This window comes from Cibotium barometz, chromosome 60 (genome assembly GCF_041138505.1).
Source record: "Cibotium barometz isolate CiBa-2024 chromosome 60, ASM4113850v1, whole genome shotgun sequence".
Taxonomy (NCBI): domain Eukaryota; kingdom Viridiplantae; phylum Streptophyta; class Polypodiopsida; order Cyatheales; family Cibotiaceae; genus Cibotium; species Cibotium barometz.
In genome coordinates, this window is record NC_141105.1 from 32,135,775 (window position 1) to 32,279,953 (window position 144,179).

Below are 144,179 nucleotides of genomic sequence, written 5' to 3' on the forward strand. Positions count from 1 at the left end.
TGAGCCACACACACTCAACCGTAGCTGTGAAAGCTGCCCTGTACTCAGCTTCACAACTAGAAGTGGCCACAGTAGGTTGCTTCTTGCTCAACCAAGATATGCATAAGTTATCGAGCATGAAACAAAAACCACTTGTGGACACTTGGAGAGACGGAAAACCCTCTCTCTTGTAGTAAGAGGAGTACGATCCACACTAAGCTCAATCCAATGGGATTTGCATCCCTTTCGAAGCTAGGGATTCGACCCGTACCGGTGCACAAGAGCTTATCCACAAATGGAGAGAATGCTCATGGCTACCATCACTTGACACTAGACTAAGCATACACACAAGCTCAACTTGTCCTCATTCCTACACACCCATTCATTCACAAATACAAGCAAGAGGAATACAATCACTATGTACTCAAGCAAAGAGAAAGACCTCACTCCACTCCTATCTTCCTACAAGCATGCATACATTCAAGCATCAAGCTTCCATGAAAGCTTCAAATCAATCCATGTACTCAAAAATGAAATACTAAAAGCATGCATAAGAGTAAAATGATTAGAGAAGAGGATGAGAAAGACTCATGACATTGCTAATGATTCAATGAAGAGATTTATCTCATACAAAGATGTAGATGGGTGAGAGAAGAGTCTTCACCTCTATGGAGAAGAGGGAGAGTAGGTCTCTCAAAGGAGCTCTTGCATGAACTAAGCCCAAAGTGTGTCTAAGCTCTCAAATGAGCCACCTTTTATACAAAAATTCTAGGACTCCCATAAGTCCCCATGTGGGATTATTATCAAACCCTCTCCCACATTCATCTACAAAGTAGAACTCTTTTCAAGAGCCCTAAGTATCGTTTTTGTTGCATCCTGGTATTGATCTTCATTTGCAAGCAACACTCCCCCCTTCCTATTTTGCGCACGTCCTCGAGCGCGGTAGTAGCAAGAGCTGCAACAAAAAACAATTGATACGAGTAAAGTCCTTTATTGATAAAAAGAAAAGAAAAGCAAAATCAGCAATAATAATTACACACGTGAGCATACAAGTGCAAGGCTGATTAAAGTTTTAATGAGTACTAAAATAGGTGAGTAAAAACTAGTCAAAGTGAGACTTAGGTAGTAGATAATGCTATGCAAAGGCAAGTGTGCTTTGTACACCGCCGGTTATGACCGTAGTCTCAATGTCCTACCAGTATGTAAGTTACTCCTAAATGGCATACCTACTCCTAAATATGAGCAAAGGTGATTGGAGCTCTCTCTTGTTGTTTTTTTTTTTTTTTTTTTGATATGTGTGTAGAAGGTGATAAAGATTAAGTTTCTATCCCCATGAGACCCAAGCAATGGCCCAGAGACCTCCGCCAAGAGAATCTAAAGACCGCTAAGTATCTCAAGGGCGACAGACCCTTTTTCTTTCTTTTATGACCTAAGGAGTACCCCTTGAAGATGAGGGCATCGGTTTCGAGGGCCCATAGTGTACCCCCGAGTCCTACCAACATCTATCAAGGCGATAGATTCCTCAAAGTTCTTCTTCTGAAGTTTTTAGACATCAGTGTTCACCCCATGGAAACCAAGGCATCGGCCCCAAGGTGCTGAGACATCCCCAGGTCCTACCAAGCACTTCGCATGGCGGTAGACACTTCATGTCGCAATTCACTTTGTATATATATATTTTTGTAGGGTATATTTTCATAAATTTTATTACTCCTAGCACCTAGCTCATATCTAAGAGATAACTACCACTAGGGATAACTAATATACCTTGAAGACATAAGTACTTGGCATACTCCCTTGGTATATATCCTACACTGTCTTTGGATAGACATATCTTTTACTAAGTCTTCTAAGACTCTAGAATGCACTCACCATATTTTAACTACAAATCAAAAACTCAAACCAGCCAATATTGTGTACATGCAAACCATATATTCGAAAGATAAGAGCACTTAAAGAAATAAAGATTAAGATTTGCATACACCTGTTGTAGTGCCCTGTTGATGTTGTTCGTTTGCCTTGAATAATTGCTGATTTTGTGCAGATTGCTTCTCCTTGATCCCTGTAGGCATAGCATATCTCCCCCCTTCCTAATTTGTGTGCACGATAGGTGGACTGTAGGGGCGTATCTGATGCTCTCTTAAGCTGAGATCGCTGCACAAAGTTTTATTAACCAACAAAGAAAGAAAACAAAAGAATAAAATTTGTTAGTGGTGCCAAACACCGAATATAGCCGAGGGGAAAAAACCCAATGGGAGAAAAATGCCCTGGCTTGTCGATCTTATTGCGGAGTTGTTGAACTTACCCTTGCGCTGGTGGTGGAGATTATCTCAAAAAGAACATAATCCTTTAAAGGCGTAAGGCACCACACTATTCAAACATTGATCTACCAAAGAGCTTCATTTGTAGTGCTAATGCCTTATCTTTGGTTTTAGGTATGTCCTTCTTGGGTGGGAATTTTATCAATTGTCGAGGAATTTGAGCAAGATAAGAGGATTTAGGCATTGAAATGCTAGAATCTATGCTCAAATGAGACCCATGTGAAGTTGGATGGGTCTTAAGTACACCAGTTGATGGTTGAATTGTGAAACAAGGAGAAATAGGGACAACAGGTGTCTCAATACATGTTTTAGGAAGATCAACACAAGTTGTTTTGTAGGAGCTATCACAGCCACCTTTCCTTTCTTGGGGAGTTTGTGTTGATTTCTTTTGCACCCACTGATATGGAAAATTAAGGGAGGCTCTTGGCATCTTTCTGAAACACTCTTTTACCTTTAGCAATCCATGGCATTTTGGAAGCCAAATTGATGTTGCACCCTCATAATAGCCTTGTGCTTTGAGCACATGTTTTGGGACCCATCGATTAACAATCCGAGATTTAGGCTTGGAAATGATGTGCTTCTTAAGAGGCTTAGCAACTGGAAGAGATGGTACAAGTTTGTACGCATCTTTGGGTAGCCACATTGATGAATCCTTCTTGCCTGGCCTTCTTTGAGCAGCAATTAGAGTAGTTGGAACATGCCAGCCATGGTCCTCACTTGAGTACTCATCAATTATCCACATCATTTGTTTTGGAGCTTTAAGAGCAGATTTTGATTGTGGGTTGGGTAAGGTAGAAACATTACCCTTTTGACACGATAAATCTCGTGGAGTAGCCGAGACTTCCTTAACATGCAATGCTGTTGTGGATGCATTCCTATAGTACAAATCATCTCGAAGGTTATGTGGTTGTACCATTCGTATAGGAACAATATCATATCCATCTGAGTCACAGAATTGAATTGGCTTCGGTAAAGCACATGTCGATATTGTTGCAAGGACATGACTCCATTCTAATGGATCAATTAAATGCTCAGGGAAGGGTTGTGGAATGTATGCCTCGTCAGATACACTTCGATTACCCTTAAGTCTCTCAGTGTTGAAATCCCTACAGGAGGCTCCACACATCCATAGATCTTCCCGCCCATCTGACAATGTAATTTTTGAGCCCTCAGATGAAGCAGAATCAAACTCATCTATTGGAGACCTTGTTACATCCCGATATGAGTGATTCCTTAGGTTGACCCTTGTGATGACAGAATCATGTCTGAGGTACAAATAATTGTATCCCCAATCTTGAATCATTTGAAATTGTCGCATGAATGGTCTACCCAATATCACTTCATAGTTTGGATGCTTTCCAAAATCCACCACTGCAAAGGTATGCTCATATTCAATCCCACATGTGGTGACCAATATGTTCTCAAGCAGCCCAAGGGGATGTTCTAAGCTTCCATCTGCTAGCTGCAAGCGCATCCTGGTACTCCTAATAGCTGGTTTGCCCCATTTCTCCCAAATGGACCTTGTCACAATGCCTACTCCTGCACCACTATCAAGTATTGCAGTTGAAGATACTTTTCGCACTTCCAATGGGAGGGTAGCATTTCCCTGATCGTCCTCACAAAATTTTCCAACTTTGTTGATAGGAACTGGCATTACATGCTTTGTTTCAGGGTGTATAGTACACTCATGGTGACCCTTTTGTAGCAATACCTGCTCTGACAAACATGTGGCAATATCATTCCACAACTCAGGTTTAAGCTTTATCAATTCAAGCAAAGGTAAGGTACAAGCCACTGGTGCTGACAAAATAGCGTGCACCATACTCATATCTTTCTCCTTAGTCAACCTTTTATGCATGGAGGGTATCCTCAAGGTTTGAGAACAGTTCTCATATTCTCCCAGATAGGATGGTAAGGTTTTCATTGTATGCTTACTTCTAGGAGAAACCATTGTTTGACCTTCCTCCTGGATGCTTGGGTGTCTAAATTTGTTTTCTGAGTCTCTGGTGAAATCCACCTCAGAGAATGGAGGCGAACTAACAGAAGACATGTTCTCATTTATTTTCTCATTTACAGCGGCCCACATGTCATTTGCCATGTCCTCATTAGCATCAATAATTTCATCATTGCATGGGAAGACCAGGCTAGGTGATGGTAGAATGTCATCTTTTAATGGAGTGTCAATTGGTGTCGATCTTTCGCTTTGAGCTTGTGAAATGAACTCACTTTTCATTTCCCTACTTGATGACACTTCCGGTATAGTTTCTAATGTTGGCTTAAGAGAGGTTGGGCCCCGAGGAATAGGTGGTGGTGGCCCCTCAAGTATCGACTGAGCTTCCCTAATGATTTGCTGATTAACAGCTAGATTGATCTTCTCCTCACGAGGGTTTGGGTATTCTTGAAGCTTTTTGGGTAGCTCAGATAAGGCTGCAATGCGACTTTTATGAGCATCAATGATGGCCTCTAGAGTCTCATTCACTTTATCCACAAAAACAGAACCCCCAGAACTATCCTCAGTCGTACTAGCCTTATCTTGTTTAGCACTAGGCTCAGGTTGAGGTTGATGTTCCTCACGCACTTCCTGTGATGTAAAAGTTTTATCCTTTATGTTTTGTTTAGAGGTCTCCTGAGAACTAGAAGTGGATGCACTTTTAGTTTGCTTGTTTCGGTTCTTCTTTCTCCTAGTGGTCTTTTTTCTATTGGACTGTAGGGTCTTGTCCACTAGATTTGTCTTTGCGTCCCTAGTTCGAGGTGTCTCATCAGTCTGTATTTCATCGTTTCGTGTCTGTGATCGAGTCATGACTCTAAGTGGCACGACATCCTCATTCTCAGATGAAGGTGGTGATGGAATTGCCCCTACAAGGTTAAGTGAAACCTTTGGTTGGGAGTTGCCCTCCTCATGTGGTTTCAACAGACAATCCTTCGGGAAATGTTCGACACAACACCCCAGACAATATCTTTCTATTGGTGGAAACTGTTGCACTGTTGTATTGGACCTAGATGCTTGCCTTGAGCGATGTGGACAATCACGAGCCCAATGGGGTTCTCCACACTCATAACAGGGGCCCATTGGTTTGGTCTCTACTTTCCTTGGCTGCCATTGACCTGAGGGGCCTGGAGTCCTAGGTTGGTAGCCGCCTAGCAACATTAAAGAGTTTTGTTCCCCTGGTTGACTCTCCACCAGTGCTTGGTTTGGGTATACGGGACTTTCAAAGATATTTTCTTTGGATGAATATGATACATATTCTTCCTCCACATATCCTGGGTTTACCAATTCTCTACACACATTTGAATTGTCATAGTCCACAATCCTTACAGGAGCAGTCCCTGGAGCAGGAGGTTGAGCACCAAGAACAGGTCGTGCTTGTTCTTGTGTCATCGGTGGCTTACGTTCAAAATTTGTATATTGTTGATACATTTGTGGAGCCACTCCACCCCTCGGTTGCTCACGTTCCTGTCTCATTCTCGCAATGCGAGTACAATCCTGGGTGGTATGAGTAAAGTTCCAAGCACAGGCTTGGCACCACTTCTTTGTGGGTTGGTTTGTGACTAGAGGAGAAAAGGTATTACAGTCCTCTGTTTTATGGTCACCGCCACATGCTCCACAAAGATGAGGACCTGTAGGAAGTACACTCCTCATTCTCTGCTGCTGTTGTTGTGGCTGCATGGGTGGACGATAGGTCTGTCCCAATCTCCTTAGCACTAGGTTGGCTATTTGGTCTGGATTTACCAGCGCGCTAGACCCTGAACTTTGATCATCACCCCATTGATTTCTAGGTTTAACCTCAGGGCCAGAACCATCCTGGAACTTGAAGTTATCGGTGAAATCCATAGCATCATGGCAACACTCATTGAAACTTGTATGCTTCTTTGCATAGAGATGTGTATGCAGTGTTGAATTTTTGAGGCCTTTTAAGAAGAGAGAAATTAATCGACTTTGGGCGGGCTTCTCATCTTCTGGGCAACGATTAATGTACTGCTTCATTCTATTTACACAGTCTCTGACACTCTCGTTCTCACCTTGCTTGAAAGAGTAGATATGCGCTACTGTGTCATGTTGAATTCCCATCAAGGAAAAAGCAGCAATGAATCTCTCTTCCAAAACTCGTAAAGAAGTTTTGTCTGAAGCCTCTAATGCCTGAAACCAAGCCAGGGCTTTTCCTTCAAGAGTGAGTCCAAACCCTTCTATTTGAGTATGCTTATCAACAACTTGCTCAGCTCGAACTGCTTGCCTAAAAGTTGCTACATGATCGTATGGATCTCCCGACCCTTCATATTTCTTTACCAATTTCTGAAGAGTTGATGGCCTTACTTGTCGTGAATACTCATCGTAGGGTCTACGGCCTCTTACCCTTAGTGGAAATTGTTCCTCTCTTTGGAAAGATGGTCCACATGTTTCCAAAATTGGTGTGGGTACCCTATTACCAGCCTCACCAAACCCCTCTAAAGATCTCGTCACCCTCATTTCAGGAGGTGCACTTATAGGAGGCCGAGTTGGCTCCCTTCTCATCCGATTGTCATTGTGGGAAAGATGTTGTTGTGGTGGTGTGACCTGTGGTCGCACATTTGGTGTAGGACAATATCGTGGTGCTAGAGTTGGGCTACTAGCAGTGGTCCACTTAGATGTTGAAGGTCCCTCTCTAGTGAACTCTCGTAGGGGAGGAGCAACAGTTTCTCCAAGAAAGGCTGTCTCTCCTGGTTTGGCTGTATGTGTTGAGAACACTTCCATGAATAATGGTTGTCCTTTCCACGTGAGTTCCCTAATCTCTTTCCAATCTAACGTTCGATATTCATTGGCCCATTTATCAACTATTCTGTGCATGTGTCCTGCACACTTCTCAACTACCACTACATAAGCTAGAGGAAGATCCAGCTCTGGCAATTTAGTCATGGCATAATATCCCTCTAACGAATCCTTATAGACCTCTTGAAGTGGGTCATCCTGTAAGACCTTAGTCACAGGAATTTGTCGTACAAACTCCCATTGGCTTTCAGCCCCCTGATCCATTTTACACTTGCCTTTCCTATCCTTGTCCAAATTTAGATCTACAAGAAGTAAATCATCTCTGGTGGATGGCTTTGAGGATTGGGCATTGGATGGTCCAGGCATGTCCGGCTCGATGAGCCAGTCACCTCTAGACTCTTTTGCTCTGGAAAGTTGTGAATAGTCTAACAACTCAGTTTTAGAGAGCTCCCCTAATTTGTCTACCTTTTCTGGATGGTAGGTGACTTCATAGCGAACACCATCTCCACCCATGTACATGTTACCCTGGTCATTGACTAGAGGTGCCCTATCAAGTTCTGAGAATATGTCGGCTATCTTAACAAGATACCGTTGTTGTGGATCCCTAAAGATCTCAGCTCCTTGAGCATTTGTGTAGACATATTGGAGTCTCACATTGAATGTTAACCCCATGGTATCGGCTTCAAATGGATTAAAGGATCTTGAGGGTGTCCTATTTTGGGCTACGGGATGACTAGTTGATGGCCCTAGATTGTCCATGGACAATGAACTATTTGTTCTGGAGGAAAGGGTATCGGATTGGGATTCAGAAAGGGTTTCAGCAATATCTGCCAAATTGCCTATCGATTGGGTCCCACTTTCCTGAGTAGGCACTCTAGAAGGTGCCCTAGGTCCTATGGCAGAATCTACACGACGTCCCGACCGCAAGTGCATAAGGTCAAAATTTTGTTTTGGTTTTTTGGGTTTTTATGTGTTTTTGTTTTTGTTTTGGTTTTGGTTTTTTTTTTTTTTTTTTTGATAAAATGAATAAATTTCGTGCCAAATATAAAATTATAAATCTACTAATTATGCATGCAATAAAAATAAAAAATGCAGGCTACCTTAAATTATGCAAAATTTTGTACAAAAATTTAAATAATGAACAGTGGATTCAAAAAATAAAAATTATTTTTTCTTCTTTTTCTTTTTTTTTAAATTTCTTTTTTTTAAAAAATTTAATTGTTTTTTTAATCTTTTTTCTCCTTTTTTTAATAAAAAAAAATATTATATTTTTTTTATTTTTGTTTTATTTAAAAATACAAAAAAAACTTTGAAAAATTAATTAAAAATAAAAAAAATAAAAAAAAGAAAAAATACCACCTACCTCCACCGCTTCGCCGAATCCTTCCGGATTTGTCGCCGACTTCACGTGGCCACCTCCTCGCCTGAGCGCTTCTTTTATTTCTTTTATTTCTCCTCTGCGCCTCGCCTTCTACAGCTGCCTCTGCGGGCCACTTCAGCTGCAGCCACCTTGCAAGCTTTCTTCTGTTTCTGCTGCGCTAGCTTATGCCAACGCTACGTGCCTTCGCTTGCGCTCTTGCCGACTGCTTAGCCGCTGCTGGCCCACTGCCTTCTCTTCGTCGCCTCTTTTCCTATGCCCGTGCCCAACAGCTACAGCCGCCTTGAGCCTACTGCCCCTTCGCTTCTGCTTCTTCTTCTTCGCACTGCTCCCGCTTACACTGACGCTGCTGGCCACTCTGCTCTGCGCACTGCTGCTTTCAGCCGTTTGCTGCCGCTCTGCGCTCTTTGCTTCTTCTTCGTTCCTTGTCCCTCTCACTGCGGACCAGCCTGCTTGTTGCAGCCACCGCCTAACAGGCTTCGCCCACTGCAGGCGCCCCCACGTCTTGCTGGCCTACCGCCCACTGCTTGCGTAGCCAGCTGCAGCCGACAACCACACCAATCGTAAAAAAAAACACTTATATATATATATATATAATGGTTTTTTTTTTTTTGTTAAAAAAGCCGTCTGCAGGCTACGCCCCCTGCGCCTCCAAAGATCTCAGCTTCTTCGCCACCCACTCCGCTGCTGCTGCTCTTTTCGCTCTGCTGCTGCTGCTCTTTGGCCGCCTCCACACCTGCAGCTGGCCGCCGTCAACGGCTGCCTCCCTTAGCTCTAAACCGGCCGCCCACTCCAACTGGCCGCCTTACAGCCACCTCCACTTAAGCCTTAGCGAAACTATATATATATATATATATATATATATATATATATATATAGTTTTCTTTGCTACGCAGCTGCCCACACTGGCGGCCGCCCGCACCACTTGTTGTAAAAGAAATGATTATATCAATATATATTTGTTTTTATTTTGAAAAAGCAGTCTGCTCTGCAGGTTTGATGCAGCCCTTGTCCTCTAATGTTTGATGCAGCCCACAAATATATATATATATATATATATATAGATTTATAAGTTCTTTCTTAGGGCCACCCTTGGTTGCCCGTTTCTTTCAAGCAAATCGGTTTCTTTCAATCAAATCGGTTAGTCATGCTGCAATAGATAAATATTCCTCATTTTTTCTCGAGCACGCTTGATGCGTTGGCTCCCCACACAATAACAACACAAAACAAAAGGAAGGTCGCCTCCAACACTTTCTATCTCTCTTCTTTCTTGCTTGGGAGTCAATGGGGCTTGCATAAGCTATGGGAGAGCTTAGCAACGCACCTCTTTTCTTTTTTATTTATTTATACTAATTACATGTTAACGAAAAGCATGAAAGAATGAAATGACAAAAAACAATGAAGGTAAGCATAATGAACGGTACTTGAAAAAACATAAAAGCAATGAAACATAAAAAAAACAATGCGGGAGAAACCTCAACCGCTCAATGGTTAACCTTATCCACTCACACCGGGATCACACACCCAAACTTAACCTAATCACTCAATGGTTTTGCAACCAAAAGAGGAAATAGTGGTAGTTTCCACACACTCTCAACCGGATTTGAGTCTTCTCCCCGGCAGCGGCGCCAATGGAGAGACGGAAAACCCTCTCTCTTGTAGTAAGAGGAGTACGATCCACACTAAGCTCAATCCAATGGGATTTGCATCCCTTTCGGAGCTAGGGATTCGACCCGTACCGGTGCACAAGAGCTTATCCACAAATGGAGAGAATGCTCATGGCTACCATCACTTGACACTAGACTAAGCATACACACAAGCTCAACTTGTCCTCATTCCTACACACCCATTCATTCACAAATACAAGCAAGAGGAATACAATCACTATGCACTCAAGCAAAGAGAAAGACCTCACTCCACTCCTATCTTCCTACAAGCATGCATACATTCAAGCATCAAGCTTCCATGAAAGCTTCAAATCAATCCATGTACTCAAAAATGAAATACTAAAAGCATGCATAAGAGTAAAATGATTAGAGAAGAGGATGAGAAAGACTCATGACATTGCTAATGATTCAATGAAGAGATTTATCTCATACAAAGATGTAGATGGGTGAGAGAAGAGTCTTCACCTCTATGGAGAAGAGGGAGAGTAGGTCTCTCAAAGGAGCTCTTGCATGAACTAAGCCCAAAGTGTGTCTAAGCTCTCAAATGAGCCACCTTTTATACAAAAATTCTAGGACTCCCATAAGTCCCCATGTGGGATTATTATCAAACCCTCTCCCACATTCATCTACAAAGTAGAACTCTTTTCAAGAGCCCTAAGTATCGTTTTTGTTGCATCCTGGTATTGATCTTCATTTGCAAGCAACAACACTCTTGTGTCATAGCAACCAGCCCAATCTGAGTCTGAAAAAGCATGTAAATCTGGCAGCAACGATCCCCGCTTGGGATAAAATAATCCAAGATGTATGGTGCCACTCAAGTAGTGAAAGATGCGTTTAACTACCTTCCAATGCTAAGACCCTGGGCTATGCATAAGCGTGCTCACCTATGAGACTGCAAACTGAATGTCCGGCCTCGTAATGCATACATAAATGAGGCAACCAACAGTTGTCTGATAGAGTGTGACATCAAAGTGATCTCCAGCATCATGAAGACTCAACTTCAAACCTATCTCCATTGGAGTAGCAATAGGCTTGCAGTCTTCAAGGCCAAATCTCCGCAACAATGTCTCAATATAACTTGTCTGACACAAAGCAATACCTCCATCACACTGCTTAAATTGTATCCCCAAATAATGATGCAAATGCCCCAAATCTGATATCTCAAAAGAGGCATTCAAACCAGCCTTAAAATCAGCAATATGACTCTCATTTGGTCCTGTGAGCAGCATGTTATCGACATAGAGAGCAATGATTAGATGTACATCATCCACACGTTTAATATACAAAGTGCTTTCTGTTGGACTATTGTGAAAACCATGTGCAGTCAAATATGCATGTATCTTTTCATACCTTGCTTTAAACCATATAAAGCCTTTTTCAACGTGCACACTTTGTTTTCCTGCCCTCTTTGAACAAAACCACGAGGCTCCGATACATACACCTCCTCATGCAAATCTCCATTCAAGAACGCAGTCTTTATGTCCAACTGATGTACATTCCAACCATTATGAGCTGCCAATGCACAAATGCTACGAAAGCAAAGGTCTCATCAAAATCAATGCCCTTTTCTTTTGCATAACCCTTTGCAACAAGTCTAGCCTTATAGCGATCAACACTGCCATCTGGCTTTTGTTTCAACTTAAAAACCCACTTACATCCCAATGACCTTTTTACCAATAGGAAAATCACACAAAGACCATGTACCATTCTTCATTATAGCATCATATTCACTTTGCATTGCAGCCAACCAATTTTCTGATTTTTGTGCCTCATCAAATGAAAGAGGTTCTTCCTCTTCACACATACTAGACACAGCCAAAGCATAACAATTTGATGCATAAGAGGTATGCTGAAAACCTGAACGAGTACGACTAGACATAGGTGCATCAATTTTACTATCATGCAAGGTTTGCACCAATCATTTAGGCATACCTCTAGCCTGCTCATTTTCAGCCCTATCCTCATAAATTACATCCTGTAAATCTGCATCAGAAATAGGCTGATCTATGATGTCGTTTGAAATCTACATAGGCTGAATATTTGCCTCATTAGGATTTACATTTGAATTCCCACCTATAAACAGAGGCAACAACGTATCAAATACATCTTGTGAGCTCACACATGTCTCTTTGGTACATGATAACAAAGGCTGCACAGCATCTTCCACAAAAACAACATCTCGACTAATCAAGATACGCTTTGACTGCAGATGATACAATGTGTAACCCTTGCTCTCAGCACTGTAACCAACAAAAATGCATTTGACAGCCTTATCATCCAATTTTCTACGTTGTTGCACAGGCACTAAAGCATAGGCCAAGCAACCAAAGACACACAAGTGACCAATAGAAGGCTTCGTGCCATGCCAAGCTTCGTATGGAGTAACAGACTGCAAGGCCTTAGTGGGACACCTGTTGAGTACATATGCAGCACACATGACAGCCTCAAGCAACCTCTCTACCCCCTACCTCTAGAGTTGCCTCTTCCACATGTATGAGATTGATTTTCTTATTGTTGTTGTTGTTTCTAGTTTTGATTTCTAAATCAACCACCACCACATCCTCTAGATGACGATTTGCTTCTACCTCTACCTATATCTGAGAAGAAGGCCTATTTATGTGAAATTTTGGAGAGATGAACCTCCCCCCATATTCATCTCTCAACGGATGAGGAGTGTAATCAATTTTTAAAAATTAGGAAAGTTCTCTTGAACTCCGAAGGAGATCTGAAACTAATTGTATTCTTTGCCAAGTCCATTCATCAATACCATATCGTTGTCATCATCTAATAGTGATATGATAGAAGTAAGGGCATCTATATGCCCTTTTAATGGTCATCTAATAGAAGCAAGAGCATCTACATGCCCTTTTACCTTCACTAAGTAATCATTTACACTTAGCTTCCCTCTCATCACATTATGTAGCTCTTGCTATAGCTGCATCTTCCAAGCTTAAGTGTGGGTACTACACATTTTTATCACCAAGGTGTCCCAAGCCTCCTTAGGTAATTTATGCATTGTGTATATGATGCACAATCATAGATTGTATCACACATACAAAAAACTAGTACAATACCTTTTGGCTATTTAGTATATAGGTGCAACTCTATGGCAACTTCTGAGGTATCTTGGTTTTAGAAGCTACTTAGTGATATGGGTGAGCCCATGGATAGCTTCGTTGTCATTTATGACAACATGAATAGCATACAACTGACCACTAACCTCATCTATCATGCTAGAACAAAGCACTTTTAGGTGCATTAAAGACCATATTAGGAAGTTCGAAAAAATCCCAATTCCCATTTTACAAGATCAAAAAATAGAGGGCACAGTGAACCATTTTAAGATTTTGTCAAAACCCCCTCATGTGACATATCTTTGGAAAGCTCTTAAAGAGTAGGTTCTAAATCCACATTCTTCGATAACTTTGGAATTGGTATGCTCATGATGCACCAAAAAGTAAATTGAAAAGAAAATTTTCAAAGTAATGGGATTTTCCCAGACTCCTTAATATGGTCTTATTATCATTTTATGAGGGAGAAGGTTCTAGCACAAGTGATGTGGATTTGGTATATATCAGCATAATAGAGGATTAAGTGTTTGACATCAATTCATTGAGTACAGAGAAGCTTTACAAGTTAAGGAGCTTACTTGGAGTGTAGGGTGTGGAGTTGAGCTCGAGGGGGCGAGTGTTGAGATATCAAGCTCAACTAGTGTTGCGGACATTAATGACCCACTCGCAGCTGAGCTCGAGGGTGAGTGTTGAGATATCAAGCTCAACTAGTGTTGCGAACATTAATGACCCACCCAAGTGATAGCTTTCGCACTTATGGTACTAGCTACATTGGTGAGATTATGGGTGATATATCGTGAGTGGTTTATAGGCTATGTCCACTTTGGTGTTTTAGAGTTATAACATAGTTATAGCACCAGCTCATGTAGTCGGGTTCACACTATAGACCTACCTTTATATGTTATAGCAAGAGACTACTTTCCCTTATAGTATATAATACTCTTATCTCTTTATATTATGGTTGTGAAGAAGAGAGAAAATAGAGGAAAACTCAACCATCCATCTCTATTGTGTGCTTATCTACTCTTTTATGTGTGTGTTTATTTGCAAGGAGCTCAAGCTTATCCTCTCCTATGCATTCTTCTCAAGCTCATCCTTAATGTTGTCTAGTAGGCAACCTTAACCATCCATCTCTATTGTGTGCTTATGTGTGTGTTTGTTTGCAAGGAGCTCAAGCTCATCCTCTCCTATGCATTCTTCTCAAGCTCATCCTCAATGTTGTCTAGTAGGCTATCCATAAAAAGTCATAGCACCCTTATAGCTCGCTCTCTTTATCTTTAGTCTCTTGATAGAGAGAATTGAGTCTTACATTAATCCCATCAAATTCTTCAGTGGTATTGTGCTCTATTGACTATATCCAATGATGAATACCAATGTATGGATAACTCTTAATATGTATTGAGGCTGCTCCAATTCTTACCAAGAGAAGGATTCACAATAGAAAGAACAAATAAATCATTACACATCATTACCACACCTAATTATTGGCTATAAAAGGCAAAGAAAACATTTTATATTTGGGCTTTCCCTAGTCATCTTTTGATTGTATGCTCTGATTGTTAAATGTAAATGATGCCTCTTGGAGAATTCATACATGCAACATTAGGCATTGATGAACTTAACATTTTGACTATATCAAAAACACTTCTTCTATGCATGTGTGTGGGAGGGGGGAAGAAAAGACCATACATAATCAATCAAATAATTCATGAAAAGAAAAGTGTTAGTTGTAGAACTCTAATGTAAATTATTAGACACTCGATTATTTATCTTGTAAGAGAACATTTCCACAATGATGTGATATTCAAGCTCATGGTCAATCACTTGGTCATTCACAAAAAAAATAGTAGTCTACTATCCACTTGGTCTGTTATATCCACCAACCAAGTCTTGCTACTGAAAATACTAGAAAAGATTGTCAACAAAAGTCAAACACATTGGGACTAGAAGCTACAGCCCACACTATGGGCATTTTTCATTCCAATACCATTCACTCAAATACCATTTGTCATTCCAATACCATTCACTCAAATGCATACTTTTCCTTGAAACCACAAACATTAAGTCTAAGTTAGAAGCCATGAGATTGGATTAGTATGCAGAGGAGATCCCCAAGGTCATCAATGATGTGTAGAATTCATTAAGTCTTAAAAGGCAAAAACAATTAGAAGCCATCATATTGGATTAGTATGCAGAGGAAATACCCAAGGTCATCAATGCTATGCAGAATTAATTAAGTCCTATGATAAAAGGTAAAAATAGATAAAGTGACAATGTCAAATGAGGCACATGGGACCATAAAGAGGTTAATGATCAAAGAAGATGATATCATGCAAGCCATGAAGTAACATGCACACGTAGGTTGGAATACAAAGACATTCCTTTCAATACAATGCTTGAAGAGAAATACCACTTTCAAAGAAAAGGCATATGAGTTAACAGGTAGGACAGTCTCCATGATAATACACATAAAGGTCAAGCTTGTGGATTGGTATAACCGGTTTGACCTTTATAAGAAACTCTAGGACATTCACATGATGAACCGCAAAGATGACTAGGCTTATTATCTTCACAAAGAATTGTATGTATACTAATATAAGGTAGTGAACTCATACCTCCTCATCACCAATGTCTTAAGTCATATATCATAGGTACACCACTCCCCACAAAAGAGGATATCTATATACAACCTTCCCATATTAGCCAAGATGTAGTGGAGGACCTTGAAAAAGAAAATGTCCTCATTCCTAAACCAAGGAAATTTTGGCAAAAGAAGAAAGTGGAGCCTTGAACCAAAAAAACCCCACTAGGCCATGCCCTCATGAAGTAAAGGGTGGAAAGGTTTAGATGAAGGTAAGGAGTATATACATAAAGATCTACCTCCCTCCCCAACAAGGTTACCTCCAATGGTATCAGGTTTTGATCTAGACCACAAGGATTGGGTTTTGTACTTTGAATAAAGCTCAAGCAACACCTCTTATTAGAGCTCCTCAATAGGTACAACAACATGGGCCTTTACTATTTCATGTCCATCACACAATGGGAGTCATTGAGAAGCCTGTGGTGGAGGAGCATATGTAGATTGAGATACTCAAAGATCCGCAAATTCCATCCCCACAACAACATGAACAAATAATAGAAGGTAAGGTAAAAGAAGAAGGAGAGAAAGAAGATACCCATAAAGCTAAGGAAGTAGTACAAGAGAAAGAAGTGAAAAAGGCAGGAAGAGAAAGAAGTGAAACAATCAAGAAGTCCCCACTGTAGAATCACTTTCAAAGGAAGAGACTCCTCTCAAAGAATAGGAAGATACCCATAAATTTGAGGAAGCAGTACAAGAGAAAGATATAGTAGAAGAGAAAAAGTGAAGAAGAGCTCCCCAATGTAGAAACACTTTCAAAGGAAGAGACTCTTAAAGAATAGGTAGATGCTCCTAATTATGTTGAAGTAGATGTAATCCTACTAAAGTAAGCTTTCAAAAGACTCTAGGTGCAAGTCCCAAGACCATCTTGAATAGCGTGAAGTTGGGTTAGTGTGGATTTCTTTGGGGTGCAGTGATGTATTCCCGTCGCATCCTAGTGATCACTAAGGAGATAGGGCAAGCACCACTAGGTTGGACTCCTATGTGACTTTGCAAGACTGGGTAGTTCCCTGAGATCAACAAAGTGCCAGCCTCCTCTGGTGTGCCGCAAGGGCGGTCGATCTTCCACAAGAATCTATATGTTGGTTCACCACATGGATTTTGGCCATGTACCCAAGTGACTATGGAAGTTACCTTAGAATGTGATGACAGTTGGCAAGTATGTAAGTTGCTATTCGTGGATAGGATAGGCAATGACACCCTTGGGTCCTTCCCATCGTCTTCACTAGCTCCTACTAGATTAGTGTGGCTCCTTATTAAGACTCAGACCCTCATGGAATGCTTTGAGGATGGGGGGCTCGTTGATGCGATTAATGAGGGGGTTTAGGTGGCTGAGAAGGTCGATTGGGGGTTGAGTGGTGAAGAAGAAGGGGGCCCCATGTAATATGTTAGCTTGACCAGAGGGTTATGGGACGGTATTGGAGTTGGGTAGGTTGGAGAGGTGATTGGGTTTGGCTCTACTAGGGGATAGGCTTTGTCACCCAAACTTTTGGCTCTGGGGGATTTGCTTTGTCACCAAAACTATTTGTTATGATGAGGGGGCTTGATTGGCTTATGGGGCTTCTTCTCCAGAAGATGAGTGCCTACCCTGGGTTCCTTCTAAGAACTCGTCAAGGGCATCCTCCTCATCTTTAGGCTTATGGCTTTGGAAAAAAGCAAAGGCCTCTGATGCCTTATCCATGTAGGTGTCCTATATGCGGTAAGCCACATGGATAGATGGTGGCTTTGCCAGTGTGGCAAGGGCTTGTTTGAGGTGAACATCATACTATATGATGCAGATGTCCTGCGGGGTAGGCCACATGGATGGTTTGGATGACGGGTTCACTAGTGGGTGACGGCTTGTTTGAGGTAAGAGTAGACTATATGTTATAGTCAAAGCGGGTTGTACTAATTATTGGGCATGTGATAAAGCTAGTGGAAACTAGAATTCACTGCTCAAAGATCAAGGGTTTTCACAATAATCATGCCTGAGTGAAGTGAGTTTGCATGGATGGGGTAGTTGAGGCCAAGTGGTGCAATGAGGTCGAGGAAATGACCTTCCTCAATAAAGAGTGTAGAATTCACAAAGAAATGGCACCAAGTGGCTAGGTTGGACAAAAGCGGATGGGATTCCATGGAGTATAACAAGTTAGTGTCTAAAAGAGAAGGCTTAGTTAAAGAAGAACATGGTCTGGCGAGGGTGTTGATGCAAGCTAAGATTTTTTGAGAGGATTTAATTCATGGAATATTTATATTTCTACATTTCCCATTATTTATGAATTCTCTTGGTAGACGGGTTTAGAGTGGATGCCTTCTAAATCTACACAACCGTAGCTTACTTTACATGTATACGGGTGAATTCGTACATGCGTGGGAGTATTGGTTGCATTGTCTTGATGTTATGAGTTTCATTTAGTTATTTATAGCACATCGTTGGCCACATCTTGGCAAGGGAAAACCATCTTTGATTGTGCACTGATTGAGGGGTCTAAAGTCTACACATATCCTGATCTTGTTGGTCTTCTTTTTGGGAATCACCGCTATAGGTGACAACCACTCGGAGTGCTCAATGGGAACAATGATACTTGCCTCTTTCATCTTGTCTAGCTCTTTCTTCAGCACTTCTTAATATTTTGGATTTATGCGGTAGATGCCCTTCCTGACTGGCCGACTGCCTTCTTTTAGTGGAATTCTGTGAGTGCAAAATGACTAGATCTATCCTTGGGAGATCCTTGTAGGTTCATGCACACATCTTAAAAAGTTGGTGATTCTCTAAAGAGTGGAAGGGTCCTCCTACACCCAAGCTACCACTAAGATGGGGCGTGGCTCCTCTATTGTGCCTAGGTTCAGCTCTCTCACCTCCTCATTGGTAAGTGGTGGTTGGAAGAGGAGCTATGCCCAGTGTTGCTTGATGGAGAGATAAGGGGTCATGGGCTAGGGTGATGTCTAGAGGGAAATCACCAATGCATTCCTCTGTCTAGCCAGCGGGTATCTCTTCTATTGGTAAGGCTTCTTCCTTAGTCTTGAGGTGCTCCGCCTGCCTCTCCTTGCGATTGTATCCAAGAGGGGTTATAGGTGCCTCTGATGACTCCTCTTGAGAGACCTTCTTTCTCTGGTTCCCCTGTAGACCTTTGACCTCTATTGCTTCTTATCGAGACACTGGTGTAGAGGAGGAGGCCAAAATAAGCAAGGATTCTGTCCAATCCTGTACTACTGCTTCTTCTTAGAGCTCTTCTTCTTGGGGCACCTTTTGAATGGGGTCTGGGTCCAGGGGTCTGGGTCCAACTCCAATATGTCCATCATATTGCAGTGGAGCCCCTCATAGGAATTTAACCAATTTCATAGAGGTTGCCACCTCTCCTTTGAGTCGAATGGATCCCAAGCCTCATCCAATGGTAATCCTTGCCATTCATCTATCATGAACTCCAACCAGGGGTTGGTTAGCTCCTGCTCTTCCTCTTCACTAGTTCCTTCCTCCTGAATGGGAATCATGTCATGTAGGGCCATGCCCCTTGCACTCTCATCGGGGCCTTTTTCCAAGGGTAAGGTCACCGTCCCCTCTTGGTTAGGGGTATGCAAGTTGTCTAGGCCCCAAAATCATGGATCACCTGAGTTGCCCTCAACCAAGGCCTTCCAGTGAGCAATTTGTAGGCCCTTCTAGCTAGTGGGAGGTCTAACACCACAAAATTCATTTCAAATACTAACCCCTTAAAAGTGATTAGAACTTGCCTGACTAGTCCCAAGGGCATCACTTTCCTCTGGTCTGCCAATCTGATGGCAAAGGGAGCTGGCTCGGTAGTTGGGAGACCCAAGGTTTTCTAATAGCTTCAGGCATGATGTTAACACCAGAATCACCATCCACAATGGCCCTTGTAATTTGAGTTCCTCCCACGGAGACTGTCACCCTCGGGCTTCGGTGAGATCAGCCACTCCTGTGGCAATGAGGCATACTCTTACTTGCTTCATGGGTCGTCACCCACTACTACTAGATGTGGCTTCACCCTGAGTTGCATTCGAATCCACCCAATGCTGGATCAAGCGTAGTAGCTGCTGTCCTATTTCCTGGTTCAAACCACATAATTGAGGAAGGGTGATTTCCACCTTTTCCCCCTACCACCAACACTACATCCCAACGTAAATTACTAACCTTGGGTTGGGTTTTCGTTTTGTTTGTGATGGCCTCATCAAATGTTAGCATTTAAGTTGTTGTTGCGCACATCCAGAGGGAGGCCACCAATGTGCAGGTCAAGCAGAAGACCATAGATGGTAGACAAGCATGGAAAGGTCTCACATCCTTTCCACTTCCTGGAAATGATGATGCTATTCCTCAAGTTAAGGACATAGTGGTGGGCTTAATTGTGATATGGCGAGCCCATGGTTTTATTGATGAATCATCTGAGTGTGTCTTGCAAGAAGAGGACGTGCGAAAGGGTATGAACACTATTCAATTACTTTGTGCCTACACCTCAGAGAACAAACGAGACCCATAGTCGTAAAGAGGATGGTTTTTAAATTTTTGTATTTGGAAGGTGTATGTGAATGAACTTGGTTTTATTTTCTTTTTAAACCAATAACCTCAATATGTCGAGGATGCGATGTTGACATGTTTTTCTGTGTTCACTCCCTCTGGCTCACTATCGCCGTCTCCCTCTCAAATAATTATGTCATGTTGCTCTCTCCAACTTGCTTCGCCCCTCTCTCTATTCATGGAGGGGGGTATCTTTTTGGAATCCACTCGCCCGATTCCCAAAAAGCTCTCGCTTAAAAATTCTCGCCAAAAAAACCCCGTGTTCGTGAAGTGCATGGTATCGAGTCTCTGCCTTAATCCTTTCAAGTGCCACTTCCTAGTGGGTCATGGTGCCTTGTTGGCTCACATTATCTCAGTAGATGATCTTTCTCCGGATCCCAACAAGGTCATTGTTATTCTCAGATTAAGCCCTCCGTCCAATCCTAAAGGCATACACGAATTTCTCAGGCATACAGGCTACCAATGTTGGCTCGTCCACATGTATGCAGATATCTGTTTTCTAGTCAACTACATGCTCCACTTGGATGTTCCCTTCCATTAGGGACCGGATCAAGAGAGAGCCTTCACTTTTCTCAAGCACATGCTGGAGCACACTCCGGTACCCATCACCTCGAATTGGGGGTTGATCTTCCATGTGCACACGAATGCTAGTGCAATAGCAGTAGGAGCAGTGCTCACGCAACCAGGTGTAGAACTGAAGATGGATAGGCCTATCCACTATGCAAGTAGGCAGCTCAATAGAGCTGAGAGAAACTAAACCACAGAGCAGGAGGGTTCTTTGGCCATAGTGTACTCATTTCAGAAATTTAGACACTATTTATTAGAGCATCACTTTGTGGTGATCACAGACCATCAGGCACTGATGTATTTGTTGAATAAAGCCCCAGGTGGCCAACAGGATCTGGAGATGGATCCTTCTCTTTCAAGAATTTGACTTTGAGATTATGGTCCATCCAGGGAAGGACCATGTCATGGCTGATCATCTATCAAGAATCCTAAGTGGGTAGCCAACCTCTTAAGATGGGATTTGTGATGATCTCCCGAACAGCATGTTGTTTGTTGTGGATGCCACCCCTACTTGGCATGAGGACATTGTGATGCTTTTAAGAGCAACTAGGTTTCCCCAGAATTTCGATGCCAAGGCAAAGATGAGGCTTTTACTTAAGAGTAGGCCTTATCAACTCATTGCAGGATAGTTGTACAAGATTGGCAAGGATGAAGTATTGAGGAGATGTATCAACCCTCATGAGGTTCCCCTCGTCATGGAGAATGCTCATTCTAGACCAAATGGAGGTCACTTGCCTGGCCATGTTACCAGCCGAAAGATCATGCAGTCTGGTCTATGGTGGCCCTCCCTTTTATCTGACTGCAAAAAGTGTGTGCAATAATGCGACATATGTCAAAGGTCTAGACCCAAACCAGATAGTAGGCACTACTTGCCTCTCCATGCTTTCCCACTCTAGGAGCCCTTCGAGAAGTGGATCATTGATTCTTGGGAACCATCACCCCAAAGTCCCACCCCACTAGGTGCGAGTACATTTTGGTGGCCACCGACTATGTGACTAAATGGGCCGAGGCCAAAGCCACTCGGGACAACACCACTCTCATAGTGGCCAAGTTTCTGTATGAGAGCATCTTCACCAGATTTGGGTGTCCCCCATAGAAATCATCAGTGTGACAGAGGGAAACATTTTGTGAACGAAGTCATAGACACCTTGCTAGCACGCTATCAAATCTTCCATCGGAGGTCCTGTGCTTACTACCCTAGGGCTAACGGACAAGTGGAGAGCACCAATAAGGTTTTGTGCAAGTCCATATTTTACAGGTAGCCAAGGAACACTCGCACCAATGGGATCAAGCCCTCTTAGGATTATTGGGGCCTATCGCACAGCTTACAAGGCAACCACCTTGCACACTCCATTTCAACTTGCTTTCGGGCTACAAGTCGTATTACCTTTTGAATTTAATGCAAGATCATCTAGAGTGGGGCAGCCTAGGGCCCCTACCTATCACCCCGCATACTCGGCTCGACAGGAGCAGCTCGAAGGCTTGGAAGAGACCTGCCAACTCACTCCAAGGGCCACAGTGATGGAGCAACTTTGGCACGCAAAGCATGGCACGATCGACACTTGAGACTTCCCAATTCTATGAAGGTGATTTGGCTTTGGTCTATAATTCTAAATAGCTAAAAAAGGCTCAGAAGTTGGTGTATGCTTGGCAAGGTCCCTTCCGACGAGTAGTGGAGACCATGCCCATGGGTACGGTGCAACTAGAAACTCTCCAAGGTGCATCCCTCATGTTGGTGAATGGATCTAGAGTGAAGAAGTATTGGACTCCTCAGGTGTGACATGCCGACAAGGGGTCGTGATGACAAGGGTTGTACATTTTTTAAAAAAATCTTTTTTATCACTTTATTGTTATTCTTGGTATTTTTCTTTTTCTCTTTTATTTTTTTTCTCTTGGGTAACATCTTTGCTTTCCATCTATACCGACCAACCTACCCCCTCACCTCTCACTTCTCTCCGCTTACCACTCACCGACCAACCTCCCTCCCCAACATTCGTCACGCACCCCACACCCCTCTCTCTTGACATCCTACCTCTCCTTCCCGACCAAGCATCTCATCAACCCCTTCACCATGCCCGTATGGTTCTAATTTCTCAGCTCTTTTTAATCAAAAACATCTCTTGTATTGATTTTTGCTTTGTTAAGTAATCTTTAATCAAAAAACAACCAAAAAACCCCAAAAAATTCCCCTCGAAGTATTTTTTTCCATTACACATTTTTTTTAAAACAAAACAAAACAAAAAAACGTGTCTCTCTCTCTCCCCCACCCCTCACTAGCCCGCCAGCCCCCCTCCCCCCCCCTCTCTCTCTCTCTCTCTCTCTCTCTCTCTCACCCCAACGACACCCCCCCTCTCTCTCTCTCTCTCTCTCTCTCTCTCTCTCACTAGTCCGCGAGCCCCGATGCTCTCTCTCTCTCACCTACCCATCCCACACCCCCCCCTCTCTCTCTCTCGTCAGTCCGTGAACCCCAATGCTCTCTCTCTCCCACCCCACTGACACCCCTCATCTCTCTCTCTCCCACCCCCTCTCTCTCTCTCTCTCTCTCTCTCTCTCTCTCTCTCTCTCTCTCTCGCTCTCTCTCTCCATCGACACCCCCCCTCTCTCTCTCCCACCCCATCGACACCTCCCCCCCTCTCTCTCTCCCACCCTACCGACACCTCCCCCTCTCTCTCTCTCACCCACCCCACCGACACCCCCCTCTCTCTCTCTCGCCAGTCCACGAGCCCCAACACACACACACTCTCTCTCTCTCTCACCCCACCAACACCCCCCCTCTCTCTCTCCCACCCCACCCCCTCTCGCTCTCTCTCTCTCTCCCCCTCTCCCCCACCCCTCGCTCTCTCTCTCTCTCTTTCTCTCCCACCCCACCGCCACTCCCCCCTCACCCCACCATTTACCTCTCTCTCTCTCTCTCTCTCTCTCTCTCTCTCTCTCTCTCTCTCTCTCTCTCTCTCTCTCCCCACCCCTCGCCAGTCCACCAACCCCCTCTCGCTCTCTCTTTCTCTCTCCCACCCCTCTCCCTCTCTCTCACTCTCCCACCCCACTGCCACCCCCTCACCCCCCTTTACATCTCTCTCTCTCCCACCCACCCCTCGTCAGTCTCTCTCTCTCTCTCTCTCTCTCTCTCTCTCTCTCTCTCTCTCTCTCTCTCTCTCTCTGTGTGTGTGTGTGTGTGTGTGTGTGACCCGGCTGCCTTGCAGCCATCGTCTCCCATTGGCTCCTCCCATCGTCAGTCCCCGCCTACAAAGCCGTCACCATGGAGGAGCGCCCTGTCCATCGTCACCACCACCTTGGCAACAAGCAGTAGTAGTCGGGACCGTACCCATGGGTTGACTTTTGCCCCAGGAGTGTTGCTCCTTGTCGGCCCACCATCGACCGTCACCTCGACTTCTTAGATCCCGCTCCTTCCCACCTCTCTTGTGGCCTCCATGGCCATCACGTCTCTCACTGCTTCCTTGACACTCGCCACCACCGCATCATCATCCTTGCCATTAGCTGAGGTATCATTTCCTTGCCACCATTTCGATTCGTTCGACTTCACCACCGCATCCAATGACTTAGGTCGTCCTTCCTGATTGACCTTGCCACCAAGTGCATCCCCACCCTCACCACCGCCTACATAGCCGAGATTTTTCATTTTCCCACCATTCCCAAGCCTGCACAGGATGGGGTATTCCGGGATTTCGAAGGCTAACTAGCTCCTTAACCTCCAGGGGTCCATCTCTGGCATGATCCCTCGGTGGAAATCTCCTCATGACCCTGCATCCTCCATCATCTCCCTAGATGCCAACACCTTGGTGTCTGCCGATTCGCTTCACCTCCCACATGCTTTCATCTACTATCTCCTCACACGACTCGCCCCTCATTCCCAACCAGGACTACTCCGCCTTCCCTTGTTTGATGCATTCCTCTCGCTGCACATCACCCGTCCCTTTTACTGGGCTACACTCATCTCCATGGTCCTCCACTCAAGCAGTTGCTCATCTCACTATTTTTCTTTTTTCTCTTTGCCGTTTACTGGCCATGGCCACATTTCATTTTGTAGTATCTCCTCTTTGTATGCTTGGACTTCGTGCCATAAGTTTTGCCCAGACGTAGTGGCCAATGATCATTATTTAGTTGATTTTGTGCTTCTATTGGTGTATGAGTGATCTTTGTGCCCAGACGTAGTGGCTAGTGATAATTGTTTAGTTGATTTTGTGCTTCTATTGGTGTATGAGTGATCTTCATGCCGGGGATGCTTTGCTTGGGTGACTACAGTTGTAATATAGATAGAGATAGTTTGGTGAATGCAGGCAACGATAGTTGGAATACAGAGATAGCTTGCTAGATACAATTGCCGAGGAGCTCAATTGGATCATTTTTCTTTGTCTATGTATCTCTCCAGAAGGTTTTCCTAGGAAGATAGTTATATGAGGTATGCCTGGGAGCCCGTGTGCTGCTGCCGGATGTTTTGCCCAGGGTCTAGCTTGCCAGAGAACCACCTTTTTTCTATGGCATTCACTGGGATGGTGAATTAAGTAGTACTGGGTGACTTGCGCAGTGGACAGGTAGTTAGGTCCTCCACACTCCACTAAGAGAAAATCCTCCCACTATCACCTCCAAGTGACCACACTCCGACTGCCGTCACTGCCGTGCCCGCAGACATCTCCTACCCATCGGTTCCTTTGACTACCAGATGCACTTACGATGTGCATGGCCAACTCCGAAGGTACTCAATCATGAGTGGTACACCCGTCATGTCAACAGAGAGATCTAGGGATGTGCATGGCCACCTCTTTGGCCAAGTATACTCATGGATGGAACACCTGTATCCCTTTCCCAAGACAGGGCGAGATCCTCTTTAAGCACCATCTACCTTTTCCCGATGAGTGTGACATCCAAAGTGGAAGATCTTCCCTCTACACAACATGATGAATGGTCGGAACTTTGAGGAGGTTGTAAGAAGAGGGGGGAGGAGAAAAGGGGATCACTCTCTCCTCAAGGGTATGATTCTATTTGCATTTTTGGAATAAAATATTATTCTCTTATGGTATTTTCTATCTCTGTGTGTGGTGTGAGTGAGTGGTCTGTGGGTGTGGTGTGAGCGAGTGGTATGTGTGGACATTGCGGTGCTAGAAGGTGTCCGAAGAGCATGGTAGACAATGTGAAGCATAGGTCTTACATGCCTAGCCAGTGAGGTCGTCGACCAAGACTTGGCAGGTATACTTCCATGAGAGGATCCACACTCCCTTTCCCTAAACCATAGTGATTGTGTAGGTAGTCTGTGAGTTCCCTAGCGAGAGTACCGGTGGAGTCATCCACAATTCCTCTTGGCATATAACGCATCATGTAGTTGCTTGCTTCTCAATTCTTCCAAGAACAACAAATTTAGGCTATTTGTGAAAGCTATTATCAAAGTCTATGGCATACACCTCTAGGCTATATATGGATGGGATGCCTATAAAGTTATCATCAAAGTCTATAGCATACTCCTCTAGGCTATCTATGGATGGGATGCCTCTGAAGTTATCATCAAAGTCTATGGCATACTCCTCTAGGCTATCTATGGATGGGATGCCTCTGAAGTTATCATCAAAGTCTATGGCATAATCCTCTAGGCTATTTGTGGATGGGATGCCTAGTCTAGGGCATACTCCTCTCACATTCATTGTCTCTTGGCATATAACGTATCATGTAGTTGCTTGCTTCTGAATCCTTCCAAGAACAACAAATTTAGCCTAGTTCGGCTTGGTTTCTCCTCAACAGGATAAAGTTCTTGAGACGATTGATGCAGTTTCTCACAATTTTGTGTTCAAGCTACTTGAATTGATATAATTGTGTTACTGAGCTATGCTTTGACACCACTCTTGAAGAACCCCATTGTAAACACTATCTCCAAGTCTTCCATGGTTTCTTTTTGTGAATCTTTTGGAATTTGAAAACAAAGCAAACCATTCCTTTCCAAGGTCAAGATAAAAGCATCTATCTTTGTTCTAGGATCCATCACCCTTTCTGTTGTACAGATTTGCTTGAAAGTTGCCAAATGGCTACAGGGGTCTCCCATTCCATTGAACTTGAAAATATAGCGTAGCTACTATGAGACAAGTGCCTATCCTAGGATGGCTATACTCCACTTCCTCTCTCATTCCCCTTTGTGGGTCTGACTACCACCGAAACAACATCTCTAGTTCTTCTCATGGGCTACATGAGTTTGGGCCCTTGTTTCAACTAGTTCTGCTATTGGTATTGGCTAGGGAGCCATAGCATCCATGTGTCCAAGTTCGACTCTCAAAGGTACCTGAGTATATGATGGTCCCACATAACCATATACTAGTGTCCCAAAAGATGCTTCTCTTGGTCGCTCAAGAGGTACAAAGCCTGAATGTGTCATTGGGTATCCATACATTAGTACTCCAAGAGTTATTAGTATGCTTAAGGTTCTATAGCTTTCAAATCTCGCAGTTCCCTATCCTAAATGAAATAGAATGAAAATTCACCTCTTGCTGCAAAGTTTCCTGGTCTTGAAGTAATTTCCTCAAGATAAGTCCTCACTTCCCTTGGCCTTGAAGTTCTATGCTCTATGTTTGTATTAGATGCCCATACCTTTCCATACCTCTCACTTCTTTGGCCATTCTAAGCATGTATATGTTACCATCCTCATCCACACGTGTAGTTTAGTGACTGGTTGGATGATAATACTTGCTGACTAAGGGTGCATCTGGAAGCTTGTGGTTTTTCCATCCACATCCCTCTGTATAATGGTGATGGCGTAGAGGTTGCTAAGGGCTATGTCACCTTTTTTTTGTTTGGAACTCTCCTCAAAAGGAATACTTTTGGAGGTAAGCCTTGACTGGCTCCGTGCAAGCTCTTGAAGTTTCATGGACTCTATGAGGTTCGAATTGGTACACCAAACGACGTGATACTAGAAGAGTTTTGTGTGGGGATATACATGTTCCTTCCGTATCCACGTAGCATGACAATGACTTTTGGGTTATCCCCGGGATCTCTGGTTCATGACCTAGGAATGCCCATAACAATGCCGGAAGTGAGCATTGCTCCAAGAGTACCCCATTATGGTCAATATAGATTGGGACTTTTGTAGTCTTGTGATAATCATACCACTGTAGCATATATGTTTCACCAATTGATCCAATGGGTTTGCACTATTTCCCCCGCATTCTCACTAATCGCTCATCTCTCTCCAGTTTGGTGTGCTACTGCGCTTCTTGATGATTCACCAACTGAACTCCATTCCTCTCTAGTTTGGTGCGCTACTATGCTTTTTGATGCTCACTAAACTCCATTCCTCTCTGATTTGGTGAGCTACTTGAGTCCTTTCAACACTTACGCTCACTAGACTCCATTCCTCTCTGATTTGGTGAGCTACTTGAGCCCTTTCAACACTTGATGCTCACTAAACTCCATTCCTCTCTGATTTGGTGAGCTACTTGAGCCCTTTCAACACTTACGCTCACTAGACTCCATTCCTCTACTAGCAAAAGCTCTATAGGATTTATACCTTGTAGTCTCTTCCGTTGTGAGACTCTTGGTCTACTTTCGAGCTAGTGTCTGGCACATCTAAGGAGGTTGACTCCACGCATGGTCTAGTACCACTCCCTAGCATTGGAGTGCATGTTTGCAAATGCATAAGCACCTGATCTAGCACCACAATCACTTGTTGTTAAGCGCTTCTTTTTTTAAAAATTTATTTTCTCTACTTTCTAAAAGTCCAAACGGATAGACAATCCGGATCTAGGATTTTAAATCAACGATCCAGATCGACGAGCGTCGATATGGATCACATACAGTTTGAGATTTGGGACGATTTTGAACTTGCAAAACGATCCGTATATCAGGAACGATTTGAGAGTTTGATTGGCAATCTAGAAATGCGGCAATCTAGATTTTGGATCATACAATCCTGAATTAGGCAATCTGGTATTAGGATTAGCAAATGAGAACTTGTGAGTTGGGATCACGGTGTTCAGAATCCGATAGGGGTCGACGATCCGGATTTGGGATCAATGGATCCAAAAGTGCATTTAAGACAGTAGTTCTCAGTGTACTTTCTAGGTACAACAGGGGTCTTTACACCACTTTATACCCTCCCAAAGAGAATATAGCCTTGACAACCCTCTTTTTTTAGCTTAAGTGTGTGGAAATGAAGATCATTTACCCATAATACCCACTTTCAACTCTGGTCATCAATGATCTGGACCTTAGATTGATGATCCGAAAATCAGTTTTAACGATTTCGAAAATTCTAAAAATTCCATAGCACAAAAATACACTGTTTTTGAAAATTTTCATGGTTTTTTTAATGTTTTTTGAGTTTTCTAGCATAACATTGATGCATAGCAACACCTTAATGCAATTATTATCTACTTAATGCTTTTAAAAAGAGCAACTGTAAAGATTAATACCTAGATTAAGCTAGGTTTTGTAAAAATACTAATGTACACTAATTGCCTAACTAACCTAAGGCTTATGCTCATAGTAATGACGAAAACAACCCAATGGAGAGATAACCTACTGGGGAGAGCTTGCTCTTCGTTCCATCACTCCCTTGAGACAAAGAATGGACTAAAAAGGGTTATTGTTAGTAAGAAAATTTACTCTAGTCATCACACAAATCCACTCTCATACACATAAACACTCCATTCCACTCAATACCCTACTATTCCCTACCATTAACCAAGGATTTACATCCAAGGTCATGATTTAGTGAGATTTTTTAGAAGAAGATGGTTTTACTTCCTCCATCATCAAAGATTAGTCCTTCCCCAGCAACGGTCCCATTTGTTCATGTCAATGAACCCTCTTGCCCTCATGCGAGGAATCGTAGGATAGTTAAAAACCACTTATCTTAGCAATCATAGGATTGTGGAAGTCCCAATAGGAAAGGCAAAAGAGGCCAAGAGGAGTGTCAATCCCTCTTGTTTGAACCCTTTCTCTACTCTCAATCCTCCATGGCAACCCTTTTGATGGCAATGGTTAAGCTAGCAAGCATGAACCACTCTCCACTCCACTCTAGCTCAATCACTCTCACACTCAAGCTATCTAGCATGCACACTCAACACACCATAAGCACTCACACAAGCATGCATACCATAAGCAAGCAAGAGGGTAGTTGTATATATACAAGGGGCTTTGCCCAGCCTTTTGTTCTCCCCAAAAGTTGTATATATACAAGGGGCTTTGCCCAACCGCCCAACTTAAGTGGGTGCCCATAGCCTATCTCTATTAATACATACAAGCCTTTAGTTGGGCATTTGTGACATCACAGGGGCCCATGGCCATGCATAATGTGAATTGCTATTAGGCTAGAGGCGGGGATTTCAAGTGTATGGAAAGTGTGAATAAAGGGGGTTAACAAAACATCTTATCTTTTGTTAAGAAACAGTTGTGTTCATCTACCTATCATGCAACCCCACCACTATTGCTGAAACATCTTATGTGTTGTTAAAAAATAGTCATGTCCATTATATATCATGCAACTCCACCACTACTGCCATCTTAGCCCATAATTATGAAAAATTCCTTCCTTCATTGGATGCACATACATGTCCATCTATTTATCCAACAACCCCACCACTATTGCCAGCTTTGCCCATAATTCCTTCATTGGATACACATACAAGTTGTGCAAAACACCTAGGACCTAGGCTTGGCTAGCCAAGCCTAGGACCTTTTACTCTTGCACCATATACCACCATTGAAATGAAACACACTAGAGTACTTGGGCCAATAAGAGAATGACAACCTCATGACAACCAAAATTGGCCCACTGCCTTCCTTATAAAAGAACAACCAGTGATATATGGAAGAACAAATTATATGCAAAGAATTTAGTTGATTTGGGCTTCTCCCATTTTGTAGATTTTATGAGCATCTCACATAGACATTTTGTGTTTTGAAACCATTTGTTTTCCTAGTTCCAATTACTTTTACATTCTCAAATTTGGGGAAGATGCTTTTTGCAAGATGTATGATGTATGCATGAACGTAGCTTGGGAAGAAATAGATGTAAAGCAAGTTGTTAAAGGCCATGCTTAAAATTTTCAATGACATTCTTATATAGGCCTACTTACCCTAAGTCACCGTCATCTTTGTCCGAGTTCCACATGCCCTTTTTGGTTGAGTGTGGGGGTTGCACCTTTTAAGGGTCACAATTGATTGTAGGCAAATTGCATCAAGGCTCGTCAATTTACAAAAAGAGAGGAGGTTGCTTTGCTCAAGGAAGAGTCTCATCATAAAGTATATTCTTCTCTTCTTTAGTTCTCGTATATGCCCCTTCATGAGCTGCGGGGGACTTTTTCAGTGAACTTACTTAATGGCCACAATCTATACTAAGGTGGGAAATCATATTATTGATTTTATGGGTGGGCCAAAGAGAGGCCTTTTGCTCGAATAACAAGATATGAAATGAAACCCTAAAAGTGAGGGAAGCTTGAGGTTTTTATGGGCGGGCACGAGAGAGGTCTTTTGCTCGAATACGAAGATATGAAATGAAATCCAAAAGGTGGGGGAAGCTCAAGGGATGGGTTACAAACATATAGCATAATTATATAACAATCACATCATGCCAAATCAAATTCAAAGAAAAATCAATTTCAGTGTCCATTTCTCTTCCCTTTTTTTTCATTCTTTGCAATTATTATCTTTTTTATCTTTCATCATCATCATCTCTCTCTCTCTCTCTCTCTCTCTCTCTCTCTCTCACGTAGGACCTCACACAGGCATACCACTCATGAGACTCCTCTAGCAAAACTGTAAGTCTTTCATTTTGCTAATTTATGGGCTTGTATTGGCTTATGAACCCTCCGTCCCTAACTGATTATTACATGCACTGGTACTATAGGTCATCTTTTTGGCCTTTAGTGGACCTTAAAATATCATCGCCATGGTCATCATCATCGTCATCATCTCTCTCTCTCTCTCTCTCTCTCTCTCTCTCTCTCTCTCGGGTTGAAGCCATTCACACAAAATGGCTTGGGGGGTAGCCAATGAGATAAACTGATTTGCCGTGCATGGGCGTATCTCCTATACAGAATATGAGGTGCCTACAAAGTGACTTAGTTGCTACACAACGTGCCCATGGAACATGGGCAGCTGGACATCGGTGAGCGGGTCTTCTTCAATCCAACCAAAGTGTCGTCCTTAGAGCAATATTTTTTTTGCAAAGCAATGTATGGGGGCGCCCAAAGCCTTACCAGGCTTACTTACCCTTTGCCTGCCCAAACGATGGGGTGCCCTAGCAGTCTGTAAGGAGACGGAGAAGTGTGCGCACTAGGGCGGTGCACTTTTTGCACTTTTTGTTATCTGAACAGGTCAGTCACATGCGATTACACTCATCAAAAAAGCAGTAAGGTTTCTCTGCGAGGCATTGCTGTGTTTTAATGGCGACGAACTGCGATTTCTGCGGGGAGGCGCCCTCCACTGTGTACTGCGGGGCGGACGCCGCCCGCCTCTGCCTGGCCTGCGACGCCCAAGTCCATTCAGCTAACGCCCTCTCTCGCCGCCACTCGCGGACCCTGCTCTGCGCCCTCTGTCATTCCGCCCCCGCCGCTCTCCGCTGCCACAACGCTCCCCTCTGCCCGCAATGCGATGCGGCGCGCGCCCACCGCAGCCCGCTCACCCACCACGACCACCGCCCGATCCCCTCCTTCACAGGCTGTCCATCTGCCGCGGAGCTCGCCCTCCTGTCGGATTGCGACCTGGACCGCTCCGACACTGTGATTCCACACGTGGGCACCCCTTGCTCCGCCGTAGTCGGTTCGCCCACTTGCTTGAAAACAACCATTTACGACACTCAACCTGCAGCGCACATGTATTCTCGGCAAGGCTCTTGTGCGAATTCTGGCTGTACGCCCAACCTTTCTAAGGTAACAGCTTCTATTATTGGGTCTGTGAGAAGCTTTGTAGGAACCTATCTTGTGCAAAAAGGTTTGATGTGCAGGGGACTCTTATTTTCATGTTTGCTCAACATAGTCTTTAGGAAGCTGTTGTTCAGTATTTTGATTGCAGACCTAGTTGTAAGAGAAGATCTTTGGTTTTGGCATGAACTTATGCAGGGTACACACATGCATGGAGACTTAGAGAAGCTTCAACCCCAAATCTTGACACCAACACGACAAACAGAATCTCAACCTCGCTTGCCATTCTCCCAGTTGTTCTCGCCTTCTCCATGCGTGCCTAGTCATGTGCAAAACAAAACAGATGGCATGTCACAAGAAGACATCTTCCAGGATTGGGACTTAGCAAGCCAAGCAAGCGAGGTATGTTTCCTGGCACACATGTGGGTTTCCTCGCAAGTGGCAATGTTAACGATTTACATACAAACTTCTGCCATGCATACTTTTATTGAAGTAAATGTGCCGCAAGTTTTTGCTTTGCAGGGGTCTTGTGGCATTCATCTACTATATTTCCGCAAGTAAGTAGCAGCAATACTGTTCCAAACATGTTCAGGTGGAACTAGTTGACATGTAAAGCTTTTGGTACCCTGTGGATGTGTGGTATTGATTCTTTTGTGATTTTTCAGTGGTCATACACTTTGTCTGTTTTGCTTGGGATGTGCAAGTCTTGTAGAATTAGTAGGGTTCTCTATTTCATTGACTTGTACTTCCATTCTCTTTCAATTCTACCCTGTGAGGGTTTGGGGGTTCATCGACTTGTACTTCCATTCTCTTTCAATTCTACCTTGTGAGGGTTTGGGGGATATTTAGTTACTAGTATCATGCTTTGGTTATTCTCAGAGCATGTTTCAATGGTAGGGACCTTAGTTGGAGCCTTAGATACAGGAAAATTGTTATAGGGGACTGTGAGGAAGAAGAAAGCTGACCCTGTTTAAAGTATTTAGCCACTATTGGCTCAAACTGTTTTGTTAAAGCCAGGGTTGCATATAATGTTACCGGTTTGAACCTGTTGACCTGGCATTTAATGTGAGGTACCAACCCGGAAACAAATGTTTACACTGGCTATCTTGATCTTCTTGAAGGTGAACTGCCAACTTCTGGAGTTCATAGTTATGAGGTGTTTCAAAAAATGTATTTCATATCTTTAAGGGACGTTTCGTATGGGGTGATACAAGTTCCAAAAAAAACCCAATTGGGCTAGAAATATTAGGCAGGCCCTAAAGAGTCATAGAACATACACTTTCATAATCTGATTCTTTTCTAAAGAATTGGGTCAAATCAGCAAAAAGTTGAAGCAACCAACCTCAAAATGGGGATGCACAAGGCCCAAGGAAGATGGGTGGGCAGATTCTGTGCAAAAATTAGCAAGTATATTGGAGAGGAAGCCGATTGCACTGCGCAAGTGCTTTGCAGGTATGCTTTATTTAAAAAATGTGTATGTCGGGGGTCGCTATTGGATAGGGCCCAAAGTTTTTTTTTTAAAAACATGATCTCGAAACGTTTCATACCCCAGCAGGGGTATGAAGGCGTTTCATTGCAGCTATGTTCTAGTCAGGAGTCACGTACCTGCTTTTTACCCTATCTTGCCAAATCCACCCATGTGTAATCTACAACAACATTGGTGTGTTCAGCCTCCACCAGGTTGCAGTATCATTGATTATATAGATGGATGCATTAAGTACCTTTGTCGTCTCCGTCATTCTGACCACCTTGTAGTATGAGTCATGACTCAAATTGACTGAGCCAGCCAATCACCTATGGGACTGAAGCATCGGTGATAAGACTGGCTTCTGATTGCTTTCTTCCTGCATGGAAGGAACAGAGGGACCTGCAACATAGTTGTGGGGCAGAAATACAGCCAGACATATTGAGTAAGAGCTCTCTCTTTTGTTTGTGTGTTGTGTTGGCACTACATTGAGAATGTGCCGAGAATGTTTTCACATGGAAACAGGACAAGGGTTTCATGCTGGGCTAGACCAGATGTTTCATGGGGAAACAGGTCACCCGATTTTTGGTGAAACAGGCCCCTAAGGGTTTCATGTGGAAACATGTTTTTGGGTTTCTCCAGGAGATGTCACTGGTAGGCAGCAGTTACAGGAGTGGACACATGTTTGGTAGAGCCTTGGACAGGGGACAAGGAATCCATGACTGAGACGGATAGTACTCTTGGAAGGTAGAGGGAGTGTATAGGAGCACTCTAGCTTCCCCTACTTGTTTTCCTTTTCCAGGTCCTCAAAGGTGTTGAAGTCCTCAACCCCCCTATATAAAGGGCGATTTGGGACTGTATTTCTCATCTCATTGTATCTGTGAAGTTCTTCAGCAACAGAGCGGCCGTGGGGGCACGAAGAGCTGGTCTGATCTGCAGCAAGTCAACGTTGGGCTGAATACTTGTTCCTCACAGCAGCGTTTGGCTGAGATTAGGCTTTCCTCTCCCTCGTAACCTCTTGCACATAGCCCAACTACTGCAGCTCAGTTGGTGAAAATCCTTTTTCAAACATCACTTATGTTGTGGATACCAATGTCTAAAGTAGCTCGAGGCTTTCTTATAGACACCACTCTTGGTGACATATCTTTATGCATGAACCTGCACCTACTTTTGGGCACTGAAGGCGTGAGTGGGGATGTCATAGCATGCAGTCTATGCTATGCCTGATGTAGTTGATGATTTGAAGCTTTTGTGAGTAGACTCTCATGGAGTCAAGATTGCACTTAGTTTTTGTTAAGTTTGGGAGATAATTTAAACTTTCCATTGGTTGGTACATATTTTCTATAGACACCACTAATTGTGTCGAAGTCTGTCCTCCAGATACATAATCTGGAACTTCTGACACTTTTGTAGAACTGCTATCTAATAGCCACCTCATCCACCGTTGTGGTGAACTTGGAAACTAAGGTCTCTTGGATCTCTATTGTTGGGGTTGCCATGAACTTCGGCTCTCAGTGTTTGTGACTACAGGAATGAAAAGCAGCAGCTCCTTCCATTCAAGTGGTGGTCCAAATTCCCAGAAAACTTATGTACATTGAAATCTTGCATCTTTGAGGGGAGCCGTCTCTTGCTGAGTTTTGACCTTTGGTGCTGATGTTCCCTGTCCAAGGGTAGGGAATGACCCTTTTTGATATCTTTAAACATTACATTGGTAGGATGTTGACCTATAGTAATGTTACACTAATGATATTTTCCATACTTCAGGTCAAAGGTGTAGAAACTACTGTTTAGTGTCTTGTGGTCATAATTTTGCTGCCTATGAGGTTTACTTCATTGATGTGGTGTGCATGACACAATGTGTGCTTTTGGTTTCAAGATTGCGAAGTCACGTTTCTGTTTTTCTTGCAGTTATGGGGATCTCATTTGGAAGAATTCAGCATTTGTGACGATGGTGATATGTATGATGGCATGAGTATGTCCGACGTTGATCATATGCTTGACAACTATGAAGACATTTTTCCTGGTCCTCATGCAAAACCGTCAACAATTGAGAACTCTGGTTGCACTTCCGTTGATCAGAGCAGTTCACTTGCTGAGTCTTTTGTCCAGATAGAGAGTACTCCTACAGCTGAATTTCTTGATTCTCAAAATGTTGGTCTTCATAGTCTCTCTCTCTCTCTCTCTCTCTCTCTCTCTCTCTCTCTCTGTGTCTCGCGTGTTTGCATGTGTCCAGGCATTCACATGCATGTGTGCGCATGTCCCACAAAGGTTTTTCATCTTCTTGCTTCTCAGTAGGAAAGAGTTCCCACATCAAATTAAGAGTTAATTAGTTATAGTTAGTAAATAGAGTTGCTAACCAATCATGTCTCTATCCATTGTCTCACAGTGTAATGAAAGAAGATTGATTGATAGAGAGGATTGGGTAATGAGTCTGATGAACTTTTCACGTGCAGGTTTATGTGGATGAACCATTGTCCCCATTCTCATCAGGGGACCTGTCTGTTGGTCTACGACATGACGGCTCGTCTCAACATAACAAAAAATCAATAATTGAGACTGTGTGTCAGAGAGCAGATGGATCAAATGGCATCCCTAGTCTGACTCCCTTTATATGGTGGCCATTTTGTTCAAGTCTCTCTTATGATAGCAATGCATCATCCATGATTCCAAAGGGTGACCCCCCTTGGGGCTCTACAAGTCCTGATAGTGCAGCCTTAGCTCATGCTAGAGACGATGCTATGCTTAGGTACAAGGAGAAAAGGAGGAACCGCCAGTAAGTCATCTATCCACTCAGTCTTTTGCCTTTTTGTTGGATTTTGTGTAGCTATTTGGCATGCTATTGACAAAAACAATCAACTTTTGAATGGACAGGTATGGGAAGAAGATTCGTTATGAGTTACGGAAAGCCCGTGCAGACATTAGGAAGCGAGTGAAGGGTCGGTTTGTGAAGGCTGGAGAAGCTTTTGACTATGACCCTCAGGCTATAATGAGGGATTGCTGAATTCTGTTTCACGGATCAAAGTTTGTAAATTAGTTTCTTCTTGGTGCTGATGCCATATGTCTTCAAATACTGTCAAGAGGTTATTCATCTGTACACTTGGTAGGGGAGCCTTGTGCAGATTCCAAGAGTGGCAAAGACTCACTATAAAAGTATTCTTGGTTTCTGCACAATCTCATCAGTCACAAACTTTTTCTCAGCTCGCCTTGTTGTTTTTGTACATTCTTTTGCAGCGTAACAATGAAAAGCTTGTTGATTTTTCCCTCATGTGAATCTTGCTTTCCTGTGAGAAGCAAGCATGATAACCTTTTTTCCTTGTGCTAATCTTACTCTTCTTTGAGACGCAAGCCTGATTACACTTTGGCTTCATGTGAGAAGCAAACTTGATAACATCTTGCACTCATGTCGGGCCCAAGCCAATCTTGCTCTCCTGCAAGAACCAGCCTTTTTGATTGCATATGTGAAAATTCCCCTTGCTGGTTGATGGAGTTAGTACACTGCAGGCTGTGGGCGTGACATTCTTTATGGGTTCCTTCATTGTTATTCTTATTGTCAAAAGGGATAGGAGTGACTCTAGCTTCTTGTTGCATAAGCAACACTTGAAATTTTGGGTTGTGAACTTTACCAATGGTGGTGTGGTTGACAGTTTGTGTGCTGGGGTTGTCTCCTTTTTTTTTGTTCTTTCTTCCAACCATCTTTTTGTCAAACACTCGTTAATCCTTGAGTTTCAGTGTTGGCCTTTCGCAGACCTTGTGGATTAAATCCCGGCATTGCATTCTTGATTGACGAATAGTCACCCAAATAGGTGCGGCTACCAGGACTCAATGCGCTTTTCTCAGACTAAGTGTTGGAATTTGTGGCTGATGATTTGGTATGTCTTGAATGTCAAGCTTTATTATAGTGGTGGATCCAAATTCGTACTTCAAAATATTTGCTAGTGGTGTTGAATTGGATCTGTTTTTGCCCTCGGTTGATTGTGGCATAGTAATCCTATTACACCATTTTCAAGTTTGGGCCAAGTCCTTCCACTAGTGCTTTTAACTTTATGTCAGGCTCTTCTCTGCTGGTGTAGTACCTTTTTAGACAACTACCATTGACTAGGTGGGATGCTCTTCACTCTCTACTATCTAGTAGATTCAAGATCATAGGGTACATTGCCTAGATAACCCAAATGGAAGTTCTCAACTAGTTGAGCCTTGGGGAACTGCCAGCTAGATAGTATCGAAGAGTACATTGCCTGGATTACCTAAATGGAAGTTCTCAACTAGTGTGCCTTTCATGCGAGTCAATCTTGGAGATCAAATTCATATCATGGCAACACATGCTATGATGATGAAGGCCACACAAGGTTTGGTTTGAGAGAGACCTTTCGCTTCTCAACAACTCACAAAAATACAATCAAATTGAAGTAGAGAGGCCTAGGGTTGTAGAAGGCCAAGCACATCACAACTATCCTAATTTCTTCTTCGGTTATGCGTGCAAGTCTTAGTTGGAGAGTGGTGATCTTTGGGTTAATTTGGAAAGCTCTCGCGCCTCTTGGGACCACATGACCACCCACTTCTCAGTTTTTGTTTAGAGAGCCGGTCTCAAGTAAGCACCTACTCGTCACTTTAGCTCACTTACACACCCAGCATGCATTACATCATTTGAAATACCATGTCCATATACATGTCATAAAAGTAACCATGTCTTTCTACTTTTCATCCGTTGTCCACCCGGTTGATATTTGATCTACCACCGAGACAACCCAACTTCCCGCACTTCCCTCGTAAGATTCTCTTCCTCTAAAGTCATTTCCAGGATCTTTACCCAATGGGTCCTATCATAATCAAGCTTAGACCCACATAGGCACTTCTTTCTCCAACTTGTGAGATTTTCGACTCTCTTCTCTCTCTCTAGCTCGACCTCCAAAATCATCAAATGTAGAATAGTTTCTTTGGTTCTTGCTTGATATACTCTTATATCGGGCTTTCTATGGCTTCTCTCTTTGGTGGCTAATGTTCTTATATAAGTAATCCATACCCTAGAGCGAGAGCAACACATGATCCATCCAAATTTTCCTTGTTAGACTCATGCCTCTTGTGAGGGGAGGAATCTATTCTACTCTTCAATTTTGTAATATAACATTCTTGCTCTAGGTTTACTTCAAGATAGTGGTCATACCATAAAAGAGATTCACCTTAAGAATTTAGTCATTAAAAAAAAAAAGGAGCTCATAGGTAAAGGCAAAAATTTCTCTCTGCCAAGGGTACGTTGCTTTCTCGTTCACTTTCTAAATTACGCCAAAGGTATAAGGGTATCTATCTACATCAAGATCCTCGGGTCAGTAGCCAATTCTTAATCACTATCTAAGCATGAGTTACTTCTTCAAAATGGTTCATTAATAGCTTACCTTGCCTAGGACTGTGTAATCACCCTCGGAAGATGGCTTACTAATAGCCATTACCATTTGTAAATTATAAGGATTAAATCCTTAGGTGTGTATCTCCCAGCCTTCGATTCCTAGGGGTTCAACTATTGAAAAATTAGGTTACTAACAAGCTTGAAACCCTCTCTTACTGGTTTAAACCACCCCCAAACGACGGCTTCCTGATTGAAAGTTATGTCCTTTGCTTCTCGTCTGTCCTAGTATGGTCGTTGGACTTGTCCTTGCTAACTTAACATATCCAAACCACTTAATTTAACCAAAAAAGAATTAAAGGCATAATTTAACAAGATTAACTTGTATATTTTAACATTGGGCGCTTGTTGTAGTGGTTAATGGGGGTGGCTTGTAACTTGGAGGTACCAGGTTCGATCTCCAAATAGTTACCTTGCCCTCGCTTTGTAGAGGATATGAGGGGTCCTCACGGAGTACTTGCTCCCTCTAGTAGTCGCCAAAATTTTTTTTTAAAAGATTAACTTGTATATTTTCAATTCCTAAAAAGGAGCACTAAATATTGCCTCATAGAGAGGTTGATACAAGGCAAGAAAGGAAATGAGAGAAGGGGAGGGAATGGAAGAATTATCGCACATAGGTGGGAAGGACTCTCCTTCCTACCCCCAAGAAAGAATGAAAGAAACTCCTCTTAATGGTCTAAACCACCCCTAAAAGATGGCTCATTAATAGTTATTCCCAATTGCCAGGATTTTTATGACACTTGGAGAAGAGTTCTATTTCTCAAATTAGAGCAAACCATAGAATTGGAACAAATTAAAAGCATAAATCTTACATAAACCAAAAAAAATAAACAAAAGAGCTTAAAAATAGGAAAGATATCACTGTCAACACAAGATTGGGTTGAATCTATGGGGACGCTCATTATTTTATTGAGAATATTTCGAAGATATTTTTATTTTGGATGCGCCTTTTATTTATATTATTTTTCAGGATTAATGTGTTTCATCAGCTATGTGTGCTGGTATGATATAGTCAGGATTCATGTGTTTAATCGGCTTTGTGTGTTGACTAATATTATTTTAGATGTAGGCGATGATTGGAGTGGTGAATTATTTGTTAATCGCGGTGAAACATTTGTTGGACCATAATGAGATATTTAGAAAGACATGTGAACATTGCGTGTGGGAACATTTGTTGAACCATAATGAGATATTTTGAAAACCATGTGAACACCTATTATCATTTTATATTTTGGCATTAATATTTTTGTAAGGCTAAGGCCTCAAACCTTTGTACATGTCAATTAGTATTTTATACTTTTGGTAGGCCCAAGACTTTATATGTATAGCTTGCTATACTTTTGTAAGAGCTTTTACGCTAAAAAACTCAAAAGCTCTTATGCTTTTATCTTTTTGAAAAGCAAGCTTTAATACATATAAATATAGGTGAGTGGTATGATGGGCCACATTCATCTAGGGGAGATTCAACCCAATCTTGTGTCAAAAGTTCTCTTGTTTATTTTATTTTATTTATGTAGGTTAATGCTTTTAATTTGTTCCCTGAAACAAGCCTTCGTAAGGGTTGTGGCACGGAGCTTATCTTCAAGAAAATAACAATTTCACCTGTAAAACCTTGAGGAAATCTGAAAATAAACAAAAAAGAGGGAGTAGAGAGAGACGACACCACACTAGGGGTTGAAATAGCCTTGGGTTGATCCCCCTCCCTCCGAGTTAATATTAGATAAAACTCCTTGGAGGAGTCTTGAGTACAAGTTCTTAGAGCTAGAGAGCTCTCTTATCTTCTTATATGTCTCAACAATGAGAGAATAGCTGAATTTATAGTTCTTGCCCAAAAGCACTTGAGAAAAGCGCTTTAAAACTCACTTATAGTCCAAAAAACATCTTTTTAATAATAAAAGCTCCTCTTTTTAGTATTTAAAAAGCTTTATCTTTTGCTTTCCAAAAGCTACTTGTATCATTCCTAGCCTATAAGATGACCTTGTGGTGCTATCCTGCCATGTGTCACTACCACGTCACCATCGCCACATCATCAATGCCATCTTTATCTCTCTTTTTTTTCCAAACTTTTTCTTTGGCGTGCATTGCGTTTTTGCACATGAGTAACTTGTATTTTGATGCTTCGAGACATCTCCCCAACTTATTAAATGGTTGTCCTCAACTGTTAGGTCTTGCTTTTCTCTACTTTTTTTCGTGGGCTTACCTCTTCTCTCTCTAGCTCTTGAGTCATGGTTCTTCATGCATAATGTCCTTCTCTTCTCTTGTGCTTGGCTTTGGAGAGCATCTGTCAGTGTCTGGTCTAGACCCGGCACTTGCGTGGTTCTGAACCACCTAGTTGGCTCTGGATGAGCATCGACTAATGCAATTGTGCCCAATGTGATAAGCTAACGCCAGAGCGTTGTGCCGTCGGTCTGCTTAAGCTAAGGAAGCTAGTCATGACGTTACTGAGGTGAGTTCTTAAGACAGACATGATCCCTAACATTACTCCGTATCTTGATTCCAGATAGGAGTCATGTCCGGACAGGGATGACTCTAGATCCAAATTCTTGATAGAAGACCTACCCAGATAGGAAGGTACTTAAACAGACTAGGAATCACTTAGACAGTACAGAAGGGAGAATCGCATCAACACATCTCTGTATTCCTTCTCATAATGCTTAGCTTATTCGTACAATGCCGTAGGCACAATTAGTAGATACCCTCTATCCTCTTTCCTATCCCGTATATCTGGATAGTTCCCCTTACTTTCTTTACATCCGCCCGGGTACTACCCGTTGGGGGCAAGAACAGTTACAAGGTTGTTACAAAAGGAAGAAGATTTCATTCCAGACTAACGCATATGCTTGGGCAGTGGCTAAGGCTGGATGGCCACCAACACCTGGCGATCACGGTGGACGCTGAGCTAGCAGCGAAGCCCACAGTAGTTGATGGTCATTGAAGGAGCCCAAATCCTGACGGCCTTTGCTCGGTGGAGACTATAATTGATCGGTTGGCCTTATTCCTGTGCAACTAGAATTGCTTTCCTCTTGAGTAAACAAAATTTTGCATCCGAATCACCTCTGCGAGTGAGTTCTACAATTCTTGTGTTTAGGGCCTTGTCCACCTGTTAAAACCCTAAGATCTCTCTAGATAATTGTTATGCATAAACATGCATAAATCAGGCATAAACTTATCCAACCGACCACCCCCGAGCCCAAGGGATGCACACATGAATTATAAATAAAATACATCATACCTCTACCTTGATGTCCCATACCATCAAGAGGTATAACTCCAATCCAGTAGCATGTAGCTATAGCGTGAAATGGTAGGTGAGTAGTTATGATCCTCTACACAAGAGAGCATAACATAACCTAGCCTCAAGCTAACATCAAGAGACCATAGCCTAAGCCTCAAGATAACATAGCCTTGGCCTCCAAGCCCCCAAGCCTTCCTTGAGTGTGCCCCATGCCCCTATTATATAGGAGGGCCCTCAAGTGACTCTCGACTCTCCATTTCCCATATGTGACCCTTGGATGGATGACCCTAACCTCAACCCTTAAGGTTAGTCCTAACCCATGCTCCACTAGAGCTTGTTCCCATGCTCCCATGCTCACAAGCCTAATGTGGGTTAACCTCCTAGTATATGCACACATAATGTGCATATAACATACTTCCCCTCTCTCAAAACATTGCACTCTTGCAATGAAAAGACGGAGAACTGCGCTGAACAATCTCAACCGACTCCCAAGTCGAATCCTCTATTTTCCTATCGTTCCACCGAATTTTAACCTCAGGGATTAGTCAACTACAAAGTTTCCTTTCCCTGAATTCAAGTACCTTAACAGGTTCATGTGGAACATAGGATAATTCTTCGACTTCAACGAGTTCTTGAGGAGTAACTATGTTATCCTCACCTCCCAGTTTTCCTTTCAATCTATTGATATGAAAGACTGGATGAACTCTAACAATTGGAGATAGTTTTAGTTCATACGCAACCGTGCCAATCCGATGTATAAATCTAAATAGACCACAATATCTAAGAGATAAATTCGAGCATTTTCCTTTTGACAAAGTCTGAAAATCTTTAGGAACTTTTAAATAAACCAACGCTCGTGGTTCAAAAGACCAAATTGAGCGTCCTCTGTCAGCATAGAACCGTGCCCTATCCTGTTGTTGAGCACTCCTGATAGAAGCTCGAGCTTCGGTCAGAATTTCCTGCATATCACGCAAGAAATCCCTCGATGTCCTTAAGACCGACATCAATAGGTGCCCTGGGTTGATACCCATACATAAGCATGAACGGACTAAAACCAATAGTCGTATGTTTAAAACTATTATAGGCAAATTCCATCATTAGAAGATTTTTGTCCCAATTTGGTGCTTTTCCAGAGACATATGCACGAAGCATATCCTCTACAATCTGATTCATACGCTCTTTGCCCATCAGACTGTGGATGATCAGAGGAATTCATACTCAAAGTAATTTCCTCGTTGTAAACCATTCGGAATAAAGTAGAAAAACATGGTATTATAACAGCAGGAACCAGGGATTCATCGGCACCCCAACGTACCCACATCTGCATATGGAATTATCGGTGTCCCGAGTTACCCATATCATCAACATAGAGAGTCATCAACGTCTCGATGAGTCACATATGTCCATTTGTAAACCATTAGGTTGACTGTATAAATCACCTAAAGTATGGAGCTAGAGAAAGAAATGCCAACAAAGGAAAAATCCAAATTTCCTTAATCCGAACACAACAAGATAAACTCATTGAACTCTAAAAAAAAAGATTTCAACAAGTGAAAATGCCGGCGAGATTACACTCATCAATACATGCAGGCTATAGATAAAAGAAGTTTATCTAGAGAATGCCCACACTATAACTTTAAATGAATTCAGAAAATGAGATTGTTTTAGCATGTTGAGATCAACATGCTAAGTGATGTAAGCAAAGCAACAATCTTGAGCCCAAATTATCCCATAAGATAATATATGTGAGAGATCGCTAGCGTCCCATACCATCATGATAGCACCCATACATAGCTTAATAATTTGAAACTCCCTAGTATGCCGTCTAGGAAAAATGAATAAAATCCTGTATAAAAGGAATAAGATGGCCTTATCCTAGACTTTCACATACTAAAACCCGTCTCTATATTCCTGAGACTACATCAAGGAATAACTCTTTTCGAGTACATCATTAGAAAAGAAATTGAATTATTGGCGCCTTTCTAATGAGATAACTACCCAATAAACACAATAAAGTTGGGGTAGAAAAATAACTCACCTACATACATAAACAACTAGGTATCTGAGTTGGAATATGTACAAGAGTACAAGAAATATACTCCAAAATTACATGCAAAAAATAAAGGCAAATGCTACCTTCAAAGCACATGAAATTATCCAAAAGATCAAAAGATCCTTATAAAACCATGGATAAAAGCATAGAAGCTCCTCAAATCCACGAAAACCATAGTTGATAATAAAAATCAATGCATGCCATCTAATGATCATTACTCATGTCAAAAGAAGCATTTAAAATTGGTGGCCAACTCATCAATCCGGAGTTTATGAACGTGGTGTCGTTCAAACAAAACTCCAAAGTAAGCAAGTGAAACACGTGTGTAGCACTCATTAAAAAACCCCTAGATACAAGTGATCTAGGCAAAACCTGATGAGTCCATATAAAACTTGGAAAACATCCAATAAAATCCATCAAAATAAACCGATCAACTAACCCATGATAGAATTTGTTCTAAGCTTAAGAAATTAAGCATAGACCACACTTAAACAAGTGCAAAATAAATTATCATGAAAAAGTGTCAAAGGTGAAACACACTTTGAACGCAAATCCTAGCCATCATTGAAGAAAGTAAAGAACATGTCCAAAATGAATGGCTAAACAATGGCAAAAAATCATGAAGACATCGTTTAGAATTAATCCAAACAAAAATATCTACTAATACAAGGTACAATCGTATTAATAATATGCAAATAACTCGCATCTATCTAATGTCAGCCACCATGAGAAAACGTACTTCAACATTAAATAACCCTCAAAAATAATAAATTCTAGAGAAAAAGAATTATCATAATTTTTTTCTAATTTTCTCTAATTTTATAGGGCCTCAAAATACGATAATTTTGAATTCCACCAAACCTATCTTATGGCATTCCAAACCTATATTTTTCCAAAAAAATTTAGCAATTTAATTTACCAAAATACCAGTGATATTTTAAAAATATCAATTTTTCAGGATTTCTCAAAATAATTTCTAGAAAATTCCTAATTTTTCCTGAGAATCCCATCGTTCACGAAAGTTCCAATTTCGCCCGACAATTCTCAAATCCAATGAAAATTTATAATTTTAATGGATTTTCTAAATTTTTGGGCCAAAAAATATATTTTTAAAAGAATTTGAATGGTCTCACGAGCACTCGAATGGACACACCACATGCCAAACACCAACCCCACATTTTTTTGTAATTTAATATAACCTATGTCTAATTTTTCACTAATTTTCAAGAATTTTTTAAAATTTTTAATTTACCCCGAACACAGTTAGAATACGAACGGTCAAAAAAAATTTGGAATCCCAACAGTTTTCCCGCAATATGGAAAGCGAACAATTTCAGGAAAATGAAAAGACAAAAAAAAAAATCGGACAGTGAAAGGTCAAAAGTTTCCGGAATGTGAAAGGTCAAAAGTTTCCGGAATCCGGAAAGGTCAAAAGATTTTCCGGAATTTGGAAAGCCAAAAGGTTTCCCAGGAATGCGGAAAGCGAAAGGATTTCAAGAAAATAATTTCAAAAAAATTCTAGAGAATTTTTTTCTGAAGAGAGAGGGAGATTAGCATTTAATTAATCTCTTTAAATTATGATTAACATTAATAAAAAAATGTGCTTTTTTAAGAGGTGTTTATACACGCAAGAGAAAAATAGAAGGAAAATTCAGAATTGAGAGATGAAGAGGGTCCCACACACACGAGAGAGCATTCAATGCATCAACATGCTGTCCCCTATTGCATTTCAGTAGAAAATCGGCAGAAATTTAATCGCATACCTGCGGAAAAACCCGCAAAAATGTATTAAAGAATACATTTTTAACCATAAAAATGCTCAAAACATTTCTTTAAAATTAGAAAAAAATTCCTAAAAATTCTAGAAATTTAGGGAATCCATTCTACCAAAAATACCCATAATAAAATATGTGGTATTTTTCATAAAAATTTCCATTAATGCTTATTTTAAACCACAAAAAATAGAAAAAAATAGCATTAAATTCACGAAATTCTCTCGCAACATCGGTTCGTCCATTGAATAGTAGTAACATGCATTTCAATCGCCATATCGATGATCCATGTGTAAATTATCAACACAAATCAATAAAATAATATTTTTATTAGTAAATATTAAAATTTACTTAAAAAAAATACCAAAAATTACAATAAGAAAGAAAAATCAACAACAATTAACTAGAGATTGCTCTGATACCACTGTTAAAACCCTAAGATCTCTCTAGATAATTGTTATGCATAAACATGCATAAATCAGGCATAAACTCATCCACGCGACCATGAATTATAAATGAAATACATTATACCTCTACCTTGATGTCCCATACCATCAAGAGGTATAACTCCAATCCAGTAGCATGTAGCTATAGTGTGAAATGGTAGGTGAGTAGTTATGATCCTCTACACAAGAGAGCATAACATAACCTAGCCTCAAGCTAACAGCCTAAGCCTCAAGATAACATAGCCTTGGCCTCCAAGCCCCCAAGCCTCCCTTGAGTGTGCCCCATGCCCCTATTATATAGGAGGACCGTCAAGTGACTCTTGACTCTCCATTTCCCATGTGTGACCCTTGGATGCCTGACCCTAACCTCAACCCTTAAGGTTAGTCCTAACCCATGCTCCACTAGAGCTTGTTCCCATGCTCCCATGCTCACAAGCCTCATGTGGGTTAGCCTCCTAGTATATACACACATAATGTGCATATAACACCACCCCCCTTCTTCACGTTCCCCATCCGTGGGCAAATCTCCCTGAGACAAATTGTATGGGCTTATCTGGAGGAGCAGACTTGGGCTCGTAAGCCCTTTTCTTGTTGCTCACCCACGTATGCCCTAGCCGAGTCTTTTCATCTACCTCAACGGAACTGCACCTCAACGGAACTGCACCTCAATGGGCTTAGCATCTAGGAACTTCTTTCTCGCTCTCTCCATTACATCAATAGCCATTCTACTGTAAAGGCATGTGGCTCATCCTAAAAAACAATTTGCTCCGGCTTTCTTGACCTTCTCCTTCCCCCTTAACTCCATTTCCACCCATAAGGTGGTCTACCTGTTGGTTCCGAAATGGGTCTTGTCCTTTCTCTTTCTGCCAAGAGACTCTGTTGTTGGCGAGGGGCACTGGTAGTCCTGCTTTGTGCGTGAATTATTGCCTCCTCACCCGGGTCCACGAGTCATGAGATCCTATCGCTTTCTCGTACATCTCGAGACCTAGATGAGGGGCTTACTCTGTGTGCTGACTCCCCTACCTGGCGAGCTGCTATGCCCTTGTTTCTCCACTACAGCCTCGTCCAACTGGTTCATAAAATTTGCGATATCATTCCAACTGGATGGTTTTACTACTCTTTCTTATTGAGCAACTTGGATTAAACTCCTCATATGTCTGACGACCGTCTCTTTGGTGCTTGTTTGCCCCTTCTCTTCCTAGAGCCTTTGTTGCATCTCTTCTTTTTTTGCCTTCTCCCTTTTTGCCCATCCCTGGAAGTCTTCAATCATTTTCTCTTTGTTCCACACTTTCGTGGCATGAGCTTTCCTCATGGCTTCCACCTGCTCTTGTCTTTTCCTTATGTGAACCCTTGCCCATTTCCTAACCATCAATGGTCATAATAACAAACCCATCGGTGCGTCTAAGTCAGGGTTCTCACTAAAGACACGTGCACCACTGGCTCCTCCTCATAATGGGGGCCTTTACAAATGTGCACCAAACATAGATGTGACATACATGCTAAGAGGTAAGCATTGAGTGTATACTAATAGCCTAACAAAGATGGTGATGATGCCCCAAATTAGTCTGAAGATATGCTACATGGCGATGGTAAAACCCGCGACCAAAATGATGTGCCAAGTAACCCTATTTCAGATTATTCATTGCTTAAAATGAAGGGTAAAATTAATGGTCATGATGTTGTAGTGTTTCATGATGCTGGAAGCACCCACAATTTTATTTCTAAATGTGTTGTTAAGAAGTTGCAATTAACAGAGACATGTCCATCTCTCTATAAGGCCAAGTATTCATTTCAAGATATACATTATAATGGCACTAAGGAAATTAGACATTTAGAAATTTCCATTGGTCCTTTTATAAAGAGAAAAAAAAATCTTGATTGCACCTTTACATACTAGCGATATTATCTTGGGCATGCCTCTTCGTCATCAATTTAATCCCCGAATTGACTATGATACACACATGATGTGGATCACACATCATAATGAAACTTTAATTCTTCACAGTGATGCTACACTTGAACTCTATCCATTATTATAAAACATACACTAAACTAACGTGAGAAAGCTTACATGGATTATGTGAAGCAATCGAGCATAAATTGTCTCATAGTTAGCAAGCTTTTCCAAATCAAGTCAAAGATTCTTTTGCAGATGGCCTAACCCCAAGGCTATCTATATCTTGCCCAAAAGATCATACCATTGAGATTATCCCTAGTAATCAATCACCTCATAGAGCCTCTTAGAGATAAAACCACACACAACAAAAGGAAATCCAACAATAAACATAAGAACTTTTATACAGTGGCTTCATTCGACCTAGTAGCTTGCCTTTTGGAGCCTTCTAGTCCAGAAAAAGAACAAAACATATCGCATATGCAACTATAGAGCATTGAATAAAATAATTATAAAAAACATGTATCTTATTCCTCTTATTGATGATTTGTTAGATAATCTTGGTGCTCCATGTGTGTTTAAAAAGATTAATAATCTTGATATCATCAAGATTGTATAAGGCTGTACTTTGCACTCAAACCAATTACTATGAATTTCTTGTTATGGCTTTTGGTCTGACCAATGCAACTACTACATTTAGTAGAACGATGAACCATGTTTTCTTGAAGCATCAATATTTCATTATTATTTTCTTTGATGTCATTTTTGTTTTCAATCAAAATGAAGCAAAACACAAACAACATTTAACCTTTGTCTTCAAACTTTTAAAATAGAACCAATTGTTTGCTAATCCTGAGAAAAGCTCTTTCTTTCAAAAGAAAACAGAATATTTAGTTCACCTTATCTCAGCTGAAGGTATTATGATAGATCCCAAAAAAAATCAGACTGTCAAGACTTGGCCTTCTTGCATATGTCCTCAACCTCCCTTACCATGAACTAACACTAAGAGGACTCTCCAAGTCCACTAAGGACATGACTCTCCAAGTCCACTAAGGACATGTTCTTGTTGCTCTATGGAGAGCAATGTAAAAACCAAGAAAGTCCTCTCAAACTCCAATGCAGGTCTAAAATTGACTGTATGCTAAAACCATTCAAGGTCACCGATACAATATTATCCTCATCTATCATCGTCATGTGGTGATCCAATATCATCATTATCTGCTAGTGATCCAATATCTAAACCATAGTTATGAAGCTTTAAAAGTGTGTAAACACTTCGCTTTTCTCTTTCATAAAGTAAACCCACACCTTCCTACTGTGGACAATACATAATAAGGGCATGCACCACATCCAATGGTCTTTGACTCACATTCCTATTATGTGGAAACACATGCTTAGACTATTTTACCAATTGGCAAGCTTCACATACTTTGTGCATTTTGAACTTCGTTAAACATGTGACAATACTTTGGGCATTGCTGAATATTAACATGACCAATATGCTAATAGCACTCCATCCTATAACTATATATGGAATAGTCACACAAACATATGCCCACCAACAATCTACAAATCTCAAATTCTCTACACACTGTCTTGCAACCAAATTTCTGCTGTAACTTTTCATCGAACCAGAAACTCAGCATACATAGTCAAAAGCAACACTTTCACAAAGTGCATGTGAAAAATCTTGTAAAGCTAAAATGGGTGGCCTCGAATCTAAATTTTGAAATCATTGAGGTCCTATAACTACACCCACACAATATAATGCCCCTTGAGCTGCCCTTTAAAGAGATGTTTGTCTTTTGTATTTGTGAATCTTATCTTTTAAGTAATAATGTGTAAATCTTAATGTGAATCTTAATGTGTAAATCATAATGTGAATCTTATCTTTTAAGTAATAATGTGTAAATCATAATGTAGTATGGCCCAGAACTTGCCTTTCTCTCTAGAATAATAAGCTATCTAAGTTGAGTTTGAGCATATGGCTAGTTATAGAGTAATGGACATAACCTACCATCGTAGTTATAGGGAATATTATTTGGTCAACCCTACCAACCCTCATTCATGTGTGGCGACATCAGTGGAATAAGGATACATAGAAAATTATCCTTGAGATAAATATAGAATATCTTCCATATTATGCTTCAAACTTGAGTCTAGCCATGATTATGGAAGTTTTGAATTTTGTAAAGGAATATAGAATTTGTGGTAGGAGCCCCTTTACCTTAGATGAATACCTAGCCAAGCTTAACTATCTCAGTCTACATCTTCCTCATAGAAAATATAGGCTAGTACACTAACGTTTTTTACTTTTGGATCAAGGGGTTGAGAATCCCCTAGATGATATAATAAACTTTGAAGAAATAAAGGAAGAATTTTCTTGTCTTCAAGAAATTTTGTTAATCATTATAAAGATTTTGATATGAAGTCTTTTCTTTCAAAAAGAAATCATGAGCCATGGCAGTCGGGATCAAAATGGTGTACCTGAAGTGGAAGCAATGAATAATGATGCTAAAGAAGCTCTCCATAGATCCCAACTAGGTCCATTCTGAGGAGAAGGAAATAATCTTAGAGAAGTAGTTTTGAATTAGATTGATTCCATGGATGAGTACTTTGACATAGCAAGGTACAAAGATGGCCCTTACTCCGCTTAAGATAATATAGTAAGATGGCCCTTGCTTAGCTTAAGATAATCAGAGTAGCTCATAGTAGTTAGAGAAATCGTATTGAGTCCAACCAATTGAATCAAGATCAACTCAGATTGGAAGATATGAAGGTGTAACTCCAACATAGATTTTGTCTCCCAGGATTCCAACAGGAAAATATGAATGAAATCTTAAAATTATCTCAGGCATGGAAATCTTTGAAGGCATACCATTAATCTTATGCAAGTCTTGTCCATTATGTTTTTGTGATGGACGATAAAATTCTTGTTCCTTGATTCATTCTAAGACTAGATTCTCCGCTGGCAGATTGGTGAAAATTACAAAGCCCTCATATATAGCAAAAGCACTGAAAGTGTCTTAGGAATTCGCATAAGCTTTACAAAAGGAAACAACCCAATTCAGATCCTTTATGACCCCTCTCCCAAAGAGAGCTTCAACCTTGGCAAATAATTTCAGGTTACATAAACTAAAGAGAAGTCTAGGAGTCAAGGCTATAAGGCTATAAGGCTAGAGGACCCAGAGGACAAAATTCTTATCCCAGTTGCCATCAAAATTACACTATCAACTTAGGAAAGAGTGCAAACGCTTTAGATGCCTGTAGAGCCAGTTCACATGATGAGCGATTGTCCATATGCTCCTAATATTATTATTCCCAACTCAAACTACCCCACGATCCCAATATCACAGACTTCAGTTTCAGTACACAGCAATGAGGGACCCCCACCTCAGAATTGGAGAAATCATAGCAAGAAAATGCTAGCCCAGCTAGCTGTGTCTAATGCCATTACAATTGCTGACTAGGACAAAGAAGAAAGAGGCTGAATTCATGTCGCCACCATTGAGCATGAGGGTCAAAATCAATAATTTTTGGTAAAGCAGACCCTAGCCAACTACCATGGGAAAAATTTTAAACTTTTAGTTGATTTAGGAAGCATTCATTCATTCCTTTTGCCTAGATGTTTGCGTAAGTTAGTAATCAACCATAATCAAGGTGGTAAACTAATGCAAGTAGAACTGGCTAGTGGGAAGATTCTTTTCAGGCTAACATCCATTCATCCAAAGAGACTATTTCTTTCATGGATCTTCACGAGAATAAGGTGCAAGGAATTGGAGTAACTAGAGCTCCTACCTATAACTTGAAGGCATTTAAACTATTCAAAGGACTTAGAAAAAAGCAAGCAATTTATGTTGTTAAACTATTGAAAGGACTTAGAAAAAATCAGGCAATTTATGTTGTTAAGCTAAATCCTACATACAAGGAATCAAATGTTAAGGAACCCAAATGCTTAAGTGAGTATGCCAATATAATTCACGAGGACTTAACCAAATTGCCTCTAACTCATAAGGTGGAGCATGAGTTTGAGCTGGTACTACCTAGAGCCCGACCTACTACAAGGAGGGCGTATAAGATGGTTCTTATAGAATAAGCGATTGAACTCGAGGAACAATTGATACACCTTTTGGAGCAAGACCTTGTTTGGCCTAAAGTATCCCCACACAAAAGGAAGCCCATACTTTTCCAAAAGAAGAAGGATGGGATTCTCAAGCTATGTATTGATTATCAAGGATTAAATCAAATAATGATCAAGAAGAATAAGTATCCCATTCCTAAGGTAGATGAGCTCTTAGATCGATTGCATGGTGCCCAATTATTTACAAAAATTAACTTGAAGTCATAGTACTATCAAATTAAGATTAAGGAGTAGAATAATCCTAAGGCAACTTTTAATGCCCAATATAATCCTAAGGCAACTTTTAATGCCCAAAAATTAACTTGAAGTCATAGTACTATCAAATTAAGATTAAGGAGTAGAATAATCCTAAGGCAACTTTTAATGCCCAATATAGAATGCCATTCGGATTGATTAATACCCTTGCTACCTTCAATTAATGCAAGAAATCATCAGAGAGCATATGGATGATTTCATCTTAGTCTTCTATAATGACATTCTAGTTCACTCTCCAAAAATGTTACCGATCATAAAAAGAATATGCGCAAAGTCTTGTAAATCCTAAAAAAGCACAAGCATTTCACTAAGAAGATTAAGTATACCTTCTTTATCGATCACATTGAATATCTAAGTTTCATAGTGCCAAAAGATAGAATTTTAGCTAACCCAATAAAGGTGCTAGCTATTATTAACTGGCCTGAACCGAAGATGGCAAAGGAAGTGAGAGGATTCTTAGGCTTAACAGGGTGGTATCGGATTTTCATTCCCTAATATTCCAAGATTGCTTCTCCCTTGATAGCACTTCTTAATAAAAGGATACTCCATTTCGATGGTCTCCTATGTGGCAGAGCGCCTTTGTTGATAAATTAAAAGTTGGACTAATCTTGTGTTGAAGCTACACAAGTTTGGTAAGCATTTTAAACTGATCATTGATGGTAGTAGATTCTCTATTGGTGGAATTCTAATGCAATAAGGATGCCCCATAGCATATGAATCTCGAAAGGTTAAGGCCGCATGAGAGAAACTATGATGTCCATGATTTTGAGCCACTTGCAGTAATAGTACATGCCTTAAAGCTTTGGTGACACTAGCTTCCTATGGTAAAAGTTCACTTTGGTACTGATCATAAGAGCTTAAAGTTAGGCTAAAAGTGGATCTCCACTTAGAATGATCTTACTATGAGGCAAAGAAGATGGATGCAAACTCTTTTTAAGAATTTAAGTTTGAGATAAAGTATAGATTAGGGAAGGAGAACAAGGTTGTGAATGCGCTAGTGGAAAAGCCTTCTTACTCACAATAACCATGATTTCTAATCCTTTACCTACTAAAATTAGAGAGAGAAAGTGGGGATGGATAAATTCTTTGTGCTAAATCATTGCCTTGCTTTTAAAGTAGGAAAGCAAGACGACTCAAGAATATTAACGTTTAGTTGCATGGATTTTGGTGGACTACATGCATGAGTCCCACACAACTACACGCATGAGCTCGTGTAGGAGTGCATAACTAGTTCCCAGCTATCATTTTCATGTATAAAAATACCCCCACTGTTATTGCAAATAAATGATTTTTTCTAGCTCATAGGAGAGTACATTCTACACAATTTTATGGACCTAGACTAGGTGAGTACAAGTTATAGCATAGAGTGCATATCTAGTACTTCAACCTTATCAAAGTCTATGCATTGGAGTTTGTGGCTGTACATTTGGAGGCTCAATAGTAGGCATACATTTTTAAGAAGAGGAAGCATCAAAATCTCACAAATTAGCATCCTCATCAAACCCCAAGCAAGGCTGACAAGGTACATCATGTATAATTAATCAATTTATGCATTTTCCTTGTCTTTTTCACATGTGAATGGTTTTAATTATTTTTTTCTATCGGGTCAATTAATTAAATAAATAATTCTATGTGGATCTAATGCATTGCACCCTAAGGATAGAACCACCTTAGCATAATTTTTGTAAGGCTTGTAGAGCTCAATTATATCACTTAGAGCTTTTTTCCCAAAGGATAAATCAAACCTTGTAAATTTTAGGGTATCTTGTTGCTTTTTGGGATTAAATTAAATCTCTACATAAGAATATAAAATAGAGAATAATTAAAACAGAGAATCCAAAGGTCAAGAATAATTAAATAGACCTTAGAAAATTGAATAAATTTATGGGTATTTCCCTACACCTAGATTAATTTAAAGCACGGATATGTTATAATTATTTGACATGACCCTATGAAATTAATTAATGGCTTAATCTTATATAAACCCTTAAATTAGTAGAGAGAGAAGTACTATTACACATGCCCAATTTATCTTGGGATTGTTTTTGGAAAAAGCTTTATTAATTTAAGGATAGAACCTTATAATGACCTTGGGATAGTTGAATTTTATTTGGTAAGTCCAAATAGAATTCGTATAAAACTATAGTGAGAGAAACTCCTAGAATTACTCTTTAAGAACCTTACAATAACCTTGGGATAATTGAATTTTATTTGGCAAGTCCAAACGGAATTCGTGTAAAACTAAAGTGAAAGAAACTCCTAGAATTCATCTAAAAGTGCGTAAATGTGCAAATGATCACCCATGAGAATTAGTAATTTTCTTCCTCGTTTCATGAGGGAATATATATGTGAGTCTACTTTATCCTTACTACTGAACTCCACCAAATTCACATTTGTTAAAAGGAGCTAAGCATCTACGTGTATACGCCTCGAATAGGTGGCCTCTAGTACCTGCAACAACCAACCAACCTTGCGCCTAAACCAAGCAGCTGCCTCCCCTCCTGTCAAACCTCTTAATGTGCCAATTTGCTTGAGATGATGTGGATTGGCTTTGTTTTGCCTAATTTAGAGCCTCTAGGTGCTAGGTTTGTGGCAGCCCTTCCCATTTCAAATGACATCCATTCATGTGGCAGTAAAGGGAGTGGTTGTGCAAATCCCTCTATTCAGGGTTTGAGATTTTGGATTTCTTAATCCATGGGGTTGGGATGGCTATGTGATTTTCTAATGGCACTTGGTTTGGCTTTGAGACTACATGCTTGCTTTGTCTAAGAATGCATTATGTTAATGGTCTCCTTGGGTTTGTGGTAGTCCTGGTCGTTGGCTCTTTATCCTTCCCCATGTTCTTGTTCCTTGTCTGAATAGACAGGAACTGGAACTTGGTTGCATGATGAAGAAACTTTTATGATGGGCTCTAGTACTTGGTGGGACTTCTACTATGCATTCTTGCTGTGTTGGGTGTTTTGTGAAATGCTTGTCCCTAATGGTACATTGAAAAAGACATGTCCCAATTTTCGTAACTACGATTGTTGTGGACTACTTGGCTGTGTGGTCAGGTTGGATAAACCTAGATCAGGATATTGACACCAAATGTTTGAAACATTATGGCATCCAACATGGTTTAACCATTTCTTGTAAGAGTAAACCTTGAGGTTTCTAGTCTTGGTCCTACTCCTTCACTAGAGCTTTGCCCAAACGTAAGGTAGCTTAATGCCCTTTTCATAAAGTTTATGGTCTTGTTTACAGAGCTAGTTAGTGAATTTGGGGCTCAAAGGACCATGGCAGCTCTTGTTTCTAGGAGTTTCACCATTCCTCCACTCACATTTGCATTTAGTTGGCTCATCTTGTCCCAAAGCTCCTCGCTTGAGGTGGATTTGAAGGAGTCTTGCCTGCTTAGGAGGAGCACTATGCTAAGAGTGTTGGGACCAAAGGTTGGGTGGGTTTGAAGAGGTGTGATTTAATGCATATAGTCGACTGTGTTATTATATCTAACAATTAGTTTGGTTTGAGTTCGCATGTGTAAGATCCCTCTTACCCTGTATTTTAATTAGTGTAATTTATGAGATGTTGTGTAGAGAGAAAATGAGAATAAATGATTAAAATTATCATAGATGAGATATAAAATTTTAAAAAATAAATTTAGCCTATAAAAAATAGTTGTAGTGAATGTACCAAGAAATTTTTATTAAATGAGTCTTGGAACCTATGTGTGTGTACAACTTTGACAATAGTAGGTAAAAAATGACGATAATGGAATTTAAAGAAATGAACCTCAAAAAGGAGTATAGCACATGCCAATTACCCTAGTAATAATACCCGACATAAAATATTATGGTTATCTGGAAGAGACCCACCTTAAGCAAGGGGTGTGGACATTAATTAATAAAATCTTCTAAGGTTGAATGGATTAAGATTCCAAAACCATGGTATGGTAAAGGTTGGATTTTTTAGATAGAAAGTTGAAAAACCATGGGTAAAAATCAATAGTGGTAAGTGGCAAGTTGTTTTTATGAATTGGGATGTCATGAATATCTCTAATAGTTTACTTTAGTGTATGCAGGCCCATACAAATTAATAAGCCATAGTCTAGCACACCATAATTAACTTATGTAGCCACCATTTTATGTGAGAATCACCCAAACTCAACTGTGAAGATCCAACCCACCATTATCTTGTTGAACCCACAATGGGATGGAGGATAACTAGCTACTTGGCAAAGGGCTAGTTGGGTATGCATATGGGCTACTTGGGATAGCTAGCTTATAAAAAGCCCTCCCACCCCCATCCTAGAGCAAAATTCGTGGATTTTTTATTAGGAGAGGATAATTATAAGCTCTAATCTACTTGGGATAGTTAGCCTATAAAAAGCCCTCCCACCCCATTCCTAGAGCAAAATTCGTGGATTTTTTATTAGGAGAGAATAATCATAAGCTTTATAATCTAGGCTTTAAACATGCTCAATTCATAACTTGCATTGGAGGAAGCAATTGGTTGAGGATTAGGTTGCTAGAGTACTTGATTGGGACAAGGGTACAATAAAAAATTTACTAGGTGCAACAGTGTGACCAATGGTCCATAAAAAATTTACTAGGTGTGCGGTAGTGTGAACAATGGTCCATAGTAAGCCCACATAATACCAAACCCACAATGGTCCTTCATTAACCCAAGCTTGATTTAGTGGACAAAAGGGAGTGGAGAAGAGTCAAGAAAGGGCAACAATACCTAGAGAAAAACTTGCCTACTTTTGGAGCTCCTAGCCATCAAAGAATTCATCAAATTACATATATAAGGTAAGCCTTGAACTCATATTTCATGTATAAATTGATGTTCATAAATTGTCATTATCAATCCTATTCTCTGAATTAAATAAATTTCCTAGAGAATAATCATTTTCATGTTCTATGTAAAGGATAAATTGGAATTAGTTTATTGATAGGGTGTATAAATTATGTAAACAATGTACCCACCTTGACCTCCAACCTAGAGGTTATTAACCTTAGAGTGCCTCTAGCTAGATGAGTAGCCTAAACCTTCATTTAGAGTGCCTCTAGCTAGATGAGTAGCCTAAACCTTCATTTAGAGAAGATATTTGTGAATCATCTCATTTATTTACATAGGATAGCTAACTTAACAAAGCTAGATAAAGAAGATGGGAGATAAGTAATCAATGCTCAAATAAAAGTAGAACTAATCTAAGATATTTAAGAGAAGGAGTTATATGTAAAAATAGATGCAAGTTAAGCTATATTAAAATCTTGAGAAAGAATATGTCATGTGCATTTATGTGCACCAACTTGGGATATTCATGAATCATAGCATTTATTTGCATAGGATAGCTAACGTAGCAAAGCTAGAGAGAGAAGATGAGAGATTAGTAATTAATGCTTAAATAAAAGTAGAACTAATCTAAGATATTTAAGAGTAGGAGTTATGTGTAAAAATTGATGCAAGTTAAGCCTAGATTAAAATATCAAGAAAGATGATAACATGTTCATTTATGTGCACAAATGTGCACCAACTTTGTGTAATTAAGCCTAAAATAAGGGTAGATCTTTTAGTAAATCAAGATGGTGAATTAAGTATTGAATTTAGAGGGAATCTTGCCTAGACTTTGCAGCTGGAGGATCTACTATCAGAGTTGTGACTTGAGGACTGTGGAAGTCTCGTCAGACTTGCGATGGTTTACTAGATTGTGGATGCGTGACTATTTAATCATATTTCACATGTTTGCCCTTGTGTTCATTATGAAATTGTTTGATGTGGAAGCATGTGAAGGTACCACACAAGTGAGTGGTTTGCCATGTAGATGTCACATCATGAGCATGGTGTCTTGTCACAAAGACGGTCGCCCGAGACCTTGACTCATCTCGATTAGATGTGGGTGTGCTCTTGACCTATAGAGTCACGTGTGGGTGCGTTCCCAACACGGTCAGTGTGATGGGACAAGGGGTGGCTCTTGTTGGACTGGACATGGCAGGTTTGGAGATTAAACGTGTGCATTAGTTTCACATGGCTTCCGTGAGTGGTTGTGGCTAGACGTTCTTACCTTGGGAGTAGTATTGTTATCAGAACTAGCTCCCTAGATTTTGGCACAACTATTAGATTCAAATATGAGACTTGTGGGCTCCTGCGGGCGGTTGGCATAATGGTTTGGTAGTACTCGGGCTTAGTAGTGCATACCTTCCTCGTTCGAGAAACATGTCGGGAAATGCAGAGATATTGATGGATTTTACAACGTTTTATGTCGGTTTGTTTGTAGTATTTCAATGATGATGTATTGCACATATTTTTGAGTTTTAAGTTAAATCTTTCCAATAGTTTTTATTTTGAAAAGAGAAATTTGCCATGGAGTGCATGTGGGAGCTCTATTTTTTTTCTTAAGTGTGTGTGCATAATGAAAAAGGAAATTTCAATTATGGGTGTGTGAGTTCACACCTGCTCCATATGCCTAGTGGAGGGTGGCGGTCTAAACCCATGGAATTGGATGGGGTTAGGCTGAGTCTATGGAATTGGTCAAAGTTGATAAAGGATTTAAACACTGGAAAGTGAGTGGACCCGAATTACGGGTCATTTCTAAACCTAGAGACCAAATTGATTATAAACTGAGAAACTTGGAAAAAATCTTAGAATTAGCTTTAGATCATAGAGTTTTTAGTGAAATTAAGGTAGAATAGTTCCCTTCATAATCGAGGAATAAGACATCGTGTGAAGGAAAGGTGGGCACCTGCTGATGCCTCTTATTTGTGATAATTATGAAGTGGACATTTACTTGGAGGAATCGTACTTAATTCCTACCTTAAGGTATATTCTAATCAGCTATATTGGGAAAGTTGTTGGATTACCACCATGAGCGATAGGATATTGATGTATGGAGGCCCTGAGTGAGTTTGCTCTGCCCTTAGAATAGTCTTTTGTCATGGTTTCTCTTTTATACTATGAGGTAGGGGTCCCACAACATCAAGGGTTTCAATCTAGTGAAATGGTCTCTAGTGTTTCAAACACGTCAGTTCTGCTAAAGCTACAAAAAGCAAGTTTTTTTTTTGGGTTTAGTTTCTTTGGTTTTTTAAAACCTTTTTTTTGTTAGGCTCGTATCTCTAGGCTCACACTTGTAGATTCATGTCTATAGACTCACTCCAGGATTAGTGTGGGCTCATGTCTCTAGACTTACACCTCTAGACCCATGTCTCTAGGCTCGCGAATATAAGCTCATGCCTCTAGACACACGTCTCTAGGCTCGCGAATATAAGCTCTATCTCTAGACTCATATCTATAGGCTCACGCCTTTTTCATATGAACTAGGCTCCCAGATTTGATTTTTATGAAACTGCCTACCTCAACATTGGACTTTTATGAAATAGGCCAGGGTTGGTGTATAATTATTGGGCAATAGGTGTACTTAATGCCCCACTAATTGCAAAGGATAAGAATTTTCCTTGGAAATTATAGCTGGTATAGATTATATAATACAAGAATACTTAAAGGACATGAGTAGATATGCGCTTACAAGGCAATCTAAATTACTTGGTACAATATTATGTATACCTACCTCTAGACTCATGTTTGATGACCTACTCTAGACTCATGGCTCATGTGTCCAGACTCACAACTCACATGTCTAGGCTCATGACACTTGCGTGTTGACTCGCCTCTTTTTTTGCAGGATTGTGGGCTAACGTCTCCCGATCCGAGAGATGGTTTAGCCTAGTTTTTAAAGTTTTTGGACTTGATGGGGGGTGATTACGATCCCTAATCCTACTTTATGATAGTCATGTGAGTGATTAAATATCTTTTAATTGTTTTAATTAATTTTGCATGCTCTAACTACCAATTTTAACAATGAATCAACTTTCTCACTTTAATTTCAACAATGAATCAACTTTTCCACTCTAATTCACACCTAATGGAGCTCAAAGCTTAGGTTTTTGGAGTGAATTCCATGCCAATCATAATTGCTAAGCTATTCCTTGGCTTAATGTAACAAGATCAAAATCTTGTGGGCTTCAAGATCATGCAAAAGACCAAAGAAATTAGGGTTTTTCCAATATGAAAATATAATGTATATAAAATTCAAAACCAAATAAAAAATAACAAACTAACACATCTAAAGCTCTAAAACCGTGTGCCTCCTAAACGACATCTGGCAATATTGGGTGATCCTAGTAGCTAGAGGAATGGATGGAAGAACAAAGTAAAGCCCTAGGCTAGTCCTCCCAGACAATGGCGCTAAATATGGAAGAACAAAGCCAAGCCCTAGGCTTGTCCTCCTCGATAGTGGCACTAAATATGTTCAAGTCAAGTGCTTCCCTTAGCCTTGTCGAATTATGTGTCATTAGGTCTTGCCTTCGAGCTCCCTCGGGAACGGAGGTCCCACGTTAGGAGCACAAGCACTTTACTGAAGGGGACCAGTGCTTATACTTCTTGTCCTTCGACAGTGGCGCCAAATACGTTCAAGTCAAGTGCTTACCTTAGCATTGCCGAATTATGCGTCATCAGGTCTTGCCTTCGAGTTGCAATGCAATTCCTGGGATGTGGGTGCACTAGCTTGTCGTCTCGTCGTATCCCCATTGTCACACATGAATGCTCCTTTGCTAAGGGGGTGAATGAAAAGCTTCCCTTTCCTAGATAGAGGCAAGAAGGAGATAGCCTTCGTGGTGGTTCTCCCTCACAAAAGGGGAATGGGGGAGAAGCTAATGGAAGAGAGAAACCTACAATTAAACCTATCCATCAAGTAAGCAAGATTCAATTGCATACATGCAAGTAAGAGCAAAGGAGAGAAGAGCTCACAACTACTCTATTGCAAGGGAATGAATGTGTCTTGTTTATTGTCAAAATTATACAAATAACTAGTGTTCACACTAGGCAGGACAAAACTTAAAATCAATTCGTAGCCACTTCTAGTCAAAAGCAAATATGTACACGAAGTTACCAAACCACTTTCGATGGTCATGATGCTGTTGTGCGTTACACACATTGTGCAACGTCTTTTTCATTTGGACCATTGGTTTTGGTCCTTTAGCATTTTTTGAAACTACCTTAGCATTTAGGGCAACCTTACTTGTTTTGGGTTAGAGCTTTATGCTTGGTTGCGACCTTGGATGCTTCCTTTGCTACTGCCCTCATGCTACAGGAATAAGTCCTCTTCGAGTCTTGTTGGAGTGTATGATTACACTCAACATGTTAAGTGGTTGACACTCTTTAAATTGTTACCTTGTTGGGACAATCCTTGTAAGCATGCTAAAATCCACACTTGTAGGATGACATTTGGGTATGATATTGGATTCAGAGTGCTTGGAACACTTGAGGGACTTGGTTGTGACGACATGTTACAATACGGTGTGGACATGCCATATTGTTGAGGTCCCTTGCTCATGTTGTTGCACCATAGCATCGAACAAGGAGGCACAATCTATGGTTGGAGTCTATTCTCGAGAACCATATTGATCATACTGCTTGTATACTTCATATTTCAGACACGTTCGTGGATAGAACCCCCCTCCCCCCGCCCCCTTCTGAAGCAAGAACCAATAGGAAGGCGTCTTTGATGAAATCTAGCCGAACTCTTCACACACGAAGCGGATGGACACCACTCCGATCCGACGTGGCATGCTTGGTCATGGATGGGCCCTCTGGCATTTCTCAAGCTCGCCCAAAAGGTGTTCTTTACCATGTATGCAACCAATCTTTACAAGTTGTGGGTGGCAAAATTTTGGTAGCACACTAGGTGGATGGACACAATTTGATCCATGGATGGGTTGGCTGTCCTTTCTCAAGCGCGCCCAAATGGTGTCGCCATGTATGCAACCAATCTCTACAAGTCGCGGGTTTCAAAAATTCACCAAGAATTTGTTGAGATATGCATTTGTATTCGGGAGTAAGTAAGACATGAACATGTTGATGTGAGTAAGGTGGTTGTGGGGCTATCCCTTTCACATGTTTGAGGACACGTGTGAAGGGTCCCTTGCAAGAGAGCGTTTAATCCCAAAAATGCCCCGCCAGTTATTTCATGTTACGACGTGGCTGCAAGATGACTTCTGGAATTGTTTTGTGAGCTCGTCACTACATACACATCCAAGACTCGACGATCACTACATACACATTCAAGACTCGGGAGATGGAGGGCCGCTTGAAAGTTCTTGTAGTCGGCTGCAGCAGCGGCGTCGGCTTACAGGTTTGCTTGCTTACACGCAATTGATGTTTCTTTCGTCCTGTCAGCCGTTTTATTTTATGGGATGTTCTCTTTCGTTTCAAGAGGCCCCCTGTGCACATGAGTGCCTCCCATGGTCAGCATGCGGATGTGGTGCCATAAGGACTAGTGATGTATGAAGATGAGATACTGACGGATGAAAGAGACGATCTTGCACATGGCGAGCATGGAATAAGTGCAGCCATCATTGATCCTCGTCCGGAGTCCTTGTGCTGCCCTGCCATACAACTCCTAGACAACACTGGTCGGTGGAAGCAAAAGTCCCTTTTTCATATGAGTTGCTGAGGTACTTGGGGGACGGTTTGCCCCGTTTCTTACATAATCCAGTCTCAATGACCAAAGGGCTGAGAGCATGATGTAGACATACAAGGGACACCTCTCAAAGGGGGACGCGGGAGAAATGCCAGGGTTAACAAATATCTTCTCTTTGTGTGGAATGGACTGAGACCCGATCAGCAATGCCTATTCTACTGCTAGATTTTGAGAAGGTGAAAAGGGAGCTGATCGGGTAGATTGAAAATCCTTGGACGAAGGCAGTCTCTTGCATTTTGGATTATGTAAGGGGTGAATCACTGTCGAATGGTTGAGGGGATGCGAAGTGGTGTGTTGTGTGAGGAAGGAACAAAAAATTGGTTCGTTAAATACTAAAGCCTTCTCTTTTTTTTTTTTTTTTTTTTTTGGGGGGAGAAAACCTTTAATAATATATTAAGTAAAAGGGAAAGAAGCTGCCGGTCTGAAAAGACTAATTACAAAATGCTTTTTTTTTTTCTGAAGAAGCTTAGCTCCTTATCTTAGTTGAAAAATTCAGAGTGAAGCCTGGTCCTCAATCAGGTCCATTATGTAGTGCATGAGCTCTTCATCTCTACGACGGAACTGGAGATTGAAGAATTGAACGAGGTTCTTGTGGACGAGATGGATGATGATGGAGATAACACCATTGAAATAAGAGATACAGAAACACAGCTGGTCTACAAGAAGAGGGAACTAATGACTAAAGCCTTCTCAAGAGAAACCACTGTAACACCTTGCAAACTATTTTGTGAGCTCACATGTGCAATGCCCAAGTATCTTTTTCTACTTTCAGTATCATTCTCAGCAGTGCCAAGTGTAGGTTAGGGTAGGCTACGTTATCCTTTGATACACTAGATGCATGTTACATTGCTTCATGTGCTGCGACTAGTAAAGTGAGCCACTTTGCCTAATTTGCGCAGTAAGACCTTGCCACTAACTAATGCACCTCAAGCAAGCATCAACATTGACGGTTAAATGCTTTGTTATTGATGCTTGGAAGTAAAAGTAAAGCCCTTCAAAACCGAAAATTAAAAAGGCAACATAAGTACATACATGGCTGAAGGGCTATTTGGAAGGATCACATAACCAAACATCAGCTAAATAAATGCCTCGTTTGTTGTGAATGTTGTGCAATCATAAGGAAAAATGTTGACTTATGTCTAGCGTTGTCACATGCGGAAGCACTGGGTAGTCTTTTTTCAGCCCTAAGCATCTCGTGATCCAAGTAGCCTTTTATGTGTATGCACAATTTTCCAATCACGGGAGTTACATTTACATCCTTGCCCTCAAGGGCTCCATAGGCGCAACAAGCTTAGGCACATCAAGGCCTGTGGTAGCAATTATTTGAGTGGAGATAAAATTGTCGCTAGAGCAATCATTAAACATGAACAAGGCAAGCTGATCCTTCAGCTGGCCCCAAGCTTTGCATACTTTGCATCCATTTATGATTTGAGTTGTATTCCCTTGCACATTAGGTATCACATTTACATGAGGTTTTTCTTTACGAGCCCTTTGTATATTTAGGCATTTGGCAAAAGGGTGATCCTTACTTCCACACTTAAAAGCATCCTTGTTGTGGTCAAGTTCCAAAGCATGGTTGGGGCAGCAACAAGGGGTCACATTGCATGGATCAAGCAGGTACCTTTGGGCATACCTATATAATCCTTCGATGCAAGGAGTGCATATTGTTGTGAGGTGCTTGGCTGGCAAGTGAGATACTCATGAAGAAGGCTTTGTCTAAAATTTTGACAATGATAAGGTGAGGTCCTCCACAACTGGACAAGCCAGCACGCCATATGTGATTGTCGTGGGCTAAATGCTCTTTGTTAATAGGTGCTATTGCTTGAATGCCTGGATTATGGATGGCCAACAAGTACTGCCTGATTGTGAAAATGGCTATAATAGGCCACAGCTTGTGCATTTGCAAAAGGATTTAGTATCATTGAAAGTATGATGTTGTACATGGAATCAGAACTGGCCAGGCCATACTAACCGTGATGTATGTTCTCCAGGCCACAAGACAGCTTTTGAAAAGAAGTGAACGCTTTGAGGTTATTGTCCTTGTCAGAAACAAAGAAAAAGCAGCTAATGCCATTGGTAATGTTTTCGCTTCTCTTACGGGCAGCTTGGAACAACTTTGTGACTTGTAGAATTTCTTGATAGTGCTCTTAGGTTCTCTTCTTATTAGATACATAGAAGGAGAAGACTCGAGAAGGAGTGTCCCGTGTCAAGAGCTAGGTGTCTCATGTTGGTAGACATTTTGGTCTTTACCAGTTTTCTTTGTGTGTTTTTTTGGGCTGTGTGTTTAGGTGAAGAAGCAGCCAAAGTAAAGTTTATTAATGGGGATGTAACCAAGAAGGAAACATTGGAGCCAGCTTGCCATGGTGTGGACGCAGTTGTATGTTCAGTTGGAGCAACAGTTGGTTGGCGCTTGCCAGGATCTACAGCGAATACACCTAGGAATGTGGATTACTTAGGAGTGAAGAATCTGAGCGAAGCTGCAGCCTCTGCCAAAGTAAGGGAGTTCATGTAATCTACACGTTCTTAGGCCTTGTCATTAGGGTTGCTTTGTGTGTGTGTGTGTGTGTGTGTGTGCATGCACATGCATGTGTGTGTTTTTTTTTTTTTTTTTTTTGGGGGGGGGGGGGGGGGGCATCCATGTGGTTGCCTTCTCTATCACACTGCATGCTTATGTTATTATGAAGGGGACCTAGTTCTTGAATTATTGCTACCATAATCAAAGAACGGTTTACCACCATCTCAGTCATTGTAAATTTTTTCTTCTAGTTTGCAGTAGATCTGATGATTTAATCGATCATACAGGTTCCCAAGTTTGTGCTGGTGTCATCCATGGCAGTGACTCGCCCTTGGTCTCCGATTGCACTTCTTTTGAATACGGCATTTGGACTTGTGCTGCAATGGAAACTTAAGGTATGATAATTGAAGCCTTATGAATAATGTTGTCAACTAAGATGGCATACATGATAGAATGTGCAGCGGAAGAAGGAAAAGTGGAAACACAGGAGAGAGAGTGAGAGAGAGAGATGGAGAGGAAACATAGGTGAGAACCTGCTCTCAATATCATCATCCAAAGGAATACATGTCACGAGCAAGAGGGGAGAAAACCTCGTATGTGAGGGACTGCAGCAAACAATGCTAAGCAAGCAGTGAAGAATGAGGGAGGCAAGCCAGCTATATATATGCCCACATGAAGGTAGCCGACTAGGGAAAAGATCCTCCATGACTAGGGAAAAAAGCCCAAGACTCCATAAAATGGGGAATAATATGGGAAAACATATTTGAGGGGTGACCAGCCCCCATAGCTAACATGGTCAGCCCTAGAGGCTAAAATAGGACACCCAACATGAAGCCAGCAACAAGGAGATGATGTCTAATATCCTCTCTCAGCACCGGATGCTGAGTGAACTCCAAGAAGCCAGAGACGTCGTCCTCGATCAAAGATAAAAGACTGCAGAAATAGGTACCAGGAAAGCTCCACAAGCAATCTCCTCAGCAACTCAGCTACAAAAGCAACAGAACAAGTTGCTAGGTACACCGCTCCTCTGGAAGAAAACAACCATGTAGGCTGCGACTTGCTGCTCCAAATAATGGTTCCAAACCCAAGTGTAAGAACACTCCCCGAAGTCGTATGTCGTGTTTCCAGCCTGGAGAAGGAAAAAACCTCAAAACCAACCAAGATTAGATCCTGTAGATTATAGATAATCAATCTTGGGAGAAGCAAGTTGCTCCTCACTGGAACCCTCTGAAGAAATAGAGTCAATCTGTCTCAACTTTGTACCAAGAGTAGCCAAATGTTATACAAAAGCATCCTCTGAAAAGATCAGCATCGCAAGATGTAAAGACTCTGTAGAAAAGATGGGGTCCATCTGCTCAAACTCCATACCATGAGTTGCCCAATGCTGTACATAGGCATACTCCACTGAGATGGGCATCGCAAGATGAAAGGACTCCACATCCCTTTCTGAAAAAAGATGTCATTGGATTGGTACAAGCCCAACTTGATTATGATCCAAATCCAAAAAACTTTGGAAGTACCATTGTGCCCTAGGCACGGTTAGCAACCACAGATCCAAAGCATCCCACTGGGTCCAAAAAACCATTCTCCAAAACAACAAACCTGCAGAATTGGCAGGGGGAGGGGTATCCTTAGAAGCATCACAAAGAGAGGGAGAGGTAGATTCCTCACAATGAGAAAGGGAAGCAGGAATATAAACTGCAGTGGTGGTAACAAAGTCCTCAAGAGCATCACTGAGAGCAGAAGGCTGTTCCATCATAAGTAGAATCAGATCCCAAGAATCAGCAACAAATAAATGATCCATGTGAAAGGATCACACCTCACAGGCAAAACACCCTCCTTTCTCTGCAAACACTGCAAAGAACACATGCTCGGACAAGATAAACTCTGCTCAGAATCTCTGAAAAGATCACTACTCTCCTTCAAAATCTGTAAACTCCTGTCACATAAGAAAGTCTCTGCAGAAACAAAACAGCTCCCGAAATTGATCCTCAAGTGAAGTAGTTGGAGATGGGTCCCCTCTGAGTGTAGAAAACTCCTTTGGGAAGCAAAACGCAGCCAAAACACTACTGTCGAGCAAAAAAAACAGCACTCCACCGCCAATAGAAGGCAAGGAATATAAAGAAACCGGGTAACTTTGTAGGCCAAGAACAAAACACATGTATAGATGCTCCAAAATCAGCAAAACGCTGACTGAAATCAGAAATTTAGTGTCCTCCTCAAGTACCAAATTGCCTCCAATGTCACATATACTCTGTACTCAGTGCATGGTGACAAACTGGCTCATCATCAGCAGTGCAACATTTGTACATTATTAGAACCCAGTAGGATGATATTTGTCGTACGCCGTGACCCCATTGTACATCCTCAGTCCAAGATGAGTTAGGCACGAGCTACGTAGGTCATTCCTCAGCCTTAGCGGGTTAGTCAGTCAGTCAAGTCCCTTAACCCACTTGGAGAGAATCATTCATGCATATAGAGTCAGTAGAAGCCTTAGGGTTTGCATCAGAAAGCACTCTGCATCCTGCATAATATGCTTTCATATGCCTGTGCATCATTTAGAACATCCCAGAAGCCTTAGGGAATTTACTAGGATTTATGTGGTATTTTTTCCATATTTTATGGTATTTATTTGGCATTTATTGTCATTTATAAACATAAAGCCTTAGGGTTTGCATCAAAAAGCACTCTGCATCCTAGATAATATGCATTCATATGCCTGTGCATCATTTAGAACATCCCAGAAGCCTTAGGGAATTTACTAGGATTTATCTGGTATTTTTTTCATATTTTATGGTATTTATTTGGCATTTATTGTCATTTATAAACATAAAGGTTATTAAATTATGACCAGCCAACTTGACCAACCCCTATCTAATATAAATAGGCTTGCATAGGGCGTAGTTTCTCATTCAGTCTTCAGTGTGCTAAGAGCTTTCCTCCTCAGCCCTAGGAGTACCCTTGCCTTCAGCACTAGACTAGTCTCATCCAGCCCTTGAGTACTTGAGTTTTGCTTCTCTAGCCCTCTAAGCATCTGCGTTTTTGCTTCAGTCATCCATAGTCTCAAGCGCAGCAATACAGTAGGACAGCCTTCAGGCGCAGCCGTACAGTCCTCCACAGTCCCCAAATCAGCAAACAGACCTGCGTTTTCTGCATATAAAGCAGCCGCCTGCAGTTCAGTCCCCTACAGTCTGCGTTTATAGATCTACAGTCCCCTACAGTGTGCGTGTACAGGTCTACATCAGCCCTACAGTCTGCGTTTCAGTCCAGCATCAGTCCTACACCAGTATAGAAGTGTTGGGCTTATAGGAGAGGTTTAAGGATCCACCGAGGGGTTGGTTTTGGGCATGGTCGAGGGTTTAATTGAGGATTGGAGTGCCATGGAGAGCATTTAGGCCTGCGTTTGTTCTGTACCCTCCTGTAGTCTTGTGTTGGTGGTGAATTTGTTGCCATCTGGGGGACAAAGGGATTTGGTTGCATGTGGACGGGGGGAAGGGTTGGATCATCAGGGATCCACAATGTAGATTCGCCTTCATAATAGCCTTATGTTGTGAGAGGCTTTTTAGGTACCCAATGGGGTGATGGCATACCTCGTGGAGTTTTGTTAGTTTTGTTAGAAATGTTAGTTTAGTTAGTTTGGGTCGGTGGGTCAGCAACTTGTGAGACGGTCTACATCAGTATCCAGCATTCAGTGCATCATCCAGGCATACACCAGTCATCTGGTAAAGGTATTCTATCATTCATAAGCATTTACAGCATTCTAACATAGCTTAGAACAGTCCACCGCCTTCTTTTCTTAGCCTCAGGTGTGCAGCCCTTCCTCATGCCCTTGGGAAGAGTGCATAGGCTCGAGATCAGTTCATCGAGGTGTTTCTACAGCCGTGTACAGTTCAACCAGGCTTCCGATCCTCCGAGATCTTGCGTTTGGCTTATCTACAGTCCACAGTCATTCTCTCTAAAGTTATAAAGCAAATACTATCTCGTTATCGGGATAGGGGGTCCTTCAGTGTGTAATTTGGGACCCAATCTGGTGTACAGTTCTCATATCTCTCTCTCATATCTCTTCAAAGTTTGAAGTATTAAAGTGGATTGCTAAACTCACGAAACTCAGGATACAGAAGACGGTGTGAGCATTTGTGTGACAGGATCTTCCTATACAAAGACTTCCGCTGCATATCACATTGGTATCAGATTTAGATTGTCCACACACACCGTATCCTAGCGTGGGGACATCCTTGGATGGTTAGATTGCGTTCCGGCACGACCATCGACTTCAGCATCATGTCTACAGGAGAGAGTATTCATCAGCCGGAAGACGCCTCCCCCCGAAGGAGACCATATTCTTCCACCTACAGCAGACACCATAGCTCTTCTTAGAGCTCAGAACCAATTGCTCATGGAGCGTCTCCAACTCTTGGAGGCAGCAACAACACGTCCTCCACCTCCAGCAGCACCCGACTACATCGCCCTGTTCTTTCAGATGGAACAACAAAGGAGAGAGGATGAGGCCCGAAGGAAAGAAGAAAAAGCAGAAAGACGGGACTATGAGGAAGCCCAACGCAGGATTGACGAAGACCGGCGTCAGGCTGAACTCGCCGCTCGGGAACACCAACGTGAACTTGATCAAGGTCGTATGTTACTCGAGCATCAACGAGAAAAGGAGGCCATACACTTGAGGTATCAGCAGCTCTCCTCAGTCTCCCCAGTCATAGGTGTCACCAGCCAGCAGTCCGCAGCAGCATCAACCACCGTCATTCGCAGTCAACCAAACTTCAGTAAGTATGATGGTAAGTGTGATCATTCATCAGTTAATCAATTTACTCATCGGTTTAATGCTCATTTTCCATTAGCTAGGATCACAGACCCACAAGATAAAGTCCACTTAGCGGCTCCCCATCTCACTGGTGAGGCAGTCACTTGGTGGCAGCATTGGTCTAGTATTCATACAGACCAGGGCACAGGTGTCACAGCCTTTGACTGGGACATCTTTGTCCATGACCTGAAGACCAGATTTCTCTCGCCCCAGTACATGACCGGTCTGAAAGATGAGTTCTATGACAGACAGAACGGATCCCCAGTGCTTTAGTTTTCCGATAAGGTTATTACTTTAGCACATCAGTTAGGGTTATCTGCGCAGGCTAAGATGGAGCAATTCATTCGTGGATTGGGCTCTAACATTTGGTTCACAGTTCGTAACTTTGAACCAAGTACATATGACCGGGCTCTGACTCTCGCTCAGAATGAAGAAATGAAGCTGAACGGGGGCAAGCCCAAGCAGTCATCTCCGTCCAGTACCAAAACCCAGCAGCAGCAATCAGCTGCACAGACAGGGAAAGGTAACGCTTCTTCTAAAGATGCTAAGAAGGACGACAGTAATAGCTCCAGTTCAGGGGGTAAGAAAGATAAAGAATCTAAACCTAAGAAACCCCCTGATGAAAAGGCTAAAGCAGGAATTATTGGAGGTTATCTTCCTCCAGAGGAGCAAAGGAAGTACCAATCAGAAAATAGATGTTTTTTCTGTCATATTATAGGGCATGGTAAGAAGGATTGCCACAAATGGCAAGCGGCACAAGCCGCCAAAGCTCCTTTTGCCACAGTTGTCACAGTCTCCCCAGCTCCTCCAGCCCGGCCACTACCTCAAATGCAGTTCAACTTTTACCTTCTATGCATCCTATGCCATCTGTGGTATTTGATGCTAAGCAGGAGGGTGAGAGCGATGCTGCTCAGAAGAGCCTCATCTGAGCTTATGGCTCTGCCCAGGGCCGACAGTTTGTAGTCCTTTTCGATATGGGTAGTTCTGAAGACGCCATCTCTCCCCAATTGGCCAATAAATTGAACTGCACATTAGTCCCATATCATCTGGATGTGGACGGGTTTACACTTGGTCTTCGCACCCACATTTCCCAGAAGGCACAGCAATTTGCCTTTGAAGTTCAGAAGGCCTCATTTCAACGAGATTTCATCGTCTCACCTCTCTTGGGATGTGACATGATCTTAGGAATTCAGTGGTTACGTCAGTATGAGCCTATTCTCGTTTGGGGACATGACACTTTTACTATTTGTAAAGGTTTTCTTGAGCCTGTCATGATTTGTTTGTATAGAAGCATTCTTGGCATCCCATTGATTTCGCATCTCCAGGCCAGACGATCTATTCGCAAGAGAGCAGCAGGAGCACTCTTTTATGTTCGTGCTTAAACAGCCCCTCCCTCATTAGTAGCATCCGTTACATCTTCAGTCCCTCAGTTAGCAGACCTTCTATCCAGACATCAGGACATTATGCTTAGGGGCGATCTCCCGCCTTGTCTCCCACCCTCTCGCCCTGAGGACCATCACATTGATTTGGTCCCTGGATCAGATCCTCCTAGCAGGTTTCCCTATCGTCTTTCGAAGACTTTAGAGGGCGAGTTAGAAAAGCAGTTATCTGAGCTTCTCCGAGCCGGATTCACTCCCCATTTGCTGCACCTATCCTATTTGTCCAAAAGAAGGACAAGTCTGCACGCCTTTGTGTAGACTACAGGGCATTAAAAAAACTCACTATCAAGAATAAGTTTCCTATGCCAAGGATAGAGTACATTTTGGAGCGTTTAGACGGTGCTAAGTTTTTCACTAAGATCAACCTCAAGAGTGGTTACCATCAGGTCTGCATTTTTGAAGGTGGCATTCCAAAAATACAAATGCACCCGCAACCTTCAATAAGATGATGTCTAGGATTTTCGCAGTCCACATTAGGAAGTATTAGGAAGTGTGTTTTCATATTCCTTGATGACATACTAGTCTTCTCAGCCACTGCGGAGCAGCATGAGAAAGATGTGGAGAAAGTCTTGCAACTTTTGCGAGATAATCAGCTCTACATAAACGCCAAGAAGTCTGTCTTTGGTGTTAAGGAAGTTGAGTATTTGGGCTACATCATCGGTTCCGATGGGATTAGACTGGGTGCATCAAAGGTTCAGGAGATCTTAGATTGGGACATTCCTAAGACCGCCCAAGAAATCCGCTCATTCGTAGGTCTTTGTCAGGCCTATAGTACCCATGTCGATCAGTTTTCCAACCTTGCAGCACCTCTTACTGACTTGCTCAAGGGGGTGAAGACTCGCAAGCAAAAAGCCTTAGTTATAGGCAAGGCGCTTGATGCATTCCGTGCACTCCAGAAAGTTGCCTCAGAAGCACCTGTATTAAAGTTAGCATCATGGGACGAACCTTTCGAGGTCATCATCGATGCCAGCAATGTAGCCATAGGTGCAGTCCTCCAGCAGGACAATAGACCCGTGACATATTACAGTAGAAAGTTGGATGTCGCCGAAAAGAATTATTCAGTATATGACAAAGAGCTTTTGGGTGTGATCACAACGCTCAAACATTGGAAGCCTTTTCTTTATGGACAGGCTTTCACAGTGAAAACAGACCACCAAGCACTTAAGTGGCTTCAGACTATGCCAAGTGCCTAGTGGAGCGATCGACAGGCCAGGTGGAGTCAAATCTTCCAACAGTTTGGAGGTATGATTGAATATATCCCTGGTAAGCATAACCCAGTAGCAGATGCTCTTAGTCGAAAGTCCAGCATCCAGGCAGTCCAAGAAGCTACCATTCTCGAAATCACGGGGAAGGACTTAGATAGTATGAAAGACCAGTATGTCGACCTCCTTGAGTTTGGTACTCAGTACAGTTAGGCGCTCAATTCTGAGCTTGGTCACTATTCAGTACAGAACGGTTGGTTGTTCTACAAGAATCGTCTCTGTGTTACTTGGGAAAAGCGTTCCGCTCTTCTCCACGATGCCCATGACTCCTTAGTTGGAGGACATAGGGGTATCAACAGTACCCTCGAGAAATTAGAACGGTCCTTTTATTGGCCAAAGATGAGGCGTGATGTCCATGCACATGTACAAGCCTGTAAGATTTGTCAAAAAGTCAAGGTTCCCCATACAAAGAAGGCAGGTTTACTTCAACCTTTGCCTATCCCCGATAGACCTTTCAGCGACATATCTATGGACTTTGTAGGGCCTCTACCAGCATCCACCAGATCCCGTAACACTCAGTGTTTTACCATTGTGGATCGCTTTAGTAAATTTTGCATGCTCATCCCATGCAAGCATACGGCCACAGCCGAGGACGTAGCCCGTCAGTTTCTCAAGCATTGGTATCCAGTTTGTGGTTTGCCTAGTACCATAACATCAGATAGAGATTCCAAGTTTACCTCGCATTTCTGGAGGGCATTATTTGAAAACTTCGGAACTAAGTTGCAGTTGTCTAGTGCATTCCATCTGCAGATAGATGGCCAAACAGAAATTTATAACCAGTTGGCCTTTGATATTCTCAAGTCATACTGTCATGACCAGCAGTCCAGATGGGAACATTATCTTCCATTGGTCCAAGCTATCTTGAACGACACTCATTCATCGAGTGTCGGACGGACTCCATATGAAGCAGCCTTTGGTCGCCGTTTTTCTTCTCTTTTGATGAGAATGGTGTCTCCATCTTTAGAGGCTAATAAAACCACGGAAGCATTTTCCGAGATCATTGAGTCAGTCAAGGACCGCTTGACCAAAGCTTAGGAAGCATATAGCAGACAGGCAAATAAGTCTAGACGAGATGTCCACTTCAAGGAAGGCAATTGGGTCTATCTGCGTATCATGAAACAGAGATTGAAACAAGTGGGCAAACGTTGTCCCAAGCTTTCATTCTGTAGTTTTGGTCCTTTTCCAATAGTTAAGAAGTTAAGTGATGTCTCCATGAAGTTAAAGTTGCCTACCAGTTGGAAAATGCATGATGTTTTCCATGTTTCTTGGCAAAAACCATATGTTGGTCCAAAAGTTTTTGATGTTTCAGATGAATAGCAGCCAAACGTGGTAGACGAAGCAGAAGATATTGAGCCCGAGCAGATCCTTCTTCATTGATGGAAGCATGGTTCCGGTCGACGAATATGTCAGTTCTATACAAAATTCTGAGATCGAGATACCCACGAAGCCGTATGGCTAGACGAGGAGTTTTCCCAGGAGTACCCCAAGTTGTTGGCGGACTACTTGGAAGCCATGAATCTGCCGCCAAGCTAAGCAGGAGGGAATGTCACATGCACTCTGCACTCAGTGCATGGTGACAAATTGGCTCATCATCAACAGTGCAATATTTGTACATTATTAGAACCCAATAGGATGATATTTGTCGTACGCCGTGATCCCATTGTACATCCTCAGTCCAGGATAAGTCAGGCACGAGCTACGTAGGTCATTCCTCAGCCTTAGCGGGTCGGTCAGTCAGTCAAGTCCCTTAACCCACTTGGAGAGAATCATTCATGCATGTAGAGTCAGTAGAAGCCTTAGGGTTTGCATTAGAAAGCACTCTGCATCCTACATAATATGCATTCATATGCCTGTGCATCATTTAGAACATCCCAGAAGCCTTAGGGAATTTACTAGGATTTATCTGGTATGTTTTCCATATTTTATGGTGTTTATTTGGCATTTATTGTCATTTATAAACATAAAGTTTATTAATTATGACCAGCCAACTTGACCAACCTCTATCTAGTATAAATAGGCTTGCATAGGGCTTAGTTTCTCATTCAGTCTTCAGTGTGCTAAGAGCTTTCCTCTCCTTAGCCCTAGGAGTACCCTTGCCTTCAGCACTAGACTAGTCTCATCCAACCCTTGGAGTACTTGAGTTTTGCTTCTCTAGCCCTTTGAGCATCTGCGTTTTTGCTTCAGTCATCCATAGTCTCAATGTGACATGTGAGGGATTGATCGTAGTAATCACAACCTAAGGCTAGCTAAACTTCACTTAATGATGCTTAAGAGATAGACAAATGGTGTCAATGCAATGCAATGCAGCTATATTAGATGAATGGGTTACAATGAGATCTAAACAGATCTATGATGCTGTCCTAGATGAAGACCCTTCTCGGGAGGAGAGGGATAGGCTGAATGCTGATGATGAGGACTGATCCTTGCTCCAGTGCTGAGATCCACCCTTCGATGCCGGCTTCCCTCTATGTAGGAGGTAGGAATGATGAACTATGTGCTGAATATGCTGGCTATACTGCTGATCTGCTTCTCCCTTGTGCCATGGATGAGAAACGCTGATTGCAAAGGAAAGCATAAGAGTCACTTAGTATTTTATGTTAACCATTGAAGGACTCCGAGAGTCTTACAGAAGAGCATGTGGGTGTACCTTAAATCTCAAAGGACTGACAACAAGGATTGGTATACATTACAAGTTGTCTTCTCGTGTTGTGGTCCTTAAAGAAGATAAGTGTTGTAGCTTACTAGTTGGTAGTGCCTTTTGGAATCAAGATTCACCTTGTGTTTCACATCAGTTGTTTGAAAGAATGTTTGGGGAAAGGTGATGAGATTGTGCTAGTGGACAAGATCTCAAACCTTGAGGACATGACCCGGTAATTTCCAATGGAACCTGAGTCGTTTGTAGATCAACGTACTAGACGGTGTCGGAATACCACCTATTATGAGTACTTGATCAAGGTGGAAAGGATGGTCCAAGGTCAAGGCCACGTGGGAGTTAGTGCTTAGTCTAAAGAGTCGCCTCCCCGGATTCGGATTCATTGTCAAGGACTTCAATAGTTCTTAAGGAAGGGGAGAATGTTACGTCCCAAGTCTCTAGTAGGGTTAGCAGGTCTAACCTCGGGTTAGGTTAACTAGAGAGAGAGATGAGATCATGGACTGAATATGCTGCCTATGATGACTGTATGCTAAGTGAACTGCTGTCCCGTTGACTTCCCTTGTCTCTTGGGAAGGAAACTGAGATGATGGACTAAATCTGATGCTTGATGATGATGATGTGCTGGAAACTGCCTTAATGCTGATGATGTCCTGGAAACTGCCTTAATGCTGAATATATGCTGATGCTAGTCCCTATGCTCCCAAGGTGGAAACGCTGAAGGGAAAGGTGCCTCACTGCTGAAGAATAATGTGCTTCTATATATATGGTGAGATGCTGCTGGTCGGCCAGCTCCTAGATGCTCACGACCTGCCCATAAATGCCATAAATGCTCATAATACTAGTTGGCTGCCACCTGTGACCTACTTGCTGTCAGCTGCCTCCATAAATGCCTATGAAGCCTAATGAATTCTAATGTGTTGCTTTAGATGATGTACTCAGCCTATACCACGAGATACATGCTGAATACCATGCTTAAATGCCTGAGAAAATGCGAGAAAATACCCGATAAATCCTGATAAATCCCAATTAATTCTTGATTAATGTTTATGATGCCATGTCACTTGTACACCTTTCGGGTGTGCACGTGACACTCAAGCGCAGCAGAACAATAGGACAGCCTTCAGGCGCAGCCGTACAGTCCTCCACAGTCCCCAAATCAGCAAACAGACCTGCGTTTTCTGCATATAAAGCAGCCGCCTGCAGTTCAGTCCCCTACAGTCTGCGTTTATAGATCTACAGTCCCCTACAGTCTGCGTTTACAGGTCTACATCTGCCCTACAGTCTGCGTTTCAGTCCAGCATCAGTCCTACACCAGTATTCAGCCCTGCAGACCTGCGTTTGCAGATTTCCAGCAGTCTCAGCCTTGATTCATTAGTCTACATCAATATCCAGCATTCTAACATAGCTTAGAACGGTCCACCGCCTTCTTTTCTTAGCCTCAGGTGTGCAGCCCTTCCTCATGCCCTTGGGAAGAGTGCATAGGCTCGAGATCAGTTCATCGAGGTGTTTCTATAGCCGTGTACAGTTCAGCCAGGCTTCCGATCCTTCGAGATCTTGCGTTTGGCTTATCTAAAGTCCACAGTCATTCTCTCTAAAGTAATAAAGCAAATACCATCTCGTTATCGGGATAGGGGGCCCTTCAGTGGGTAATTTTTGGACCCAATCTGGTGTACAGTTCTTTGATACATTAGTGACACCAGCCTTGATGTATGCAGCATCAGTTTGGGCACCAGGGCTTGCAGCCTCCACATGGGTACAGCTGGAGAGACCACAGATCTTGATGCTCTCGAGGATGATATGCAGCAAACCATCTGTCCCGCACGACATTGTTCGAGCTGAGTTTGCTGCACCACCTATGGCAGTGGAGGCATTGTTCCAGACGATCTCCTTTATATACAGGATGAGGGAGATGCCGACGGAGAGATTATCCCGCCAAGCTTTTGAGGCATCTAGACAGCTGGCCGAGGCTAGACACACTGGATCTTGGTATGCACAGATGCTACAGTGGTTCTCACATCATGGGATAGACATTGAGCGGTTGCCACCTTTTCAGTATGATCAGTCTGCTCCACGGGGTTACCTCTCTCTCAATGAGAGGAACAGAGTGATGAGACAGGACATATGGCAGCGCTACATACAGGAGACATGGACACCACCAGAGAGCCCACTACCACCGAAGATGTTGTATTACAGAGACCACTTTATGAGCATCTCAGGGGATGGGTTTATACAGCGACCGCGGTATATGGATGTATACATGCCACACAGCTCTCGCGTTGCTATTGGACAGCTACGAGTCTCATCACATCAGCTAGAGATAGAGGCTGGGAGAGCGGCACGGGTTCCCAGAGCCGAGGGGATATGCAGATTGTGCCGCGAGGAGGTGGACACTGAGGATCACTTCGTATGTAGATGTAGAGCCCACTTGGGGATCAGAGATAGATATGCAGGATTGTTTGATGAGCAACTTCACTACATCAGTTGATGGAGGCCTCGGACCAGCGACAGCTTGGCAGACTACTGCTAGAGCTTCATAGTTCTCGAGAGAGACTCCTCCAGACACCCGCTCCCACTAGGGGTGGGAGACAGTCCCAGCTCACAGATTTCTTCCAGAGAGCTATGCCAGTGCCAGCTGATGTACCACGTGGGGTGACTGCACAGAGAGCAGAGAAATTGAGAGAGCCAGGAGGAGACCTAGACAGATTGGACACAGAGCACCCCGACTTCGTCACCGAGAGATAGCAGCTATCCGAATGAGACACCAGATGGAGACATAGGAGAGGCTAGCTTGCTTTCATCCAGACTCAGGGTACATGTTCACGCCACTCACAGCCTCAGCATCGGCGATGTATGATATCTTATATCCCTCTTATGGCACTGGATGGAGTTAGACATAGATCTGCATAGCATGCTTGTACTACCCCTTCAGCATATAGAGATGCATCTTGCCTTAGCACTCCATCCACATCCCCACCCCCCTTTATATTGTTTGTATATGGGCTCCACCGATCCATGATGATTCACAGTTGTATCCAGACACATGCACACTTTTTCTTTTCTTTCTTTTCCTTTTCTTTCTTTTTCTTTTCTTCCGATGACCGGAAGAACACAGTTGTATTATTTTGTCTCATAGGCGGACTTTGGTCTCTCGTAGACGTTAATATATCTTTCTTTCTTTCTCTCATATCTCTTTAAAGTTTGAAGTATTAAAGTGGATTGCTAAACTCACGAAACTCAGGATACAGAAGACATGTGAGCATTTGTGTGACAGGATCTTCCAATACAAAGACTTCCGTTGCATATGACATCCATAGCCACAATCCAAACAAAACCCCCTCTGGAATGGATCTGTGTCCACTGGAGAAGAAAACGTAGCCAAACAAGAGCTACAAACCTGAAAATTCAGGCCAACTAGTGTCCACACCTCCTATGAGGAAAAACGCTAAACAGAAGGTACTTTCGTGTCCAACAGATGAAGCCCAGATGAAGGTAGAGCTATAAGCAAAATCTGTTTAGAAAAACGCAGCAACCATGGCTGCAAATCTGAAAACGCAGAGGTATTCGGGCAGTAGAAAGGGCTGAATCTGGAAACACGGAAGAAATAGGTACACCCAAGCGCAAATCCGTATCAAAAAACTTGTAGGAGAAAAAACGCAGCATGTAGGCTGTTGCTGTCCTGCACAAAATAGGCGGCCAGCAGCACAAGTGTAACATGCAGCGGAAGTACTCGTAATTTGAGGAACCTATCACACAAATGCTCACACCGTCTTCTGTATCTTGAGTTTCGCGAGTTTAGCAATCCACTTTAAGACTTCAAACTTTAAGAGATTTGAGAGAGAGAGAGAGAGAGAGAAAGTGTACACCGTATGGGGTCCCGAATTACCCATTGAAGGGCCCCCTATCCTGTTACCGGAATAGTATTTGCTTATTACTTTGAAGAGACTGACTGTGGACTGACGATAAGCCAAACGCAAGATCTCTGAGGACCAAGAGTCGGGCTGAACTGTACATGGCTGTAGATGCACCAATGATGACCAATCTTGAGCCTATGCACTCTTCCCAATGGATGTAGGAAGGCTGCAAATCTGAGGCTGAGAGAAGGGGCTGATTGGGACTGTTCTAGGCTATGTATGAATGCTGAAAATGAGTATGAATACTGAGTTTTACCTTCAATAAGTGGTTGTAGCAAAACGATGCAAACAAGGATGCTGAAAACTGTATGTATGCTGAAAATGATGATCTGTAGGCTGAATGCTGTAGATGCTGTGTTTTGCTGAATGAAGGCTGAATGCTCAAGCGTTGCTGCTCCTATATGCTGATGGATGAAACGCTGATGGCTGATGAGCTGAATTCTCTAATTGCTTATGCTCCTTGTGCTGAAGGCTCCAAGCGTTGAGGTCCTCTAGGCTGAATATGATATGAATGAATGAATGAATGATATGCTCAACTATTTATATAGACCCTAGATGCTGGTCAGTTGGCTGAAGGGTCGGCCGACTGAATCTTGTCCTGGATAAATGGATAAATAATGTAAAAATGCCATTAAATGCTATAAATTATGGAAAAAATACTGGATAAATTTTAATAAATGCTAGGTGTTATCTAAAGGCTTTTGCAGCGGTCTATATGCAATGGATGAATGCTATGCATTATGTAGAGTGCTTTCTAATGCAAACCCTAAGGCTTCTACTGACTCTACATGCATGAATGCATCTCTTCAAGTGGGTTAAGGGACTTGGACTGACCGACTGACCGTCTAAGGTTGAGAATGACCTTCGTAGCTCATGCCTGACTTATCCTGGACTGAGGATTACAATGGGGTTACGGCGTACGACAAATATTATCCTAAAAGGTACTAATAATGTACAATGTTGCGTTGATGATGATGAGCCATCTTGTCACCATGCACTACAGTGCAGAGTGCATGTGACATTCTCTCCTACTTAGCTTGGCGGCGGCAGGTTCATGGCTTCCAAGTAGTTCGCCAACAATTGGGGATACTCTTGAAAGAACTCCTCGTCTAGCCAAATGGCTTTGTGGGTACCTCGGTCTCGGAACTTCGCATAGAATTGATGCATTCGACGACTGGAACCATGCTTCCAATGATGAAGAAGGATCTACTCAGGCTCGATGACTTCTGCTTTGTCTACCACATCTAGCTGCTGTTCATCTGAAACATTAAAAACTTGTGGTCCAACATATGGTTTTAGCCAAGAAACATGGAAAACATCATGCATCGTCCAACTGTAAGGCAACTTACTTGTGGTCCAACATATGGTTTTAGCCAAGAAACATGGAAAACATCATGCATCGTCCAACTGTAAGGCAACTTCAACTTCATGGAGACATCACGTATCTTTTTAACTATTGGGAAAGGTCCAAAACTACGGAAAGAAAGCTTGGGACAACGTTTGCTCACTTGTTTCAATCTCTGTTTCATGATGCGCAGATAGACCCAATCCCCTTCCTTGAAGTAGACATCTCGTCTAGACTTATTTGCCTGTCAGTGAATTGAACAATGGCCAGGCTCAAAATTGAGAGCCAAATTGGGTTGAGTATCAAACTCTGTGGAATCGACATACTGATCTTCTATACCATCCAAGTCTTTTCTAGAGATGTTGAGAATGGTAGACTCCTGAATGGTCTGGATGTTGGTCGTTCTACTAAGAACATCTGCTACTGGGTTATGTTGACCAGGGATGTACTGGACCATTTCTCCAAACTTGTCTAGTGTGTTGATCACTCCACTGGGCACTTGGCATGTCATGTGAATCCCGCACTTGGATGCCACGTAGACATATCTGTACAGAAGGTGCAGGACGTGGGATGGTGAATTGGTCCCATGTGAGCCCAGTCCGGGACGAGTCAGCCAAGGATCCATCTTAGTTGTCCGAGGTCACGTGTGCATTGTCCTGCACAGGAGTCTAAGGTCAGGTGTGCACTGTCTTGCACATGAAACAGTGCCAGTCCGCGCTGTGAGTCTCCCTCTGGAATGATGTCAGTGATTCTGTGTATCTGTTATGGTACCGGATGCCAGATCACTGAGTCGTTAGTTAGGGTTTGCTTTTAGAACAAGGGGCCAGCCCATAGGGCTACCCCGGGTCTTTGTGTGGGCATGGGGATAGTGTGAAACCACCCCCATGACGGCCAGGAAGGCCCTGGCTGAACCCACCAGCCATGGAGGGGCTGTAGGACAGCCCTAGGGGCAGGCTAAAGGCAGACATTCAGGAGATGCAGCCTTTGTATGGCTGTAGGGCAGGTATGGGGCAGCCCATACAGGCTGCCCAGCCCTCAAATTGTTTGCAAAAGCATTGTCCAGCCCATCCAGAATCAGGCGCATGATGGCCAGCCATATATGGAACAATGCGTAGCATTTTATGGAATTTATGTGAATTTTTTCAGCATTAAATGCTGAATTATTCAGTCGTGGGACATTTAATGCTGGCCGCCTGGACTTCAGCTGGCCGACTGCTCTAGATAGAGTAGTATAAATAGGAGAGTCCATAATCCCATTTGTTCATCTCATTTCTCACCAAGAGCTCAAGCATAAAGGGGCTAGACAAGCCAAGAAGGTGCTAAGCAAAGGGGTGAAGGACTACAGGTCAAGGGCAGGGAATTCCCAGCCAAGAAAGGTCAAGGATTTTTGTATTTTCTTTCAAATTTACATCATTCTAATAAAGCAAATACACCATCCGTGGTGGGGGCCCTACAGAGGGTATTTGGGACCCAATACTGTGTCCTCTCCATCTCCATCTCTCTCTCTCTCTCTCTCTCTCTCTATTTGTTCTGCACATCTTCATTCAGTTTGTGCGTTAATTCCGTCGCGAAAAGAGTGCTGATTTTCTGAGCATTGAAGTTACCTATTTTTCTGATGCTTCCGCATGTTACAGTGGTATCAGAGCCTACTTCAAGTGCAAAGATTCAACAAAGAAACCAAAATTTTTTCTCGCTCGTGTGGTTGGTTTTCAGATACAGGTGGACTACCCCTTTCAGAGTGACTCCTGTCGCTCGAAGGACGGTTGATTTTCAGCCTCCGGAAGCCTGCAGACGTCTCCCACACAGATAGTGGATGGTCAGATTGCGTTCCGGAAAGAAAGTGCATTTTCCTGCTATGGCGAGCTTTGACGACGACAGAGACCAAGAACCATGGGACCAGAGTACACCAGGCAGCCCAGCTAGGGCACCAGGCTTGAGTGTTACAGACATGTTTCAGCAGATGATGCGAGCAATCGCAGAATAGACAACCAAGTTGGACGAGCAGAAGGCGCAGATCTTGGCTCTGGAAGAGCGTACCCGTTCTCCAGCGTCGCGTATCCCAGATTCCAGATCCTCAACACAGGGACCCTTTTGCGGGGTCACAACCGCAGCCGAGCTCTTTGCTCGAGTTGCAGATGCGTGCATTGGAGATCCGACAACGAGAAGACGAAGCCATGCGACGTGTGGAACACGAGCAAGCTTTGGGTGCTAGATTGACACCGGCGGCGACCTCGAATCATTTTCCTGAGAAAATGAACTTCAGTAAGTATAATGGTAAACTCGACCCCACAACTCTCTATTCATGGTTGCATCAGTTTGAAGCTTACTTTGCCGCAGTTAGAAAAACAGATACTGACAGAGTGATCTTAGCCAGTTGGTACTTGGAAGGTGAGGCCATTCCTTGGTGGACTCAGTGGGCTTATGCCCACACTAGAGTAGATATGGCAGCTTATGTGTGGGACGAGTTTGTCTGCGACCTTAAGCAGCGGTTTCTACCGCCCCACTACCTTGAGCGACTCGAAGACGAGTTCAGGGGAGCGCGTCAGAACGCGCAACCAGTCCTTCAGTTTGCCAGTAGAATTTCGACTTTATGTCTGCAATTAGGCTTATATGATACGGATAAGAAAGGACAGTTTTTGTATGGCCTTGACACGCAAATCCAATGGGAGGTGCGTATGTTTAGGCCAGACACACTCTCGCTTGCGGAGAGTGCAGAAATGAAACATAATGGTGGCAAGCCCAAGACTTCCCAGTCGGCTTCTCCCAGGGCTACCGCCTCGGGGGGCAAAGGCCAGAACCAGACGGGGTCTTTCCTAGGACAGAGCCCAGGAGCCTCTGGCTCCAAGAACTCGAACAATGTGTATAAGCTTACTCCAGACCAGAAAGCGGAGGCAGGCAAGAGAGGTGGCAAGTTGAGTGCTGAGGAGCTTTCTCAGTACAAGGAGGGTAAATGTTTCTTTTGTCATACAAAAGGACATACTTCTCGGGATTGTCCTAAGAAGCCTCCAAAGCCCGTCGCCGTTGCCTCCACAGCTTCCGTGGTGAGCTCAGCTTCCACACAGACCCCAGCGGCTACCCCTAGTTCTTCAAACCCCGGTGCTTCAGTTGGAGCAATTATTAGCCGGAAGCTCGAAGATAACTAGAAGGGCGTCCATGACCAGGAGTATGAGCGCAACGAATTGCCCAAGTCCTTTGGCTACATAGGTGGCCAGAGAGTCGTCTTGTTTGACAGCGGCAGCACGGAGGATGTGGTCACAGAATAGGCCGCTAGGCATACTCGTTTCGATCTGACTTCGGTGGACAAACAGGTTGAGGGTTTTAGCACAAGCATGACAACGAGCGTCAAGTATGAAGCTCTAGGTGCTAAGTTAGTTATTCAGGGCATCGAATTTGTGCGTGATTTTATGGTTGCCCCTCTTGTAGGAGCAGATATAATTTTGGGTATTCCGTGGTTTCACAAGTTCCTTCCATATGTCAAATGGGACAAGCACACGTTCCAAATCAATCGGAATGTGTCAAATGCCCCAGTGACCATTAAGTCTCTCTCTCATTTCTGTGTGTGAGCTTCTCAATCCTGCATCTAACCCTAATGTGCAGGTTTGTGTGTGTGAGTGTGTGAGTCCAACACCAACACGAAGGTACTGATAGCTGACAGTACATCTGCTTATGGGACTTCTATGATATTGTGTACTAGTCACATGAGATGGTAAAGTTGGGTATGGTTCACAGTCGGCCGCCCCATGAACTATAGCTGCAACTATGGATAACTATGTCTACACCTATGGTTAACAGAGATGGTTTTTGTCTTTGGAACTAAGGTATGATTGAGGAAGATTGGGACATTGATCTTTGTCATATGGTTCTGGTTGTTCTTGACCACAGGATCGGTCAATTGGATATTGAGATGATGCTATTTGTGGAGCTGGTTTCCTTTGGAATGGCATGGTTTGGTTGAGCTCAAAGTTTGCGGCAACCTGAGCTAACACTTCGAGACTCTATGGAGGGCATAAGTCTTGCGAGCAATCCTAGAGTTGGTTTGGTTCATGGATATATGAATCGAACTCTATCTGTGCATGTATGCATACACTTTCTGAGGTATTATTGTATTCTGGTGCCATTGGATCCCGGTACCCTTGAGAATACATTGGGAATACTCTGGATTGTGTCGTGTGAGGCATGTATGTTGGTATGATACAGCAAGTACTTTATTATGTTCATGGATGCACCACTGGGTGTGGCTCCTAAGGGATGGCCATAAGTAGAGTGGGTAAAGCATCAAGAGGGACATATGTGGAAAGTACTTGGTGGATGTATTGTTTGGATGCATTGAGTGCTTTCATATGCTCATGTTGTATCACTAGTCGTGGGTCCTGCGGGATGTCCATGGGCGTAAGGCTTGCGAGTAGCCCTTAGACTGTTACTTTAGAGTAGCTAGAGCATCTTGAGGAGCATATTGTTTGCGAATGCATGTGTGTGTCATGCATATGTGTGCCATATGTAGAATGATGCATGGTTTTGTTTTTGGCTAACACAAATCACGTGTTTCCACTTGGTTTTAGACTTTTGCTGCAGGTTCTGAAGGAACAAGCAAGAGTTGTTTGTCACTTTCACGTGACGGTGTGGCCATATTGTGCAGGATCATTGTTTCATCACCCAGATGCACTGGAGGGCCATTGCTTTTGTCATATGTGGCGTCTTTGCTCATAAGATGCCTTACTGTGCCATTGAGTGCAATCGAGGACGCTTTCTATTTTTCAAGAGGGGGGTATGTCACGACCCTGTGTTTCTGGACAATACGCAAGTGTGCACGGGGACATGGTGGACAGTGTGAATGGCATCGGTTTGGAAGTCAAAAAAGACTCAAGGTTTTAAAAAAGGTCTTTTTTTTTTCACAACCCCATGCGCCAGAGACGGAGGAGCACTACATCTGTCGTTGCACAGCATATTATGAGATTCGAGGGCGCTACCATTGCCTTTTCAGAGATGGATTTGGACCACTGTCTAGAGTCATGGACTATTGTGATCAGCGATGCTTGGGTTTTTATCTCCTGGAGATCCGCAGGCTCAGAGAGTCCATTATGAGGAGCAGACGCCCGACTGGAAGGGAGTCCACACAGAGACAGATTACTGACTTCTTTAGAGGGACTACCCGGGAGGACACACAGCCGACAGTCCAACAGTGGGCACCCCATGGGGCTTTAGTTGAGAGAGCTATCCAGTTGGGCAGATCTAGATGCCCGAGGGTTCGCGGATCCTTACATCAGAGACGGTGCCTACACCGGAGGATTCATAGCATCATTGCGAGGCATCGGGCTCGTCCGACCAGGCATCTCACTATGGCAGATATCCAGGCCATCCGGCAGAGACCCATGCTAGAGCTCCTAGGATGATTACCACTCTAGCCATATACTGTTGTACTCACTGTCACTTTTGTACTCCCCCATATTCATGTATTCATGTATCCATGTACTCACGTACCCCATTTTGACTAGTAGCGTTAGCTTCCCACTCTCCCTAGTTGCTGCTTCCGGATGCTCCCTACTGATGTATTGTAGGGCTAGATACTTACCTTTAGTTCTTTCTTTTCTTTTCCAGATAGTGTATCAGATGTCATATGGTTGTAACTTTGGTCTCATAGGTCACTTTGGCCTTTTGAAGACGTTAATATAACATTTCATTTCATTTCATTTCTCTCTCTCTCTCTCATGCTTTTCTAGAAGGACTGCTGGCGGGCAGCGCTACTCTTGCTTTTTGGGAGAGTGCATGGGTTGAGCTTCTTTGGCTGTTGTGCTACAGAAAACACAGGCGCTGAACCTTCCTCTCTCTCTTTGCTTTTTGGAGGGAGAAGACCAATTGGCTGCTGGACAGAGGTGCACAAGTATGTTGGTCCTCCTTGCAACAGGGCATGTTTTGAGACTGTTTATGGGCTATTTTTGCTTGGCTGCAAGTACACTGTGTACGTGGGTATTGGCTGCAAGTATGCTGTGTACATGGGTGCCCACATGCAGTTGGTGATGCCTCATGGTCACTTATGCTTGTTGACCCTTATGCTTGTCTATGCTAGACGCTTTCTCTTATGTGATGTCTACTGGAGATGCCTTTTATTCTGCCTTCCCTTGTAGCGGGATTGTTTCTATAGTGTTGACATTGTCACTTTCTCACATGTGATGTTTACTGGGAGTGTCTTCTACACACTTGGCCGGTGTTGGCTTGCCCTCATGGTTTTGACATGTCACATGTATATTATTCATTGTGGGATTATGCATCTTTACACTTGCCATACATGCCACTGATCATGGCATCGCTGAGAGTTTACCCATCCTCTCATAGCGTATCACTGGTGCAGTTACAAAGCTATGCTTTGCTCTCTTGTTGTTTACATGCAATTCAGTTTGGCATTTGGATGCTTGCCTTCAGGGAGGTATTATGCAATGCCTCTTGATTTGATGCAATTGATGTGTCATGTGCATGAAAATGCCATGGACATTCTCAGAACTAATCCAGAAGGGGCAGCCAAGAAAAAGATCATTAGAGCTAGGATTTGGGGCACAAGGTGCAGTTTGGTCAAAGGTGGACTTGCAGCAGGGCATGGAAGGATGTGGTTGTGCTGTCGGCTGCTTGCAAAGGTGGTCGGCTGGACCAGATCAGAGGCGGGCTGGACCAGAACAGAGGCGGCTGGACCAGATCAGAAAATGCTGCATTTTTATGGAATAAATGCCACAACTGCAGTCGGCTAGTTCTCATTGTGTCCAAGAGCCTATAAATAGGCAGTTTGCTCATTGTAGGATTCATTCAACTCTTTAGGAGTTGGGTCCAAGTATAGGACAAATTTTGGTGATGTTCACCTTTTCTAAGAAGGCAGCCTATGGCTGTAGATTGGGTATCTTTTTGTACCATATGAATATACTTAATTTTCCAGCATGTCTCTCTCTCTACTCTCTCTTCATGTCTGCATTTTGCATCAGCATGTTTCCAGTAGTGTTTAGGGCTGAAAGAAGATCCCCAGAGCTTCCGCGTGTTACATTTGTCCACATGATCTTTGACATGCATTTCAAGTGATGTGTTTATGTACTACTGTGCTCTACCATTAGCACTATGACATTGGGGTTTCTCATTTTCCCCGTCAGATAGTGCTTGCTTTTCCCATTGGCACTTGAGTTCAACTTTGCCATCGTGATCTGTGTTGATCACTCTTACTGTGGAGCATAGTGTAGAGCAACATTCACAGCTTTATCACCGTGCTACCTGTTCACACCGTTCACTTGAGGGGGGTTTGTTGGTCATGTCCACCTTGCCACTCTCGGCCAGTTCAGGTGTGAACTTAGCTTACTCACGGGTACTTCTTCTCTGTGGCTGGACACAGGTTTTTTCCCCGTGTGAACACACTCATGTGTTGGGCACTCAGCCCTGGGCTAGTACTTATTTGTACTTTCATTTTATTATTATTGAGTACATCTTTTCCAGCACTCACGTTTCTCTGTGCTTGAGCTTGTGTGTGTGTGTGTGTGTGTGTGTGCAATCTAGCTGCCCTTCTACCCAATAGAACAGGGATTTTCCACAGAGGAAAGCTGGAGCATTTACCGGCAAATTTTGGCTTGAAAGATGGCTTTTGAGCATAAGCAGTTAGTTCAAGTGTGAACTCAGCTTACTCACGGGCACTTCTTCTCTGTGGTTGGACACAGGATTTTTTCCCATGTGAACACACTCTTGTGTGTTGGGCACTTAGCCCTAGGCTTTTTAGTACTTATTTGTACTTTCATTTTATTATTATTGAGTACATCTTTTCCAGCACTCACGTTTCTCTGTGCTTGAGCTTGTGTGTGTGTGTGTGTGTGTGCAATCTAGCTGCCCTCCTACCCAACAGAACGGGGATTTTCCACATAAGAAAGCTGGAGCATTTACCGGAAAATTTTGGCTTGAAAGATGGCTTCTGAGCAAAAGCAGCATGGGATTTTTATCATTTAAAGTAACTTATAAGGTTTATAAGTCAGTGTGCCCGTAGTAACTGATGGAGAGAACATCGTATGGAGAGTATGCTAGTGTAACTTGGCCCGACAATCTTGGGAGCTTACTGAGCTATCAAGGATGATGAAAGCACTTTAAAAAGATGTACCAAGTAAATGCCATCACATATGATCAAACAATTTATCAGAAGAAAAATGAGATAGAAAACTAACACCACACTCCCCCTCCCCCCCCTCTCTCTCTTTTTCCCGTTTACAAGGAGTCACTCAAACACGAGCATGAGGGTGCCTAATGTGGCACTAGATTACCATATACAAGACATATGAAAACAATACAAATACAAGATCCACCCTCAAGAATGCGTGTTCAATCTAGTACTACCTCAAGCCGCGTCCTCTCCAAGCCGTGTCCTCTACAATCCAATGGCAGCACTCAAAGAGTCTCCCAAAAGCATATCCTTCTATAGAAGGGAATAGCACGCAAGGTGCAGTAGGAGAACCTTGGGTCTCTATCAACTCGGTTAGCGTGCCCCCCCCCCCCCCCCCAAACATGCTAACCAAACCACAGATGCTAGTAGCTAATCTCCTGCTCGCGCACTCCAAAGTCAGCAAGGCTTCACATGCCGGATGTGGCAACACCGGCGGTGTCCTCCGTTTTCTCACAACTCTCCTTTGATGTGATTCAAATAAGAATAGGAGAAGATGTCTTGTTCAAAAAGAGACCCCTACAAGTTCATAGCTAGGTAAATATATGATGTAAAGAAAGATGACATTTTTCACAAATATGCAACAATAAGTTTCTAGACATGCTTGAGCAAACACATGGGAGAATTACTAGAGGAAAATTTCCATCAAAATAATAGTTTGTAAGATCTTGCAAGTAGGCCTATGGTGGCTTACCCTTCTTTCCAATGTTGTATTTGTGAAACAATGTGGTAAATTCCAAAACTTTGCCATATTTTATGAGAAAAGCAAACTACACATTACCATGATTCTAGCCCAGCAACCCTTCAACAAGTGGGATATTAATTCTATTGGATTTATTAGTCTAGTAACAAGACAATTTCCTCTTCGAGATGAGAAGAATCAGCCAGGTATAATCTGCTGCAATCATAGAGTACCATATCAAGGAGTTAAAATCCCTATAGTTGGTACTTCTGAGTTAGCTTCCTGTCTAACAAATTTGATTGGGTTGTTGCGTAAGTTCTACACTTTTGCACATGCCATTGGTGCATTTGAAGACCCCTCCACAATTGCTCTTTTGAGCAATGCCAGGGTGCTTCACATGGATCTCCATAGATAGGTTAACCTCTTTGCACACTCCAATGCAGGGTAGTGGTGCCAACAAGTGGTGGGCCTTGCTATATTTTGCCCACCCACTTGGTAAATGGGACCTTAGTCCATCTTGCTGTGTACATGCCCCAAACATTGGGTACCTTTTTTAACTGGCACCTGTCCAATTATGAAATTCTCAGTCTTTAGTAAGTTGTCCGTTCTTCATTTAATGCAATGTGTACCTGTTATAACACATTAGTACACAAAAAACATATAAAAATAGATGGGTTCTAAAAGATACTTACCACCTACAAAACACACAGACGATGTGTTAGGCCCAGGCAATGTCATGCACACCCGTCCATGAGGATTACCGTTCGTCTTGGTATCGTGGACACTTGTGGGCAATAAAAGCAAACAATGCCAACGTTAAGCAATTTATGCACACTGCCCCATATGTAGGAGTCCATTCACCAAATATGCTCACCCATACTTGTGGTTCCCATGTGAACCTCTATAGTAAATATAGGCATGGGTCAGGAACATACTCCATGAGCGCTTTGTGAAACAAATAACTCCAATGGATGTAGGGTTTCAATGTCCAATTGGTGACACTTTCCATGTTTTATGACTTACAGTTCGTACATGGATCACGTGTACTATTGTATGGTCTCATAAACCCTTTGGGTATCTTGAAGATCTCTCTCCCCCCACAATAATCAGTCCTTTCTCCGAAATTTTCTTTCAATTTTCCCCAGCCTTTTTTTTTTGGGTGGTATGCTTGATGGACAAACAATGTATTTTGCTAGTATGTATTCATGTTATATACAAGCTTGTTACGGTTTTCAATAGATTTTTCAATCAACACACGTCATTGTTGATGGTTTTTTTTTCCCATCTGTGTGACAGGGTGAAGATTGTCTACGAGAAGTGTACAGAAAACAAACGGATATAAGCTACAACATAGTGCGTCCGGGTGGCCTGACTAACAAAGAAGGTGGCAAACAAGAAATTATTGTTGAGCAGGGTAAGGGAATACTGTTTCTACAGACCTTTGTGAAGTTTGGCCCTAGGGTGGAAGTTGGTGATGAAATCCCTAGGGTAATCTTTTCCATCAGGGAAAATAACTTTAATGCTACTCATGCATTCACTTCACAGGTGATAAAGGCAGTGGAATGATCACAAGACAGGATGTGGCCACTGTTGTAGTGACCTGCGTAGAGGGCAAGTGCACTCCAAATTCCACATTTGAAGTTGTCAATGGTGATAAGGAAGGAGGCTTGGATGTTGGCAGGCTTTCCAGCCTTATCCCTGATCAAGTATAGGGTTTTTTACAGGTCTCCTACTTGCCCACATTGGATGGGGGAGGCGGTGATACCCCCCCATCATGAGGGACGGGTGGCTGAGATCTTCCTTTTATCAGGTGGGTGCCTGGTTTGTAAGGTCTCTAAGCTCAAGTAAATTATAGTGTGTGGACTCTGTTTGATAATGTACATATGACAACGTTTGGATAATGCATGCAGCAAGTGTCCATTATACATATCCGTCCTGCTTTAAAAATATAGTCTAGCTGCCTGTACCACTGTGTATTATTGGTTTCTTGCTACTTGATGTGCACTTTGAAGACCTTTTTGTTTTTTTTTTTTGGGTTTCAAACCACTTCCACAGAGATGTCATCACAATGTAGGAAAGTTGGTGGGAGTATTACGCCCAAAACCCTCCCATGAACAAACACCAAGAACTTATTGAGCTCAACCTTTGGGTCCCACTTGCTGACACACTTGTCCACATGGCCAAAGTCACAACTGCCCAGTCACCAGTCAGGCTAAGGGTCGCTGTGCCATGCTAGCTATGTCTTAACTAGAGGAATGCTCTGAATGTCACCACTATGTCATGCGAAATGCTATGGACTGCTTGGAATGTCACAATTACATCACGAGGAACGCTATGAAGGTCTTGCTCTTCAATGCTGATTTTTAGAAACTTGGTGAGAGGATAATTGCCAACATAGAATGCGACACTGACACTGTTGGGCATCCTCGTGAGTTCCATTACAATTGTAAAATGTATGGGTATGGTAGCATTTCTCTTGGGGTTTTTTACTTTTGAAAGTTTGGTGGACAGGCTGGAAGAGGGAGAAAAGAGGAGAGAGGGAAGGGGGTGCAAGATTGGAGGGGTGCTGTGGGTGTGCCATAGCTTTGCCAAATGCCCCCCTATGTCTATAGGAAAGGAATTGACATGGAATCCCAAAAAATCAATGCATTAATTTAAGGTGGAGCTATCCACAAACACACACACACACACAGAGAGAGAGAGAGAGAGAGAGAGAGCAATGCATTAAACCTGCCAGGAAGGATGCAATTGAAGGTGTCCACGATTGGAAAGGAAAAAGCTGAATGGCTGTCTTGGAGTCCTTGAAGGGGTAGAGAACCAAAGGTAGTCAAAAGTCTTATGAAACATAGATTTGAAAGAGGAGGGGGGGGGGGGGGGGGGGGGGGTGGTAATTGCTTTCTAGCACATCTATCAAGTGCTATATAGCACATATGTCAAGTGCTATACAGCACATCTATATAGCTCTTTTCTTTGGTATAAAAAGCAGTGGTGGTAACTGCTATATATCACATCTATCAAGTGCTGTATAGCACTTACCACTGCTTTGTAGGCAAAGCTATAGTAATCACCATTACTTTATAGCAAAGATGCCACCTAGCAACGCACTGTGCTATAAAGTATTTACCATGGCTATATAGCAAAGCAAAGTGCTATATAGCAGTGGTAACTACTTTGAGGTTAACATTGCTGCTTATTGCTATATATAGTAGCTACACAGCAGTGGTAACTTCCATTCAATAATGAGCATTGTTTTATAGTAGTCCTCAGTGCTATATAGCAGTAGCATTTTCTATTTAGTAGTGACCATTTCTACATAGCAGTTCTAACTGCTATATGGGACTTTGCCTAGAGATGACTGCTATATAGTACTTTGCCTGTAGTGGTGACTGATATATAGTACTTTGCTTCACTATAAAACAGTGGCAGCACATCTATCAGGTGCTATATAGCACTTGCCTTTGTAGCAAAGCAAAGTGCTATATAGCAATGACCTCATCTTTATAGCAAAAAAGCTACCACTTAGTAAAGTATTGTGCTACATAGTAGTTACCACAGTTGTATAGCAAAGCAGAGTGCTTTATAGCAGCGGTAATTGCTTTGAAGTGTTGTATAATAATGTGGTCACTTTTATATACAACTAAGCAGCTACATGGCTATGGTAACTGCCATTGAGCAGTGAGAAGTGCTTTATAGCAGTTCTAAATGCTATATAGCAATGGCATTTGCTATTTAGCAGTGACTACTACATAGCAATTCTAAATGCTATACAACACTGAGCATTGAGTACCTCTAAATAGCACTTATAAGTAGTGATACATAGCATAGCTATAACTATTGTGTAGGAGTCATAAGGGGTAGACTTACAGCTGTATAGCTATGTGGAAAACCCTTTGTGAATGCTAGATTTAAAGCAATATTTATTTTTAAATTATAGAAGCAGGATTGGCCAAATTGTGCTTAACAATGCATGTTTGTGCAGGAAATCTTGAATGAAAAGGATAAGTTGTATGAACTCTTTATTATAGCTTTTGTTCAAAGATGAAAATGGTTACTGCATGTAAGATGCCTTATATGGTTTCACCATGTCCTCCTCCTGGAGATGGGCTTAGTGATATGTTAGCAATTCGCGATTGTTTTAATTGTAATGGTTTACCATTTCTTGTTGAGTCCATGAAAGTGTTCTCACTTCCATGCAAACATTGCTCTATCACTTCCTCTGTTTCTTTCACATATGTTTAGAGTGGGGATTTTGTGTGCATAAGGGTTGCATGCAATGTATTGCTAAGATGATCAAATGCTTGTTGCAACCAATAACAATCATTTAGAAGAAAAAAGGCATCTATGTCTATTGGTAAAGAGTGGCTTATTGTTTTCCTTTCCTTTGAGTTGTATTTTATTGTTATATTTTGAATGTTGACATTTTATGAAGTGGATATGATAGAATGAAAACTGGGACTGTATTTGTTAATTAGTTTCTCTCAAAATCCAAATTCGACAAGGAGACCTATAATCGATAACATAGAGGTTGTGGCATCTCCCAAGGGGACTTTGTTTGTTTTGTTGATGTACACTCAATGCATGAAGGTGCTAAAAAAGATGCACAATTGCCAACGACAAAGAATGGTTTCAGGCTCTCAAACGAATCGTTGTGCCCAATTTTGATATCTATGATTTGAACCTCATATAAAGCTCAATCTCCATACAAAATATGATAATAGTCAATTGATTCTATATAGTATACTAATCATCTAGTATTACATGGCAATCAAACGGTATTAAACATCAATACAACCACTTACTATATAGCACTCCGTGACTACTTTACCACACTATATTGCTATGTATAGTGTTGTAAACCTATCAGGGAATGTTATATATATAGTGCATTACAACACTATATATAGTGTTGTAAAGAACTATATATATAGAGTACTTTATAACACTATATATATTGTTCATTAGGGAATGCTATATATAGTGCTTTGTAGCCCCAATAAATGATATATAGCAAAGGAGTTAGGTAGCACTATAAAGCACTTACACCTTGCTATTTAATAGTCAATCATCATTGTTATGAAGCACTCATGTGTAGTAGGGAGTGCTTTATCACAGATATGAAGCACTCATGTGTAGTAGGGTGTAGTTGCTTTACAGTGCTTTATAGTAGCAGTAGCCAGATAGCGCAATAAAGCACCTACTCCATGTTATACAACAGTCATGCATTGCTATTAAGCACTTATAGACTACTATGAAGTGCTACATAGCACTCCATCACTGCTTAACAACAATATATGGTGTTTTATAGCAAAAGGGTGATTACTATATAGTATCATATATTGTTGTAAAAAGCAGTGAGGTAGTGCTATATAGCACTTTATAGTAATTTGAGTTTGTAATAGTAGTGACTCCTATATAGTATGGAGTAAGTGCTTTACAATAATTTATAGTAGGCATTGCTTCAAGCACTCAGACTACTATATAAAGTGCTATATATCACTGCCTCACCAGTTTATAGTACCATATATTATGATATATCAGTGTTTGAATGCTACATAGTAATATATGGTGCTGTAAAGCAATGATGGAGTGCTATATAGCACTTTATAGTAGTTTATGAGTGCTTGAAGTAGTGAGTGCTTGCTTCATAGCAAGGAGTAAGTGCTTATGTGCTTTACAATGCTTTGTACTATAAAGCATGTATTCCGTACCATATAATAGTAGTCACTCACTACTATTTAACTACTATAAAGCACTTAGTACTAGGTAGCACATAAACCCTCGGCCAATAAAGCAGTCAGGTAGTAGCACTATAAAGCACTTACTCCCTACCATACACTCTTTGCTATAAAGAGATATATAGCACTCCCCTTTACAACACTATATACTGCTATATAGTAGGTAGGACTATAAAATCCCTGCCATAAAGCACTCAGATAGCACTGTAAATCACTTACTCCCTACCATACAATAGTCACTCACACTGCTATAAAGAATTATATAGCACTCCCCTTTACAACACTATATATACAACACTATATATTACTAAAGCAGTCAAGTAGCACTATGAAGCACTTTCTCCCTACCATACAATAGTCACTCACACTGCTATAAAGAAATATATAGCACTCCTCTTTACAACACTATATACTGCTATATATACAACACTAGATACAATAGTCACTCACATTGCCATAAAGAAATATATAGCACTCCCCTTTACAACACTATATACTGCTATATATATAGCACTCCCCTTTACAACACTATATAATGTTATATATATAGCACTAGATACTAATAAATAGTAGTATATAGTGGCATAAGACCTCAATAATATGTCATATAACCCCCACTTCAATACTTCCGATGCAAAGGTCCACATCAATTACAGAGTGTCCTCTACACACCAAGTCCCGCAAGTGCTCCAATCACTCCAAATCCAATGCTATACCCAAATGTCATTCCTTACAGAGGCACATGTTACAAGTGCGGATTCGAACATGCTTACAACAACTGTCACAACATAGTGAAAATTGACCCAGTGCAAAAGCATCAACCACTTTGACGAGCCTTAACTTGTTGGAGTATAATTCATGTAGCTCCCCATAATGCCATCACAAGGTTCCAAGCCAGGATGCGAGAAACGATGAGGGTAGTGACCAAGGAAACATCAAAGGCTATTAATATACATAAAGCTTAAGCTTCAACCAGGGTAGTTGAATATAGTAATCCTCACAGCCTTCTTGTTGTCAAATTTTGAGTCCTGATAGTCTTCAAAATATTGAGTCCTCATAATCTCTCTTTTGTAAGGAAATTCTCAATTTGGAGAGACTTGTCTGAACATGTGAATGGGAACTTAATAGCCCATGTAGCTAGAGGATGAGCGATGCAACATTGATCACTCTCTTTTCATGTCCACCAAAACCATGCAAGGAGATTGCCAAGAGTGCCTATGTTCAAGTCAAGAGCTTAACTTGGCCTTGCCGAAGCATGTGTCATTCTTGCCTTCAAGCTATAAATGCAACTTCCCATTGTGGGTGCACTGGCTCATCCATCACGTCCTCACTCCATTGTCACACCAAAATGCTCCTTGCCAAAGGGGTGAAGTGAGAGCTCTCAATGTCTAGATGGAGGTAAGAAGATATGACCCTTCGTGATGGTTATCCCTCACAAAAATCAGCGAAAGAAGAACGTAATTGAAGTGGGAAGCCTACAATCAAACCTATTCAAACATGCATCCATCTAGCAAGCATGAATTCAAAAGCATACAAGCAAGAAAGAAGAGGGAAGGAAGATAACTCACAAGAAAACTATTGCGAAAGGGAATGATTGTGTATTGCTTATTATAAAAAATGATTTAGTTTTCATACTAGGCTAGCCAAACTTAAAAATGGTATGGCCTCTATTACTAGTCTTAAGCAACTGTTTACACAATAAGTCAGTAGACTTTCCCTATTCAACATTAAGCACATGGTAAGACCACTTTATGTGTTCCAAAATGGTCTTCCAACATACCTAATGGTGACCACGCCCTTGGGTCACCTAAGCTGGTTGTGAAGTTGTTGGGTTGTGGATGGTGTGGATGGTCCAGGATATGGAAATTTGTGTTTATGTACATAGTGGCTCACCTGTTGTTGCTACCTTTAAGTTTTTCTGCTTAGCATCACTTGGTTGTTTGTTGCAATTGTTCATGTATGAGCGTAGCTTGGTGTAGTTTGAAAATCCGTTGATATATATTATTGGTTGATCAGTCAAGTTTGGCAGTCACATCTGGTTTGTTGTTAGGTAGCGTGATGGGCCTGACTTTGGTTCAGGTTGTTGAGACGAGTGGTTATTGCATTTTTCTTAAATAATTCAAATAGCTACATATTAAAATATTTTGATGTTATTGTTTGAAACATAGGGCATTGTTATATTAATGACTACATAAATGAATGTGTTCGAAACATACCTTATTGTCATCCATACTGCTGTTGATGACTTTCGAGTATGTGGATCTAGTTGATGTGTAAGAACGTAAGTTAACTGACGATAAATGAATAAAAAGTAATAGGGTGCAATTCATTATGACAGTGCAGAATCAAATTATGTGTATGTGGATCTAGTTGATGTATAAGAACGTAAGTTAACTGACGATAAATGAATAAAAAGTAATAGGGTGCAATTCATTATGACAGTGCAGAATCAAATTATGTGTATGTGGTGTAGTGAATGTTATGTTTGTATTTCTTATTTTGCATATATTTGATTTCAAACAAAGAAAAAGGATATACAGTGCCTGCATTGTACACTTGAATTTGGAGTTGTTCAAGTCTCGCAATAGTGGAGAAAGGGTCTAGCATGGGGATGAACATTTCGAGCGTGGGCAGCTTTAGGATCTTCGAATGTCGACGTTCTATGATATGTGAGAACATCACGTGTGCTAGTCCAAGTGTGAACACTTTTTTTATCCGAGAAGTACTTTTGTTGAGAGCGTTGCTTCTTGTGTCTTATGTCCTGTTTACAGCATATGCTAACGTTAATGGGAATGTAGACTTGTGGTACCATATACCATTGAGACGACCCTTCTAGCATGCTTCATATGGCATAGTGTTATTGTGCTTTTTGTTACGTCAATTTTGACGCGTATTACTCCAACAAGGCTCTAACTATTCCGTTAGGATCTTCAAGTATTTCCTCTATGTTGCATGCTGCCCTGTTTGTTGCTCCAATTTTCACGTCACTGTTCTCAGTTATCATACACTTGCAACTATTACAACTTTATGTATTTCGTTGAAGTTGATATCGCCAATCCACTACTGCAAGCAAGGTTCATCGAGACCATTGGTTTTCAAGCCGACGATGACTATATCTCTTTTTGAGTACAAATTCGTGAGCATTACGTCGTTGTATCAACGAACATCTTCCTTATGAGTGCAAATGATAGTAGTCTAGTTGTCGATGCACTATTTTATACCATCCTCTTGCACTATGCACTTGGAAAGAGTTCTTTGAATCTTCAATTCTATTGGTTACCTATGGCGTATTACTTGTAGGAATTCAAGCAAGGGGATATCCTTGGCATGGCATACAAAGAACGTCATGTTGTGCATTGTTGCATGTGCAATGTGGGCCTACTAGGTAATTTGACATGGTGTGCATATGTCAATTGAATGCTTGCATACTAGTGGGAGCTGTGCCAAATCCGCGAAGAGAAGAAGAAACTTATCCTTGAAAGGGCTCATAAGTGTACCGTCTGTCATGTTAACAATTTGACGGCAACCATGTCAAATGTCATTTTAGTTGGCATCGACATCTCATCGATGTGATGATTACATCAGCTTCTTTGATTGCTATGAACCTTGCATCTGAAAAGGAAAACAACAGTTTCAATAGTGATATCAGCAAATTCATATCGGTTGTAAGGTAGAACATTATATTTAAATGTTGTAGTGCGCTCTGCTAGTGTTGTAGCATCACACAATTCTATTGAAGTGAACTCGTGTTTGTCGAATGTAAAGAACGCTCTTTGTTTTGAAGGATCTGCTAAATTTTGTATCAATGATAGTTCACTATGTGTCTCTGCTTTTGTCATTATCTAAAATGGGTCATCTTGTTTGTGGTTCTTGATAATGTTGGTTGCAATCTCTGGCAAAAGTACACATAGGCCAGCCTTGTGTGAGGACATTCTGCGAGTGTCATACTTCTTTATAATTGGATTGTTCATTATATTGTATGCAAGTATGCTTGCAATTGGTCCGGAGGCTAGGTCTTTTGATATCCGAGGCCCATAAAAATCACTCAACCAATAGATTAGGAAATTGGACACACACTCTCGTGCACACACACACACACACACACACACACTCTCTCTCTCTCTCTCTCTCTCTCTCTCTCTCTCTCTCTCTCTCTCTCGTGCACATACACACACTCGCATGCACTCATACACACTCACATACACATACATACATAGACACAGGCAAGCATACGTGCACATAGTCGTACACTTGCATACACACATGCACATACACACACACGACTGCATTTAAAAAGTCACACACACTCACATAGAATCAACACACATCCAATCACCCACATGCATGTGCGTGCACACACACCCGCACACGTGCACATGATGCACATATATACACTCGCACGCTTACACACACAACACAGACACATAGAGGCACACACACTCTCTCGTACACACACTCTCTCGTACACACACACGCACTCGCACACACACATGCACTTACACACAACACAGATGCACGCACACTCTCTCGTGCACACACATGCACTCGCACGTACTCACACACAAGAGAGACACATGCACACACACTCTCGACACACACACGTACTCATGCACACTCACATACACATACACACATAGACACACACAAGCATACACGCACATAGGTGTACACTTGCATACATGTGCACACACACGACTACGCATACACACAAGGTTACACCCTCGCATACGTGCATACAAAATCAATACACACCTAATCACCCACATGCACGTACGTGCACACCTGACTGGTTAGCACATCTGAATACATTTAAAAATTCACACACACTCGCATACGTGCACACAAAATCGACACACATCCAATCACCCACATGCACGTGTGTGCATGCACACCCACACATGTGCACATGATGCACGTATATACACTCGCACGATTACACACACAACATAGACACACATATACACACACACTCTCGTACACACACACACACGCACTCGTGCACACATGCACTTACACACAACACAGATGCACACACACTCTCGTGCACACACATGCACTCACTCACATGCACGTGCGTGCACACACACCCACACACACACACACACGTGCACATGATGCACATATATACACTCGCACGATTACACACACAACACAGACACACATATGCACACATACTCTCTCGTACACACACACACGCACTTGCGCACACATGCATTACACACAACACAGATGCACACACACATTCTCATGCACACACATGCACTCGCCACGTATTGACACACAAGAGAGACACACATATGCAAACACACTCTCTTGACACATGCACTCGCATGTACTCATGCACACACATACACATACACACATAGAGACACGCAAGCATACACACACATAGTCATACATACACTTGCATGTGTGCATGCACATACACGACTACTCATACACACAAAGTTACACACGCTCACATACGTGCATACAAAATCGATACACACCCAATCACCCACATGCACATGCATGCTAACCAATTTACATCTGATTGGCACATCTAAATATGAATTACACATAGTTGTTCAAGTCATACAAATTTGTGCTTGTTTGTGCGAGTGAAAAGAAACCATACATAAAGTATGGCAGGGAGTTGGCATAGTCCTCCCCAAAATTTTATAAACATAAGGGAACACACCCTTCCCCTGTTTCCCAAATAACACTCTCGGTATCTAAAGTGGACCAAAGATACACCTTTAGTGTTGAAAGTGGCCATTAGTTTGTTTGAATATAAAAGAGAGAGAAATAGGACTACCTTTGTTAGTCTGCAAAACTCGTCACTTGTGATATTGTTTCACGATCATTGATTAATGTAGAGCTATAACTGTTATTGGTGCACACGAATTATCTTTGACCTCGTAATCAAAGCCGCAATCTGTAAAAAAAAACATCCAAATTAAGATCAAAATTAAGATATTGTGGCAAGCTTCTCTTGCAATTGAGCCAGCATGATCGAACTTTTCACTACCATGTCAAGTGTGCACATAGAGAAAGGGTGTCTAGCTAATGTCATGTGGTGGCGCATTGTGGAGAGCTCGACATGAGCGTGGAAGCATGGGAGCGTAAGGGGCTATGAAGGAGGTCACCCAAACTGCAAGAAACGGTGTACAAATATTTACAACATGCAAGAAGGGTGGTGGATACCTCCTTCAAACTGCAAGAAACGGTGTACAAATATTTACAACATGCAAGAAGGGTGGTGGATGACCTTATGTTGATGAAAAGCTTGATTTGCAAGCTTGCAGGCCTGGAATAGAGAGCATTGGGCTTACCAACGTAAAGAATAGAAATATATAAATTTTTAAATAATTTCCTAAGACTCGGCTTGGAGAATAATCCATCTCCATAGTGGCCACCACTAGCCCACCGTCGTCTTGCCAACAAATCTCCACCATCTAAGGCTCAGCTTGCTTGGCCCTCAGCCATCCACAGTCTCCACCTCTACATGTTGAAGTACATCCACATGTGTGAACTCAAGAAGGTGCTAAGCGTCATGATCATGTGCAAATGCTTCATGCATCGCATGTAACCATCACCTCCTATTATATTTGTAACGAAATCATCTCTAATACAATAGTTGTGCAGGGTTGTTTGGCCGCCCATATGAAGAGGCTCTAGGCCATGGCCGATGATGTCATGTACACGACGAGAGGCCGAGTGCATCATCACCTCCTATTAAGTAGATGGTGTATCAGGTGTAGATGAGCTAAACTACACCACTCGTATATGAGCGTATATGTTGTTGCAGCTATTGGTAGTATATGAGCGGTAAGCGAGCACACCACAACTCAGAGTAGCAAGGGAACCTTGGAGGCTTTTGAATATATATATATGTTGTTAATAGGTACTAGCAAAGTAGATGAGCTATAAGCGAATGCACCGCGACTCAGAGTAGCAAGGGAGCCTTGGAGGCTTTCGACAGAGGCCATGCACACCGCAAACAATCACCTATATAAGTAGATGGTGAGGGTTGGGGAGGGTTGGGGAGATGGAGGAGAAGCCACTTGAGAGTGCATTGGAGGGCAGCCACAATCACGTATATAAGTATATGGTGAGGAGGCAACTCTCAAACATATAAGTAGATGGCATAACAGGAATAGATGAGCAAACTGCAGCACCCGCATATGAGTGTATATGCTGTTGTAGGTACTAGCACAATAGATTAGTCATGTAAACTAATACACCATGACTCAGAGTAGTAAGGGATCCTTGGAGGCTTTCGAATACAAGAGACCGAGTGCGTGAGGCAATAGAAGAGTGGCTAGGAGACGGAGGTGCAAACCTGTTAATCCTATTTTGGATTAACAAATATGATCCTTCAATTGAAGACATTAATAAGTGTCATAAAACGGCACTATAAAAGTTATACATTATGAGATATTGGCCACCCAAGGCCTAGTTAAGTAAGTTTTGGGCACCCAAGTGTGAATAAGGGCCAAATGTATATAAGGCATTTTCTCATAATAAAAAGACACAATCCCCTTTGTGCTATAGAGAGCTCTTCCTTGTGTCTTGAGAGAGATTGAGAGAGAGAGCATTCTAGCATTATTCCTCTTCTATGCTTGTATGATTCATGCTTGTGTGGGAGAGTGATTGCCTTATGCGACCGTACGAGCGGCTCTACAGTGTGACAGCGTGGAGGTGGAGCTTAACAAGTGAGCTTGGAGGCCTCAAGGGACTCAAGTTCGAAGAATTGGTAAGTGCTCTACGATAGTTGTGATCTATTGCTCATCCTTTAGGTGAATGCATTGCGTTCCCTCTTGGAGGTGTGGTAGCCCATAACATTCTTGGCGCCGCTACCGGGGAAACACCTTTGTTTCTTCCATCCCCTTGGAGTTTCAGCTCCCATTGCATAAGATTCATGATTGCCCTTGCATTCTGGTAGTGCATTGTGTAGAAAATGAATGGATAGGATTTTTGTGGAAGTAAGAAATTGTGTGAAATTGGTTGTGTTGTTGTGTATATGTATGGTGGAGTGGTCTTAGAATAGAGCTTCAACTTTTTCCTTGTTAATTTTGATATTTACATCATTGGAAGCATCAAAGTGAATGAATAGGTTGGTGTTCTGTTTTCTTCTTTTCTAAAAATTCACAAAATTCAAAAACATAAGGAGCCATTGATTGTACCGTAAACTTGTATTTCACTCCTTAGGCATGGCACAATTCTTTTGTGATCCATTGGATAAGTATTTTGCACCCAAAAACATAACATTCGACACAGGAAGTTTCCACGTGAAACTGTAAAAAAACGCTCACGTCGTGAACTTTTTCCACAACTTCACGTTGCGAATCACGCATCGCAATGATTCACAACTTCATGCTGCGAATCACTCCCGACATCAGCACCACAATGAACGCCACAAATCACGAGATTGCCTTGCCAAAAATAGGTAACCTTATCCTGACACCTCTGATGCCACGAAGTCTGACAAGATTTTTGAACACGCTGTTCACGACGTGAACTTTTCTTGCAAACTCACGGTTTAGTCCAATCCAACAAATTGTCAGGCTAAGGACACAAAGGTTGGTAAGAAAGGGACACCTACAACAAGGACGAGGGGTTCTGACCCTAAAAGTTAATTTTTTTGAACCCGTGAAAGTGTAGAAAGAAAGTGTAGAAAGACGTTCACGATGTGAAGCATTTTTTGACACCTCACGTTGTGAACTATTCTCTGCATCTCACGGCCTCAGAAAAACAGAGCAATAGAATCGGATCAAAATTAAATTGGGTCAACAAAGTAGCTTATCAAATTATACATACATGCACTTAAGATCTAGAAAACTCATCGGAGACAATCTTATATGTAAGATTCCTCCCTCCAGCTTTTGAGATGTGCAGGTGTAAGTACCTCCCCTTCTGATCTTATAATTATTCCTTTCTCTAAAATAAAAGAAAGATCCTGTTTTACCGTGTTTTGGCCTGGAGAGAGAAAATGTCTAAAGGGAGGTAACTCAAAATTGAGATATTTTTGGATATAAAATCCTCCTAGTGTCTAAAATGGTTTCCCCTGAAACAGAAATTCAAAAAGAACTTTCCAATGTGTTATTGGAATTAATTAAAAATAGGTATAAAGGACCTTAGCCTAAGGGTCCAGATTTTCAGAAATTTTTGAATTATGCTCCAATTAAGGTTCCTATGGACCAATAAGATTAATCTAAATGTAGGGAGGAGATGAATTGAAGAATAAAAGAAAAACCTCCAAAAATGAGTAAATGCTCACATAAGATGAAGAGTTGACTGAGTACAAGGTTTATTAGTTAAAAATTAAGAGATATTTAGAGGAAATGATGCATTTTTGACACCTCAGTGTGGGGATCTCCCCTCATGAAGGAGGTTCCTATTTCACATGTGTGGAGGAGTTTTAAACAAAAAAATAATGAGATATTTTCATCTCTCCTCTCTCCAGTTTCAACTAGATCTAAAAAGTAAGCTAAACTGACCTAAAAATGGCCAAAAATTGACCAAACTGATTTGGGAAATTCTAGAATCAGTTTGCTTGGTTAGAGGCTTACTTTTTCCTATAAATAGAAGCCTCTCTCTTTATAAAAGCTTAATGGTGATTATGCACTGTTACTCTGCTCCTGTCCTCAGTCATTTAACATTGAATTTCTTAATAATTCAATTATTTTTGGCCTAATCCTCTCCAAAGAAATTGGTGGCCACTCTTGCTTCAAACAAGAGTAGAACCCTCAATCCCTCAAGCCAAAGGAAAGCTTACAACTCCATGTAAGCTAAAATTTTCTTACTTTTTTAATTTTAAATCTATGGTTTTCTTGAATTTCTTATTTTACAGTTGCTTGAATTAAATTCAAATGTTATGCCTTTGAGGAAAAGGCCACCCCCTTCTCTTCTTTACAATTCAGTCTTTCTTAATCCTAGAAAGATTAGTTAAATGATCAATTAAATTTTTTTTATTATTTACTCTCTTGAATTTTAAAAATTGAGTAGGTTAGAGTCCTATACATCTAGATTGGGTAAATTTAAGTTGAAAGTAGAATGATAAAAATGAGAAATGGTCAGCTATACAAAGGAGGTTATGGTAAAATTTTCTATAATTTTGTGAAAAAGAAAGTTTGTTTTTATGTTATTCCAAAAGAGTAATTCCCACCGTTTGTGCATTCTAAAAGAAATATTCTAATTACTGCATGTACATATTCACCTATGAATATGCATAGATATCACTGATATTAATTATTAAAATTGATTTCTATGCATAGAAAGATGCATAATGGAAATTGTTTTATTATAAAAGTGTTATTTTCATTAAATTTAATTTCTATGCATAGAAAGATGCATAATGAAAATTTTTTTATTATAAAAGTGTTATTTTTAATTTCTATGTATACAAAGATCCATAATGAAAATTATTTTATTATAAAAGTATTATTTTCATTAAATTTAATTTCTATGCATAGAAAGATGCATAATGGAAATTTTTTTATTATAAAAGTGTTATTTTCATTAAATTTTATTTTATGCATAGAAAGATGCATAAAGGATTATTTTTATTTCAAAAGTGTTATTCTCATTAAAATTGATTTTATGCATAGAAAGATGCATAAAGAATTTATTTTTATTTCAAAAGTGTTATTCTCATTAAAATTGATTTTATGCACAGAAAGATGCATAAAGGATTTATATTTATTTCAAAAGTGTTATTCTCATTAAATTTGATTTTATGCATAGAAAGATGCATAAAGGATTTATTTTTATAAAGGATTTATTTTTATTTTAAAAGTGTTATTCTCATTAAAATTGATTTTATGCATAGAAAGATGCATAAAGGATTTATTTTTATTTCAAAAGTGTTATTCTCATTAAAGTTGATTTTTATGCATAAATAGATGCATAAAAGGATTTTTTATAAAAGAGTTATTCCCACCGAAGTTGATTTTTATGCATAAATAGATGCGTAAAGAATCTTTATATCAAAATTAAAATTCTCTTAAATTCTATGTTTAAATTCTATGAAATAGATGTGAATGAATGGATGGATGGATGTGATGTGAATAGAGGTGATGAGATGTGAGGTGAATAGATGGGATGAGATGTGATGTGAATCAGATGGATGTGAATGAATGGATGGATGGATGTGATGTGAATAGAGGTGATGAGATGTGAGGTGAATAGATGTGATGTGAATAGAGGTGATGAGATGTGATGTGAATCAGATGGATGTGAATGAATGGATGGATGGATGTGATGTGAATAGAGGTGATGTGATGTGAGGTGAATAGATGTGATGTGAATCAAATAGATGTGAATGAATGGATGGATGGATGTGATATGAATAGAGGTGATGTGATGTGAGGTGAATAGATGTGATGCGAATCAGATTAGATGTGAATGAATGGATGGATGGATGTGATGTGAATAGAGGTGATGAGATGTGAGGTGAATAGATGTGATGTGAATCAGATAGATGTGAATGAATGGATGAGATGTGATGTCATGTCATGTGAATCAGGATGTAAACGAATGATATGGGATGTGAGTGGATGTATGTGAAAGAATGGATGTGAATGTGTATGTGATGAAAAGAGATGTGGTGACATGAATATATGTGGATGTGAAGTGATAGATATGAATGTATGAATAGATGTGGATAGTCGTACAGGTGAACGATTGGATGGATGTGGGCTTTTGACTACGTTAGAGTAAAAATATTCTGGAGGAATCGCCCGTGCTTTTCGGGCGAGGGAAGTTTTTTTGTGCTTGGTTTTGGAAGAACCAAGGGATTAGTCTCTTATCCGGATATCCGTGGTGGTGGGCGAGGCCCCAAGTGAGGGACCCTACCCCGTGCAAGAAGTAGTGCTACTTCCATTGCTAGTACCGCTGAATTCGTTGCACGGAGGGGACAGGGATCTTTCATTACACCTGACGATAGTGCATCGAATCACCCAGGATCTTCCTATCAAAAAAGTGTGGGTTCGGGTCATTCAGCAAGCACACACCTAAGTGTCTTAAGAAACCTAACCACCGTTGAAACTAGTAGTGAAGAATCCATGGAAGAAGGGTTGAGGTACTCTGGGTTTGGGGAAGAGGAGAAACCACCCTCCCAAGCAGATCTAGTGGTATCAGTGATATTGCCCGGGGATTTTTTGGTCTCCAAACCAGCTACAATGAAGAAGCGCAATCTGCGAGCATGGGTCCATCAACCAATGCTCAGTCCACGACAAGAAGTGCCCATTCAAACATCAAAATCTAGGCTGTTAAACACTGGCACCCCCCAAATGAGAAGGGACATGGACACTGCAGCCCTAGGACGGGTCAAATATTCTTCCCCACCTCGGAGGAAGCAGAGTTAGATCTCAGAAGGAGCGAGGTGGAACGACAACTACATGAGTTGAGCTTAAGGAAACAAGAGCTCGATATTCGAAGGGCGAGCGCTGAGCAAAAGAAAACGGGAGGTTTAAACCTACTCTAATCACGGGGTAAGGAACTAGAATTAGTCATGGGAAGAATTGGGAGAAATTCCAAACTTGGAACCCATAAATGAGGAGCCCAAAGCTGAGGAAGGGTTTACAACCATATAAGAAGAGGAAGGGTTTACAACCATATAAGAAGAGGATAACCTAGCAAGAGTGGCGTGCAAAGTGGAGGACTATCTGTACACCAAAAACGATATTAAGCACATGATCAATCATCCTACGTTCCTACAAGACATGGAACTTCTAATTCTGCAAAGGCATACAGAGGCAACTAATGATGAGCCACTCCAAGGTATAGCAGCAGGACCATCCCATGGATCAGAGAAACCTAGAAGGGCAAATATAGGAAGGGGACGAGGTCTAGGAAGGGGGGGAGCAATTCCTCAAAGGCCAAGGATGGATCCAACCATTGACCTTAATGCAGCCACAAGGACAGATCTGCCAAATATGGCGGTGGAGATGGGCCAAGGAATGGTCAGAGAACTAGGCACTGCTCTAGAATCCCGATCCTCCTAGATGAAGCCACACATCATTTCCAAACTCGTCCAAAAATTCTCTGGGGATGGAGATCCTATCCAATATGTAGAGATTTTTGAATCCACATGTGAAACCTACGGGCCTGTCTCAATGATGTGACAATGATTCATGCCTTCTCCACTGACCCTGGAAGGAAAGCGCATCACCTCAAGGCCGAGGATAAGGTTAACTTCACACTACTCAAGAATGTGTTTGTGCCCAGCTTTGCTCGAAGTGGTGACAGATGGAGCCATATGGCACAGTTACATAATATCAAACAAAAGGAAGTTGAGTCGATGAGAGACTATGTGTCTCAACTTAAGCACTTAAATTCAAGGTGCAAACTACGGGATAGGTTAACTGATGATCTGTTATTGCCTTGCTTCCGGAGAGGGGTTAGAGACCACAAGATGCATGATTATATGGTACTAGCCCGACCCGCTATTCTTGATTCGTGTTGCAAACTGGCAATTGAATATGAAGATAATATGTTGGAATTGCCGCAATTGGAAGATGTCAGAACATCTTCAGCAACTAAGACTTCATGTGTCTCGAGTCACCAAGAAATTGGAACTCGGAGCAAGTAAGTTGGAAACATGACTGTGGACGAGCTCAGTAATGCTATATTAGAGAAATTGAAAGTAAAGGAGGGAAGAGAAACATCTGGGCATGGGCATAATCATCTTTACCCCCGCAGGGAATTGGTATGGTTCTCTATGTGCAGACTGAATCACACTACCACCCGAATGTCCTCAATTAAGAGAGTAAGGCCATTACTCTATTGTGCTCACTGTGTAAAATTAGGGAATCATGACACTTCAATGCGCAGATATCCAAGATTCCAAAATGTTGCATAGCTACCAATACTTAGAACTCCATTGGCTTTACCTACGCCACATGTACAGATCACCGCTACTGTAGGACAAACCAACTCTTCCTACTTACCTAGGGGGATGTTCCGGGTACATGATGCTTCACCCCTCTACCACCACTAGTTCTACCATCACAACCACCGCAAGCTAAAATCAATCAAGTATTGATTGAAGAGCCATCAGAAGATGTTGATATGGTGCGTGAAGTAAAACTTAGCGGAGAGTACTATGAGAAAATGGTAGAGGTCACGCCTGAATTCTACGTCCTACAGAATAACACGCCAGTACCTGTGTTTCAAACCACGGTACAGTGGAAGGGCAAGTACATGAACTCGAACTTGAGAAGAGGACCGTTAAGATATAAACGAATGGGTAGAAGGCGGACTAAAGCCAGCCAATACTATAGATGAGGCTCTACCACCTCTAGCAGAAAGAGCCTTAGGCACACAAGGAAAACCCGAGTCGTTAAGATACCAATTAATCAACTGGGGTGTTATTATAAAAGCAACGACACAAATGCTACAATCCTGATTCATCATCATAATGTGTACCAAGGCACTGGCTATCCTGGATGGTGTAGCGGGGGTTAGCATCATCACAAAATGTTGTTGGAAAAATTGGGAGAAACCTGATCTAAAAAAAGCAAATCTAATTGTTAAAATGGCTAACGAAACATCTTCAAGGCCCATTGGACTTCTAGAGAATGTGAAATTCAATTTCTTTACATTTCACTACCATCATACATTTGTGGTCATAGACTTCCTGTGCCAACCTGATTCATATGACATAATATTGGGGAGACCCTTCATGAGGAAATTCAAATTGGTGCATGATTGGACCTTAGATCACGTGTATGTACTTAGGGATTTGAAAATTTTAAAGATAGATCTGAGAACATGTAAAGCACACCCCATGGAGGAGAACAGACTACCTTTGTACAAATATGCCAGCCCTCGGTGGGAAATCCCAAAGAAGAAGAGGAAACAGAAATGTACGCGTCACTTCCTCCTCCGGACTTCAGTGAAAACTGGATGCATGTGTTGGCTACCATAGATGTGATGCAACCCAGGGGGACCCAATATGTGGAATCTGGAACTGTCCCCCCGACCTCTATCTGTATGGTTAATTGGCAGACCATTGATGAAGTGTCAGAAGAGGAGACATCGAGTATAGAAGGGACCATAGCACAAGGCCGTTCAACGCCTCAGAAGGTGGCAAAAACAGAAATCATATATTGCCCGATGAAATACCCTATTACGAAGAAAACCCACATATGCCTAGTGGCTTAGATACCTTGAGGCCACTAAGGTACACGTGAGTTCTCTAAGGATTGGGGTGAGAAGTTGAGTAAGATATCACTGGAGAGAAGACACAAGGACAAAGTCACCCTTCAAGAGCTAGAAACACCTAAGCTTACAAAAGCTGGGCATCAAAAATGCAATAAAGCCTTGGCAGAAGTAGAACGTGAGGCTAGAAAGATCATGACTAAAACCAAAAGTGAAAATGAAGACAAACCATACTTGCTCTCGGTACCCGACCACTTCAAAACCTATACTGTTGATGAGATGAACGGAAAGCGGTTCGACTGATGGCAACAAGGGTTAAGGAGGATGGGCTATCCACATCATACGATGGCCCAGCAAAAGTCAAGGAAGTTGATATTATGAGACCAAGGGAGGAAGCTCGAGCCGTATACATTGCTAAGAACTTGACTTCGACTTGTTGCTCTCCTTAAGGAATTTAAGGACTGTTTTGCCTAGAAATACAAGGAGATGAAGGGGGTGCCACCTAAGGTAGTACAGCATACAATTCCAAACATGGAAGAGTCGAGGCCAACCAAGCAGAAACCATACCAGATGAATCCTAAGTATGCGACAATTGTAAAGGAAGAAATAGACAAGCTCATTGCTGCAGATTTTATCTATGAAATCGAACATACTGATTGGTTGTCACAAATTATAATAGTGCCAAAAAAGAATGGAAAGCTTAGGGTATGTGTTGATCTTAAAAAGGTCAATGCATCTACTAAGAAAGACCATTATCCACTGCCCTATACCGAATAGGTTTGGGGAAGAAGCTTACAGCTTCTTGGATGGATTCTCCGGTTACAATTAGGTGTCCACAGCACCAGACGACCAGCATAAGACAGCTTTCAATACAATGTGGGGGACATTTGCATATAAGGTTATGTCCTTTGGCCTCACCAATGCCCCAACAACATTTCAATGGTTGATGTGCACAGCCTTCAAGGACTACTTATAGAAGTGGTTGGAGGTATTCGTTGATGATCTGTGTGCGCACTCTCGATGGGCGGACCATCTAGCTTGCTTAAGGAAAGTGTTCGAGCGACGTCAATTCGTATATCCCTGAACCCTTCAAAGTGTCTATTTTGGGTCAAACATGGTGTGATATTGGGACACATTGTCTCAAAGAATGGTATATCCACGGATCATAGCAAGTTCAAGTTGATATTGCATCGTCGCCTACCAATTACAAAGCTATGCAAAGATTTATGGGCCATGTGGGGTATTATTGTCGCTTCATAATTTTCTATGCTGAAATAGCCAGACCATTGTACAAGCTCCTCATTGTCTTTGAATGGACTGAGAAATGCTAGGAAGCATATGATCGACGGACTGAAGCAAGCATTGGCTAGCGTGCCAATTCCACGACCCCCCAATTAGGATCTTATATTTCACGTGCATATCGATGCATCAAATTTTGCTATTGGTTCCATACTAGCCCAGCCTGGTGAGTTCAAATTGGACTATCCAGTCTGCTTTGCTGGTCGTCAGTTAAATGATGCAGAGGTGAACTACACCACCACAGAGAGGAAAGAATTGGCCATGGTTTATGTCATCAAGAAATATCGATATTACCTCTTGGCCAACAAATTTGTATTCTTCGTGGACCATCTAGCTCTTCTTCGTGGACCATCTAGCTTTATTATACCTAGTGAATAAGCCTTACACCACGGGGAGAATCACACGATGGTTGCTATTATTGTTGGAATTTGACTTTACAATCACAGTAAGAAAAGGAACACAGCATGTGTTAGCCGATCATATGTCAAGAATTCCAAATGGGGAACCAACAACTGGTGTTGATGATGATCTCCCTGATGCTTGTTTGTTCAAATTGGACATGGTACCCGAATGGAGCAAGGAAAACTCAAATTATCTAGCTCATGGTTTTTTGCAGGAAATACCTTTGAACAAAGATAAAATGTGGCAGCTTATCAAGCTTGTTGCACCTTATCAACTGATTGCGGGAGAACTATATAAGCTAGGAAAAGATAATGTGCTAAGAAGATGCGTTAGAGAAAATGAGTTCGTCTCACAATATTGGATGAAGCCCATTCAAGGATAGCAGGCGAGCATTTTGCTGGAGAGATCACAGCTTGAAAAGTGCTTCAAGTAGGACTATGGTGGCCTATGTTATTCGAAGACGCCATAGAATTTGTCAAAAGGTGCAAAGAATGCCAGCGTTTTGCTATCCCACAGCAAAAGGACAAGATGCCGCTCACCCCTATTATTGTAAGACAACCATTCGAGCAATGGGGAGTAGATTTTGTTAGACCTATTAGTCCAGTGGCTCATCCATCCCAAGCCCACTACATGATCGTGTGGCCACGGACTATTTCACAAAATGGGCATAAGCCGGAGCCTCAAAAAAGAGAGCTGACGCACAAACAACAACAAATTTCTTATACGAGCAAATTATCTCGAGGTTCGGCTACACATTAGAATTAGTTAATGATCACGGCGTACATTTTATTAATGAGGTGATTGATCATTTACTTACAAGATTCTTAGTGGTCCATCGAAAATCATCACCTTATTATCCACAAGAAGCCAATGGTCAGGCAAAGAGTACAAACAAAACTTTTTGTACTATCTTGACAAAAACCTTGGAAGCAAGTCGAAGAGACTGGGAACATAAGCTGACAGCAGCCGTATGGGCGTATCGAACATCATATAAGGTAGCGACGGGGTACACTCCCTTCCGTCTAGCTTATGGTGTTGAAATAGTTATGCCTATGGAATACCTAGTCTCAAGCTTAAGGATTGCAGTACAAGAATGTCTGACAAAGAATGCATTAGTTGAAAGGCTAATTGACTTAGAGAAGCTTGATGAGACTAGGCTAACAGCATCACATGGACTCATGGTCGAAAAACTACGTAGGAAAAATTGGCTCGACAAAAATCTAAAACAAAAAGAACTGGAAACGGGGGACCTTGTCCTCATGTATGGTGTAGGAAGCACCAGGAAAAAGAAACTCAAATACCGAGGCCTGGGGCCATTCCGAGTATCTGAGATCACGCCTCAAGGGTCTGTTTGAATTGAGACAATTTATGGCATACACATGGAGGGTTACGTCAAAGGAAGTAAATTAAAAAAATATTTTTGACCACTTACCCAAGAGATGATCTTGCAAGAACATCTCTTAAAACAACAGAAACGACTTACAAAGGAAAAAATCCAGCAAAGCTCAAGAAGAAGCTAAGGCCAGGGAGGCCAAAGCTAAACAATTACTGTAGAAGAGACTGATACATGTCAACATGGCTTCCGTGACTCTCTTGGACGAAGAGGAACTAAACATTGAGCTAGCACGACTCAAGGTGGGACTTACTACATCTAAAAGCCATGCAACGAGCATTGCATTAATACATACGGGGTCAAGTCATAACTTGATCTCGCATGAAACCTAGGTAGCATTAGATAGACTACGCCTTGAACCCACTGATGCGCAAGTACATAGTGTTCACTTAATAACTACGAGAGCTGAGGTATTTTTAAGTGTTAACATTTCCATCAGAAATAATTCCTTGGTCAGGAAGGTGTTTGTCATGCCTGTAGGTTCCATGGAAGAGGAAATGATTCTAGGATGATCTTGGATCTACGCCAACAAATGCAATATCCAATGGGAAGAGAGGACAACGTTGTTGAGAGAGGGCGACAAGGTCATGTCCACACCCTTACATTAGGCGAATTTTGGACTCAACTTTGGGCCTTTTTTCTCTAGAGAGAGAAAGGCTTTCGACCAATAGGAAGAGAGCCACCGTAATGGAACTTTTGATAATTAGACATTTTTCATATATTCTTTATATGAATATATTGTTATTAAAGAAATACAAAATGCATTTGACCACACTTTATAATGTCATTTCTTTAATATATATGAAAAATAGAGTGTCGTTAGCTCATTTAACAAATCTCAGCTCATTTAATGAATGGTTTTCAATCTAAAAATTTCCCTCGTTCAGCTCATTTAATAAAAGTGCTTTTTTCCTCTAAAATTTTGAAATGTTCTCTTCGAAGTTCCTACGTCATTTAATGAATGGATTTCCCTCTAAAAATTTCGCACGTTTTGGAGGTTCTCTCTTCTTCCATCTGCTTTTATTTTCCATTTGCTTCCATGGAAACCAAACATCCTAGGCGTCCTTGATCCTCTACTAGAGCTATTATAGTATACAACAGTTTTGATATGGATAATCAAAGGTGGATTCCTACCACAATCTCTATTGGTACTTGGATTATGTTGCAGACTAGGAAGCGAAAAAAACAAAGAATGAGTTCATCGACAGTTACAAAGGCAGAGTTCAAGACTTCAAACTTTCTGACACAGGTAGGAGCATTAAGGAATTCCTTATACAACATGCCTACATGCACTTAGAACTGTGCTGTAATGTTTGCCTGATGGAATCCCACTCCATAGACCAAATTGTAAGTAAATATTTTTATATTATGTTTATGTAATGTGTTTCATTTCTATACTTATGCTTCTCTTGTATTCGTCTGTATAGATATATATCCTTCAAACTTGGTTCACTGAGGGCAGCCTATAATCTTTGATGTTTTTCATGCATCTGTTTGGTGAGCAGCTATACAAAGAAACATCCAGCAGGTCTTTGGCAGGCAAATCGTCAGGTGAAAATCGTTGTCTTTATGCCATTGCATGTTTTTGTCGACTTCTTTTATGTGACGAGAAGGTCAAAAAAACATTGTCAATGTTTATCTGTAAATCAGAGAAATGTTTGGATTTCTTAGGTCAAAATTGGGATGTGAAAGAATTAAATGGGGTTACCTGCAAAATCCATAGGAAATCTATTATCTGTTACATATATGATTGGCTCCCATAATTTTATTTTGGCCTTTCATTATATGAGATGGCATTATGTCAATGGAAATCTTGTAGCAATTGATAAGGACTTGGAGGATGACATTGAAAATCCATTGATGTTATAAGAGGTATGGTTTGAACATGAGCTCTTGACAGTACTCAATATAAGGTCAAAAATCTCACTGCGTCAAGTGAGAACAGACTTGGCAAATGAGGATGACCTACAAAGTGCCTGATGATTATGTGTTCAAGTGCAACGGCCATAAGGTATGTTATTCAATCTAACCTCGAAAAAAAGTATTCATTCCAAAACTACACCATAATCATTATTACTTATATACATTACTTTGATTTTTGGAAATAGGTACCAAGGAGAAAAGAAAGGACCATTCAATGTAAAGACATTACAAGGAAGCAAGTTTTCGTGGTGCAAACGACCATCACATAGAGATAAATGGAGATAAATGTATTTTTGACAGCATATAGTTACATCAATTATGACAACATTTTGTATTTCTTAGAGCAATAGAAACTAAGACAAATATTCTACATTTTCTTATTGGATGTTTAAAACATTGATAGCATATTCTCATTTTTCCTACGAAGCGTGCTATTGTGTGTGGGATGATTCTTGTTGTCGGGGCGGTGAGGCTTGTCGTTGAAGAGATGCTTGCTCTTTGGGACACTCTTGGGTTGGTTTCTCCTCGGGACGCTCTTGGGGTAGTTACTCTTCCGGACGCTCTTGGGGTGGTTGTTCTTCTGAAACTGAAGCTTGCTGTCATTTGCGAGGTTGAAGCTTGCAAATTGACGTCTTCAGATTCATCAGATTCTGGAAGTTGACAACAAACCTGTCGACTTGTGTTTGGGGATACTGTCATGGTGGTGGTCCTAGTGTCACGGCCGTGGTGGAGGGGACACAAACGCAATAGGGATATTAGGCGGCGTGCTATGAATGTTGACAATAATATGCTCAATGGCCTCTTCCCTGAACAACCCTAAATCCACATCGGAGTATTCTGATAATCGTGGATTCTACAAAAAGCCAAAAAAAAATAGACATGTGCCGTCAAAGAATGAGGAAGGAAAGTAACATATCATTTAAAAAAAGGAGCATGCCTACATTTTCTGCGGGTAACAAGAGAACTAAATGTAGCAGCAACTTTGTGTTATAGCACACCCTCCAACCGCAACTATGGCCATCCCATTGCTGTGGGACTCTGCATCTCACAGTCCTTGTGTGTTCTAGTAGTGTGTCCTGGATTAGCAGTTATTAGCTTTCTAACTGATCTGCATGAAACATTACTATTGTCAATACTGAAAGTTCTCTAACTACTTCTCTCTCTCTCTCTCTCTCTCTCTCTCTCTCTCTCTCTCTCTCTCTCTCTCTCTCTCTCTCTCTCTCTCAACTCATTACGATATATAAATACTGAATGTATGGACTTACTGTCTCATGGTGCCATGGAATTCTTCACCTAAATTAGCCAAGTAACAAGTCTTGGATCGTGGTGACTTGTCAGACATTGCCTTTCGTTTGACCCAATATCTAATGAACATAGGTAAAACATGATATATATGATTGAATATAACATTTAAGACATTGTCTTTCGTTTGACCCAATATAACCTAACAACACCTATGACGATAAAATAGGTCCAAATCACTATATCGTGATAGAGGCATATCAGACCTAATCGTCATACCCTCAATGCGTTGTAGTGATTTCTTACACAGAGCATTTCATTTCACAAAGTAGGTCATAGAAATAAGTAATAGATAACATACATGACACATAACAATGTATAGGACAAGAAAGTATGTCCAAAACACTATAACGCGATATGGCTACATCAAAAAAATCGTAATTCATTCTTCGTGTTGTGGTGACTTGTTAGACATTGCCTTTCATTTGACCCAATATCTAATGAACGTAGGTAAAACATGATATATATGAATGAATATAACATGATATATATGATTGAATGATTGACCCAATATCTAATGAATATAGGTAAAACATGATATATAACATGATATATATGATTGAAATATATATGATTGAATATAACATTTAAGAAATTGCCTTTCGTTTGACCCAATATAACCTAATAACACCTATGATGATAAAATAGGTCCAAATCACGACATCGCGATAGAGGCATATAGGTAAAACATGATATATAACATGATATATATGATTGAATATAACATGATATATATGATTGAATATAACATTTAAGAAATTGCCTTTCGTTTGACCCAATATAACCTAATAACACCTATGATGATAAAATAGGTCCAAATCACGACATCGCGATAGAGGCATATCAGACCTAATCGTCATACCCTCGATGCGCTGTAGTGATTTCTTGCACAGAGTGTTTCATTTCACAAAGTAGGTCATGGAAATAGCTAATAGATAACATACATGACATAGAACAATGTATAGGACAAGAAAGTATGTCCAAAACACTATAATGCGATATGGCTACATAAAAAAAAAATCGTAATTCATTCTTCGCGTCGTGGTGACTTATTAGACATTGCCTTTCGTTTGACCCAATATCTAATGAACGTAGGTAAAACATGATATTTATGATTGAATATAACATTTAAGACCAGGAGTGATTGCTTGATAACTTACCAAAGAATTACGTAGGGAAAATATTAAAGTGATGGACGCTTGCTTAATAAATCACAGAGATGGCGTAGATGAGGCACGACAGAGGAATACACGCAGCTGAAGGAGGCAGAAGAAACGGCGGCAAAAGACAGGGACACTTGACATTTACCGAGGATGAGTACCACATTTATCGAGGACAAGCACGACACACGTATACGAAAAAGCATGTCCACACGTGCCAAGGAGGACATGGGGCCGTACTCATGATGATTACGATCAATCAAATTTTGACACGTGTTATCATATGAACGCAGAGCACGTGGTGTGCCATCATGCATGTCTGCCACGTGTACAGACCATTAGTTTCCATGGATAAGGGTGACCAACATTCATTATTCGTTGCTTCTTGCTCTCATGCAATTTTTCTTGTAATCATCTCGTGCAATTTTTCTCGCAGTCATCACCTTCACCTTGCTTCTTGCTCTCCTACAGTCAGCTTTGTTGGTTGCTTCTTGCTCTCCTAGTGAATTTCACAGTATGTTTTTGAATATTTTCGTGTTTCAATTTGGTCAAAGTTGTATAATTGTTTTATAAATATTCCATCAACAAAGATTGCTGCTTTTAGATTTTTAAGAATTTAATTTATTTCTCCCAAATATGTCATCAAATCACTACAACGCGAAGAGGGATCTCGGTGAGAACTAACGTACCCATATCGCGTTGTAGTGATTTTTTCCACAATAGTAATTTTCTTGCATAAATTTCTTGAAAGCACTACAACGCGAGAAGAGGTCTTGGTGCGAACTCTCTCAAGCATATCGCGTTATAGTGATTTGTCCTACTGTTGTTCTTTTTTTTCTTTTTCAAAGATTTCATCGTTTAGATTTTTAAGAAATTAATTTTTTCCTTACAAATAATTGATCAAATTACTACAGTGCGAAGAGGGGAGTCACTGAGAACTCTCCCACCCATATCGCATTATAGTGATTTGTCCTACTGTCGTTCTTGTAGTGATTTTTCTTACAATCATCATTGCCTTTGAAATATTGCATCAAATCACTATAACATGAAGAGAGGGCCCTTGGGAATTCTCCCACACGTATCGTGTTGTAGTGATTTTGACACATTTTTCCTTCCAATTTCATTTTCTCACTAATATTTCATCAAATTACTACAACGCGACTAGAGATGTCGGTGAGATTTCTCCAACGCTTATCGCGTTATACTGATCTTGGCTAATCCTTTATTATCTTACACAGAACTTTCGTCGTCTTGACATATTTCCTAGCTTGTAGATGGAACCTTTCGGGATTGAGGTTGAGTCTGATGATGGCCTTCAAGTCAGAGACTTGCAACAAATGGTTATCGCACTTCATGGTATGCTAGGGTGTCGAGATGGTTCTAGATACATGGTTTCCAGATTGATCGCTTTCCATCCTTCAACTATAGCTTGGATGCCCCTTCTTGCCTCTCACATGTTAGGAGATTAACCACCTCATATGAGCTGACCTCTCATGATTGGAGACCCATATCACATGGCAAGCACTCGAGCATCTTGGGACTAAGATGCAACTCTACAGAGATGCATCTCGAGACCAAGATGCAACTCTACAGAGAGATTTTCCAACGGCTCACAATTGATGGCTTCATTCAGAAGCCTGGGTACCTATTCCGACATATGTCACATGCCATGAGGATAGCTATTAGGCAGATCCGGGTCACTTCACACACAGGCTTAGAGCAGAGACGAAGAGAGTTGAAGGTATTGATAGATGAACTACATATGCACACTTTGTTCCCTAGAGGTGGAGACTGAGGAGCACTATGTTTGTAAGTGCTCAGTGTATTATGAGATACATGGGAGATTCCATTATCTATTCAGAGAGGGTTTTGGGCCATTATTTGGAACAAGAAGTCATTGACTATCTGGATCAGTGTTGTCTTGGGCTCTTATTCCACCTTGACCACATACCAGAATAAAGTGACGACATAATCCACTTCTTTGCCCAATGGAATCCCAATAAATTGTCTTATAAAAAAGGACACATCCAATGCCTCATTAAGAAGACAGTGAGAATTCTTTACAAGAAGGGTCAAGACTACATCATGAGATAATGTGTTCATAAGGATGATTTTGTTGTCGTTCTTCTTGAGCAAGATCATTCTTTATAATTGTCATTGCAGGACACTTTGCAACAAAACACAATAGCCTACAAGGTTCTACAAGATAGACTACGGAGGCTTACACTCTTTGGAGAGAGAATTCATTTAACATTACGCGATCAATGCCATGGTCCAAGAGAAGGATCACATGACTTTCACCCCAACACCAAGTTTACTCATGTGATTAATTGAGCTTTAGTCTTCCAAATAGCAAGTTGGTATTGTGGCATGGCACATAGGGGTGTTGTGGGAACTTGGTGGTCCCTCTTGAACCTTGAGATTACTTGGTGATGCCTAAGATGGTGGTGTACAACTCTCTTGGCGAGTTAGCACCATGGGTGGCTCTATTTTGATAGGACTAGAAATGGGTAAGGCCACCACAAAAGAGAACTTGGTATTTCCTCTCGATGCTTGGTGCTCAAGGGACCTTCCAACTTCTTAAAGGGTGGTGTTGGCTCTTTATTATAAGGGAGATCCATGGCTCCTTGTTCTTACTTAGGCTTGGGGAGTTGGTTCCATAGGTGGCTCTACTTTGGTGGGAGTGGAAATCAGTAATGCCACCACAAAAGAGAACTTGGTATTTCCTTTTGATGCTTAGAGCTCGAGGGACCTTCCAACTTCTACAAGGTTGGTGTTGGCTCTTGATTAGAAGCGAGATCCATGGCTCTCCATTCTTGCTTAAGCTTTGGGCACAACTTAAGGTCTCCCATTCTTATCTTTGGTTTTTGAAAGCCTAGTGGAGGATATAAACGATGGCGATTCAACCTAAGAAAATGCTATGGAAAGAGAGACTCTCATTGCTACTACCAAGAATGGGCAATCCTGGTGACACTGAGAGAGAGAGAGAGAGAGAGAGAGAGAGAGAGAGAGAGAATAAGGTTTTTAAACTCCTCGACCACCCACCATTCCACGACTCTCCGCCGAACCACCTTTTATTATTTTATAAAGTTTTTTATTACATCGCATTTGAACCTTTGAAAGTAGGCCTTATTAGAAATAACCCTAAAACTAAAGTTTTTAAAAACTTTTGCCAAAGCTCTAAGAGTAAAAATAACATGTGATTGGCACCTCAATGGCACTATAAGATTTGCGGACCCACTATATTATGCCAATACTACAACTTGATAAAAGATAATATAAAATGAGCACTAAAAATAGGCATAAATGCCAAGCTAATTACATAGAAGATAATGTTTTGCCGATGTAGAACCGCGTCTTTTTAGCCATTTTGGTACCAAAATTGGAGGCTCTCATTCCTCCCTCACTTAGCTTGTGAGCGTCTGCAAACAAAAATGTTGAAGTAGATCTTCCATTGTGAGCACCAAAGAAACTCCCACACTTCTCAGACTCTTAATCTCTCCCAAAACTCTCTATCTCTTTACAAACTACAAACTCTTTCTCCAAACACTTCTACTAACACACTTCACAATCTCCATAAACTTACACCCAATAAAGATAAGGAAGAAACCATCCCCAACACTTCACTCCCAAAAACAACTCCACCAACATCATAAAAAATGAATCAAACTCCTTTTATGGCACCAAGGAAACCCATAAAAAATATTGCAATGAAGCACACCCAACAAATGATAATTCCTTGAAGTTCACGCACCCATTTGCTCCCAATATTTGGCTTTATTTATGATTTTGAAAGAAACGTAAAAACTTCTAATGGCCTCTAAGTTTAGATGAAAATACTTGTGGTTGAAAGGAGATTATCTTCTTGATAGAGATTAGGAGCACCCTTTATGTAAAGACAAGGTTCAACATTCTGCATGTGAACCTCCTCTTGCACAAGACATTATCACTGAGTTTTTTTTAAAAGAGATCTTTTAATAAAGGTTTAAGTTAAACCTTATCCTATGCGTATGCGTCATCTCGATAATTTTGTATCTCTGCTTTTAAATTGTGGATTGTAACCTCGTTTATATTTACCAAATCGCTTTGCTGCTTGATTGAGTTTTCAACTTAAGTCTTCATATTTTTCAATACATCACACTCATGAAGAAGTTCTTCCTGCCGCCTTCCGTTCTTGCTCAGCAAGTCTTTTTTGTAGTTCTACATCTTTTCCCATACTTTGAATTTCACCTCTTAATTCCTCTCTTTGGCTCTCTGCTTCTCCAATGCTCTCAGCTTCAAAACAATTGCTTCTCAAATCTTATTTATATATGCACAACTTCAGCTTTCATTGCTGTGCCCACTTTGTCCCCTCTCGCAGTAGGAGGCTCATGGGCATCTCCACCCTCTCCTTTTGTAGCAGCAACCTCCTGCCCCCACAATGGAACCAATAAAAATCCTAGTTGATGATACTCACAACGATGGCAATTCATCGTCGCCAAGGCAGGAACTGTGTAAAGGGCATCAATGTCCATAGATCCTGTGTGGGCATCTCATGATTCAAGGAATGAATCATCACAATTGAAGTGCTCTGTAGATCACGGTTCAGTTGTTGAATTGCTTGATTGAAGAAATCGGACAGGGCTATGGAAATCGGGATCGCGATTGATTGGACTGCATTTGGATGTTTTTTCTCTTTTACTTTATTTTTCTTTTAACTTAGTACTAGTGCTCTACGTCGTGGAAAAAAAAAATAATCCTACCTACGCATTGCGTCTTGAAAAAAAAAACTCCCCAGGTGCCCACTTCCCTTTTAACCTTGGGTAGCCTAACACCTTGCGTCCACTTCCCTTTTAACCTTGGGTAGCCTAACCCCCTTGCACACAAAAGCAAGTAAGGGTGTTAGACCATGAGGCTCACACTTAAAAAAACGCTATGCTAAAAAAAACAATAAACATGGCTCATGCTAAAAAAGTTGGAAGCTGGAAAAGCTGAAAAAGAAGCCACGCTAAAGGTAGAAAAAAATGTCATGCTACAACAAGTATAAAAAACAAGGTGACCTAACACCCTTGCACAAAAGCAAGCAAGGGTGTTAGGCCAAGTGGCTCACACTAAAGAAAACACTATGCTAAAAAAAACACCATGCTAAAAAAAACACTAAAATGTGTCTCACACAGAAAAAGCTGGAAGCTGGAAGCTGGAACTAAAATGTGTCTCACATAGAAAAAGCTGGAAGCTGGAACTAAATAGACAAGGAAGCCGAACGATGCACAGGTAGACCTTGCTTTGATTCTACCGCGTTCATAGACTCAACCAAGGTAGATCTTTCTTTGATTCTACCCCGTTCGTAGACTCGACCTTTCTAGAGTTGTTTTTGCACCTATCGTCTCATCACCATCAATTGGTATTTTGGATTCTACCATTACCCGTTCGTAAGTGGTATTTTTTATTCTACCATTACCCGTTCGTAATAACTGGTATTTTTAATTCTACCATTACTTACTTGTCGTCCTTTCTGGTGTTGCGTTTTGTTATGGGCTACCACACCTCCAAGAGGGAACTCAATGCACTCACCTAAAGAATGAGCAATAGATCACAACTGTCGTAGGGCACTTACCAATGCTTTAAACTTGAGTCCCTTGAGGCCTCCAAGCTCACTTGTTAAGCTCCAACCTCTAAGCTCCACCTCCACACTGTCACCGTAGAGTCACTCGCACCGTCGCATAAGGCAATCACTCTCTCTCACTCTCCCACACAAGCATGAATCATACAAGCATAGAAGAGGAATAATTGCTAGAATGCTCTCTCTCTCAATCTCTCTCAAGACACAAGGAAGCTCTCTATAGCACAAAGGGGATTGTGTCTTTTCATTATGAGAAACTGCTTTATATACATTTGGCATTCACACTTGGACGCCCAAAACTTACTTAACCAGGCCTTGGGTGGGCAATATCTCATAATGTACAACTTTTATAGTGCCGTTTCATGACATTTATTAATGTCCTCAATTGGAGAATCATGTTTGTTAATCCAAAATGGGATTAACATCCCCCCTTCCTAATGTAGGTTCTGTCCACAAAACATGTTTTATCGAGGTCTAAAGACCTGGTCACACTGAACTCATGTTGGTAGAAATTTCTTCTTGACTATAGCTTTCTAAGTGTGTGTTTGAACGCTGAGTGGGATCACCAAAATCTTGTATCCACCATGTCTTTGAATGTTACATGCATGTAGCCCGAAAGACATCTTAGACGGTGGTAGTAGACATCTTAGACATTGAGGTTCCGTGAACTGGTTAGGTCTTGTAAAACAGTGAGGTTCCGTGAACTGGTTAGGTTTTTGAAACACTGAGGTTCCGTACACTGGTTAGGTTTCATGAAACAGTGAGGTTCCATGAAAGAGTGAGGTTCTGTGAACTGGTTAGGTTTCGTGAACTGGTTAGGTTTCGTGAAACTGCAAGTTCACGAACCTGAGGTTCAGTGAAACCACATTGTGAAAATATCGTGAAGGTGCCGTTTGCTATGTCACTGGGTTTTCATTTTTTTTCCGTTTTGTTAAGATGCTGACTATGCTTAATGCATGTGAGGATACCATGAAGGAATTTTTAGAATAAATATGATTCGGTACTTTATGTACAATAAGCATTGCTGAGAAGATATCGATCAATCATGAAAATAAAAAATACACGAAGAAAATGAAAATGAAAAAGGGAAAGGATCAAGCTCCCACCTCGATAGAAGACACTCATTATAGCCCAAAATTCAGGATGGAAGATGCACAACGATCAGTATAGCGAAAGTGACGCGCAATTGAAAAGAAAAGGTCACACGATGCAAAATGATGGAAAAGGAAAGAAATTTGATTTTACAATGCAGCCGTCGGACAGGGTAGCCGCCTTAATGAAGAAAACCACGTGGCGTTGCTTGATTGGCCCGTGAGAGATGACCATTTCACGGCGTGAACGTTTTCAAATTGGTTCACGACGTGAACCTTTGTGAACTAGTTCACGGCGTGAACGTTTTTGAATTGGTTCACGGCGTGAACATTTTGAATTGGTTCACGGCGTGAACCTTTTTGAATCATGAATGCATAAGATCGATACCTTCTCATTTTTTTCTTCATGCTCAAGCAGTCAAACATGCACATAATGAGTGAGTGATACCCTGCTTACCTTGTACCCATTGTGCAACCATTGGACACTTTTTTGTTTTACTGCCACGAGAACCAAGGGGTCACCTAGGCACTTTTGGGTATTTGTTTGTTGCAGTTGTTTTTGTTTGATGTAGTCATTTTTTACCTCTATGTGGGAGTTTTAAATTGTTCCTTCCACCTAACTGAACAATGTTGTTACTGTGTCTTGTGTTGGAGGGCTTCTATCCGTGTCCCTTTGCTGAACTTCTTTGTTTCTACCTTTAGGTTCCCGGTTCAATTCTATGACTGGAGTGGCTACTATCACATTGCTTTGGCAATTCCCAATCCATTTTGCTCAGTTGTCTTTTTCCTCCACACAAAGGTTGGCGAGGTTCCTACTTAGGTTTGGGAGTTTATGTTATATGCTTTTACTAATCTCTTTTTTATGACTTGAATTGCTTGTGGTGTTGGCCACTGAGTGGGGTTTGGGTACCCATATTGCCGTATTGCCTTGGTAGTATCCTTGTGCTCGTAGTAAGTCTTTTCGGACCCATTCCTTATGGAACAATTGAGGTCTATTGGGATGCTTGGAGTCTTGCCAATCTGTTTGTGTCAGCAAGGTCTGACTTTTAATTTTTTTGTAGATTCTTCTTGTGGTCCCCATATTATTCATGGTGTCCTTGTGAGGTTGGTTTTTAAGTTGAATCTTGGGCACCCACTTCTATGTACCCTTAGATTTTGGGTATTGTTTGTGCGAGTTTCGTGGAACTGATGCTTGTTCTATTTTATGAGGTGTTGCCACCGTATTCGGTGTTGTTTGTTCATCATTTATGATCTATTTCCCTTTGTTTGTCAAGCTCCATAAGGGTGTGGACATGACCTTGTCACCGTCGCTCAACAATGCTGTCCTCTATTCCCATTGGATATTGCATTTGCTGGCGTGCAGATCCAGGATCCACCTAGAATCATTTCCTCTTCCATGGAACCTGCAGGCATGACAAACACCTTTCCGACCAAGGAATTATTTCTGATGGAAATGGTAACACTTAAAAATCCCTTAGCTCTCATAGTTATTAAGTGAACACTACATACTTGCACGCATCAATGGGTTCGAGGCATGGTCTATCTAATGCTACCCAGGTTTCATATGAGATCAAGTTATGACTTGACCCATGGTCTATCTAATGCTACCCAGGTTTCATATGAGATCAAGTTATGACTTGACCCCGTATCTATTAATGCAATGCTCGTTGCATGGCTTTTAGCTATAGTAAGTCCCACCTTGAGTCGTGCTAGCTCAATGTTTAGTTCCTCTTTGTCCAAGAGAGTCACGGAAGCCATTTGATATGTATCATTCTCTTCTGTAGTAATTCTTTAGCTTTGGCCTCCCTGGCCTTAGCTTCTTATTAAGCTTGTTGGATTTTTTCCTTTGCGAGCTGTTTCTGTTGTTTTAAGAGATGTTCTTGCAAGAGCATCTCTTGGGTCAGTGGTCCAAAATATTTTTTAAATTTACCTCCATTGATATAACCCTCCATCTGTACGCCGTAAATTGTCTCAATTCGAACAGACCCTTGAGGCGTGATCTCAGATACTCGAAATGGTCTCATGTCTTGGTATTTGAGTTTCTTTTTCCTGGTGCTTCCTACACCATACATGAGGAAAAGGTTCCCCGTTTCCAGTTCTTTTTGTTTTAGATTTTTGTCGAGCCAATTTTTCCTGCGTAGTTTTTCGACCATGAGTCCATGTGATGCTATTAGCCCGGTCTCATCAAGCTTCTCTAAGTCAATTAGCCTTTTAGCTATTGCATTCTCTGTCACATGTTCTTGTACTGCAAACCTTAAGCTCGAGACTAGGTATTCCATAGGCATAACTGCTTTAACACCATAAGCTAGATGGAAGGGCGTGTACCCCATCGCGCTATCTTATATGATGTTCGATAAGCCCATAGGGCTGCTGTTAGCTTATGTTCCCAGTCTATTCGACTTGCTTCCAAGGTTTTTATCAAGATAGTACACAAAATTTTGTTTGTACTCTCTGCTTGACCATTGGCCTGTGGATAATAAGGTGATGATTTTTGATGGACCACTGATCAATCACCTCATTAATAAAATGTGAGCTGCGATCACTAAACTAATTCTAATGGGTAACCGAACCTCGAGATAATTTTCTCGTATAAGAATTTTGTTGTTGTTCGTGCGTCAGCTCTCGTTGAGGCTCCGGCTTCTGCCCATTTTGTGAAATAGTCCGTGGCCCCCATAATCATGTATCGGGCTTGGGATGGATGTGCCACTGGATTAATAGGTCCAACAAAATCTACTCCCCATTTCTCGAATGGTTGTCTTACAATAATAGGGGTGAGCGGCATCTTGTCCTTTTGTTGTGGGATAACAAAATGCTGGCATTCTTCACACCTTTTGATAAATTCTATGGCGTCTCCGAATAACATAGGCCACCATAGTCTTGCTTGAAGCACTTTTCGAGCTATGATCTCTCCAGCAAAATGCCCGCCCACCTACTATCCCTGAATGCTATCCCTAAATGGGCTTCATCCAATATTGTGTGACGAACTCATCTTCTCTAACACATCTTCTTAGCACATTATCTTTTCCTAGCTTATATAGTTCTCCCGCAATCAGGTGCAGCAAGCTTGATAAGCCGCTGCATTTTATCTTTGTTCAAAGGTACTTCCTGGAAAAAAATCATGAGCTAGATAATTTGAAATTTCCTCGCTCCATTCGGGTACCATGTCCAATTTGAACAAACAAGCATCAGGGAGATCATTATCAACACCAGTTGTTGGTTCCCCATTTGGAATTCTTGACATATGATCGGCTAACACATGCTATGTTCCTTTTCTTACCGCGTGATTTTGTAAAGTCGAATTCCAACAATAATAGCAACCATTGTGTGATTCTCCCCGTGGTGCAAGGCTTATTCACCAGGTATAATAAGGCTTGATGGTCCACAAAGAATACGAATTTGTTGGCCAAGAGGTAATGTCGATATTTCTTGACGGCATAAACCATGGCCAATCCTTCCCTCTCTGTGGTGGTGTAGTTCACCTCTGCATCATTTAACTTACGAGCGACTAGCAAAGCAGACTGAATAGTCTAATTTGAACTCACTAGGCTGGGCTAGTATGCAACCAATAGCAAAATTTGATGCATCAATAGCACGTGAAATATAAGATCCCAATTCGGGGGTCGTAGAATTGGTGCGCTAGCCAATGCTTGGTTCAGTCAATCATATGCTTCCTGGCATTCCTCAGCCCATTCAAAGACAATGACTCGAGCTTGTATAATGGTTTGGCTATTTCAGCATAGAAAATTATGAAGCGGCGATAATACCCCACATGGCCCATAAATCTTTGCACAACTTTGTAATTGGTAGGCGATGGCAGCTCCAATATCAACTTGACCTTGCTATCATCCATGGATATACCATTCTTTGAGATAATGTGTCCCAATATCACACCATGTTTGACCCAAAACGGACACTTTAAAGGGTTCAGGGATATACGATATAATTCACATCGCTCGAACACTTTCCTAAAGCAGGCCAGATGGTCCGCCCATAGAGAGTGCGCACACAGATCGTCAATGAATACCTCCAACCACTTCTGTAAGTAGTCCTTGAAGGCTGTGCACATCAACCATTGAAATGTTGTTGGGGCATTGGTAAGGCCGAAGGGCATAACCTTGTATGCAAATGTCCCCCACATTGTATTGAAAGCTATCGTATGCTGGTCCTCTGGTGCTTTGGACACCTGATTGTAACCGGAGAATCCATCCAAGAGCTATAAGCTTCTTCCCCACCAGCAACTCTGTTCTGTATAGGGCAGTGGATAATGGTATTTCCTAGTAGAAGCGTTGGGCTTTTTAAGATCAACACATACCCTAAACTTTCCATTCTTTTTGTCACTATTACGATTGGTGATAATAACCAATCCGTATGTTCGATTTCATAGATGAAATCCGCAGCAATGAGCTTGTCTATTTCCTCCTTTACAATTGTCGCATACTTAGGATTCATCTGGTATGGTTTCTACCTGGTTGTCCTCAACCCTTCCATGATTAGAATCGTATGCTGTACTACCTCAAGTGGTACCCCCTTCATCTCTTTGTAATTCCAAGCGAAATAGTCCTTAAATTCCTTAAGGAGAGCAACGAGCTCATCTTCTTCAGCCCGAAGTCAAGTCCTTAGCAATGTATATGGGTCGAGCTTCCTCCCCTGGTCTCATAATATCAACTTCCTTGACTTCTACTGGGCCATCATATGATGTGGACAACCCATCCTCCTTAACCCTTGTTGCCGTTAGTCAGACCACTTTTTGTTCGTCCAATAGTATAGGTTTTGAAGTGGTCGGAAACTGAGAGCAAGTATGGTTTGTCTTCATTTTCACTTTTGGTTTTAGTCATGATCTTTCTAGCCTCATGTTCTACTTCTGCCAAGGCTTTATTGCATTTTCAATGCCTAGCTTTTGTAAGCTTAGGTGTTTCTAGCTCTTGAAGGGTGACTTTCTCCTTATGTCTTCCCTCCAGTGATATCTCACTCAACTCCTTATGTCTTCCCTCCACCAGTGATATCTCACTCAACTCCTTATGTCTTCCCTCCACCAGTGATATCTCACTCAACTCCTCACCCCAATCCTTACAGAACTCATCGTGTACCTCAGTGGCCTCAAGGTATCTCAGCCACTGGGCATCTATGGGTTTTCTTCGTAAATAGGGTATTTCATTGGGCAATATATGGTTTCTATTTTCACCACCTTCTGAGGCGTTGAGCATTTGTATAGCCTTGTGCTATGGTCCCTTATGTACTCAATGTCTCCTCTTCTTCCGATGCTTCATCAATGGTCTGCCAATTAACCATACAGATAGAGGTCGGGGGGATAGTTCTAGATTCCATATAGTGGGTGCCCCTGGGTTGCATCACATCTATGGTAGCCAACACATGCATCCAGTTTTCACTGAAGTCCGGAGGAGGAAGTGACGCGTACATTTTTGTTTCCTCTTCTTCCTTGGGATTTCCCCACCGAGGGCTGGCATATTTTTTACAAAGGTGGTTCGTTCTGTTATGACTGAATCATTACCAAACAATTGCCCTTCCATGGGGTGTGATTTCCATGTTCTCATATCTATCTTTAAAATTTGCGAATCCCTACATACATACACGTGATCTAAGGCCCAATCATGCATCAATTTGGATTCCCTCATGAAGGATCTCCCCAATATTATGTCATATGATTCAGGTTGGCACAGGAAGTCCATGACCACAAATGTATGATGGTAGCGAAATGTAAAGAGTTTGAATTTCACATTCTCCAGAAGTCCAATGGGCCTTGAAGATGTTATGTTAGCCATTTTAACGATTTGCTTTTTTTAGATCATGTTTTTCCCAATTTTCCCAACAACATTTTGTGATGATGCTAATCCCCGCCCCACCATCCAGGATAGCCAGTGTGCCTGGTACCCATTATGATGAGTCAGGATTGTAGCATTTGTGTCGTCGCTTTCATAATAACGCCCCAGTTGATTAACTGGTATCTTAACGACCTGGGTTTTCCTTATGTGTCTTAAGGTTCTTTCTGCCCAGAGGTGGCAGAGCCTTATCTATAGTATTGCGGCTAGATTTAGTCTGCCTTCTACCCATTATTTTATATCTGTCTATAGGGTTTGTGAATTGCATAATAGTTTTCCTAATGGCATTTGCACAGGCGTGGACAATACAGCCGCAAGACTTCCTACGTCTCTGGGTTCTTTGGAGATAGAGGGTTCTCCCCATGTGTGTGACTCGCATTCCTCCATAGGGAAGGAATGGATGGACTCCCCCAATGCATTTTCCTCAAACATTCTGGACATTGTGTTTGCTTGGGATCCCTCTTTTGTTTCTTCTGGAATTGGAGTAGGTACATTCCCTTTCTGTGGCTCGTTTCATGGATAAATTGTATCCCTGATCCGATTAGCCCTTAGCTTGGCTTCATGAAGCCATTGGCATTCTTCGACTAAGGCCTTGGCATCTTCGAGTTTTCTTATTTCCTCGTTGGCATTGGGGTATTCACCGACCCCCTTTAGGAGTTATTGGTTGCTCCCTTTGCTCTTGTAGGTCCGGCCCCTTGTGATTGATCCTTTGATCCCCCTCTTCTCTCAATTGGGTGGATCCGGTGTTGATTGTATCTTCTTTGGATCCATCTTGGATTCTCCTTGGATTGTGACCCTTGTGTCACCCTTACCCACTTTTTTCACTCTTCTTCTGCGGGGGCCAGTTTTGGAAATAGTCGCATCTGCTCGGTTCCTTTCCTTGTCTCCTAATTGGGCTTGGCATCTTCGAGTTTTCTTATTTTCTCGTTGGCATTAGGGTATTCACTAACCCCTTTAGGAGTTATTGGTTTCTCCCTTTGCTCTTGTAGGTCCGGCCCCTTGTGATTAATCCTTTGATCCCCCTCTTCTCTCGATTGGGTGGATCCGGTGTTGATTGTATCTTCTTTGGATACATCTTGGATTCTCCTTGGATTGTGACCCTTGTGTCACCCTTACCCACTTTTTTCACTCTTCTTCTGCGGCGGCCAGTTTTGGAAATAGTCACATCTGCTCGGTTCCTTCCCTTGTCTCCTAATTGAGCTTGAGCTCTTGTCTCAGGACATTGAGTGGTGTGATATTTCTAGGTTGCACACTAATGGTTCAAATGGTGGCCTGATTGGCAGTAGAAGTCAAACCACTTACACGGTATGGACAATCCTTGATCAAATGATCAACCCCACATTTAGTACAAGTGAGTATTGGCATGTCGTTGGGCATAGCAGCCACTTGTTGGGGTTGTGTTATGGCTCACCCTAACCCTCCTTGAAACACATCCAAAAAGAGATTACCTGGTGAACCGCAATTGTCGTGAGGATCTTTCCAATGGCCGAGCTCGTAACCCTTGAGGTCTCCAAGCTCTACAACTCCTTGTGAGAAGCAATTCCACTCCGTCTCCTGTGAGCGTTGTCACACCGCCGCGTTGCACTATAGGTCCTCGTCCCTCCTCTCACCTCACTTCACTCACACACACTCACTAGCATGCATTATGGAGATTAGAGGATTAGTAAGAGCAAGACTCAATTACACAATAGGAGAGTATGTTGTATTATGAGAGAAATTCACTTATATACATGGCCATAACTCACTTAAAATGTGGCCAGACGGGCACTTTAGGCTCATAAGAGGCCTAATGCTATTACAATGACTACTCCCATAATATATACATGAAGTACATCACTTAGGACTTTATCCTATCTTGCTACCACATGCTCTTGATGCGGGAATCGCCATAAATACTCTGTCATACCATTACGGACGCCCGTCCAAGTTATAGTTTTGGACACTATTGCTTCATATATTGAATGTATGACCCTTTGGTGTATCTACCGTGACTCCTTGGATGTAAGATGATGGCGGTAGCTCTTGTTAATCCCAGAATTGGATTAACATTCACCCCTTCCTAATGGTGATCACGTCTGTGTAATCGCGTTGAAGACCTTTGTGTGGGGAGAATGAACAAGCTTTGTCGATGGCATTGATAATGAGTGACTCTCAATGGTCTTTGTTCCTCCGGAAGGAATAAGAAAAGCTAGTTAATGAATGAAGAGGTTAGTGGTGTATTGGGAATTCCTAATGGGGTGGGGAGGTGGGGTTTTTTTGTGAATGATTGCATTTTAATATTTGTGTGAGCCCTTTTTTGGGGGGGCTTAATTTGTTTTTGGCAATCATCGACAAGGTTACATGTTATTTTTGTTAGTAGTGGAGACACTAAGAGATGTTAATAATGGGAGAGAAGAGAGAGAAGGATCTGGAGGAATGTAAACTTAATCATCAAAACAAGATGGCAATTCTCAATTCCTCATTTGATTCATTGAAGCGACATCATTTGAAGTAATTGGCTTGTGATGATGTCCCTTTGTGTGGCAGGATTCTTGTCAAATGTTGTTGAGTAGAACCTGATCCTGTCTTCTTCTATCCATGTGATTTTTATGTTTTTATGCATATTTAAGTGCTCTTATGAAGTAGATTTACATGAAGTACAAGAATTGAGTCATATAGACTCTTATTGAACTGCTCTGTGTTGAAGTAGCCAGTTGTTGGTGGTGAGGATTGAAAGAATTATGTCGACTTGCAAGGCTAATATAGATATTCACTAAGGATTGAAGATCATTGATTTGTGAAGATGGTGGCGTCGTTTGGAGAGGTTTGTAATTTTTGAAGGAAAATTCCAAGCAATGGGTTGTACCATTGACCAGGCTTTCACCCACCATGGCCCCCCCATCTAGAGATATACATGGAAGTTGTCGATGGTGAGGCTTTGGTGCAAATGTTCTCCAGTGCATGAGTATGGATATGTACTCATGGAGCAGTTGTTGCTACATTAATTTAGCCAAAAGAATAGTAAGCAATAAGCTTAACAAATATATAGTGGCTATTGCGTGATATGGCTTAATTCGTGATGGGGCTTAAATTGTGAAAGTGCAGGTTCTTAAGCCGTGAGATGGAACTCTTTGAATTGTAATGCCGTGAGATGGAATTCCATGAATTTACAGGTTTTTACCTCGTTTTTTTTAAAGAAATGGGTCATCTAGGTCATGATTTGCAATAGCTTCTTGTGCGCTCATTTCTCATTTCTAGAGGGATGACAAGATCATTGCTATTTTGTTCTTGACGTGCTCCTAAGTCTCCGTATTGATTCTTGAATTTGTTGTTACTTAAATGATGTCGAGGCAGTAGGGAAGACTACTGATTGTTTACTTGAACATACAAGCTCTTGTGTTGGTGCTGAATGCTTGCTGTTGCTTGGGCCTCCATTCTTGTCGAGCTTTAGTTGAAGTTGTTGGGGTTGAAGTCGGTGGTGAGGTTTTCTTCACATTGTTCGATTTTTGCAACCATATGATGGAATTACCATCATAGTATCCTTGTTGTTGAAGTACATGCACATGCACCTATCTTTGACGAACACTGTAATATGGTGGCCGATGTGCTTGGTGTTGAGGCTTTCTTCTTTGTGCAAGCTTAGGGGACTTTGTGATGCACTTGGGGACCCAAGATTTGGTATTTCTTTGGCAGTACCCTTGTGCTTGCAGCAGTGTTTTTGGTACCCACACTTGTTGCATTGGTCGAGTTCTTTGAGGAACTCGCATACGCTTTTGTGGGCGGTGTTGTGGAGTACTCTTCTTCTTCCTTGGCCTCCTAATGCTACATTGAGGAAAAGGTTTTGACTATCACGGCACCCAAATTTGATTAGCACCTTCATAGCAGCCTCCTTGAGCTACAAGTAGCTGCTTCTCCACCCACATTTTGATACTATTAAGATATTGTGATTGTGATAGTCTTGGTGGAGTTTTCTTTTGGGTTGGTGTGGAAGGTTTGGGGCTCTCCTTGACTTTGGTTAGTGCTGAGGCTGCAGGTTTGAGACTCATGGGCATTGTTGTTGATGATGATGAGGTTAGAGTCTCTTATGGAATGGCTATCGATGAGACGAGGCCTTTGATAGATGGTTTGGCTCTGGGAACTTCTTCAAGAAAAGCTTCTGATTTGTGAGGTTTTGGCATCAAACTTCACAGATGAGGATGGGGTTGAAGTAGTAGATGCTTTATCGGAGTCAGTCGTTGATGCAGATGGTAGGTCATTGTGCACAGGGGCTTTTGTGGAAGAGGCGTGTATCCTTTTGTGTTCAACATCATAGAAATCCATTAAAATTGGATCCTCTTCCTTGCAATATGGTATTGTCAGTCGTTGACCATCATGATGACTCTATCACTAGCAAAGCAAAGTGGTGTTTGGGCAGCAACAGTCTATTTATGCCCCAAGATTAAATTTGCTTCCAACACATAACCACCAAAAACTTAGTTTCAATATACATTGTATGTTCAAATTGTATGTTCAAAGTATCCCAAACATGGCATGTTCAAGTCTTGTGTGAAGGTAATCCTTGCAGGATGTTCCGTGAGTGTTGGTTGACCTAACAAATTCCATAGCTCGAGGGTCATGAGATTGTGTTCTCGTGTTGGATAAAGTTGTGCTTGAGCTGTGGTGATTTTATTTATAATTTCCAATCCAACCAGAATTCTAGGGATCTTTTCAGTAAGATATGTTGGAAGTTCCGGCTCCTGCAAGGTTTCTTCCTTCCGTATAGCAATTGTACATTGCCTGCAGGAGTAAAGACGATTGTTTGCATGGATTCATCTAGTGAATACAATGATTCACTTATCCAAGTTCTGCCAAGGATGACATCATACTCAAGGGAATCTAGGTAACATGGAATGTAAATTCCATATCACCATCGATTGTTTTATTAATGTATCTAAAGTAACCTGGAACTTCAATGTTTTGTCCCTTGGCTCCTTGTGCAAGACTATTGCTTGTAGGGATGAGTTTAGATTGTCCCAATGACACCCAAGTGTCTATTGTCATGATGTTATGCGCGTTTACGTTGAACATCATTGCTTGTAGGGAAATCCAACCATACCATGATAGAATCTTCCAAAGGAACCATGGGTGTTTTGGTAATTGTTTTAGCTTTAGATCATGTTTTTATTTCATATTTCCATTCACTTTTATCCTCTATTTGGGTCTCACGTGCTTTCTCAAGCGTATAGTTCGTACAATCTGTTTCAAATGACTCTTCTGTAGAGAGTATGTCTTCCTCTTGAAAGGAAAAGCGATACTCCTCTAGGCTTGGTATCTTGGTTGCTGTTTTAGGTTTGGCATTATGAGGTTCAATCACAACCGGTGACCCTGTAAGACATTCAACTAAGCTAAGCATGCTCTCTCGAGCTTACTTTTTGCATTTTGCATATGTCATATGATTATCATTATCCATTTGGGGTGGTTGGGTGGGTTCTAGTTTCTTGATTGGTCTATGTGGCGCATTGAGCGAAGAGTAAGAACTTGTTTCATCCTCAGTTAGAACTTGTTTCATTCTTTGTCTTTCTTTGGTTTGTCAGTTTTTCATTATGTTTACCCATGCGACGAGATCAAATTTCCTTTTGGGTTTTTGTATTCTGTGTCACACGTATGGGTGTTGAGGTTTGTGTGGTGGTCTTTGAGGTGGATGCTTTTGGGTTTTTGTATTCTGTGTCGCACGTATGGGTGTTGAGGTTTGTGTGGTGGTCTTTGAGGTGGATGCTTTTACATCATGTATAGCTTTTGGCTCTTTCGTGTTTATGTCCCTTTTTGGGTTTATGTCCTCTCTATAGACTTCTTTTCCCTGTCTTTTAATTCGACCTTGGTTTCGACAGTTTGTTGTCCTTTGTTTTTCTTGGGTTTAGAAGGTTTTGTTTTCTCTTTTAGGTTTTGTTTTGAAGCATGTTCTTCTACCCATGTTGAGGTATTGTCTTTTGTATTCCTTTTAATTGTTTCTCGTGCCTTGGCTTGTAAGCGTGTTGTAAGCACATTCAAGGGTACCGTGGCCAATTTTCCATTTTGTACACTTAAGATGTTAAGAGTTGTATTTTGTGAGACAAGCTACATTGATGCAACTCGTCTTGGGCAATCTTGGAACATGTGATCAATGCCATATCGTTCACACATTGGTCGCAAGATGTCAGTGACTATGGGCATAGAATTATTCCAAACTATGCAGTTTGCCACCTTGTGAGGTCCATGACAATAGAAACACTAATGTGTTTGATTAACTGCTTCCTGAGTAGTTTCTATCCTTTGCACTGTTTCTGTTTAGTACACGGGAGATGGAGGTTTTGAGTATATTGTGGATAAAGCGGGACATTTTTTAGTATCATGGTTAAAGGTTTTATAATATATGCAGTATAGAAGAACAGGTGACTTGTATGCACAATGAGGTTTGGGATGGTCGTAGTGATTGCATTCAACACAAAGCATTTCGTTCCTCACTTTTAGAGGCATTAAGGATGTCTGGGTTTGAAGGTTTTCATCCTCTCTTAGAGATGTTTGTTGTAAGGTTTTAAGCAAGGCTGCATAAAATTCGAGGAATGTCAGTTCCAAGATCGATCTTTCTTTTGCCATTACTTCACTTGGTTTAGATGAGGAACACCTCGTAGCATGATCATCTTCTAGCATGTTGTCATCTAAGCGTATTGTTTCTTTACAACATTGATCGAATGTTTTCAGATTTGTTACAATGATCAAGTTGTGTAAGCTGTTATTCTTTAAGCCCATCATGAAACATCTCTTCATTTGAACATCGTTTAATTTTTCCCATGACTCACAACATGAGTCCAAGAGTTTTATCGTAAAGATAAAATCTCTAATGGATTCATTTGGTTGACGCTCAATTGAATAGAGTTTTGTCACTGCACTCCACCGATTACCTTGTCTGGAAAAGCCATGTATAAAGGCTGATTTCAAGGTTTTGAAGTTGGTCTTGATTGTCGGCATTAATGCAATGAACCATCGACTAGATTTTTCCTCTAAGCATAAGTTCAACGCATGTACCTTAGTTGGGCAGTTGGGATTTCCAAAGGCTTCACATCTCTGTTCAAACATTTGAATAAATTGAATAGGATCTGTTGTTCCGTTGTATTTGCCCACAATTTTAAAAATTTGTACGGCCGTATTTTTATATGAATCATTGAGGCCGTATGTGAGTGCTCTTGTTGGAAGAGACTCAGTGAGTCCTTGGGCCACCCCCCTTCCTAGACTAGTCAGTATGTCCAAGGTGTGGGTATCTAGGAAAGGGTTGGTACTTATAGGATTTGCGGGGATGTTAGGCAAGGGACCAAATCCCAGTGGGTTCGAAGTCATAGAGGGTGTAAAACCCAATGACACGCTTCTTATAGGCATGGCCAATGGCATGGGGAGATGAATTTGTGGCATAGATCTCAATGGCTCGAAGATGTCAACCATTGGGTAAGAATTTTTTTTGAAAGATTAAGCTACTCCTAATGCTTGCTAACACTCTAATCCAAATAATTTTGACAAAAAAACACACAATTAAACTAAAATTAATGATCTTAGTTCTATGTTTAAACTAAAAGAGAGCTAACATTCACTAAGAATTTCATTCTATTGCATTGTTTGATGCAATGGATGCAACTAAGCCTAATACAAACTATGTGCAAGCCTTAAGAACATGAAGAACCACAAAAACAGTAACAAAAACAACAAATTAATCTAAGAATTAAGCAAAAAGCATTCTTTTTAAAAACAAAAAAGAGAGCTATTATACACCAATCTCACACAAATCACCATCAAATTTACATCTTTTTTCATGGGAAACCATTAATCAAGATAATGGGCAATGGGTTATGTGTAGATTAGAGGCAAAATGATGGAAAAGGCCAAGGGATGGCTCCTCGGCACAACGGCACCAAAAATGTTATGGCTCACCCTAACCCTCTTTGAATGAATCATACATAGAAGAGGAATAATGCTAGAATGCTCTCTGTCTCAATCTCTCTCAAGACACAAGGAAGAGCTCTCTATAGCACAAAGGGGATTGTGTCTTTTCATTATGAGAAACTGCCTTATATACATTTGGCCCTTATTCACACTTGGATGCCCAAAACTTACTTAACTAGGCCTTGGCCAATATCTCATAATGTACAACTTTTATAGTGCCATTTCATGACACTTATTAATGTCCTCAATTGGAGGATCATGTTTGTTAATCCAAAATGGGATTAACATCCCCCCTTCCTAATGTAGGTTCAGTGCACAAAACCTGTTTTACCGAGGTCTAAACCTGGTCACCGAACTCATGTCGGTAGAAATTTCTTATTGACTAGAGCTTTCTGAGTGTGCGTCTGAACACTGAGTGGGATCACCAAAATCCTGTATCCACCATGTCTTCGAATGTTACATGCTTGTAGCCCGAAAGACATCTTAGACAGTGGTAGTAGAGCATCATGGCCCTTGGTTAGCCATCATAGGGTTCCTTGGGTTGATCAATCGGCACCACTAGCAATTTTAAAAATCTGACGCTAGCCACAATTGCTGGGTCTAGAATTCTTTGCCATGCGTGTATCCATGTAAGCATTTGTCTTTGCTCCAGTATGTTTGCAAATGTTGCTGGCGTGAAGATTGGGAAGTTGTAGCAAACATGGGAGTCGCACCTTTTGGCTTCCTGAAACTCCATCGGTGTCCATCTTCTCTTAACTGGCATGTATAAAGGATCAACTCGCTGTGTTGGTGGCGCGCCCATATAGACTTGGCTATACTCTAAAATTGTCAGGTACTCCTTCCACCAATCTGGTTGTATGCCAAAATCTTTCAATTTGGGTTGCCCTTCATCGGTGATGACAATGGTGGCATAGCCACCTCTTGTGTGTACAAGGTGTGCCTTCCTCAACCTGTGGAAGCAGTACTGATCATGAAGGTAATGATCCTTATTTTGAGCAGGTCAGCTAACTAGGGGTTTGCCAACTTTGTGTGCTTTACCACATTTGCCCATACTGCTATGGTAGCATGTGAAGAAAGCTACTTGCAGATTTGGGTCTTCACTGGATAGAGAAGTTGTCATTTTTTGTGACAACATTAGCAGTATACAGTTGGCCAAGAACCCAGTTTTTCATGCCCGCACGAAGCATATAGAGGTCCACTACCACTTGGCAGGAGAGAAGGTCTTGGCAGGAGACCTCGACCTTGTTTATGTCAGCACACAGGATCAGGTAGCTGACATCTTCACCAAAGCATTGGGTATAGAGAAGCTCCACAGATTCAGAGCTTTGCTTAGTGTACATGAGATGGAGTTGAGCTCGAGGGGGAGTGTTGAGATATCGAGCTCATCTAGTGAGGCGGTGGTGGGGACACTGATGACCCGCCTGGGGGATAGACCCCACTCTTACACCACTGGCATGGTTGGTGAGATCTTGGGTGATATGCGGCCAGTGGGATGACATGCTGTGTGACAGCCATTCTAGAGAGTGGCATAGTTATAGCGCCAGCTCATTTAGTTGGGTTCACACTATAGAGAACCCTTGTATGTATTTGGTTGAGTACCTTCATATTGTGTGTACTCTTATCTTTGTATATGGTATGTTGAGTGTTGAGTGAAGAAGAAGAAGATTTTCAGCCTCTCACCTTGTGTGTTCTCTATTAGGGTTTTGTGTGTGTGTGTGTGTGTGTGTGCTTGAAAGAGCTCAAGCTCTCTTCCCCCCTGCATCTTTTCAGTTTGCTTGTTCCCTCTTTTGCTAAGTGAGTTGCCCTCTCCTCTAGTGCCTTTAGCTGTGAGGTTAGCTCTGCTAGATTTGGCTTTGCAATTCTTCTTCTTTGGCCCTGGCTTTGGTTTGGAGCTTCCGTACTTGGTGGGCATGAAGTGTAGTGGGCTCATTGGTGTGGGTGACCTCTTTCTAAATCTGCTCCTCCTTAGCCTTGAGGTCCGTATTTTCCTTGATTCTTTGTACAATTGTTTGGCTGAGGACCATGTTATTGGTTTCGAGGGCTTTATACCTGTTCTCTTACTCCTCCGTGGCCTTCAAGCTTTTCATGATTACATCCTTATGGGTAGCTTTAGCTGCTGCCAAGTGGTCTTTTAAGGTTTGCACTTGTGTGCAGGCATCATTAACATGCTTGGCATTACGGTCATGGAGCATGTGCGTTGTGAGGAGGTGGCACTACCAGACCTTTTGTTCTTACCCCCAGATTGCACTTGTGCTTGCGCCTTCTTCGAGCTCAGCCTCATGTGGTTGGTTTAATAGCTCATCTAGCCCTTCCATGGTCTCTTGCACGAATTGTTGATAGTTCATTTTTGTAGGGAGGCCAGCAGGGGTATTCTTTCTTCATCTTCCAACCGCCTTCTTTTGCTTGGACTGGAGGGCTCTGCACTTCTTTGTCTTTTGCTTGCTTCATTGGGGGCCTTTGTTTCATGTACTTGAGCTATGGCCACCTCAACGCCTTGTGTTTCCTCAGCCTGTACTTGTGCTTCTAGTTCAGGCGCTGTCTCTGTTGGTGGGTCTGCCAGAGCTGATTCTTTGAGTGGGGATAGATCCGTGAATATTAGTTGAGCCGGGCTTGTCGGAGGAGTAACTTGTTGCAATGGCTCCTGTGTGGCTTGGCTAATAGTGGTCTCTTGCAATGCCTCTTGGTATGTTCGGATTTCCTGGGCCACTTTTGCCTCTAATCTTTGTGATTCGTGGAATTACTCCCCTCATCTTCTTCTCTGTCTTCTTCTTTCTCCCCTTCTTGATTTCCTTCATTATTGCTTGGGTCTCCATCAAGATAGCTTGCCCCTCTTGCATATCTTCAGCTATTAGTGTTGGATGTTTTGGTAGCAGTGCCAGTTTGTAAGTGCTCCGCTAGTTCGGGCTCTAGGAGAGGCCTTTTTGCTATGTGATTAAGAACTTGGGTGAGCAGTACGGGTTACAAATCTTGGATTGGTGGGCCTTCAAGTAGTTCTCCATCTCTCTATGGACATAGTAGGCCTAATCCTCCTCTTTCTCCTCATGTACCTTTGCAATTCTGTTCAAGGGCACCCCATTATATCTGTCCATGGGCTTCACCTGCATCATTAATGACATGGCCCTGCAAGCTTTTTTCGTAGCCTCATCATGGATGTTTTCGTACTCAGCCCCATTGGAGTTGTAAGAACTTTTCTTGAGCATTGTGTCCAAAGGCATTTTGTCAAATGTGTGGGCATGGACCTTGACTGTGGGGGCGGGAGTTGCAAAGCATCCCGTATGAGCTCTTCTATGATGAGGAGTTGCTCTATAGTGCCATCAACCTTGGTGATAGTTCCCCTTTTGGTGCCCTTGTCTTGTAGGTCTTGATGTATTCGGCGCAAAGTTCTGTGTCGATACTTCTTGGGAGTATTTGTGCCATTTTCCCCAAGCCAACCTTGTCTAGCTTCGCTTTGACTTCAGCCTCTTCTAGAATTAAGAGGCATTCTGGGCTATGGTAATGTAGGGCTAACTTTCCATGGGCCATGAGGGCTTCTTTGCTCTGATAATGGCCCCATGATGGAAGGCCTGGGCATAAGGGCCCAAAAAATTCAACTTTGGGTCCTGCACAGGCTTCTTTCCTAAACTTGCTGGGGATCCAGTGGTGTTGGCTTGAGTTGCAGCTAGGGTCTCGAGAGCTTCCAACTCTGAGGCCGATATCTGTACATGAACAGCACATTAGTCTTCTGACTGGTGGGGTTGATACCATCTCCTCTTTTTTTTTTGGTTAATGGGTAATCGGTTCGTTGAAATGAGAAGTGTCTTAGTGTAGGAGCAATCATAGGGCATCTTAATAAAAAGGTGAAGGCTGTGGCATGAAGGTGCAGGGTCAAAGTGGTTTCGTGAACCTGCAGACCGCAAAGTTAGGTTTCATCATGAAACGTTGAGGTTCCGTGAACCGTTGAGGTTCTGGTTAGGTTTCATGAAACAGTGAGGTTCCGCGAACAGGTTAGGTTTTGTGAAACATTGAGGTTCTGTGAACTAGTTAGGTTTCGTGTGCTCAAGCAGTCAAACATGCACATAATGAGTGAATGATACCCTGCTTACCTTGTACCCATTGTGCAACCATCGGACACCTTTCTGTTTTACTGCCACGAGAACCAAGGGGTCACCTAGGTACTTTTGGGTATTTGTTGATGTAGTCGTTTTAGCTCTATGTGGGAGTTTTTAATTGTTCCTTCCACCCAACTGAACAATGTTGTTACTGTGTCTTGTGGTGGAGGGCTTCTATCTGTGTCCCTTTGCTGAACGTCTTTGTTTCTACCTTTAGGTTCCCTGTTCAGTTCTATGACCGGAGTGGCTACTGTCATTGCTTTGGCAATTCCCAACCCATTTTGCTAAGTTGTCTTTTTCCTCCACACAAAGGTTGGCGAGCAGTTGGGAGTTGATGCTATATGCTTTTACTAATCTCTTTTTTATGACTTGAACTGCTTGTGGTGTTAGCCCCCACTGAGGTACCCATATATGTTGAGATTCAAGCTCGATGTCAGTGTGTGCCAGCTGTGCTATGTGCTGGCATGTTAGGTAGCAGCATGTGTGACATAAATGACTGCGTCTAGCTGGTCATAGTGTGTGGACATTAGCTAGGGTTAGATGTGTGTGGACACAACTCATAGTGTGTCTTGTGTATTATAGATT

General features: G+C 41.7%; 2 protein-coding genes across 6 annotated transcripts; both read left to right on the forward strand.

Moving 5' to 3' along the window:
* Nucleotides 1-32,138: 32,138 nt before the first annotated feature.
* LOC147605241 (zinc finger protein CONSTANS-LIKE 10-like) lies at nucleotides 32,139-37,457 on the forward strand. Of its 2 annotated transcripts, XM_086794328.1 has the most exons (5): nucleotides 32,143-32,736; nucleotides 32,926-33,129; nucleotides 36,101-36,343; nucleotides 36,646-36,965; nucleotides 37,064-37,457. In XM_086794328.1, the coding sequence occupies exons 1-5, from the start codon at nucleotides 32,251-32,253 to the stop codon at nucleotides 37,191-37,193; spliced, it is 1,383 nt and encodes a 460-aa protein (XP_086650454.1). In that variant the 5' UTR covers nucleotides 32,143-32,250; the 3' UTR covers nucleotides 37,194-37,457. The 2 variants fall into 2 exon arrangements, with proteins under 2 accessions (XP_086650455.1, XP_086650454.1); XM_086794329.1 differs by lacking the exon at nucleotides 36,101-36,343 and having other exon boundaries at nucleotides 32,139-32,736.
* Nucleotides 37,458-63,391: 25,934 nt separating this feature from the next.
* Nucleotides 63,392-95,045, forward strand: LOC147605242 (uncharacterized protein At5g02240-like). Of its 4 annotated transcripts, none has more exons than XR_015265260.1 (8): nucleotides 63,392-63,551; nucleotides 65,891-65,975; nucleotides 66,188-66,393; nucleotides 66,702-66,809; nucleotides 91,986-92,103; nucleotides 92,235-92,499; nucleotides 93,427-93,512; nucleotides 94,669-95,045. XR_015265260.1 is itself a non-coding variant. In XM_086794330.1 (6 exons), the coding sequence occupies exons 1-6, from the start codon at nucleotides 63,495-63,497 to the stop codon at nucleotides 92,399-92,401; spliced, it is 741 nt and encodes a 246-aa protein (XP_086650456.1). In that variant the 5' UTR covers nucleotides 63,392-63,494; the 3' UTR covers nucleotides 92,402-92,616. The 4 variants fall into 4 exon arrangements, 1 of the variants encoding a protein (XP_086650456.1); XR_015265261.1 differs by having other exon boundaries at nucleotides 93,444-93,512; XR_015265259.1 differs by lacking the exon at nucleotides 93,427-93,512.
* The last annotated feature ends 49,134 nt before the right edge of the window (nucleotides 95,046-144,179 follow it).

Excerpts from the sequence above, each read along its gene's own strand:
- LOC147605241 (XM_086794328.1), top strand. The coding sequence starts at position 32,251 with ATGGCGACGAACTGCGATTTCTGCGGGGAGGCGCCCTCCACTGTGTAC. Across the intron at positions 32,737-32,925 it reads GTACGCCCAACCTTTCTAAG|GGTACACACATGCATGGAGA; the intron begins GTAACAGCTTCT and ends GAACTTATGCAG. Across the intron at positions 36,966-37,063 it reads GAGAAAAGGAGGAACCGCCA|GTATGGGAAGAAGATTCGTT; the intron begins GTAAGTCATCTA and ends TTGAATGGACAG.
- LOC147605242 (XM_086794330.1), top strand. The coding sequence starts at position 63,495 with ATGGAGGGCCGCTTGAAAGTTCTTGTAGTCGGCTGCAGCAGCGGCGTC. Across the intron at positions 65,976-66,187 it reads AAAAGCAGCTAATGCCATTG|GTGAAGAAGCAGCCAAAGTA; the intron begins GTAATGTTTTCG and ends CTGTGTGTTTAG. Across the intron at positions 66,394-66,701 it reads AAGCTGCAGCCTCTGCCAAA|GTTCCCAAGTTTGTGCTGGT; the intron begins GTAAGGGAGTTC and ends TCGATCATACAG.